Source organism: Cupressus sempervirens, chromosome 5, assembly GCF_028749045.1.
Source record: "Cupressus sempervirens isolate cs-2001-9-10 chromosome 5, ASM2874904v1, whole genome shotgun sequence".
In the NCBI taxonomy this organism is placed as follows: Eukaryota; Viridiplantae; Streptophyta; class Pinopsida; order Cupressales; family Cupressaceae; genus Cupressus; species Cupressus sempervirens.
The window spans coordinates 396,283,038-396,408,037 of record NC_143122.1 but is presented as its reverse complement, the minus strand read 5'-3'; the positions used below and the strand labels follow the sequence as shown (position 1 = coordinate 396,408,037).

Sequence of the window (125,000 nt, the reverse complement as noted above, 5' to 3'; positions counted from 1 at the left end):
ATGTATATACATATATGTATACATATGTATGTATGTATATATATGTATATATACATATATATACATATGTATGTATGTATATATATACATATATGTATACATATGTATGTATGTATATATATGTATATATACATATATATATATACATATGTATGTATGTATATATATACATATATGTATACATATGTATGTATGTATATATATGTATATATATACATATATACATATGTATATGTACATATATCTACATATATACATATGTATATGTATATATATACACATATATATATGTATATGTATATATATATAGACATATATACATATATACATATATGTATATGTATATATGTCTATATATATACATATATATATACACATACACACACATATATATACACATACATATATATATACATACATATATATATATGTATGTGTATATATATACATACATACACATGTATATGTATGTATATATATATACACATACATGTATATATATATATACATATACATACATACACACACACACACACACACACACACACACACACACACACACACACACACACATATATATACATGTATGTGTGTGTACATACATACATACATACATACATATATATATATTTTGATGAGTGAGATGTAGAAATGTACAAAAATTGGTTTAATCTTATTAACCCACATTTGATCTACTCAAAAGCAAATCTTAAAAAAGTCAGGGTGGATTCTAAATGGGAACCTCCTCTAGTAGGTTGGAAAAAACTTAATTTTTATGGGCCCCTTCAAGAGGTTATCTAGGCCCTATTGGATTAGGATGTATTATACACTCTAAAAAAGGTTCTTGGATAATTAAATGAGCCAAGCCCCTAGGGGGCTATTGGAAAGTACAATTGGAACAAATTTTATGTTGTCATTGATGTCAAACCTACTGGTGAGACAATTTGCTATTTGATCTAAGTGTCATATATATTCGATTGATGAAGAGGATTTGAGAAGTTGGTCATAAAAAAAGAACCTAGAGGAAAGGTTAAGTTATGAAAAGGAAACTACAAATGGACACTTGATTAGTTGGACTTTGACAAGATAAATAAACTATTTAAATCATGCTACAAGTGGAGAAGTCAATAATTCCAAATTCTTAGATATGTGATCAAAGATAAATCAAATACATAAGTATGATCAAGCAACTAAGCAGAAGATTAAGGAACTTGAAGTATAAGCCGAGTGGTGCTAGTGTCGACCAAGCGCCAGTACAAGCCAAGCAAAGCTAGTGTTGACCAAGCATCAGTATTGACCAAGTGACAATATATATGCTGAGCAAGAAATTTAGTATTGACCGAGTAACTGGGTGATGACCAAGTGTTAGAACTTAGTGTCAGTTGAGGAATAACATTTTAATAGTTTGCGAGAAATCATAATTTCTAGCTAACTAAATTGATTTCTTGGGATATGGAAAGCGTGTTGAAGATAAGGATTGATGATTGGATCATTTAATTCCATGAGAGAATTGGGTAAATGACCTAAGGAAGAAACTGATACTAAATATGAAAGTAATGATGAAGAAGTAGTCTATGTTGCTATGAAATAAGATTATGATGAAGATGAGAAAACTTATTTAATCTCTTACATGAACAAAAGTGATAGGTGGATAATTAATAGTGGTTGTTCAAATCATATGACTGGTGATAAAAGTAAACTTGAGAACATACAAGGGTAGTTGTGTTAAATTTAGTAATGATGTTCCATGTCTTGTAAAAGGTAAAGGATCAACACAACTAACTAATAACAATCAATTGCGACAATCTTCATTGGGTCGAAGGAATTAAATATAATCTGTTGAGTGTTTCATAGTTAAACAAGTCAGGTTGTAGAGTTGACTTCCATCACAGAAAGGCCAAAATATTTGATGTAGATGGTAAATTGATTAGAAGTGGCGATCAAACAAGAGGTCACTTATTATATTTAGATTTATCTGATGAGACATGTTTGTTTGCACAACATGAAGATATTTGGTTATGGCACAAGGGGTTATGTCATGTAAATTTTGACAATTTAGTTAGTATTAGCAAAATGAAGAGAGTAAGAAGTTTGCTAAAACTCAAGAAACTTGGTAATGTCATGTGTAAGCAATGCCAGTTGGGAAAGTGACAAAGTCTAGTTTCAAGAGAAAGATGTATTCATCAAATACAAATTTGGAATTGGTTCATACTAACTTATATGGACTTATTGATGTTCAAAGCTATTGTGGAGACAAATATTTCATCTTATTTTTTGATGATTACTCTAGGATGATGACTGTGATGTTTCTTAAAGAAAAATCTGATGCTTTTCAATTATTTAAGTGATATCTAGCCATAGTGGAAAAGGAGGTAGGGAAGAGTCTGAAGTGTTCGAGATCTGACAAAGGTGCTGGATTCATTTCCAATGAGTTCAACGTATTCTGTAATAATAGAGGAATCAAAAGATAGATGTCAACACATATGACCCCTCCTTAAAATGGAATAGTTGAAAGAAGGAATAGATCAATCATTGATTGAGCTAGAACATTGATGATGGAGAAGAATGTATCGCAAAAATATTGGAGAGAAGCTGTGAGTATAACTGTTTATACCCTAAATAGGGTACAAGTCAAGAAAGGTACAAATGCTACACCTTTTGAATTATGATATGGTTATGCTCCTAATGTAAAGTATTTCAAAGTTTTTGGAAGAAAATGTTACATACTTAAAGACAACAAAAAATGGAAAACTTGATGCTAAGAGTGATGAAGGCATATTCCCAAGATATTCCACTAAGAGTAAAGCTTATAAGTGTTTGAACTCTAACACTAAAAAAGTTGTAGAAAGTGAAAATGTGAAAGTTTATGAGTTATTAGAAAGGAATGAAGTTGAATGTAGAACAAAACCTGGAGACTACAATTTGTTCACATATGTGAACAATAGTGCTTCTAGTAGCCCACCTAAATAAGAGAACAAAGTTGCAAATCAACAACAAACTAGGAATGTCAAGTTGCAACAACCAATTTTCGAGCAATAGATTGTGGGTGTCGAGCAATAGGAAAGTGTTGTCGAGTCATAGACAGAGAATGTCAAACATTAGGAAGACAATGCCAAGCATGCAAAGAATGAACAAGAACCTAAACAAGAAAGAGATAATGAACTTGAAATCATTTTTCAAGATAAAATTGTTGAAGGAAAAAGAAAAAAAGACCCTATGCTAGAAAAATATGTAAGAAGACATCATATACATGAGAGAATAATTGAAGATAAAGAATCAAGTGTTATGACAAGAAAAAGACTAAAAGTGCTACATGCTTATTTTGTGAGTTTGAGCCTAAATCAGTGAAAGATGCTTTGGAGAATGAACACTAGATACAAGCAATAAATGAAGAAATTGAACATATTGAAAAGAACAAAACATGGACCCTAGTACCTAGACTAAAAGACAAAAATGTTATTGGAACAAAGCGGGTATTCAGGAACAAGTTGGATGAAAATGGTGAAGTCACAAGGAATAAGGCTAGACTAGTATGCAAAGGATATATACAAGAAGAAGATGTTGATTATGGAGAAACATTTGCCCTTGTAGCAAGACTAGGAGTCAGAACATTGCTTGCATATTATACTTATAAAGGATTTAAGGTATATTAGATGGATGTCAAATTTGCATTTCTGAATGGAATACTTGAGGAAGAAGTGTACATAGAATAACCTAAAGGATTTGTGGATCCTAGCAAGAAGAGAATGGTGTGTAAGTTGCACAAAGCTTTATACAATTTGAAACAAGCTCCTAGAGCATAGTATAAAAGACTACATATAACTATTTGATGAAGATTGGATTTGCAAGAACAAATGATAACAACAATTTGTATTTGAAGACTGACAAGAATAATGAGGTAGTGCTATCTAAATTTTTTGTTGATGATATCATATTTGGAGGCAAGGAAGCATTATGCAAATGATTTTTTGATGAAATGAAGAAGGAATTTAAAATGTTAATGTTTGGTAAGATCAAAATCTTTGTTGGCTAACAAGTGGTATTAGAGCTTGGTCACAACCTTTAATCCTGAAACCCTTGGGTAGCATTGAGGGGGAGATTGTTAGAAAAAAATTCAGTACTCCCCTCAAGATTTTTGACAAGGGCTTAATTGCCTCTTGAGTATTATAAGTTGAGTGGTTGTATCAAGCATTGACAGATCAATCTTTTGGTGCAATGGTAGCCCCACTCTAACAAGTGGTATGATATCTTCATTACTCAATCCAATATATCAAAGAGACACTAAATTTTTTTGGAATGGAAGACTTAAGACCAGTTAGTACACCTATGATTAATAGACATGAATTATCTAAGAATGATGGTTTTGTTGAAGTGAACCGGACACTATACATATTAATGATTGGAAAACTTCAATACGTAATTAATAGTAGACCTAATATTTCTTTATCAGTTGGGATAGTTGCAATATTTTTAGAAAGTCCTAAGGAGAATCACATGATGACAGTGAAAAGGATATTGAGATATCTGAAAGGAATAAAAGACTATGGATTGTATTACAAGAAGAATGATAGATTTGAACAGAAGGTATTTACTTATTCTAATTGGGAAAGAAATGTTGCTAACAGAAAGAGCACAAGTGAAGGTGTATTATTTATAGGAAAGAGACTAATTTAATGGACAAGCAAGAAGAAAAAATGTATTTCCCAATCAACAGTTGAAGTTGAGTATGTGGTAGCAATAGTAAATTGTTCAAATATCATATGGATCAAACAATTGTTGAAAGGTATGAAGGAAGAGATCACAGATCTAGTGGTTATCTATTGAGATAACATAAGTGCTATTAACATATCACAAAATCTGGTGATGTACACAAAGACCAAGTATATTGCTACAAATTATCATTACTTGAGAGAGTTAGTTCAAGACAAAGAAGTGAAGTTGGAATATGTGTACAACAAAGATAAAATACACTAAAGCTTTACCAAATATTCTCATGAATATCTTAGAGGCGAATTAGGGGTGATTCCCTAGACAAAGGTACTTAAGTTGAAGTGAAGCTTTTCATGAAATGTGTTGATCAAAATATCTTACAAATTAATGCAAACAATTTTACTTTAGGAGATGCCTAAGGTATAGTAAAGAAGAAGAACAAAATAATAGATTAGACATATAAAGATGATAGACAAAGAATTCAAAATTGATATAAATGTATCTACATGATAAAGATGCATGAATTGAAATGTCTTTGGAATTTTTGTCAAAGAGGGAGATACGATTATTCAGTTACAATGAGTGAGGATGAGGGATATATTATCCAGTGGGATATAATGAGATAATGATGCAAGAGGGAGACACAACTTAGAGGGAGTTCCTAAGTGTCACTAGAAGTGTTGATAGATCTGATATACTATATGGATGAGAATCATAATGAAACTAAGGATATAACTGAATATAGAGGAAGTTGCTCATGATAGTACAAGTTTTGGATTGTATGGTAACTAAAAGTATTCTAGAGGTGTTTCCATCAATGCCAAAGAGGGAGATTGTTGGAAGCTACAATTGGAAAAATTGTTATGTTGTCATTGGTGTCAAACCTATTGGTGAGACCATTTTCTATATGATCTAATTTTCATATCTATTTGATTAATGAAGAGGATTTGAGAAGTTGGTCATAACAAAAGAACCTAGAGGAAAGTTGAGTTATGAAAAGGGAACTACAAATAGACACTTGAAGATAAATTGATTGTTTAAATCATGTTACAAGTGGAGAAGTCAGTAATGCTAAAGTCTTAAATATGTGATCAAAGATAGATCAAATGCATAAGCATGACCGAACAACAAAGAAAAATAATAAGGAACTTGAAGTATAAGCTAAGTGATGCTAGTGTCGACTAAGCACCAATACAAGCCAAGCAAAGGTAGTGTTGACCAAGCATTAGTATTGACCGAGTGACAATATATATGCTGAGCAAGAAATTTAGTATCAATTGAGTAACCCAGAGATGACTGAGTGCCAGAAATTAATGTTGGCCAAGGAACAAAATTTTAATAGTTCATGAGAAATTATAATTTCAAGCTAACTAAATTGATTTCTTCAGATATGGAAAGTGTGTTGAAGATAAGGATTGATGAGTTGGATCATTTAATTCTAGGAGAGGATTAGGTAAATGACTTAAGGAATGGATTCCAAGAGAAGTTTCTAACTATTGTAAACAGTATTTGAAATCCTTTAATAAAGTTAGACCTAACAGTCATATGTAAATCCTTTAACCGGGTGACATTCTAATGGAATGTTCTAAAGTCCTCTGACAAGGCCAGTCCTAAAAGGGTGATTAAATCCTCTAACTAGGTCACATTTAACAATGTGTTTTGTAACCTTTAATAGGGTTGGCTCCTAACAGGGCTTAGTTCAGAAGAGTGAAAATTAGTGACATGTTGCTGGTAGTTTTTTCCAAATTGGGTTTCCATTAAATCCTAGTGTCAAACTTGTGTGGATGTTATTGTGATGTTTTAATGATTAATGTTTACATTTTGCAAGTCTGTTATTTAGGACAATGGACAACTAGTTGATATTACCAAAGTTTAAAGTAGAGACTAAGATGTGTAATGATAAGATTTGAAGTTGTTTAAGTGATTATTTGTTTAATTGGTACTTCTGGACCTTGGAGTAGTTATTCTAAATATTCTAATAGGGGCTCTCTCTAATAATGTAGCACAATTAGAGGCTTTTATCGAAGGTGTAAACCTTAGCTTGGAAATGGACATTATAAAGTTCGTCATTGAAGGGGATTCACAAATTATTTAAAATTCCTTAAGAAAAATAAATACTTCTAATTGGATATTAAATTTAAAAGTTGAATACGTGTTAAAGATAGTTGATAAATTTAAACAGTATTGGAAATCCTTTAATAAAGTTAGACCTAACAGCCATATGTAAATCCTTTAACTAGGTGACATTCTAATGGAATGTTCTAAAGTCCTTTGACAAGGCCATTCCTAAAAGGGTGATTAAATCCTCTAACTAGGTCACATTTTTAACAATGTGTTTTGTAACCTTTAATAGGGTTGGCTCCTAACAGGGCTTAGTTCAGAAGAGTGAAAATTAGTGACATGTTGTTGTTAGAAATGATTGAATTGATAATAAGAGTTGTTGGAATGATAAAGAATGTTCTCAATCATTGTTTTGTCATTGATGTCAAACTTGCTACTTGCAGGAATGACAATTGCTTTAGTGATCCAAATACTATCAATTAGTTGGTTGACAAGGTGGTGGAAATCAATAAGATGTAACTAGAACACCTAGAGAAAGGTTGAAGTTATGATGTTGTAATGAAGTACTAGGATCAGCTAAGCCATTGATGAAAAAGTGTATTTGATAACATACTATAAGATACAGAAAAAAGGGCACACTGAAACATATTAAAGAGGTTAGGTGTTAGCCAAGTCTTTTACAAAGCTCAACTAAGAGAAGGTGCCAAGTATATCATATAAGCCGAGTGATCTTCAGGTGCCGAGTAAAGAGTAGGTGCCGAGTAACACAATTTTCTGTAGGTGCCGAGTAACACAATTTTCTGTAGGTTCCGAGTAACACAGTTTTCTGTAGGTGCCGAGTAACACAATTTTCTGTAAGTGCCGAGTAACACAGTTTTGTGATGATGCCGAGTAACACTGAGATGCCGAGCATCAGTAAAACAAATAATGCCGAGTTGCTGCATTATTTCGAAGATCGAAGATTCGCCATAACTAAGCCGACAAGGTTATTACTTAGAAGTTTGTAAATTAAATAGAAGATAAGAATGATGAGCTAGTGGCACAGAACACCATGTAAAACATTTTTGAGGATACAGCTAGCGAAGTTTCTAGAAGAGAACAAGATATGGTGTAGATACATTGTATTTTACCTAATCCATATTGAAACCCTAAAAGTGAAGAGGGAGAATTGAGCGGCAAAGGCATATCAGATCTCTATATAAGGAGTCATTAGTTAATGAAAAAAATGAGAGAGGGGTGGTCAAGCATGAAAGTGTAAAGTGCTGAAGAAGGTGGAAAAGAGGAAAGAGAGCATAGTTACTCTGTTTCAGTAAGAAGACCCCTGATATGGATGCATTAGTACAGTGAGTTAGAAGACTCAAGGAGACGAAGCTTGAATAGATGACAAGCAGTCAGAGCTGAAGAGATAAAAGCCAAGCATAAGGACTAAACTGAAAGTGTGATCTGAAATCTGCAAAGTATGTTGTAAGTTATATCAGATCAAAAGTTCATTGTTGTTACTTTCTAGCAATTGTAACAATTAGTTTAAATCCTATGGACTTAGGTTGGTTTGATAGCCATCAGATAAATCCTTTAACAGGGTGACATTCCCAGTGAATGTTCTAAAGTCCTTTAACCAGGCCCATTCCTAACAGTTTGGTGAAATCCTCTAACAAGGTCACATTTAACAGTGTGTTGTAAGCCTTTAACAGGGAAGGCCTTTAACAGGGCATCACTTCAGAAGAGTGAGAATCAAGTAGCATGTTACTGGTGGTTTTTCCCAAATTGGGTTTCCACGTAAATCATTGTGTCATGTGTTGATCTTGCATGTTTTATCTTTGCATGTTGATTTACTGTAACTTGCTAATATGATTGATTTAAGCTTGGATGGTTAAAAGGTTTATGAGTTCACTACATTTGGTGAAAAAAATAAAAAAAATTATTAGGGCATTTGGGACCTTGAATAACTGATTCACCCCCCCTCTCAGTTATTCTAAGAGATTCTAACAATGTTGCTGGTAGTTTTTTCCAAATTGGGTTTCCATTAAATCCTAGTGTCAAACTTGTGTGGATGTTATTGTGATGTTTTATTGATTAATGTTTACATTCTGTACGTCTATTATTTAGGACAATGGACAGCTAGTTGATATTACCAAAGTTTAAAGTAGAGACTAAGTTGTGCAATGATAAGATTTGAAGTTGTTTAAGTGATTATTTGTTTAATTGGTACATTTGGACCTTGGAGCAGTTATTCTAAATATTCTAATAGGGGCTCTCTCTAATAATGTAGCACAATTAGAGGCTTTTATCGAAGGTGTAAACCTTAGCTTGGAAATGGGCATTATAAAGTTAGTCATTGAAGGGGATTCACAAATTATTTTAAATTCCTTAAGAAAAAGAAACACTCCTAATTGGATATTAAATTTAAAAGTTGAATACATGTTAAAGATAGTTGATAAATTTAAAAATATTAGTATTAAACATATAAATCAAGAACGAAATAAAGAAGTAGATACATTAGTCAACAAAGGAGACAATGGTGCACATCCTCTCGTAAAGAATAATTAAGTCATCCATTTCTAAACTTATAACCTTAATAGTACTCAAAGAACAAAAATCTATTATAATACTATCATACAAATCAATGGGTTGTATTAACACGTATTAATATTCAATAGGATTACTAAAATTACCATTTTAAAAAAGGATAAGAACTTGAAGGTATTGTCTAATGCACTAATAATCCATCAATTGCTCAATTTTTTTTAACAATTAAATCATGTCAATTTGTTATAACATGATAAAGGTATAATTACAAATGATATCGTGGTAATTAGGCAAGATATAACACAATTCATAAAAAATGAGAATGTCATGTATGATGGAGTAATCTATCAATAGGATGAACAACACTAAGAATATCACATTTCTAATTAATTCTAAAATTGTATCAACTATCTTGAATGCAATATTTAAGTATAAAAATTAGCAATATGATTAATCATGATAATCCTCAATTAAGAGAACTAATTGGTGATGATATGTTATGGACTATACATGTTTATGATGGGTTTATTCAATATAATGTAAATATTACAACTTGATCATGAGGCTAAGGTCAAGATCAAAATACTTAGCCATTATAATGGAAATATATATGGAGCATCCTCTTTGAAGTAAATAAAAAGGTTGACCTTTCTATGCATTTCCTTTATCTTTTAGGCTAAGATTCATAAGTCATATGGATAACTTAAATTAATTTATATAAATATTATAATAATATTTATCATTTTCTTCTAATAAGGATCTTGGTCAAGAGGAAAGTGTATGCAAGAAAAAAAGTGGATAATATATTACGAAGTCAAAGCAACAAAGAGAAACATACAAAGGAAAAGTTCAAATTGAGTGACTTTAAAAATAATCTTTATAAATTTCATAAAAAATTTAAATAGGATAATTTCCCTATATTAATTAATGTGTCTTTAATCTAGATAGAAGCCCTTGGGTAAGATTGGAGGTTTTCTTGACTCCTTTCTTTCCTTTCAATGCCAATTTGAATAGAAGGACCATGTATAAACTTTATAAATTAATAATAAAAAGGTTTGGCTCTAACCTTTTACCGATAAAAAATTTTATTATATTAAAAAAAAAATGTTTTCATATATTTTGTAATTTGGCTATACCAAATTTTGACCTAGACATTATCTAGTACCATATAAGAGTTAAGATCCTCTACAAAAGTTTAGATATGATTGATGAACAATTGAAATCTCATACTGGAGTAAGAAGGAAAGCCATATAATATAGGAAAAAAATTTAAAATGAATAATATCAATAGTTGAAGGACTTAGTCTTGGACCATAAGATGTACATGTATACAAAAAATGAGATAAACTTTTCTCTAGAATATAGAAAAATAAAAATAAAATTATATCTTCTAGAAAGATTTTCTACTATATGAGTTATCCTCAAATTTAAGCACTAATATGTGATAAATATGAATATTGTAGAAGAAAGAATATCATGTACACGATAGAAAGAGGCATTTTCCTAGATTTTGTAGCATTGTGAAGTAAGATATTGACCAATGATATTAACAATACCTTTTTTCTTTTGGTCAGTAATAAGATCTTTTTATTATATTATAATAAAATATCATCATTACATAAATACTTACAAGCTTCTTTCAAGCTATTCTCTTTACATACTTCTACCTATTAAGGTCCTCATACATTCCATGCTGACCACCCCATGTCCCTTAACTACTAAACATAATACACCCACCCTAAATACATCATAGCTTTTCATAAGTTGACTCCTTCAAATACATCACTAAAACACACAGAAGTACACCAACCCAAAAAAAATCATTGTCATTCCAAAATTCCACTTTTTCCTCTGTCAGTTGATCCTCTTTTTCATGACCTTTGTTTGCAGACATTCTATTCTTCATTCTCCAGCCAGCACTGAATTACCATCATCTTTCTCTGTTTCTCCTTGCTGGTCAGCTTCACTTCCTCTCTTCCTTTCCCTTCACACCAATTTCAAAACCTTCCCTTTAGCCATTTTCATTCTTCATCAACCCAAAATTTTGACAAAATTGCCATGCCTTTTTTCCGCTCCCTTAATCATCCACCCACACTATAAATTTCTCCTTTACCATCCCCCTTATCCTCCTTGAACCAACACTACTCTTCATAGGGTGGTTTACAAAGAAACCTTTAACCCTCTGCTTATTTTCCTCTAAAAAGCTCTCAATTTCCCTCCTCAAGTTTGCCCATTCCCATTTTGCTTGTTCTTTATATAATTCTTTGTCCACTCCTGTTGACCACCATAGGAAACCCACTCTTCCTTCTCTCAAACCTTCCTCATAGTCTTCATAGCACTCACTATAATCAAATCCTTTGCTTGGCCAAGCCCATTCTAAAAGGGACTCTATCCCTACTAGTAAATCATTAGGAAACAAATTTTTAACCACCCACTCTACTTCTTCAATTGGACAAGTAATTTTTGTTGTCACTAACTTTGAAAGGTAAATCTTGCCTCCATCTTCTTTCAATCTGTCACTATCACTACTACAATTTACTGTTTTATATAGTTTTTTTCCTTCAATCATGAATTTATTAAGTTTTCTAACTACCTTTCTCTTTAAGCCACTATCCCATCATTTCACCACACACTTCAAACTGGCTGATTACCATCTTTTCTCATTATGAAAATCGTAACTAGCGATCTGCACAATCTTTCCCCCATCTTTATTAACAGTCCTTTATATCCTATAGACATCAACCACCACACTTTTCCTTCTCATCAACTTTGATCACGTCTTGGTTTACATTAAAAACCCACTAACTTCAGTAACCCCCATAATATCCCAATAACTACATAATTCATAAATTGGTCTTCCATCCTCTTTTAAACTTGTCGCCCACTTTGATAAAGTGTTTGCCTCCTTGTTTGCTTCCCTATAAACATGACAAACTTTAAAGTCCTAAAGATCCTTTAATTCCTCCATTATTGATTCTAAAAAATTTCTAAGGTGCCATGCCTAGATTGCATTTTTACTTATTGCTTACACCACCACCATTGAGTCACCTTCCAAGATAATTTTCCTCCCTCCAAATTTTTTACTACATTTCAGGGCCAATAAAGCAGATTGAAACTCCACCTCATTATTTGTTCCATAGTTCAATTTTCGTGCTCCGTAAGCCACTATATTCCTTGCATTATCTTTTACTATGCAACCCACACTTGAACTCCTTGGATTACCTTTAGAGGCTCCATCAAAATTTACTTTTGACCAACCTAAGTTGGGAGCTTCCCAAGTCACCTCCACCCTTTTCTTGGCTCTAGAATTCTCCTTTCCCATATCACCAACCTTTCCCATCTTAATCCCTGACCATTGTTTCTAAATCATCATATCTGCTTTTGTGAACACACAATTTAATAGGTTTTCCCTAAACATTGTTGCATTCATCATTTCTTCAATGGAATGGTTAATTTAGTCTAGAATTTTCTTTAAAGTCTCTGATCTATCTTGAAAAATCCTCCTACTTCGTTCTTTCCAAACCTCCCATATCACAATTGATGGGCCAATTCTCCATATACACTCTAACTAATTCATTTTCCTCCCCTTGGCCATGAAATGAAAAAGGCCTTTACAGAGGGAGTCCATGGACCTTCCCAATCAAGTTTTCCCTAAATGTGTATCGAACAATTAGCTGCAATCTCACAATTAAGCAATAAGTGGTCCACATTTTCTTCATCTTTTCCACACATGAAACATTTCATAGGTCCCTGAAACCCAAATTTGCATCTTCTCTCCCCTATTAAGATTCTTCCTTGAATTGCTAGCCACACAAATGTTCCTTCCTTTGGGAGAATTTCCTTACTCCAACATAAATCCTCTGTCTCAAAATACTCCTCAATCCTAGAATCCAAAATTTCATATCCCAACTTGACTGAGTATTTGCCTGAGGTTGCTGCACACCGGCTGATCTTGTCCTCTATATTTAATATGCTCACCTTTCTACCCTTAAAGGTTTCCTTAAGGGTGTGTTGCTATCTTTTCGAAAATCCCTCCACTCTTCAATCCTTCCATTGCCAACTTTTTCCCAAAACCCCATCACACTCTACCAAATAGTTACTAACATTCCTGCCCCACCTTTCACACAAGAATTTTTTCAGATATTCATCACCATATTCATCATCTAAAGATTTGTTCCCATTCCATGAATCCTCCCAGAATTTTGCCTCATTGCCATTTCCTATGACCCAAGAGATGTGGTTAGTAATGACCTGTTTACAAGAAAGAATAAAATTCCAAATTGTTGATCCTCTTATTGGATTTTGGAAAGTTAAAATCCATAAATTCTTAGTTGTATCCAAATATTTAGCCTTTAGAATTCTCATCCATAATTGCTCATTTTCATTTGCCATCTGCCACACCAATTTAGCCCCTAAGGCTACATTCATTTTATTCCAATCTCTAATTCCAGCCCCACCAAACTTCTTGGGCCTACATATTTTCTCCCATTTTAGTAAAGGTCACTTTTTTGCCTTCCCTACCCCACTCTAGAAAAAAACTCTTCATTTGCCTTTCCACTAAATTTATCACCTTCTTATGAATTTTTAAGCACATCATTGAAAAAATTAGTACTACTGAAACCACATATTTTAACATCAAAATTCGACTAGCTAAAGTTAGCCACTTACCTTTCAACCTTTCCATTCTTCTAAGGCATTTCTCCACTAATCCCTTCCAAACTTCTCTGTTGTTCTATCCTTGGAATAAAGGGATTCCTAGATATTTACTAGGGAGGGCTCGCTGCCTTATACCTAAAATTCTTCTTGTCGCTCTTCTCTTTGAGAGGGGGGTGTTAAAGAAAAAGAAAATTTAGACTTCACCCAACTTATCTTTTGTCCTGACACCTTTCCATATATCTTGTAACGCCCCGCCAAGGGATCCAAAAGAATTAACCTAAAGTTTCACTAAGTTTGCTAAACATTTTTTTTTTAAAGTAAGAATGTATAACATACACATCAAACACATAGTAGCGGAAGCAATAACATGTAATCATCGATAAACATACATTGCAAGTTACATTTCTTAAGGATCCCAAGACGTTGAGTCACGTTTAAATTTAATTAATTCTAAGTCTAACAACTATCACATACATATGAAAGAATAAACAGAAAGTCCCATTGTCCATAATATACATTTATTCTGAATGCCTCTTGGCAGATTAATTCGGATTGCTCAATCATCCACTATACAAGTCATAGGGTATGAAAGGCTTAAAAGAATTATACATATGTAAAAATAGAAATGCATCAATCTCCACGAATCCATGATACAAAGTACAGTAAAGATATCTGACTATTCACCATACATGATATATCCATACATCCATAATGATAAAACATCTATCATAAAATCTAACCATCCATCATAATAATCCAAGAACATAGTGACGATAAATGCCAATCACGAAAACTCCAGCCATGGTGACCACGAAACAGATCTCAATGGTAAGAGTAAAAAGCACTACCACCCGACCGCGTGGAACCTAAATGGTCCACTCCCACCACGCTGAGGAGATAGTCTCAAGTCCCAAATAGGATAGCAAAACCTATAATCATAAATACTCTCTAAGTCCAGGAAATCCTATAAGTATGCTAACTCAAGGGTTCCTAAAAAGATCGACATCTAAACCCAGAGGTACCACAAGACACATAGGAAACCTAATATGCAAGCGAGAAAGTGTCATCGCTAAAGTCACGTAGAAGTTACCCGAGCAATCCCTTAGGAATCTCGGGTCCCTACTGATCCCTGCGGCCACTAGTATCCTCTTGTACTGACGAGGCATACTATGGAATGAAAGGTCGTAACCAAGCGTTCTCTCTACCCCATCCTAGTCTGTACTAGCACTCAAGGCATGGGAGAGAACATACAATTATCTTGTTAGGTTCATTTTCTCTCATTTAGTGTAAATATTTTCACTTATTAAAACAACTTACAATGGGTTACTCCAGGCAGCCTCTTAGGGCCCCGATCCCCATTGCAAGCCACTTCCTGACACTACACATAGATAACCTACCCTAGGCTCATGAAATCACGAATCAAAGAATCATAATAAAATCACCTCAGTCCTATACAAGCAACTGAAAAACATCATAAAAGATAAGCCACAAAATTACATCAGATCTTCATGAGCAACAGATAAGCATCAAATAATAATCATATGATCACAACAGTTCTCTATCAGCAACTGAAGGCATCAATGATAAATCACAAAATCCAATGGTTCTCCAATGAGCAACCAGAAAGTATCCCAATAGTAAATTACAATACTGATCAAAGACTCCAAAATGCTCAAGTCAACACATGACATCATCAAGAACATAACAAACACTTCAGTCCTCTCAAGCGACCGAAAAGCAATCCAAGTATAACTGATCGAGACTAAAAAATGGTTATCAAATATAACTGATCGAGACTCAAAAATGGTTAAGTCAGGTATCTTATATACATACACTTTAGCTTCACACCAGGAAACTGGAAAGCAATAACAAACAGTAATCACAAACATGTCATAGAGCATATCAACACATCACCAGGGTTGGGTTTAAAAGATCGAGATCAAAACAACATAACATCACATTCACATAATACCCGAGCCTCTGGTAACAACCTAAACTGGTCAATGCTAGGACAACCCCAAAACACCCCAAAACATAGATAGTAAAATAAAATAGTACAGATACAAAGTATAGGTTTCATATTTTGGCTTGATTGAATCACATAGTTAAGTTGGATATAAGGTTTCAATTTTCGTTTTAGTACAAGTTTTCGAGTAGATAAAAATTACAATTTTACCCTAGTAGTTACACCCATTTTAATATTCGAATAACATGTATAATTATCCTGAATTCTCATCAAGTCAATTATTTAAAGATAATAAGTTCGAGGGTAATTATTTATTTAATTTTATAATAATCATAGATTATTAAAAATTAAATAACCGCAGTCCCAATCATAATATTCATTGAATAATTATACATCTTTAATTGATTCTTATCATTAATTCTGACTTAACACCCTTAATAACCCAAATTACTTAAATTTAATAATTATTAATTATTAAAATTATAATTCTGAAAAAAAAAAAAAAACTAATATTTATTAATTATTAATTAATTAAAACTCTTAAAAATTATTTAATAATTAATATTTATTAATTATTAATTAATGAAGTATTATTAATAAATTATCATATATATATATATATATATATAAATTAATAATTAACAAATTATATTAAAAATAATAATAAAATTACAACTAAAATAAATAACTTTTAAAAGTTAATAACAAAATAAACAAAACTTACTCGTGCCCTTATTAAAGGGGGCGGTTGCAGCAGCGATTCTGCTGCTGCCGCAGTAGAGTACGCTGCGTCAACAGCCGTACTTGCTGCGTCAGCAACAGGGTCACTGTGCGGCAGCCGAAACATAAAGAGAGGGAGGTGGGGGTGTCACGGCCCCGCCTCCAAATTCAATATATATATATATATATATATATATATATATATATATATATATATATATATATATATATATATATATATATATATATATTTTAAATATAAAATTTAGTTATATAATTTTTATTTATTTATTTTTTTTAGAATTTTAATAATTTATTTATTATTTTAAAAATAAACGTTTTTAATTAAATTTATTAAATATAAGTTTATGAAACAAACCACTTTCTTTTTATTTATAATTTATTTTTTAAAAATTGTTTTCATCAATATTCTGATAGAGAAAATATTTTTAACCATCCAAATTTTCAATCTAATTTTTTTTTTAAAATTTAAAATTTAATCTAAAATGCAACCCTTCCCGATTACATCCTAATTTTAATCTAACAAACGAGGATTCCTGATCACTTTTCTAATCACTACGTACGTCGAATATATTGACAAGCATTTAAATAATTTACAATATTAAAATATTTAAGCTTTTATCACAGAGAATTCGGATTTACAATCCACAGGCACGAAGAAGACAAGGAATAGAGAAATTTCGTAAATAATCAACGATCAAAACACAAGACCCTACCTGATCCTGATGCTAATACAAAACCCTCGAAAAACTAGGGAGAATTTGCTTCCCTTCAATAACTCTCCTTTGAAAAACTTTCCTAGAATTCTCCTTCTGAAATTCCCTGTCAAAAGATGTCTTCCAAAATTCTTGTCTCCAAAATTCTTTCCCAAAATTCATTGTTCCTCAAAAATGAACCCCAAAGTTGTGATAAGAAGTCTTCTCCTCAAATCGGGGCACTAATTGTGCGTTCACCCGAGAGGACTCTTTGCTCAACTGGGTTAACTCTCAAATTAACTTGTATTAATTCTTTGCTTTATCTTTTAATGCACATTAAATGAATTATCAAATAACTTTATTTAATATTCCACTTGACTTCTATTTTAATCTTTATTACTTTAATCTCATGTGCACTTTATGAAATTAAAATAACATTATTAATTTCTATTATTTAATCTTTTAATTTAATTCTCATATTTAAACTCATGCTTAGATCATGCGATCTAGAATTCTTAATAATTTAATATCTTTCAACTTTTAATTTATTTTAGAACTTAATTGATAACATATTTAATTAATTTAAATAATAATAATATTTAGCATTTATTTAAAAATGAACTCCAAATATATTATTATTAAATTAAATAAATATTATCCTGTTCTAAATTTATCTTTGAACTTTAATCTCTAAATTTAATTCTTTTATTTAATTAATTTCTCAATTAATTAAATATTAAAGATATCATATTAATTCTCCATTAAATTAAATCATTAATTGATCTTTTTAATTAGACTTAATTAGTAGAAAACACATCAAGGACTCATATAACAACATACAAAAAACCCATCATAGAAAAATACATACTAAATCAAACAAAAAGGGTTATAATCACGAAATTACATCTTTTGATGCATTCAGAGGGTACTTAACTCAGATACTTGTCCTAATTATCAATTAGGACAATTGGCTAAAGGGTTTAGGAATTGGACTTAAGAGTTTATCTCCCCTCTCTTACCCTTGAGACAATGCGATAGGGTACGCTCATCCTGGCAATTCAGGGAAGTCGATACCCGGTACCTGCAACCTGCATAAAATCCACGCATGTACAAACACAATATTCTAAGCTAAACAGACAATGACAGGAAGTGGTGCATCGTGTAGATCCCGTCTAGCAGGTGACTACGACTCCCTTCCTTAACCACATCAGAAACACCATACATAAATAAAACAAACACGCACACCATACACATGCAGTATGGGGTAAGTATCCATAAGAAGCACATGGAATAATAAACCATCTAACTAATCATCATCGATAACTGAAAACATTGAATAATCATCATACATGCATGAAATATAGAGTACCAAGTAATCTCATCATATAATAAACTGAGTGTAAAACAACATCTGATAATCTCTAAAATAATAATACTAATCATCAAACATAAATTGGCCTAAAAGAGTTTGGCAATGATAACAGAAATGCGACTTAGGGGCAGGCACTACATATCTCAAGAGTTTTTTCATAACTTTAGCCCCTTTTGGAAGCTTCTCCTGTAAGAAAAGTGTCATCTACAAATTGTAAATGTGAGATAGGGTCTACACCCCTTGCAACTTTAACCCCTTTCCATTGGCCTTTATCCCTTCTATTTGTCTTTCCAACACTTCAACCAAAATTATAAATAGAAAAGGGGATAATGGATCACCTTGTCTTATTCCTTTATTCAATTCAAAAAAACCTTGGGGGCTTCCATTAACCAAAACTGAGAACCTTACTGAATTTAGACAACCTTTAACCCATCTAATCCAGTTCTCATTGAACCCAAAATTTGTTAGAACTTTAAATAAAAAGACTCTATTTACCTCATTATAGGCCTGCTTTATATCCAACTTAACCACCATTTTGCTCAATTTATTTGTTCTAACTGAGTGAATCATTTCATGTGCTATTATCACCCCTTTGAAAATTGATCTTCCAGGTGCAAATCCACTCTACTCTTCTAAAATTACATTGTTTAGCACTTCTTGAAGTATGTAAGCCACCACCTTTGATATGATTTTATACACAATATTGAATAGAGATATTGGTCTAAAATCATTAAAGGAGTTGCAATCCTCCTTTTTAGGAACTAGAGCAATAAAGGTGTTGTTTAGATCCTTAAGAACAAAACCCCTCTTCGAGACTCCTCCACCATTTCCCAAATTTCATCTTCAATACACTCCCAAATAAGTTTGAAGAAACTCCCTGTGAATCTATCAAGTCCTGAACTCTTATCTTTCCCTAAGCCCCATAGTGCTCTTTTTACTTCTTCTTTCATAACTACAACATTTAACTTTGCATTTTGTTCATTTCTTATGCACTTCTGAATACTTTCTAGCACCTCTTCATCTAAATCCTCCGTCCCCACCTCCATCTGAACTCTATCCTTGAAGAAATTCACTGCTTCCTTCTTAATTAGGGTTGGATCATTTATTATCTCTCAGAAGATTTTATTGTGAGCCCTTCTAATTTTAACTGAATTATGGAAAAACTTTGTATTCCTATCTCCCTCTTTTAGCCACATTTCCCTAGATTTTTGCCTCCAAAACAATTCTTCTCTTAACAAGGTCTCATCATATTCTTTTTTAAGCCTCTTTTCCTTTTTAAAATCTTCCTCATTCATTTCTCCTTGAACTATCTTATCATTTAAGATCATAAAGTCTACTTCCAATTCTTCTTTCCTTTTAAAAATACCTTGAAAAGATTCCCTATTCCAAACCTTCAATTTTCCTTTGATGAACTGAAGCTTTTTAAAAAATTTAAAAGCCATATTACCTTCCCTTTTTGGAACCTCCTTCCACCAAATTTCCACCATTTCCTTGAAACCATCGACCCTCATCCACATTGCTTCAAATTTAAAGGGGCATCGGTCTGGAGTTAGCTCCTCCTGTAACCTCACACTAATGGGGAAGTGGTTAGATCCATGAATAGGCAAGATCTCTACATCCATCGACCATTCCACTTTGGTCCAGTCCCCTCCTAACAGAAACCTATCCAATTTTTCAGCAATATTTACATAACCTTGCCTCCTATTGTTCCATGTGAAGTCACCCTATTTAAAAGGCATATTTATCAGCCCGTTATCCATAAAAAAGGAAGAAAAGTCTTCCTATGAAGTAGACCTCCATCCCTTACCCCCTTTTTTTTTCCTCTGGGTATAAGATCACATTGAAGTCCCCCCCCCCTATAATAATTATCTCCTCTTGTAAAATTTCCAGTAGATCTGTAAGTTTTTTCCACAACTCTCTTTTTTCTCTACTTTGAGTTGGGCCATAAACATTAATGACATTTAAGTCATATTTCAATTTTTTTGAAGTGATCTTTAACCACTGCCAATTTTTTCTTGACTACATTTGAACTCCCTTTATTGTTTCTCTATTCCATAGGACACCTAAACCCCCTAAGGCTCCTTTAGCTACTTTCCAAATGCTCTCCCATCTGCTAAACTTACATCTCAATCTTCCCTCATCTTCTAGCTTTATTTTTGTTTCTTGCAAGAATATTATATCAAGCTTTGCTTGGTCTAGGCCTCTCCTAATCAAGCAATTTTTTTCAGCGGCATTGCATCCCCTAACATTCCATGAGAGGATCTTCATCCCTTCTGAGAGGGGTTCTTACCCTTTCCCAATTTTAATTTACTCTAACCTCTTGCACTTCCTACTATCTAGATCAAAGCATTTATTGTTCTTCTACCTCTTTTTTGACTCTCCTCAAACAAAGCTTTGTGCTTTTTGCTCTCAGTCTTCTCAATGGTTCTTTTTTCTTTCAGGATCAAGCTTTCCTTTACTCCAAAAAAATCCTCATCCTTAGCATCCTCCCCTTCTTCCTCCATCTCATTTAGACTCTCTTCAAAGCTTGATTCCCTTTATTTCCCTTTCAAATTCCTAATTGGGGAAATTTCAATATCCTTAAATATGCTCTCATTTTCCTCTTCCATATTCCCTTCTTGCCCTATTAAATACCCTTCATTTTTCTCCCATTCTCTAGCTACATCCCCAACTTTCTCTGTCCTTAGTTCACTTTAGCACTCTCTCTCTTGAAGTTCTCGATTAACTACCTCTTCTCTTTTACCCCCATTTGCATTTATGTCTGCTTCCCTTCCTGACCATCTCTCTTCTCCCACTGACCTAGTCCTATCATTCCTTCCAATATCATCATTCACCCATCCTAACCATTCTTTCTTTGCCTCCTTAGTCACTTGTATTTGCTTATCCTTGTTGCTTGTTTCCAAGCTTCTCATCCCCACATCTAAAACCTGAACATCTTTTAAAGAACTATATTCCCTCCAATCATCATCTTGACAGTTGTATGCCCTTGTTTTTGCCATCATAACATTCTCTATGTCTGCAATATCCCTCTTCTATCTTCTATCATTGCCATCCTTTCTTGTCTTCAAATTTCTTGCTATCTTTGTTGCCCTTCTAAGAAGCTTTTCCTCCTCCTTATCTTTCTTACGTCCCTCTTGTTTGCATTCTTCAAAGTTATTTTCTTCACAAAGATATAACTCGCGTACCTTTAATCCTTCCTTTATTGACACCGGTTGTCTCCAAACATCCCCATCAATGAATATTTCAATCATTTCTAGGATCGGATGCCAGTCCTTCCACATTATGCATACCCTAGGAAACATTTGCAAAATAACATTGTCTATCATTTCCACTGCTTTTATATATGTTCCCAGTTTATTACCAATCTCTCTGTAACATTGTTCCTACCAGTATTCCTGGGGTAGATTCCTTAACTCTATCCACATAGGGATCTCCTTTATTACCTCCTTTGTTGGGTCAATTTTTTTTGTCCATTTCTTTAAATAGAACCCATACCCTTCCATAAAATAAAGGCCACTATTTAGAATCCAGTCTCTATCCTACGCTATGTCCACTATCACCAAATAGAAACCATTCTCCAAAGTTTTGAAATCCTTTACTTTCCCCCATTTTTTATTACACCATTCTTTTATCTTTTCTATTTTGAAAACTGGCCCTCCCCACTTTAGAAATAAAGCATTTTGTTCTAGAAAACCACATCTCTCCACTACCACACATTTGTCTATCACTACCTTCTCCACTGTGCAACACATCCATTGTTGATCCACAACTCTTTGTTGCTCCTGAGTTACCATTTCTTGTGGTTTTCTCATTTTTGTTGCAATGTTTTCAAAATCCACCTTGCCACCCAAATTCCTCGATGTAAATCTTTGCATCAAGTGTGTTCTTCCTCCATATTCATTCTGTGTAGCTCGCTCATTTTTCCATTTATCCTCATTATTTTGGCCCACTTTCTTCCATTGAAAATTATTACTAAAATTTCTATGCACGCTTTTCCATCTCCATTTTGTTCTACCCCAGTAAAACCTTCCCTCATGCTTCCTAAATGGTTCCCAACCCTTATCAGCCCATCCAAACCAATCATAATTTCTTCCATATTCTTAAAACCGTGTCTGATTTCCTCTCTGCCATTCTCCTTGGTACATCTAAGCTCTTTTGTCCCCGTATTAACAATACCTTCAATATACTTTCATCCTATAATTTAAATGAGAGTACATGTCAGACATAAATAAAATAATTTTAAAGCTGGTAGCACTAAACTTGCAAGCCATATTTAAGAAATAAGATTTATTTGAACTACAAAATATATATCTTCTTGAAGAACTCTAATGAGGTCCTTAATCAATTGAAAAGAAAATGAGATGAAACTATTTAATATAAATCTATTACATGAAGTGTACCTAAAATATTCTAACTTTCAAATGTATAACTATGAATAAAATTCATGTATAATTTCTAATCAAGGAATCCCACACTAAGGATACACTTTGTATAAATAATAAGATGATGAAAATAAGAACCCTCAACTACATGTAGAGACTTCTCTCAATTTATGAATAACCTACAAGAGAAGAAACCTTCATTTTGAATTCAAGACCATTGTTTTTACTATTAGACTTGATACCTTATAGAAAATGAATTGAAATGGTAAATAATCCATTAGATTCATAAGACATAATAACACTATGAACATGCTACAATAGATTCCACCCATAAATAAGAATATATATGCAATGTAACATTATCATGACACCCACAAACCTAGAACTGTATCGTTGAATAATTAGAAGGATCATTAACCACATGTGTAAGGAACCCCCTAAGTAATTCAAATTTTGAATAACAAGAAGAATCATCAACCACTACCTAGGCTGACTAAATATTCTAACTTTTAAATGTATATAAATATGAATAAAATTCATGTATAATTTATAATCAAGGAATTCCACAATAAGGATAGAATTTGTATAAATGGTAAGATGATGAAAATAAGAACTATTGTAGTCTCACAATGCATACCCTATTTCTCCTAGAAATGGGGACCCCCTAGTCATTTTTTGTCTACCAGGCTCCTAGTCTGGAGTCTAGGTTAAACCCCAGTATCTAACTGGGGAGGTCTGGAGAATCAAAAAGAAGGAAAAAGAGAGATTATATGGAAGAAAGTGCTTTAAGTGCACACATATGCATGGGCACTCAGTGCACAAGTGTGCATTGCACCTCCTTCTAGAGATGCACACCTGCATAGCCCTGGAGGGTGCACACATGTGTAGGTGCACACCCGTGAACGTATGCACTAAGCATAGGCTCTAATAAGATCCTAGGCCCCCTAACCCTCCTCACTTTCTCTTGCCAACTGATCAAAAGTGCACCTCCACACACTTTGTGACAAAAAACCTAGAAAATAAAGACAAACATTTTAACCTTTGACCTAAAGCACAATGAATGTGTGCGCATACGCACCTCCATAAGGTGCACATGTGCACACCTTCTAACATCCAAACACAAAACATCAAAACAAAAAACTAACTCCTAAGGCACGATGAAGGTGTGAACATGCACACCTCCACAAGGTGTGCATGTGCACATCTCCATCCTTTTGCAGAAAACTTAGCTCCTCCCCAAGTTGTCATGTGCACATGTGTGCACCTCACCTAAGTGCGCAGGTGTGCAACTGTGCACAAAAGCCATTTTAGGGTTTAAAATAGCACACCAGCTCACCTATAAGGGTGCACTAGGTGCACTGAACTGCACAATAGAGCATTTTGGGGGGGGGGGGGGGGGGATGGACTACTTTTTGACTAAGTTTTGAATAATTTTGACCTATTTTAGAGTCAATTAGGGTTTGTCTTAATTCAGGTTTTAACTTTCTAACTAATGATTTCTTCTCTTGTGCAGATAAGATGGCATCATCATCCTCTTCAATGGTAGAAAAGATAGCTTTGAAACTAGTCGCTTTCAATATCAAGGGGCACCAAGGAAACCAATGTTTCAAGATGAACATTCAAAGATAAAAGACACATAACTAGGACACATTAATTGGAACATGTTCCTCACAATCTGTAATAAGCTGAGAGAAAGATCTATAATGGTGTCAACACTCATGCACTTAGGCCCTAAGGTAGCATCTCACCCAACATCATTTCAATCCTTTGATAATGAATCTTGCGGAACACTATGTATTTGAAGAAAAGGTCATTAAGAGTGTCACAAGAGAGATAGACCTCGACCTTTGACTTTGGAACATCATGAAAGTATTTCATCTCCCAAGGTCAGATCAATATTGGAGATTTCATATGATGGGGATGAAATATGGTACAAGGAAAATGAGAAGGCAACAAAGGAAATAGTTCAATCCTCCTTCTTGATTGATAGAACACTAGTTGGCTGCATAGTCGGTAAAGTTGATATGAGAAGGAGGTCTATGAAGGATGACATCAGCTATGCAATTGTGCTTTTGAGCAGAGCTATGAGACTTCCTGTAGTAGGACACCTTCAAACCTGGATGGTCCATTTTGTTGAAACCATCAGAACAAAAAAGATAACAATTTATTGGGCTACAATCCTGAGTGACAACTTGGATGAGTAGTTAGTAGCCATCAAAACCGACCCATATTTCTACATGACATCATACATGGTGTATTTGTTGGCAACTAGAACCACAGATTACCCAGGCCTCTACAAAATGGGAAACATGCAGGATGCAAATGCTTGGCCCTATGTGGTATATTCATAATTGGTGAAGAAGAATCTCCCACTGCAAAGTGTGGAATACATGGTGGTGAACGATGGTTTCATCTTCACAATCATCAGGTTCATTGAAGGTGTTTACGCCAAAAGAATGTTATTAGAGGTAACAACTAGGATTGTAGAAATTGATGCCTATTACATTTAGTTCAAAACCTTCACCTACCTTAAGGTAGTTGGTACTCTACTATTCACAAAGAAGCTCTCAAGATACCCATCTGATAGACTTTTCATAATGGAAATTGCATGACAACTCACTTCTGCATACGATAGAGTGATAAGACAACATAAGAAAACATGAGTTTGGCCCATCACAATTGATGCTTTTGAGGTGAAGAAAAAGCAAGATATTGTCACCTTCAACTTTGAGCAGGATCAATATCCCTTGGAAGAATACAACTCCCCTTGCCCATAATTTGACAACATCGACATGGTACAACACTTGGCAGGGAAAGAGTTTGTACATGAAGATGCATTGGAGGATCACTAGATGAGCATTGTAGATGACTGCGATGTTTGTATAAGAGACTATTGTAGGATAACTCAATATTTAGCAAAAAAGGTGCTAAAGATAAAGATCCCTCTTAAGGCTATAGAAAATGACACCAAAGATTTCATGGATCCATTATACAACAGGGATAAAACTTATGACTGACCTATAATGAATGCTGAAATAGGGAGGGATTAGAATGTTGATATAAATCATCGGGCTAGGAACATAATCAAGTTGACAAAGGAATGGATCAAAAAGCCATTCAGATTGGATCCATTTTCATGGGTCGTACCCCTACAAGCTAAAACAAGACCAATTAAAGGTAAAGGTACAAAAAGTCACAGTTTCAACCTTCCCCACTCAATCCCTAGTAAAGCCAAAAATGGTAAACCAACATGAGCGAGAGATTGAGTACTTTGAACTTGAGAGGGGCACGAAAAGGAAGAGAATACCTTCTAAGGAAAGGGAGAAAACACATCAAGCTCAAGAGCAACAAGAATAGGTACAAACTCAACAAGATGAGCCTCAAGCTGAGCCTGCACAAGAGCCAGCCTAGGAATAACAAGCACCTCCACAGATGCAACAACCAAAGGAAGAATAGGTAGAAGAGTAGAGGGTGCCACCAATAGAAACTCAAGAGGAAGAAGCCTCCCCCTCTACTCCAAAGAAGGCAAGAACTAAATCAACTATGGTGGGAACATGAAGAAGGAGACTAAAGAAGGAAAATATTCCATCACCACAAGTGCCTGAGACCATCCCAGAAGTAGAGGATGAAGAACAAGGGGGGCAAATTGAATTTTTCCCCTTAAGCCAAAGGACCCACTTAGCTAGGGACATAGAGGAGAAGAAGCTCCAAAGTGACACCTCCATTTGCTCCAAGGGAACCTATCCAAGTATCAACATCAAAAGATGAGAAACAAAAATAGATAGATAATATGGAAGGTAAAGAAACTAATGTTTGAAACTAATATCTTTGAACTTTCTGACTTTGACTTCATGCCAGTGGACACTAAGTTGGTGGGAGAGAAAATAAGAGATACTCCCACAAGTGAACCCTTAGGAGAGGATTGGAATCAATTTATACCTCTACCTCAAGGACCTCTAGGCATTCCACCATCACCATCTTAGGATTTGGCATTTTTGGATAAAGGTTCAGTGGCTCCAATTCCTAAGCCTACACAAGAAGAAGAACAAGTGAATGAAGAAGGTGAGTCCCAATAGCTGCATGCTGATGAAGTATCTTAGGAAGGGAAAATACTTGAAGAGATTCAAAAAAATCCCTAGGATACAAAGGCTAGGACCTTAGCCCAACCAGATATAAAGACTCAAATTGGAGATATTTTTCAATAGGAGAAGGCTCCAGAGCAGGCTGATAAGGGAAATGATCCCGTAGTAGAACCAACCTCTTTAGCCAAGTACATGTCTCCCATGGGCACCACAATGATATGAATGAAGAGGGAGGCTATGTTTCACCAAAATAAGTAACTAGACCTAATAGTTGATGAGGGAATGAAGGAATTAATAAAAGCAATCAAGAAGCCTGAGCCACCTATAGGTGATGTGCGAACACTGGCCTTCATAATGAAGAACCAAGATCAAGACTTGCTTGCACATATAACCATTCCTCTTCACATGATAACACCAAACAACTAACTCCTAAAGACTACCAAATCAAGGAGGTCATGTTGGGAAGAACCCCTATTAGACACAACCAAAGTGATGATCACTACGGGTATCTGCATGAAGTTGTATATGAAAGACGGTATCTGGATGAAGTTGTGGGCCCAACCAACCTGGTAGATAGAAGGGGAACAGGGGCAACATAGTTAGATCAATTTTTGGAAGCATGTCAGCAATGACATGACAATTTTGAGGAGAAAGGTGTATAGATAATATGAGCTAATTGAACCTGTTGCACCATGTCTAGTCTAGTCTTGACAAGTTAGTTTCCATAATGAACCAAGATTTTGGGCTAATGGATGAAGTACATACCTTGGTTAAAGACCTACAAGAAATGAAATCAGTAAAGGGTGAAAGGTATCATATGCTAATGAAAGTATATACTATTGAGGAGCTAGACAAGCTCGATGCCTGAGTTGAGAAGATATCAACAAGTAATAAGACTATGGAAGGATTACATGCAAAACTCTAGAGGCTTAAGGATCAAACTCAAGAGCAATTTTTGGAAGTGGAAAGGTACTACAATGCCACTTTCCTTGAGATTTTGGAAGATAAGGCTAAGACCAAGCTTATCATGACATAATTAGTGGTCCAACAATTCTGATGAACATTCAAGGATGCTTTGTCAGATGAAGACATAATACTGGCATTCAAGACTAAAGAGGTATTGTTGGAGCTGGACACAAAGCTTGAAGATTCTGCAGAAACTTAGATTGAAGTTAGTAATTACTGGCAATCAGTAAAGGATAAATATGAGAGTTTGAATTTTCTAGAGGCTACCCAAGTAGTAGAAATAATAGAGAAGTTTAAGAGCAAACATCTAGACATCATTTTGGTGTAAATAGGCGAAAAACCCAGATGTTGGAAATTTAGTTTTGACACTTAGAAGAATTTTGGATTTTTGGAAATTGTTACCCAGGTGCGTAGGTGTGCTTTTCACAGAGGTGTGCCAATAGTTTTAAGTAAAACGTAGTTCATTGACAGTGAACTACCAATTCCTAATTTAGACAATTCCATGCATCAAAAACACTTTTTGACTGCAATTCAACTCCCAGAAATTCTTAGAGAAGGCTGAGCTTCCAAAGACTTCTAGATCACCTTACAACTACATTCTCCTTGTCTTCTCATTCTTCTATTCTTTTGTGTCATTCAAAGGCTCATGCACCATTAATGAATATAAATAGGGGTGGATACCTACTTAGCACCATTTTGAGAGTTAGTTTATATATAATTAGATTTATTTGATTAGTTTTAAGCATATGTTTGCATTTTAAGAACTCTCTCTCCTAACACAAAGGGAGGAGATGATTTCTTATAAATACATGGATATAATATGTACTCCAGCCCATTATTTTGATGCAATAATATATGCTATTGGTGCTCTCATTCTTAGTGTAGTTATTCTTGCCGAAGTGTGTTATTTTTGTGAATGCATGTTCATGAATAATAATGGGGCCAATGGTTTTATTGTGTTGTTATGATTGTGTGACCTTTTAGTTTTGGTGTTTGCCTCATGTTAACAAATTTTGCTGACGTAAGGAATTGGAGAAAAGATCACCTATTGTTCTTGCATAGTGTCTTGTCTTGCATGAGTGCACTTTCCATGGCCTTGTGATTTGATGAAATGTGAAACATCTTTCGGTTATTATTGAGTTTCCATCGACCATTGCATCAATGGAATTAAGGAAGCACTACTCCTATTTTCAATGGTTTTCTATCCAATCTTTTTGACGATTTAATTCTAGATGTGTTGTTACCATGGTTTATGTCCATTACAAATTTCCCTTTCAAGTTATTTTCTTTAATATCTCATTACCCTATCTTTTTTATTTGCTTTTCTAAAACTTGGTCAAAATAGGAAATCATATAGTTGAATCGATAAATTGCATTCATCATAAAAAAACAAATACCAAAAATATATCTCTTTTGTAGTTACTTTTTCAAACAACAACAGATCAAACATATTATCCAAAATTGTTTAGAACTAGCAAAGGCCTCCTCATGAACATACACATTTATCTTTAATTAAGTGGATTTTAGTAGGTCACAAGATTGCCTAAAATCTTGAAGTTGATCCTTGATTAGATTTTCAAGAGAAGAGTTCGAAAGGATTCATGTTGTTCAACATCATGCAAAACAAAAACTCAACAGAAGTGGTGCTAGAAGGAGGGACTACAAATCATTTAGATAAGAAAAACAACTTGCTATTTTGAAATTGTATAGTTTTTGGAAGTTCAAAATTTTTTCCATCCGACTTTGTTAGAAGGTGCGCATGTGTGTTGTTTTGAAAGAGTGCACTTTTGTAGAGGTGCGCTTTTCCAAGATTGATGTGAACTAGAAGATCCTAATCCCCACTACAAAATTTGGGGTTAAATTGCAATAATAATTTATGATGACAGTGTAATTTGTGGTGATTTTCATTTTTTTACAATTGTCCCTGATGTCGTCGCAATACTGATGTTGGCGTCATAATTGTGGTGCTCGCGTGAGCATAAACAAAAAAAAAAGAAAACACGACATAAATCATTCCCTATTTGTTTTGATTATGGAGAGTTGCATGTGAAAGAGGGTGGAGATCTCTGAAGATTATTGTGCCCTTGTGATCGGTGCATTTCGTTGTTGTGATCTATGTATTTGGTTTCTATGCCCTTGCTCTGCGATCTTGTTGCTATGATCTTTGCATTTGGTTGTTCCCTTGCTTTGTGATTTCATTGTTGTGCCCTTGTGATCTCTGCATTTCATTGTTGTTCCCTTGCTCTATGATTTTATTGTTGTGCCCTTGCTCTGCGATTTTGTTGCCATGTTGTGCCCTTGTGATCTTTGTGCCCTTGCTCTTCAATTTCATTATTGTGCCCTAGCTTTGCGATTTTCTTCAAGGGCTATGTAAGTGTTCATTTCTTTTCCTTCTAAATAGGTATCTCTTTATATTTCCTTCTAAACATGTATATTCAGAGATGTTTTTTAAGGTGCTTATTACATCTTAGCACACCATAAAAATTGGTCCAACTGTATACATATTCCAGAATCCGAATAATAAAACAATAAAACTCACTCAACCCATGCTAAGTGACTTACCTTAAGATCCTCCAAAAAAGAAATGGAGACCAAGAAAAATGGGTAGAGTTTGCAATAAATTTTACAAAAACATATTATAACAAATATTTTTAGAAAGAAACTAGCCATAACCCAGTTCAATGGGTCTAGTTGTTGATTAGCTGGGTTGATTACAAAAACCTGAAGAACTATTATCATATTAGGTACAATAAAATGAACAATCAACTATTCCAAGCTAGCAAGATCAAATATAGCTTTCCAAGGTGATAATATTGCATATGCAAGGAATTGAAGAATAACTTCAGTGAAGAGTTGAGTGCAAGGAGTTTTTTCTAGTTGTTGTTTCTATTGTGCAGTCTCTTTCTAAAGTTGCTCCTTCTCATTCTCTTTCTAAAGCCGCTCCTTTTCCTTCACTCTCGTGCCTTAAATTTTGATTATCAAACTTATGAATATCTGCCTCTACCTTGTCTAAAATCAACTTCACGTTGTGTTGTAACTCTAGCATAGGTGTTTGATCATCAATAGCTTTCATTTCAATATTCAAGTTTTCAATATTTTTCAACACCCTCACTTGTGGACCTCTCATGTCAAGCACTTTCTGTACTATTTCAACACCGTGTTCTTGCTTCTAAGCTAACAGTTCTTCAGGTGCATTTTCTTGTAAAACATTAATTTTGATGAACAATTGTAAAATCTTAGAAAGTGCATTGTTGTTTTCATGTATGTGTGTATATATGTATGTATGTATATATGTGTGTGTGTGTGTGTGTGTGTGTGTGTGTGTGTGTGTGTGTGTGTGTGTGTGTGTGTATGTATACATGTATGTATGTATATATACAGATAAATCTTTTGGATTGTAGATTTTGGATTATAAACAAAAAATAAAAGAAAACATGAAATTAGTCATTCCCCATTTGTTTTGATTGATTGTGGAGAGTTGCACATGAAAGAGGGTGGAGAGCTCTGAATGAGGGTGGATAGCTATAAACATTGGGGGAGATTAGTGGAGATCTAGGATTTTGTTGTCGTTCCCTTGTGATCATTGTATTTTGTTTTTGTGTCATGTCCTTGTGATCTTCGTGCCCTTGCTCTACGATTTTCTTTATGGGGAGAAGAGGTACGTATGTAAATGTTCTTTTTTTTTTCCTTCATAACATGTATCTCTTATTCATATATAATAGGTTTGGTCATATTCAAGGATAACTAATTATGATGATTGTATGCATATGTGCATGTATGTAAGTATATCAGTTCACTATGTGAATTTCTTTACATGTATATATACACACTTGCGTAGTACTTTAGCTAAATTAAATTAATCATTCATGTCTTGAATTCATACAAGAAGGTAATGATCAGATGCATTCACATCAAGTCATAATAGGATCGAGTAGATGATCCATTTATGTTACTTCATACTTGTTTTATTGAACATTTTGTTTAATATAATCAGTATTACTAGAATTATACAACTATAGCTAGTATTCTTGTTTATTTTATTTAATCATATACATTTAAGACTATTATTTTTCTTAAAATTAGACTATATATTTGTTATGACTAAAGCACAAATATAGATATCAGATAGTTATCTTTTTTAATTTCAAGATCTTCATATTTAACATGAAGAGTTTCCACTACTGGATAGTGGAGTAGCCACAATGTGGAGCCACATAGCTCATGGCCATTTCCACCAAATTATATTTTTATTATATTTTGTCCTTCAAAAATATTATAGGTGAATTTTCTTCTGACTTTCCATACATTTAATAATTTGTCACTTATCGTTTGAGGTAATTTTCTATTCTAAGATAGAGACATTTATCATAAGGATGGACATGCCAATTTTGATCATCCTGCTTGCAAATCTAATTCCCTTATCAAATTAATGAAACTACTTGCAACTAACACCCTAACTTGCTTGATCAACCATTCACACAACCATCTTCCTCCTACCCCACCATAGCACACAACCCTTCTTTGAGGTTTATATCTTAGTCCCTCTTGAGTTTTGAACCTCATTGAACCTATTTCAAAATGGTTCCATTGGTTCACAGAGGTTCATATGTTTGATAAGTTCAATGTCCTAGGCAGTTTAATAGTTTCAATGTTCAGAAGGCTCTTGGCTTGGATTAGAGTACTGAGATTCAAAGACTCTATAATTGAGATTGAATATGCATTTCAATTCTCCATTGGGGACATAATCATATTTTATTCCTTAATTTTGTATGTAGTAATGAGGGTTTTAGCTCAGGCCATGGGAGAGCATTTGAGTTGTGAACATAAAATTGAGAACATTTGAGCTAGAAAAAACATCTAATCTTCTATAAGTCTCTCTCCTCTAAAGACCCAATACATGGATCCATTATCATAATGAGTATACTCACTCTCCTCAAATGAATTCAATCGAAACTATTCATACCAAACTAAGTATGCATAAATATGTACTTACAGATTATATTATCTATTAGTGATTGAGTAAAGATCAAATATAGTTTTCCAAGGTGATAAAATTGTATATGCAGATGTATGTATGTATCTCTACATCTCTATATTTTGTTGATGTGTCCTTGCGATCTCTACATCTTGTTGTCATGTCCTTGTGATCTCTATATATGTATGTCTATATATACATACATACATAGACATACATATATGTTTGTGTATGTATGCATATATACACATACATATACATAAATAGAAGCTTCTCTAATCACCCGCTGGGGGAATATAAAGAGATACATGCTTAGAAGGAAAAGAAAAGAACATTTACATAGGTACCTCTTCTCCCCTTGAAGAAAATCGTAGATAAATCAATACTACTTTTGGGCCCGAATTACACCATTGTTGCAAATTACAAAAAAAACAACATGAAAATCACCATAAATTACATCTCTATCACAAATTGTCATCACAATTTGACCCCAAATGTTGTAGTGTAAAGGGCATAGAGATCACAAGTGCACAACATGACAAAAAATTTGTAGAGAAAGGACACAGAGATCACGAGGGCATGACAATGAAATGCAACAATCACAAGGGCATGGCAATGAAATCATAGATCTCCACTAATCTCCACCAAGGACATGCCAATAAAATCTAGAGATCATAAGGGCATGACAAAGAAATGCAAATATCAAAAGGGCACAAAAATGAAATGCAATGATTATAAGGGCACGACAATAAAATCTCCATCAACATTTTGATCTCAGAGCTCTCCACTAACATTTAGAGCTCTCCACCCTCATTTAGAGCTCTCCACTATCTTTCGCGTGCAACTCTCCACAATTAAAATAAATGGGGAATGATTTATGTCATTTAATTTAATTTTTTTTAATATCTAAAATCAACTTCGCATTATGTTGTAACTCTGGTATAGGTATGTGATCCTCGATAGCTTTCATTTCAACATTTCAACATTCAAGTTTTCAAGTTTCCTCCTCATTATATGTTTGGTTTATCAATGATTTCCTCCAGTTCGATTACAATGCATCTCAACTAGCTACTCCACTGATGCAATCATCCATCTATCTCTAGGTTATGCAAGCACTTGTTATTTTACAAAATCTAGATAGATATTGAGAGTTCCAAAGCCATAAACCTAAAGATCATCATGTGTGCATACCTCTTTAGGGAAAAATTGGATGTCATGTTCTTGTGCATATATTTCAATCACTACCTTCAAACTCAACTAAGGTTCACCCATAGAATTATTCAGGTGAATCCCACTGCCCATGGAAGCTGAGGCTTGTTGTGGAGCATATGTGTTGCTACTGAATTGCCTCAAGTTGGTACTACTCAATCACCCTAAGATAGCTTACATTCTTTGTAGCCCTAGGTTGTTCCATAGTTGTACCTTCTACAACTTGATTGATCATTTTGAGGGCTACATTTAGCTGACTTCTTATCCTCTCATTAGCAAGAAGCTCTAGATGAAATAGTTCTTTCCACCCTAAAAACCAACTTGTTGCTTCATTAAAATCAAGACTTGAACAAAGCCAATGATACAAAACCTGTTGCCACTTTGGAAAAAATGTTGCCTCCAACATTGCAACCATATGATAAATGGGAATAACACATGCTTGATCCATAACCTAGTTAAATTGGTCTAGTTGCTAATTAGCTGGGTTGATTACAAATTCATGTAGAACTATCATCAGATTAGGTACAATAAAATGAACAATCAACTATTCCTAGCTAGCAAGATCAAATACAGTTTTCCAAGGTGATAAAATTACATATGCAAATGCATCACTTGCATACTAGACATGAAGTACATTCCCCAATTTATAATGAACGGTTGGATATAAAGGCTCCATATGCAGACCCAACAATGGAAGCCAAGGATGTAACCATGCATGTTTTGGCACACTCTCCCTGCAAGGATCCCAAGTATCTATTGCTACTATTAATTTGGGAATCACTATATGATCTAGAATGTTATGAAGTACTGAAGCTAGTAGTAACTTCTCCCATGTCTCCAAAAAATGTAGCATAGATTTAGGGTCCCTTGGCTCCCAGGAATTTGTAGCATAGGTTTAGGGTAGTAACTCCTTACACTGAACTCTTCACTAAAGTTATACACTCAACCAATTTTACATTTGAATAAAGGGCCCCCTTATAGAACAAAGAATCTATACTTGTGGTTTATCTTAAGACATTTCAACAGATGCAACCTAGTTTACTTGGCTTTTGAAAATAGAAGGCTAAACTTTGAGTTTCAACATTAACTTGACTGGTCTATTTAGACCCATTGATTATTGTCACAAGATTTTAACATAACTATATAAGTAATAAGTTAGGAGGTATATAGGTTAACCTTACATTAACTATAAACTACAACACAAGGGTTGCACTAGGGTATTACAGTATTGTAATTATAGAAAATCACTTGATTCACCTGAGTGGGTGTATGATGGTGAAGAGTTTTATTAGGTTATTAAAGATCACCAGTGTTTATAGGAATAAAAATACATCAAAATAATTAGAAACCAAAACTACTTATTTGTTGGAGTGAGTAGTTCAAGGGTCTTGATCCCGTGGATACGGGTATGTAGGCAGCCTGATAGGCAGAGTATGCCTCCAGTGTGCACACAACTTGGACATAGTTAGGTAGCACTTAACTATTTTAAGACATTATATATTAACTAATGAGGCTCATTCCCTTGTAGAAGAATTTGCCACAATGACATTACCTCTAAACCATGTAAAGGATGTTTAAGTGGTTCTAAACCTTGAAACACTCTTATAAGAAATGGAAAAGCAAATGCAGATGCAATACATATATTACTATTATTTATGTATATGTATGTATGTATGTACGTATGCACATATATACATATGTGTGTGTGTGTGTGTGTGTGTGTGTGTGTGTGTGTGTGTACATACATACACATACATATGTGTGTCCCTATGTATGTATATATACAAAGAGATCTTAGCACAAGAAGCTTGGGATGAAATAGTCCTTTCCACCCTAAAGACCACTTTGTTGCTTCATTAAAATCAGGACTTGAACAAAGCCAATGATACAAAACATGCTGCCACTTTGGAAAAAATGTTGCCTCCAATATTGTAAACATATGATAAATGGGAATAACACATGCCTGGGCCATAAACCAATTAAATTGGTCTAGTTTCTGATTAGTTGGGTTGATTAAAAATTTATAATGAATGGTTTGATATAAAGGCTTCATACATTAGCCCGACAACGGAAGCCAAGGATGTAACCATGCATGTATTGGCTCGCTCTCCCTGCAAGGATCCCAAGTATCTACTGCTGCTGTTAATTTGGGCATCACTATATGATCCAGAATGTTATGAAAACTACTCCCATGTCTCCAAAAAATGTACCATAGGTTTAGGGTCCCTTGGCTCTAGGAATTTTTAGCAACTATTCTCACAGTTGGAAGAATAACTTTAGTGAAGAGTTGAGTGTAAGGAGTTGAAGAAGCAAGTTATGCTTCTATGGAAATACCATAATCATGAGGCTCATTCCCTTGCAGAAGCCTCTACCATAATGAAATTACCTCTAAACCATGCAAAGGATGTTGAAGTGGTTCCCAACCTTGAAACACTCTTATAAGAAATGGAAAAGAAAATGCAGATGTAATGCATATATTATTATTATTTATGTATATGTATATGTATGTATGTATGTATGTATGTATGTATATACATATGTATATGCATATGTATATTTATACATACATACACACACATATGTGTGTGCCTATGTATGTATATATACAAAGAGATCTTGGTATAAGAAGTTCGAGTTGAAATAGTCATTTCCACCCTAAAAACCACTTTGTTACTTCATTAAAATCAGGACTTGAACAAAGCCAATGATACAAAACCTACTGCCACTTTGGAAAAAATGTTGCCTCCAACATTACAACCATATGATAAATGGGAATAGCACATGTTGGAGCCATAACTCAGTTAAATTGGCCTAGTTGTTGATTAGCTGGGTTGATTACAAATTCCTATAGAACTATCATCAAATTAGGTACAATAAAATGAATAATCAGCTTTTCCTAGCTAGCAAGATCAAATATAGTTTTCCAAGGTGATAAAATGCATATGCAAATGTAACACTTGAATGCCAGGAATGCAATGCATTTCCCAATTTATAATGAATGGTTTGATATAAAGGCTCCATACACTAGCCCAAGAGTGGAAGCCAAGGATGTAACCATCCATGTATTAGCTCACTCTCCCTACGAGGATCCCAAGTATCTACTGATGCTGTTAATTTGGGCATCACTATATGATCTAGAATGTTATGAAAACTCCTCCAATGTCTCCGTAAAATGTAGCATAGGTTTAGGGTCCCTTGGCTCCGAAGAATTTGTAGCTGCTATTCTCACTACTAGAAGGATAACTTTAGTGAAGAGTTGAGTGTAAGGAGATGAAGAAGCAAGTTATGCTTCTATGTAAATTCCATAATCATGAGGCTCATTCCCTTGCAAAAGCCTGTGGCACAATGACATTACCTCTAAACCATGCAAAGGATATTTAAGTGGTTCCCAACTTGAAACTCTCTTATAAGCAATGGAAAAGTAAATACAAATGTAATACATATATTGCTATATATATGTATGTATATACATACATACATACATATGAATATGTATATATATATATGTATATATATATATGTATATATATATATATATGTATATATATATATGTATATATATATATATATATGTATATATATATATATATATATACACATATGAATATGTATATATATATATATATACACATATGAATATGTATATATATACACATATGAATATGTATATATATACACATATGAATATGTATATAAATACACATATGAATATGTATATATATACACATATGAATATGTATATATATACACATATGAATATGTATATATATACACATATGAATATGTATATATATACACATATGAATATGTATATATATATACACATATGAATATGTATATATATATATATACACATATGAATATGTATATATATATATATATACACATATGAATATGTATATATATGTATGTATATACATACATAAAAACATATATGTGTGTGTCTGTGTATGTATATATATAGAGAGATCTTGGCACAAGAAGCTCAGGGAGAAATAGTCCTTTCCACCCTAAAAACTACTTTGTTACTTCATTAAAATTAGGACTTGAACAAAGCCAATGATACAAAACCTACTGGCACTTTGGAAAAAATGATGCCTCCAACATTGCAACTATATGATAAATGGGATTAGCACATGCTCGAGCCATAACCTAGTTAAATTGGTCTAGTTGTTGATTAGTTGGGTTGATGATGGGGAACTTCTTCTTCTTAGAGTCTTTTTTCTCTACCTAGGCTACCTCTTGGCCTTCTTAGGGTCTCTTCTCTAACCCTAACCTAGAGGAAAATCTCCTAATCCCCTTCCACCAAGAAATTCACCAATCAATTCAGTTTTCACTCCTCTAACTCCAAAATCTCAACTATGCACCTTTTTGGCCTATAAAGCCAAAAGTCCACCAAATGCTCCCAAAAAGCCAAAACCAAGCTTAGAACTTCCTCATGAGGGCCTTGAAAAATTCCAATCCATTATGCACCATCTTGTTGGGTCTCACACACACAAAACCCATTCTTGCTCTATTTGGCCTTGTAGCCCAAAGAACCCCAATTAAACCTCCTAAAAACAAGAGTTCTTCAATAACTTGTTAAAAATCTTAACAAGATCTATTGATGCCTTCTATAATTTTTTTCCAATTGACCTAGGCTCAAGGATTTTCTAGGTCTTATGTCTCCATAGTGTCCATACAATATTTTCTTCTTCTTCAGAAAACCCTACTTTTAAGGGTTTCAATGGCAATGATAGAAACCCAACTTAAAATATGACCTAAATCATGCATCATACCTTCTCCTCTAGTTCATAGACACTTGATAGGATACTCTACCATTTACAAACCAATATTGGCACATATCAATCCACTGTTCACACCTGAACTCACTTGCAAGCATCATTGCACCTTGCCAAGCTTTCATTGGCTTGCATAGGGTTCACTTGCAATAATAGAAAATTGACTCATACAACCACAAAAATTGATATTTACATAATTTAAATAGGAAATTAATTTATTCCCAAAGGTCATAGGTTCTCAATAGTGGGAACTTAAGTTTTAGCCATTTTAGTGTAGCCCTATCAAAACTAACCAGTAGGAATGATCAAACAAAATGATTTTTAAAACCTAATGAAATGAATGCCAAAGACCAAGACAAGGTTTCACTGAATCACTAAATGAACTCAACCATATATTCCATTCATAATAGTAAGAAAATTAATACAATAAAACAAAGTTCCAATCAAAAACCTCATTTCCTATTAGCAATTTCTTATTCTTTCATGAATTGTCCGTACATTCACATAACCAACCCCTATCTATGAGTTGGATAATGCTTATATACACTTTCAATAACCACTTAGACCCTTGGGTTGAGTTATAAACTCTCCCTTTTCCTTTTCCTAGAAAAATGCAAAGATTGTCATTGCAACTTTGAAAAAATTGCAAAGTTGTCAATGAGCAATTTGACAATTTTTTGCAATATGGCTTCTTGACCTTCTAAACTGATCCAATTTGATTTCAAACCTCATAGAATGTTCCGAGAACACCTAAAGACTATTCCAAATCACTCCTTACCCAATTTTAAGGTATTTTTCCATATTTTTCCTCATTGACCAAATTTTTGCTTTCTAGTCATACTTAGGTCCTATCTTCTAAGTTCATGATTAGAATTTCACCTCTACCTATTTACATCTCTTAGACACACCATGGGACTTCATATTTAGTCCTTATTGATCAAGTGGTTGGCTAGACCATTTAAAATCCAAAAATTCTTTAGGGTTTTTCCCTTCCCTAAGGTTCTCTTGCACCATTTGATTACAAATTTTTGTAGAACTATCATTAGATTAGGTACAATAAAATGACAATTTTTTGCAATATGGCTTCTTGGCCTTCTAAACTGATCCAATTTGATTTCCAACCTCCTAGAATGTTCCAAGAACACCTAAATACTACTCCAAATCACTCCTTACCCCATTTAAAGGTATTTTTCCATATTTTTCCTCCTTGACCAAATTTTGCCTTTCTAGTCATACTTAGGTCCTATCTTCTAAGTTCATGATTAGGATTTCACCTCTACCTATTTACATCTCCTAGACACACTATGGAACTTCATATTTAGTCCTTATTCATCAAATGGTTGGCTAGACCATTTAAAAGACAAAAATTCTTTAGGGTTTTTCCCTTCCCTAAGGTGCTCTTGCACCAGTTGATTACAAATTCCTATAGAACTGTCATCAAATTAGGTACAATAAAAATAATAATCAGTTGTTCCTAGCTAGCAGGATCAATTATAGTTTTCCAAGGTGATAAAATTGCATATACATATGCATCACTTGAATGCTAGACATGAAGTTCATTCCCCAATTTATAATGAATGGTTCAATATAAAGGCTCCTTCTCCTTCCCTCTTGTGCCTTAAATTTTGACTATCAAACTTTTGAATATTTGCCTCTACCATATCTAAATTCAACTTCACATTGTGTTGTAACTTTGATATAGGTGTTTGATAATTGATAGCTTTCATTTCAGCATTCAAGTTTTCAAGATTGGTCAACACCCTCACTTGTGGACCTCTCATGTCAAGCACTTTCTGTACTGTTTGATCATTAATAGCTCTAAATGAGGGCAGAGATCTCAGAATGTTGGTGGAGATTAGTGGAGATCTAGGATTTTGTGGAGAGTTTTTAACGTTGGTGGAGACTGTATATATTGTAATAGGCCATATGGAGGATTGTGTAAAATAAACAAAAAAGAAAAGAAAACATGACATTAATCATTCTCCATTTGTTTTGTGTCAATGCAATAATCACGAGGCTCATTCCCTTGCAGAAGCCTCTGCCATAATGACATTACCTCTAAACCATGCAAAGGATGCAAATGGATGCATGCATGCATGTATATATGTATGTGTATATGAATTTATGTATGTACATACATACATACATACATACATACATACATACATACATACATACATACATACATACATACATACATATATATATAGACCAGGAAAAATGGGTAGAGTTAATGTCATTGTTAATGGGCATTATATTTCCCCTACATACATATATTACACACACACACACACACACACACATGCACACGCATACACACGCGCACACACACGCACCCGCACACACACACACACACACACACACACACACACACACACACACACACACACACAGACATCCCATTAACTTTGCATTATTTGTGTGCAAGATTTTGAGGTAAGTCACTTAGCACAGGTTGAGTAAGTTTTATTGTTTTATTATTTGGATTCTAGAATATGTATGCAATTGGATCAATTTTTTTGTTGTGCTAAGATGTAATAAGCACCTTAAAAAAGATAATAATTAGTTGTTTCCAACTAGTGGGATCAAATATAGTTTTCCAAGGTGATAAAATTGCATATGCAGATGCATCACTTGAATGTCAGACATGAAGCACATTCCCCAATTTATAACGAATGGTTCGATATAAAGGCTCCTTCTCCTTCTCTCTCGTGCCTTAAATTTTGATTATCAAACTTTTGAATATATGCCTCTACCATATCTAAATTCAACTTCACATTGTGTTGTAATTCTGGCATAGGTGTTTGTGTTAGAGTAATTAGTTGTTTTCACTTATTAATTAAATCACTTTGATTTAATTAATTAAGTTGTCTATTACTCTAGTTTGCTTAAGCTATCTTGTAGGTGCATATAATTAATTATATTGTGCAACCTAGCTTTTTTAGGCTTTAGATTACCCTTTTCGGGTTTCGATCTCCTTTTATAAGGATTGATCTCTTTGTATTTTTAATTATGAAGAATCCGTTGAATAATATTTTTCTTCTTTGTCTGAGTTTTTTAGATCAAACCCTTGCCTCTTCTTGTCTTTTTCTTCTCCGTGATAGGTTTTCTACATGCAAGTTTTCTTGGGCTTCGTGGATTTGTTATGCGCTTTTGCTCAAATCCTACATGGTATCAGAGCCAAATTTGCTGTAGCTTGTTTGGTGTTTCAAGAAAAAGGGAGAACAAGGGTTTGGCAGATCAGATCTGGTGTTTTTTTAGATTTTTCTGAGAAAACAGGGGGTCACTAATTTTTGGAGTAGTTTGAGGCGAAACAGACATTATGGATGGATTCAGAAGGCGTCAAAATCCCCGTTTTGATATAAAATTTGTCTGATTTGGACAATGTTGATCTAGGAGGCAATTTTTTTTGTCGGATAGGCCTGTACAGCCACTGGCACATGGATCGAGGCAAACAATAAAAAAAATTGCAAAAAAAAAAGAAAAAAAGTGGCTCCCGATGATTGCTGCCACTTAGCAGCCTCCGCCACCGGTGGTACTGCCCGCCCACCACTGTAGCCACCAGCGGCTCCATCGCCTTCCTTAGCTCCGCCTACGCCCAAGTGGCGGCGGCATTTTTTTGTGAAGTTTTTAAAATTTTTTTATTAAAAAAAATAAATTTTCATGCATTCTGGAGGCCCTGGAGGTTTTTTTTCTATAACTCAAGCATACGGACGTATTTTTTCGATCCGAAAAATATGCCAAAAAGATGGTTCTAAGACAGAGATGCTGGTACATGTGTTTTTGGGTTTTGGTGTAGTTTGGTTGCCTATTTTGGCAATCAAAGTTAGATATTCTATTTTGCACTCTAGGAGGCATATTTTGAGCATCCGATCTCCAATTTTGGACTTTTTTATATCGTTGAAAAGCTCTTTCTGTGCTCTTTTCTCAAAGCATGTTTTATTCAGATTTTTGCATTTTTGCATGCTGGTGGATATCCTGGCTATTTCAGGTCTGGGGATGATTTTTGTTACTTTAGATGCTTCGTTTTGGCTTGTACTTTCTATTGTACCAGCCTTATACTTTTTCTGATCATTTTTGATATTCATTGTAAGCATTTTTATGCAAATGCACTGAGATAAAGTGCCACTTGTTGTGTTTCGGGATCCTTTTCATCATTGTGATTTGTTGTACTCGCACTATTTTATAAAGTGCCATGGGGGGGATAGTTGATTGCCTTTTTGGCCCTCTTCCTTTGTCAAGTGAGTGTCCCTTCCATGACATTAGCCCCATGATGTGTCGATGACACGTGCCTTTATAGGTGTCTGTACCTCACTCTTGATGTGTTTGATTCCTATGTTGTAGGATATTTTTGGCCCATCTTTTCAGTTGCCTTTCACCTCACCTCGTCTGCATTAAGGGGGGTTATATTGTTGTTCTATGCTTCCTTACTATGAGCTATGTTTTTAGTACCTGATCCTACATACTAGGCGATTGTAGTGGCTGGCTACCTATGCATTTCGGTGAGATGGATCATCTACCATATAGACACACTTGGTTCGTGCCTTCTATTTCCATGGAGGTTCTTTAGATCAACACCTTTTGACAAAGTTTTGTGGCTTTTCATGCTTCAATGGTTCTCTTCATGATCTCTCTTTATTCCTATCTTCTAGAACATTCTTTGCTATCTCTTTTTGGAGAGGGGTTTTTCCCACTGGGTTTTCTCCTTTGTCTCTGGTTTATAGAGATTTCTGTATATTGAGTATGTGATCAGGCCTTGTTGCCAGGACCCACTTTTCTGCTTTCATAGCTTTGCTAGGTTAGCTTACCTCATAAGCTTCGCTTAAGGGGGGGTGTTAGAGTAATTAGTTATTTTCACTTATTAATTAAATCACTTTGATTTAATTAATTAAGTTGTTTATTACTCTAGTTTGCTTAAGCTATCTTGTAGGTGCATATAATTAATATTTTATTAATTATATTGTGCAACCTAGCTTTTTTACCTTAGGCTTTAGGTTACCCTTTTCGGATTTCGATCTCCTTTTATAAGGATTGATCTCTTTGTATTTTTAATTATGAAGAATCCATTGAATAATATTTTTCTTCTACATCTAAGTTTTTTAGATCAAACCCTTGCCTCTTCTTGTCTTTTTCTTTTCCGTGACAGGTTTTCTGCATGCAGGTTTTCTTGGGCGTCATGGATTTGTTATGCACTTTTTCTCAAATCCTACAGTTTGATCATTGATAGCTTTCATTTTAGCATTCAAGTTTTCATGATTGGTCAACACCCTCACTTGCAGACCTCTCACATCAAGCACTTTCTGTATTGTTTGATCATCAACAACTCCGAACAAGGGTGGAGAGCTCAAAACATTGGTGGAGATTAGTGGAGATCTAGGATTTTGTGGAGAGCTCTAAATGTTGGTGGAGACTATATATTTGTAATAGGCCATATGGAGGACTGCATTAAAAGAAGAAGAAGAAGAAAACATGACATTAATCATTCTTCATTTGTTTTGTGGAAATGCCATAATCATCATTCCCTTATAGAAGCCTTTGCTACAATGTCATTACCTCTAAACCATGCAAAGGATGCAAATGCATGTATGTATGTACATATGTATATGTATGTATGTAAATATGTATGTGTATATGAATTTATGTATGTATGTATGTATGTATGTATATATGTATATACATACATACATATATATATATATATATATACATACATATATATATATACATATATATGTATATACATATGTATATGTATATACATATGTATATGTATATACATATGTATATGTATGTATGTATATACATATACATATACATATACATATACATATACATATACATATACATATACATATACATACATACATACATACATACATACATATATATATATATATATATATATATATATATATATATACATGTATACATATACATATGTATATACATATATATATATGTATGTATATACAATGTGATTCCTAATTTAGGTTCCTACAATGTGATGGCTCTTGACATAACTTTAGCCAAGAGACTGGACAATCTGAATTAAGAATCTATGATCCCTACCCCAAAAGAAGAGGTCATAACTCAGTTCATGGACAACATGATTATGAACTTACAATTCTTAGGTGAAGAAGTTGACCCAAATTTTTGTCTTCTTCCAGGATTTTGTAGGCTGCATAAAGTAAGTCATTCAAAGTTTGAGTACTCACAGTGGCAAGAAGCAATCGCTCGGGTACTGGCTCAGATAATGCAATTAAAAAATGGCCAAACTCTAAGGGAGATACAAGAGGAAATATCAAGTTCCACGTACATATCTGAAGTCATGAACAAAGTTGAAGAGGAAACATAAAATTTTAATGCATCATATAGTGACACCTCTTTAGATGGTGGGGGTTTATCTTGGCCTCCACCAGGGATGATCAAAGTCCTAAGGAGAAGATATTTTGTAAAAGGTCAAGAATGGACCTCAGTAATTGTTCATCCTAAACTAAAAATTGATAAAATAATAGAATTAATTGGGTATATTCAAAATCAACAAGAAAAATGGGCAACCCCAATATTAGAGGTAAACAATAGCAACTCGCCAAGTCCACCATGTGAAAGATTACAATGGATCTTGAAGAAATAGTCCTTCAAGGTTCAAGTGAAAGAAAAGATTTGAATGAATAGACACAAGTCCACAAAGCCCAAAGAACAATCAATTTGGACACTAAGTTGATGACTCTAAATGCAAATTAGGAGCTAGTATAGGTATGGAGTTAATTAATCCCAAAGGTATGTCTTTTTATGGAGCATATCGCTTACAATTTATATGTACTAAAAAATTTGTAGAGTATGAAGCCTTGATTTGTGGACTTCTCTTCACATTAGAGAAAGACATCAAAGCTCTCATAATTGAAGGAGACTCTTAGTTGGTCATTAGACGGGTGAAACTTATTTATTCTTGCAATGATAGAAGATTACTTGTGTATCGGAATAGAGTTTGGGACTTATTGGAAGATTTTGAGGTCTTGAACATAAGGTCGATTTTGAGGAAGAAGAATATGGTATCTGATGCCCTTTCCATTTCAGCAAGTGCATTGCAACCCATTGAAAGAAAAAAACTAAAGAGGTTTTCAGTTGAATTGGTTGTTGCCTTGTCTATTCCAAACAACATTACAAACTTCCAAGTCTTCCAAGATGAGTAACATATTCTCGAGTTCATTATATGCAATTGGCTTTTCAAAGGACATGAGATTGATGATACTCCTAATGATTAACTTCAAGAAAATTAGGTAGAGGATGAAGATGGGATTATAAATTTGAAGACCAATACTATTCCTAAGGGGATGGTAGAGTTGGAAAATACATTCGATTGGGACAAATCAACACATAGTAATATAACTATTGAAGAAAAGGGGATTGGAGAATGTGATTCATATAATCTAGGTATGGAAGAAGATCCTAAGATGGTGAGAATTGGAAAAGCATGTAACCCTTAAGAATGAGAAAGTATGCTTTAATTACTTATAGAATACAAAGATGTCATAGCATGGAGTTATGAAGAACTCAAGACATATGATCCTGAAATCATCACTCATGACATTTTGTTGAAGCTTGATGCCAAATATTTTCATCAAAGATAGAGACCATTGAATCCAATAATTGGGCCTTTGATAATGAAATAAGTGTAAAAGTTACTTGATTCTAAAATTATCTTCCCAATCTGGCATTCTACATGGGTTGCTAACTTGGTTCCAGTAAGGAAAAAGACTAGAGAAATTTGCCTTGTGTGAATTTTTGAAATTTGAGCCTAGCTTCCCAGAAGGATAACTACCCTTTTCCCTAGCTTGATGAAGTATAGCAAATTGTGAATAGGTCTAAAATGATGTCTTTTCTAGATGAATATTCGGAATACAACCAAGTGATGGTAGATGAAGAAGACAGGTTGAAGACTGCATTTACAACAAAATGGGGAACCTTTGCATACCAAAGGATGCCTTTTGGATTGATTGAAGCATGAGACACATTCCAAAGAGTGATAGACAAAGCATTAAAAAGGCTGATAAAAAAATGTATAGTTATCTATTTGGATGACCTAACCGTCTTTTCAAAAGATTAGAGTACTCATATTTCTTATTTGAGGCAAGTATTCAACTGATGTCGAAGGTATGACATTTCTCTTAATCCTAAAAAGTGTTCATTTAGGGTCAAAAAAGGAAAACTTCTTGGTCATATTATTTATGATTTTGGGATATCCATTGATCCTGAAAGGATAGAAGCGATTCTTAATTTATCACCTTCTCATAGTCGTAAAGAGCTGAAATCTTTCTTTTGTAAGATCAATTTTGTGCATAAATTCATTAGTGGGTTTGATGATATAGTATGCCCCCTCAATGAATTAATGAAAAAGGGAGAAAAAATTGAATGGGTTCCTGAAACAAATAAATCTTTTGAAGACATCAAAGTAGCTATATCCATGGCTCCTGTACTGGTAAGTCTATATTATGACTTGCCTTTCAAAATCTATTACTTTGCTTCAAAACATTCATGTGTTAGGATTCTCACTAAAAAGAAAGACAAAGAGGATGAAATACCTATTACATTCATGAGTTTTCTGCTAGAGAATGTTGAATTAAACTATTCCAATGTTGACAAACAATTCTTCACTCTAGTAAAGGCAATCGAGAAATTTTGTCATTACATACTCAAGAGCAAGGTATATGCAATTGTGTTAGATCCTGTCATCAAAAAATTATTGATGCATAATGAGTTAGGTGAAAGATGAGTAAAATGTATGGCTATATTTTATATATTCAACCAATGAAGCTAGTGAGAGGACAAGGACTAACTAAGATGATAGCTGATAATGAGATTGGTGCCAACAATGAAATAAGATTCAATGAAGAAATCAACACTGATAATCAACAAAATATCATAGTGTCTCAAGTGGATATTGATCAAGGAATAATCACAGATGTATGGTATCAGGATATTGTCTATTATATTGTGTAGAATCAATATCCTAATTGGCTAAATAGTTCCCAACATAAAGGACTCAAGATGAAATGTGAATCCTATATGCTTCAAGATAGAAAATTTATAAAAGAAACTATGAGGGAATTTATTTGACGTGTTTGGGATGCAAAGAAGTGAAAGAATTTTTGGAATAGTTTCATAATAGTATGACACAAGACATAGATCGATAGAGGCTACAACCTACATGATTTTGAGATTAGGTTACTTTTGGCCTACCATCTTCAAGGATACATTTGAACATGTACATTCTTGCCACATTTTTTAGACAAGTTCTAATAGATAGAGACATCCATCTATGCCACTACAACCTGTGTTGTAGGTAGACCCTTTTAACAAGTGGGGGCTACAATTTATTGGACCAATAAACCCGCCATCATATATAAGACATATGTTCATCCTCATAGCTACAGACTATTGCATGTGTTGGATAGAAGCTGAGACTTTTCAAAATTGCACAACAAAATTGGTTATTGATTTCTTGGAAGAACACATTGTCACAAGGTTTGGAATGCCATTCTTCCCTGTATGCGAGAATGGGTCATCTTTTGCATCTATCTTCATTACTCAATGGGCACTAGATAATCAAGTGATAATCAAGTTCTCACCTAATTACTATCCCCAAGGGAATGGTGTGGTTGAGTCCACCAATAAGAACTTGATCAGAGTGATAAAGAAATTGCTAAAGGGAACCCAAAAGATTGGCACACTTAGCTAAAATATGCATTTTGGACGAACATAGTCAGGATTAAAAATGCTTTGGGAACATCTCCATATCTACTTGTCTACAAACAGGAACTAGTATTCCTACTCAATCTTAGGATTCTATTTTTGAAATCCATGAGGGGGGTATGTTGAGGATGCTGATAGAGTTCGAATCAGATTAATGAATCTCTTGGAATTGGATGAGAAAAGGACAACCCTTTAGAGCATATGGTGAAACATCAGGTTGTCATCAAACAGTGGTTTGACAAGTGAGCTATAATTAAATCTTTTAGAAATTTTGACTTTGTTCTCCTATGGGACAAGGCAAAAGAAAAGTCAGGTAGTCACACTAAATTTCAGCGCTTGTGGATTGGCCCTTGTCAAATTGCAGAGATTTTGGAAGAAAATACTTTTAGGGTAAGTTCTCTACAAGGGGAATTGGTCCCATTTCCAGTCAATGAACAATTCCTAAAACATTACTTCAAGCCCTAAAAGTGGAAAGCATTTCAAAAAATAAAAATAAATTTACTTTCTATTACTTAAAGTTGTGCCTATCACTTCTTGTCAGTCTGGGGGTTAGATGGAATCAAGACTCTTTCTTGACACATCTAATAGATCACTCTTTTTGGTTTCAACTTTAGGGAAGAGGTATTCTTTGTCAAAGCATTCAGATGATTTTTTTTCTTGTACCAACTAAAAATAGATATTACTCACAGTTGTAAAGGACTTTTAGTCTTAAAATTTGAGTTGCAGATCGATAACTCTCAAACTTTACAAACTTTAATGACTGACTATCTCAAAGATTTTCAAATCTAGGTTGACATTAGCGAGGGATTATCCAAACTTGTCAGTTCAAACAAAAGGTCTCTTCAACAAACTGCTAAGATAATTGTTTGGCATGAGAGTATCCCAAAAGTTCAATAAAAGAGAAACGAAAGGGTTATCAAATTGAAGAACAAATATGGTAGATGACACCAATTCCTTGGCCACATAGTCTAAGTGTGATCAGGGTATATAGGAAATAATTTTTTTTTATAGATGGTGTTAAAATAAAGATTCATATGATCCTAAAAGGTAATCTGACGAAGGGGATATACACTCCAAAATGGCTATGCACCAAATATACAAAAGGCTTCAAGGAAGAATCAAATGGAAACACATGAGCTCTATGAAGCAACTCAAAATATATTACCAAGGATTCAAAATACAAAATTGATAACTAATCAAGACCCCTCAGAACAGATTCTCTCATCTAGTTAGACAGTGATTGATTAACAAGTTTTACGAGGATTCCTGATGAATGGAACAATGCAATAGAATATTTTCTCCAAGTTTCTAGAAACTCATGATAGACCACACCTCAAGAAGTCAAAGGAAATAAGTACACTGAGCATATATTGAGCTTGAAGATTTGAGATTCTGAAGTTTTGACTATTAAGGGACTTGAAAGTTGCTTGAAGTATTCAAAATTCAGTTGTCATTTGACACATGTTAGAAGAATGCTTGTTGATGAAGAAATGTCTTTATCATTTCTTCTTTTTTGTTGGAGCTATTTGTTGTAGTCTCACAATGCATGCCACATTTCTCCTAGAAATGGGGACCCCCTAGTTAAGTCTTGCCTACCAGGCTCCTAGTCCGAAGTCTAGATCACTTCTTGACTCCCCCAGGATTCTAGGTCAAACCCTAGTATTTGACTGGGGAGGTCCAGAGAATCAAAAATTAGGAAAAAGAGATATTTTGTGGAAGAAATTTCTTTAAGTATGCACTAGTGCACTTGTGCACTTGTGCACCTGCACATGTGCACAAGTGCATATTTTACCTCCTTTTGGAGATGCGCACATGTACACATGCACATGTGCACAACTCTAGAGGGTGCGCACCTGCATAGGTGCACACTAAGCTCGAGGTCTATATAAGACCTCGGGCCCCTTGACCCTCCTCACTTGCTCTTGCTGATCAATTAGAAGCACACCTCTACACCCTTTGACTGTGTGCTCCTCCACCACTTCTCTTAGCTCTCTGCATCCTGCATAAACATTAACAAAGGTTAGCAATCCTAAAGAAGGTGCACATGTGCACACCTCCGCTTAGAAAAAAAACCTTAAAAACAAAGATAAACATTTTAACCTTTGACCTAAAGCACAGTGTAACATCAAAACACAAAACACCAAAAAATAAACAAAATCCTAAGGCATTATGAAAGTTTGCACATGTGCATCTCCATCCTTTTGGAGAAAACTTAGCTCCTCCCCAAATTGCCATTCACAGTGCATAGCTGTGCATGTGCACACTGCACACAAAATCCATTTCAGGGCTTAAAATGATGCACTAGTGCACCTCTAAGGGTATACTAGGTGCGCTGAAGTGCACAACAGGGCATTTTGGGAGAATGGACTAGTTTTTGACTGATTTTTGATTCATTTTGACTTATTCTAGAGTTACTTAGGGTTTGTCTTTGGTTGAATTTTAAATTTCTAACTAATGATTACTTCTCTTGTGTAGATAAGATGACATCATCATCTTCTTCAATGGCAGAAAAGATGGCTCCAAAAATAGTCGCTTTCGAGTATCAAGGGGCACCAAGAAAATCAAGGTTTCAAGATGGACATTCAGAGATAAATGATATAGAACTGGGACATATTTATTTGAATGTGTTCCTCACAATTCACAACAAGCCTAGAGAAATACCTACAATGGTGTCAAGACTCTTGCACTTAGGCCTTGTGAACATAGCATCTCACCTAACATTAGTTCAATCTTCAAAATTGATAGTGACTCTTGCAGAACACTATGTATCCAAAGAAAAGGTCATCAAGAGTGTCATGGGAGAAATAGTCTTGGAACTCTGACCCCTGAACATTGAGAAAGTGTTTCATCTACCAAGGGTAGATCAATATTTGTAGATTTCATATGATGGGGCCAAAAGATGGTATAGGGAAAATGAGAAGGCAATAAAGGAAATAGTTCAATCCTCCTTCCTGATTGATAGAACACTAGTTGGCCGCAAAGTTGATAAAGTTGATATGACAAGGGGGTATATGAAGAATGACATTAGATATGAAATTGTTCTTTTGAGAAGAGCTATGGGACTTCCAATAGAAGGAAACCTTCAAACCTAGATGGTCCATTTTATTGAAACCATCAGAATGACAAAGATGCCAATTGATTGGGATACCATCCTAAATAACAACTTGCATGAGCAGTTAGTAGTTGTCAAAGTTGACCGATGTTTCTACATGACATCATACATGGTGTATTTGTTGGCAACTAGAACCATAGATTACCCAAGCCTCTATAAAAAAGGAAGCATGCAAGATGCAAATTCTTGGCCCTATGTCATCTATCCACAATTGGTGAAGAAGAAGCTTCCACTGCAAAGTATAGAATTTCTTCATCTTTTTAATCATTAGGTTCATTGAAGGTGATTACACCAAAATAATGTTAGTAGAGGCAAAAAATAGGATTAAAAAAATTTATGCCTATTCCATTTAGTTCAAAACTTTCACCTATCTTAGGGTAGTTGGTACTCTACTATGCCCAAAGAAGCTCCCAAGATACCCATCTAATAGGCTCATCCTACTGGAAATTTCATGATAACTCAATTTTGCATATGAGAGAGTGAGAAAAAAACATAAGAAAATATGGGTCTGGCCCATCACAATTTGTGCTTTTGAGGTGGAGAAAAAGCAAGATATTGTTACCTTTGACTATGAGTGGGATCAATATCCCTTGAAAGAATACAACTCCACTTTCCCATACTTTGACAACATTGACATGGTACAACACCTAGCAAGGAAAGAGTTTGTACATGAAGATGTGTTGGAGGATCACTGGATGAACATTGTAGATGACTATGATGTCCATATAAGGAACTATTTTAGGATGAATCTATATTTAGAAAAAGGGTGTTGAAGATAAAGATCCCTCTTAAGGATGTGGAAAAGGACATCAAAGATGTCATGGATCCATTATAAAATAGGGATAAAATTCATGATTGATCTATAATGAATGATGAAATAGGGAGCGATGAGAATGCCAATATAAATCATCAGGCTAGGCACATAATCGAGTTGACAAAGGAATGGATCAAAAAGTCATTCAGGTTGGATCGAGTTCCATGGGCCATACTCCTAAAAGCTACAACATGACCAATTAAAGGTAAAGGTGCAAAAGTCATAGCACCAACCTTCCCCATTCAATCCCTAGTAAGGCCAGAAATGGTACACTGGCATGAGTGGGAGATTGAGTACTTTGAAGCTGGCAGGGGCACAAAAAGGAAGATAATATATTATTTGGTAAGGGAGAAAACAACTCAAGCTCAAGAGTAGCAAGAATAGGTACAACCTCAACAAGTTGAGCCTCAAGCCAAATCTATACAAGAGCCAACCCAAGAACCACAAGAACCTCCGCAATTGGAAAAAATAGAGGAAGAATAGGTAGAAGAGCAGAGGGTGCTACCAGTAGAAACTCAAGAGGAAGAAGCCTCCCCCTCTTCTCCAAAGAAGACAAGAACTAAATCAACTATGGTGGGAACACAAAGAAGGAGACTAAAGAAGAAAAACAATCCATCACCACAAGTTCCTAAGAGCATCTTGGAAGTAGAGGATGAAGAACAAGGGGAGAAAATTTAATTTGTCCCCTTAAGCCAAAGAACCCACTTGGCTAGGGATACAAAGGAAGAAAGGAGAAGAAGCTCCATAATGACACCTCCTTCTACTCCAAGGGAGCTTATCTAGGTATCAACATCAAAATATGAGCAACAAAAATGGATAGATGATATGGAAGGTCAAGAAATTGATGTCTTTGATGTCTTTGAATTTGACTTCATGCCAGTGGGCATTAAGATGGTGGGAGAGAAAATAAGAGATACTCCCATGAGTGAACCCTTAGGAGAGGACTTGAATCAATTTTTGCCTCTACCTCAAGGATCTCTGGGAATTCCACCACCACCATCTTAAGATTTGGCATTTTTGGGTAAAGGTTCAATGATTCCACTTCCTGGCCTATACAAGAAGAAGAACAAGCAACTGAGAAAGGGGAGCCCCAACAACTGCATGCCAATGAAGTATTTGAGGAAGAGAAAATACTTGAAGAGCCTCAAAAAAATCCTTAAGATATAGATGCTAGGACTTTAGCCCAACCAGATACAAAGACTCAAACTAGAGATCTTTCTCAATAGGAGAAGACCCAGAGAGGACTGATAAGGGAAACATGCCTGCAGTACAACCAACCTCTAGCAAAGTACATGTCTCCCATGGGCACCACACCGACATGGATGAAGAGGGAGGTTATGTTTTTCCATAAGAGGTAGTTGGGCCTAATAGCTGAGGAGGGAACATAGGAATTAGTAAAAACAATCAAGAAGCCCAAGCCACCTAAGGGTGATGTGTGAACATTGGCCTTCATAATGAAGAACCAAGATCAAGACTTGCTTGCAGATATAGTCATTCCTACTCCACATGCTAACACTAAAGAAATGACTCCTAAAGACTACCAAATCAAGGAAGTCATGTTGGGAAGACCCATGGTATACACAACCAAAGTGATGATCACTACGGGTATGAAAGAGGTGTTTAGGCATATGGAACGAGATGAGTCTGAGTTGATAGCACCGTAGAATAAAAATGAGCTATTTAGAGGCTATCTGCATGAAGTTGTGGGCCCAATCAACCTAGAAAATCTAGAGATTACTCTTGCGGTGGTATTAGAGAGAAGAGGAATAGGTAAAGCATGGTTAGATCCATTTTTGCAAGCATGTCAACAATGGCATGAAAAATTTGAGGAGAAAGTTGTACAGATAATACAGGGTAATTTGAACTTGTTGCACCACATTGAGTCTAGTGCCGAAAAGTTGGTTTCCATAGTGAACCAAGATTTTGGGCTAATGGATGAAGTACACACCTAGGCTAAAGACCTACAGGAAATTAAATCAATAAAGAGTCAAAGGTATCATAGGTTGATGGAAGTATATATTGCTAAGGAGCTAGACAAACTCGATGACTAGATCCAGAAGATATCAACATGGAATAAGATTATGGAAGGATTAAATTTAGAGATTAAGAGGCTTACGGATTAGACTCAAGAGCTATTTTTGGAAGTGAAAACGTACTACAATGCTACTTTCCTTGAGATTTTTGAAGATGAGGCTAAAACCAAGATTATTGTGACACAATTAGTAGTCCAACAATTTTGAGGAACATTCAAGGATGCTTCATCAGATGAAGACATAAGACATGCATTCAAGATTGAAGCGGTGTTATTGGAGCTAGACACAAAGCTTGAAGATTTTGTGACAATTCGAATTGAAGTTAGTAATTACCGATAATCAGTAAAGGATAAATATGAGAGTTTGGATGTTCTAGAGGCTTCCCAAGTGGTGGAAGTAATATAAGAGTTTAGGAGAAAACACCCAAACATCATTGTGATGCTGGAAATTCATTTTTGACACTTAGAAGATTTTTGAATTTTTGGAACCTATCACCTAGGTGTGTAGGTGCGCTTTTCACAGAGGTGTGTTGATAGTTTTGAGTAAGAAGAAATGCACCAATAGTTAACTGTCGGTTCCTAATTTAGAGCATTCCATGCACCGGAAACACATTTTGACAATAGTTCAACTCCTAGACATGCCTAGAGAAGGATGAGATTCCATTTTTAGAGCTTCCAGAGACTTCTAGATCATCTTACTTTTGCATTCTTCTTATCTTCTCATTATTTTGTTCTTTTATCTCATGTAAAGGCTCATGCACCCATTAATGAATATAAATAGGGGTGGAGATATACTTAGTACCATTTAGAGAGTTAGTTTGTGTAGAATTAGATTTATTTTTATTAGCTTTTAGCATGTGTTCACATTTTAAGAACTCTCTCTCCTAACAAAAAGGAAGGAGATAATTTCTTATAAATACATGGATGTAATATGTTCTCTAGGCCATTATTTTGATGCAATAATATATGCTATTGGTGCTCTCATTGTTAGTGTAGTTATTCTTGCTAGAGTGTGTTTTTTTTTGTGAATGCATGTTCATGAATAATAATGGAGCCAATGGTTTTATTGCATTATTATGATTGTGTGACCTTTTAGTTTTGGTGTTTGCCTCATGTTAATGAATTCCATTGACGTAACGAATTGGAGAAAAGATCACCTATTGTTCTTGCATAGCACCTTGTCTTGCATGAGCACACTTTCTGTAGCCTTGTGATTTGATGAAACATGAAACATCTTTTAGTTATTATTGTGTTCCCATTGACAATTGCATTAGTGGAATTAAGGAAGTGTTGCTCCTATTTTTATTAGTTTTCTACCTGATCTTTTTGATGGTTTAATTTGGAAACGTGTTGTTACCATGGTTTATGCCCATTAGGAATTTCTCTTTCAAGTTATTTTCTTTAATCTCTCGTTACCTTGTCTTTGTTATTTTCTTTTCTCACACTTGGTTAAAATATGTGAGGCCTCACCCCGACCCATCATAGTATAGATACTATATTTCTATTTTATTATTTAAAATTGGATATCTCAACATATATTTTGATACTTGATGGACAATAAATTTTGCTACTTATTTGATGATATTTACCTTGTGATTTTCCATTATGATCTGTATTAGGGTTTAATTTGGCATAATAGATGAATTAATGGATATTTATTCAACACTTCACTACTATGATAGAAAATGGAATTATTTTGTGATTCAAAATGCTTAAATTGATCTTGTTAGGAAAGTTAGTAATATTCAGATTTTGAGGTTTAATGATTAAATGTATGTGAGAAAATGATGGAGAGTAGGAAGTTAATTGTGCAATGTGTTATATGTGAAATATAGAATAATGAAACTTATCATGTATCTTTACTTTCATATGTATTTTATATGGGACTATTCATTGGATTACTGATGCTCGAGTTTAGTGTGCAGGAAAGGAACCATGGAAACATAATGAGGAAACAAGGTATAAACACATGTTAATATGACACTGCCAAAGTGAATCTTTAGAAGATTCGTAAACCTCATTGTGATGTGTTTATTTTGTAAACGTGAGACGTATGTGTGTAGTATGTAAGATTCGTAAACCTCATTGTGATGTGTTTATTTTGTAAACGTGAGACGTATGTGTGTAGTATGTATTTCATGAGTAGATTCAGAACATGTCATGTGTGATGTATAGTGAAATTTTGTGTGTGTCACTTGACACTTGTACTCGTTATGTGGAAATGACATGTTCTCTGAAGATGGATCATGTAGCCACCTTATCTCAAGTTAAATTCCTTAATTATGAATTAGACTTAATTACCTAGATTTAGTAAGGGAAACAAGGGTTACCTCATAAGAAAATTGGAATTGGACTTTACCTAGCATTGTGAGGGTCAAAAAGTAGCTCTAAGGTAAATTTGTGATGAAAATAAACCCTACCCATGATAATACTTTAAGTTAGGGGGCCAATAGTGACCACAAGGGTGCCTAGAAGACTTAGGAGACCCTAAAAATAATGCATTTTATATTGAATCCGAAAATGGGAGTCATATATAGGGGCATGGCCAAACTAGAAACCCACTTTCTCACTCTCTAACTTTAGAGACATTTAGGGTTTGGAGGAAGAGGATAAGGAGCTCTACTACAACTTTCTTTTGCCATTGCTTGGAGTAAGGTTGGTATCCATGATCCATGGTGTCTCTTCATTTCATTATAGATTTGATATGGTGTTTCTTCATTGCATTGTAAATTTGTTATGGAGTAGATGTGGTTTTGTGAAGAATCTTGTGGTATGTGTGTTGAATGTGAGAATTTTTATGAGATTTCCTTCTTGAATCTTGTTTTGTTCATGTTAATTTTTTGTGTAAAATGGGTGTGAAGCATCACTCACCCTTGGGAGGGAAGAGATGCTTGGGTGAAGGGGTTAGTTGGGCTCACCCATGTAGTTGAGAAAACTCTTCCATGTGTGGAGATGATTTTGATGTGTTCTAATGGAGTATGGACTTCATGATTACTTGCATTCTTGGGAGGTATAAGGAGGTGTATGAAGAAGGAAGACATTGTAAAGCCATAAAAGGGCATGTTACTTATAAGAATATGTGAATACATGTGATTCATGGATTTGAAATTCTCCTCATGGAGAGAGAACCTGTTAGAGTAAATAATTATTTATTCTTTTACTTAAGTTTACCTAGGTTAATGCATTTATTTATTAGTTGTAGTCTTGGAGTTGTTGAGAACATGAGAGTTTGTTCCTATTTAAATCATACTTATCCTCTCACCTTGTTTGAGTATATTCCACCTTTTGTGGACATATGCTTAGTTGTCAACCTTATCTCCTAGCATCTTCTAGCTTGTTCTAGAAGTCTCCTTAAGGCCTTTATATTCGAGCTTTCCCATTGTATTTCATAACTCATTTTCAAAGTATATTGTAAAGCAATACATTTTTCTTTGTTTGCAATATCTTCTCTCTCAGTCCATTTAGTTTTTCCAAGCTCCACCTCTTCCTTCTTTGGTTTCCCTTCGATAGGTTATTTGCATGCAGTTGATCTTGCGGAGCTGGAAGTTAGCTTTCATCAACTTCTACATGGTATCAGAGCCTCCCTACTGCTTCTAGGCTAAAGGATTTTTGAAGCCATGATTCAGAGACACAAACCCTAGTTTGTTTGTGATTTTTTCTTCAATCTGAGGGAAGAGCATTTTTTTGGAGCCCTTTGGGCTTAAATGGACGTTTCCATTGAGTTTAGAAGGCCCATTACATTCAGGATTCATATATTTTTTTTTGATTTTAGTGATAGGAGCTCTGAGAGCTAATTTTTTTTAGTTCAAGTGCCGTTCGGACCTGTACAGATGAATTAAATGCATTTTTTAATTAAAAAAATTGAAACCCCATGGTACCACCTAGTGCCCATCATGGTGTCACCCATGCACTACTAAGGCACCACCGCCCTTGATAGTGCAGCCGTAGGGTAGCTGTTGGGTAGTCACTGCTCTGTGACCATTACTATTTGGCTAGCTCGCTGCCCTCTTGACGGTGCCCCAGTCTTCTTTGCCCTTGATGCTGCTTTGTTTTGCACTCTGTCAATGTTTTCTACCTCTTTGTCACCCACCAATGATGCACATAGTCAGCAGTCTTAGCCCACGTGGATCTACATTTCTAGGATAGTTGGCACTAGTCTGTGGGTGCTATGTGGCACAGGTGCCATGTTGGCACTTTCCACGTAGACCCTACCATGTCACCTGCTAGCTCAACATCTTCCCATGTGGATGCCACATGGCACACCACGTGGCTCTTTTTTTCGACAACAGCTGCAAGGCTGTCAATTTTAACATAGTGGTTTGTTGATGTCAGCATGGTGTCACCTTGCATTAGTACCCCTGCTAGCACTTTAAGATCCTTTTTGACCTACTTGCATTTTTTGGCCATAACTTGAGCATATGGAGATATTTTTTCAATTTGAAAGAAATGCCAGAAAGTTGGTTTCGAGATGGAGACATTGGTGTAGGTATTTTTAGGTTTTGATGTAGTTTTATGGCTCAATTTTGCAGTCAAAGTTTGAAGTTTTGATTTTCACTCTAGCAAGCATATCTTTTGTGTCCCATCTCCATTTTTTGAAAATGTAATATTTTTGGAAAGCTGATTTTGTCATCTTTTCAAAAATACTATCATTTCCTTTAGATTTTGCCTCATGCTCTTTCTATCATATTTTTGGCATTTTTTTTTCTCTATGGTGGATATCTTGGGCGTTCCAGGTTTGAGGATCGTTTCATGGCATGGGATGTTTTGTTTTGGGCTATACTATTTTTTGCATAAGCTTTTTTCCTTTTCTAATCATTGTTGATATCATTTGTAAGCATCTTTATGTAAACACACTGAGATAAAGTGCTACTCTTGCATTTCGGGTTCAGGAACGTTGTTTTGAGATAGTTCTACTTGCACTATTTTATAAAGCACCATGGGGGGATAGTTGTTGCCATTTTTTTGCCCTCTTCCTTTGTCAAGTGAGTGTCCCTTCCATGACATTAGCCCCATGCAGAGTCGATGATTGTGTCTTTATAGGTGTTTGTACCTTTTCAACTCTCTCGTTGTTTTTGGTTCTTTATGCAGAGGATTTTGGCCCACTTTCTCAATTGCCTATCATCTCACCTTGTTTGCATTAAGGGGGGTTATTTTTTTGTTCTAATGCTTCCTTGGTTTGATGATTTGATAGTGTGAGCTATGTATTCAGTGGTTGATCCTTTATACTAGGTGATTGCAGTGGCTGGCTACCTATGCATTTTGGTGAGATGGATCATCTACCATATAGACACACTTGGTTTGTGCCTTCTATTTTTCATGGAGGTTCTTCAGATCAGTAGTTTCTTTCTGACAGAGTTTGTGGCTTCTTTATGCTTTAGTGATGCTCTTCATGATCTTCTCTTGTTCCTATTTTTTGGGACATTCCTCTATTTGGAGGCTTCTTCAGTCCTTCACTAGGTTTTCTTACCTCTTTTTGGGGGAGGGTTTTTCCCATGTAGTTTTCTCTCTTTCCTTATTTTTAGAGATTGCATTTCTTTGCATTGTACATGGGCACCTAACATGGCCTCATTGTCGGGACCCATTTTGCATTTCATCTTAGTTGTTGTGAGCTTAAGGCATTCCCCTAAGTTGCACTTAAGGGGGGGTGTTAGAGTAAATAATTATTTATTAATTATTGATTATTTTACTTAAGTTTACTTAGGTTAATGCAGTTGTAGTCTTGGAGTTGTTGACAACACAAGAGTTTGTTCCTATCTAAGTCATACTTATCCTCTCACCTTGTTCAAGGATATTCCACCTTTTGTGGATGTATGCTTAGTTGTCAACCTTATCTCCTAGCATCTTCTAGCTTATTCTAGAAGTCTCCTTGAGGCCTTTATATTCGGGCTCTCTCATTGTATTTCATAACTCATTTTCAAGGCATATTGTATAGTAGTACATTTTTCTTTGTTTGCAATATCTCCTCTCTCAGTTCGTTTAGTTTTTCCAAGCTCCACCTCTACCTTCTTTGGTTTCCCTTCGACAGGTTATTTGCATGCAGGTGATCTTGGCGAGCTGTGAAGTTGGCTTTCATCAACTTCTACAGAGCCCACCTTCACCCTATATCTTGATTCTAGGGTAGAATCTATGTGCAGGCCTTGGGATGGGTTGTATTGTGTTGTGTTGAACTGTGATTGTTATAGTTTGCATGGTATGTGAATGTGAAGGTGTGCAACCATTTGTGCCTTGTTTCCCCAAGCTCGATGGGTGGCCTCCTTGAGGCCTAGGTTGGGAGGTGAGCCTCCATGGTTCCCCATTTTTGTCTCTATTTTGTAGGTTTTACTTGACGATCTTGGAAACTTTGAGTTCATGTAGTCTATTCATTGCATAGGAGAGAAGACTCTATTGTATTGTGTTGGAATGAAGAAATTAACTCCATCTTGTTATGTGAATTAGCTTGTACTATAAGGTTTTTGTTATTATTTTCATTCATTTGTCATTAAAGAAATTGTGAATCATCTATGTATTATAAAAGGTCCCTCCAATTGTATATCTTGATATGGTGATTTCAAGACCTTGTGTGCATGCTTGATAAATGTTGGATGTAAGTTGAGAGGATTATGAAAGAAAGATTTATTGTATTGATGTGGTTGGTTCATAATCTTGGATAGGAATGTATTGAAGAGGAAAGTTAAGCATCAATTCATACATTAGTATGATAAATAAGACTATCCATTGTTGTTATGTTATTCTCCATGCTCATAGAAATAATTGGATGTATTATGTGATAGATCTTGGTTCACACATAGTGTAGAATATATATTCAAAAGATAATAGATTCATATTTAGTTTAAATCATGAAATGAAAATCATTATGAAATTTGAATACTTTATGTTTATGGATTTACCAACAAATAAAGATTTCATTTACATCCATATTAGAATATCTTACAATTAGATTTTTTAGTATTATGTTAATTGCTTTGTGTAATACATTAGATTGCTAGCTTTAATAGGTATTATAATGCATTATGCAATTTTAAATTTTATCAACACAAGTATAAACAATTATAGAAAATGTATGAAGAAACTAGGCAAAAGTTTAACTTCATAGAAGCCTATAGGTGCACATTTACTTGTTGGAAAATGTATGGAAACTAAATCTATTCTCCAAAAAAAATTACAGTCAATAGAATAATAATACTAGAATAAAATAAACATATTTTACCCCTAGAAATATAAAATTATAAATGTCAACTATCATAGTTATGAAGGCTACCCAAGAGTAAACACAAAAATATATATTCTAATGTCATATGGTTGCAAGAAGTACTATGCCAGTCAAACAATAATAAAATAATTAAAAGAATAAATAAAAAAATACATAAGTTCCCCATCTTAGGAGGTGACTTGACACCCATCTTGTCATGGTATGATGAAAAGAAGAAATTTTTAAATAAAAAAACAAGTTTAATGGGGTTAAGGTCAACCCCTTTCCCCTCCCCTAACTAGGCGGCCATTCCCATTAAAGGGGGGCATTTATTTTTCTTAGGCACCTTAGAAAGGCATGCCTTCCTCCTCCTTCCTCTTTCCCACATGGGAAGAGAGAGGGAAGGGTGGGGGGCGTTGGAAAAAGGGAAGGTAGTTAGTTAGGGGGTAGGGGTAGGTAGGTAAAGTAAGTTTGTTTAGTTTTAAATTTTATTTTATTTTTTGTTTGAATTTTGGTGCATTGCTAAGGTAGAAGGGATAACATGGGGATTAGGGGGTTAGAAAATTTTAATAGAAGAATTAAAATTTAAAAGTTTAAAATGTTTATTTTATTAGGTAGAGGTAGTTAGGAGTAGTCTTAAGAAATTAATGAAATTTGGGTACTTGAATTAGTTAAGGATAATTGTATTTTAATATTTTTATGCATGTGTTAATTAAAGATGATTGCTAAGGGGTGGCCTTGTAACATAGATTTAGGAATAGTTCTAATTAAATATATATATTTTTATATAATGTTTGGTTAAATAACTTAATTAGGGCTTAGTCTTAAAAAAGGTAAGGTAAGTGCGTAGGGTATAAGATTAGTATTTATGGGGAAAATTAGTAAATTAAAAGAAATGTAATAATAATATTAGTAATAAATAAATAATTAAATAAACAATTAAATAAATAAAAAGAATCAATGCAAATAAATAATAACAAAGACATAGATAGTAGTGCATAATCAAATGATCAGAGTAAAAAAAAGAAAAAAAAATAGACAGTAAGAAGTTCTTCAAAGAGGAATATATTTATGCAACTAAATGAAGTGGAAGACATATGGGTAGATGCGTAAGTAAGTTGTGGTAGGGCAACATGTGTTCGAAAAACAATCAGGATACTCATAAAATATTTGCATGACACTATACCCTAGAACCATTGTCTTGAAAATTGAATTTTCACATGCATTGCAAAGTGTCTTAATCTAGAGTATTTAAGGTGAAGGGCTTATAACTGTAACATCTTAAAACTTAACTTGCATTCAATAATAAGTAACCGGGTGACCATCTCATAAGAATCTTGAAATCCAAATTCTGAGTAGAACAAACTCTGTCCCATCATCTAACCTTAGCACCTCCAAGTTTAAGAATTGATTATGTATCTTACCTTCAGATTTCTCTCTTGTTTAAAAAAAAATTAGTTGTGTTTTTGCCTTGTTGAATTTTGGGCATGAAAAAATAGGAATTCATATAGTTGCACTGATAAATTGCATTCATCATTAAATATAAAATAGGTCAAAACTATATCTATTTTGTGGTTACAGTTGAGTTGTCATTTTGCATGATGCTTAACGACAGGAATCCTTTCGAACTCCTCTCTTGAAAAGCTAATCTAGGATCAACTCCAAGGTTCATAGGGAGGCCTTTGCTGGTTCAAACAATGCAACTGTATGAATTCCTAAATTAACCAAGGGTTAGTAAAGCAAATAACAAAGATAGGGTAATAAGAAGTTTAAGCAAATAACTTGAAAAGTAAATTCCTAACAGACATAAGCTATGAAGACAATCAATCTGTGAGTTAAGACTTTGAAAAGATAGATAGGTAACCAATGAAAGAAGGAGCAACACTTCCTTAATTCCACTGATGCAGTTGTCGATGGGAATTCAGTAACTGTAAGATGTTCCAATTTTCATCAGATTGCAAGGCCATGGAAAGTGTGCTTATGTGAGACAAAAATCTTTGTAGGAACAATATAGATGATCTCTTCTCAAATTAAGTACATTAGTGATATTTGTAGACCCATAGCAAACATCAGAATTAAAAGATCACACAATCAAAATAACACAATTAAACTTTTGGCTAAATAACATTCCATGTGTTAGAATCTGAAAAGATTAATAACCCAGAAAACTAGTGCAAAGAGTAAATATCTAAACTATGAATGCAAATGATACAATATCAAAATAGCATCATAGAGTTAGTCTCCAAGAGAGTAATGCAAATGCTGGAAGCAAAATAGCATTAAGAGGGTGCAAAAATAAGAGATACAAATACAAGCCAGGTAGCATGCTTATATAGGCTAGGAAGAGGGAGGAGGTGGAAACACTAACCAATGAGGAGCAACCATCTATCAGACTAAAGATAGAAAAGTATCTTCCTAAGATAGCTAATTGATGCTCACATGTAGGAAGGTGACACCTCACAACCATTCACCTAATAAGATATGCTTTATTAACCTAAGCGAGATTATTAAAAGTGTAGGAAAAACCTAGCAAAATAAGAAAAATAAAAAACTACACTAACACCTCCCCATAAGCGAAGCTTAGGTGGATGTAGAAATGGGTCCCGGCAACAAGGCCTGATCAGGTACCCAATACAAGAAAAAGAACTAGATGAAGGAAACTAAGCCTCCAATCTAGGAAATGTCCCAAAGAGAGGAACAAAAAAGAGCATGAAGCTGCAAACTCTGTCAAAATGCTGATCTGTAGAACCTCCATGGAAATAGAAGGCATGAACCATCAACCAAAGAAGCATAGAACAACAAGTGAACCCCCCCATAATGTTGAACAAGGAGAGGGGTGACAGGAACACTGAAATGCAATGCCAAAAACATCTACAAGAAGAAGAATCAGGAACACCAATAGTGCAATAGAAGTACAAGCACAGGATAAAGGGCGGTGTCACCGACACACTGCATGGGCTAATGTCGTGGAAGAAAAATTCACTTGAAAAAGGTGGATGAGCACAAAATGGCAAAACATCATAACCCCCCATGGCACTTTATAACTGAGTGAGTACAAACAAACACAAGGTGTACAAGATCCCAAATATGCAAAAGCAGGCACTTTATCTCAGTGCGTTTACAGAAAAAGGAATGCAACAGAATAGAAGCATACAATGCTCAGAAGTCAGAAAGAAGAGTGAGCCAAAAGAACAGAAGAAGAGATTCTAGGACCTGTAAAATCCAAGTAATCCGCCAAAGTGCGAAAGTGCAAAACTCGAAGGAGAAAGAACTTGGAGCAGAATCTGGATAAAAGACCTCTGCAACTGAATAACTCATAGAACCAGATTTCCAACGATATCTGGCGAGCCCAGAAAAGAGTCTGAATGAGCGAGATATGGCTCCCGGAAGGCAAAATAGAACATCTGGCTTTGACTGCCAAAATAGGCAACCAGATTATAGAAAAAATCAAAAACACCTATACCATCATCTCCATCTCAGAACCCTCTTTTCGATGCTTCTTTCGGATCGAAAAAATACCTCCGTATGCAAAAGTTATAGCCAAAAAACCGACTGCTGCTCCAAAAATGCACTTGCTGAAAAATTTCAGACAGTGGCCTAAATTTGACGGCTGTATGCCCGTCACAAGACTGTCGCCGGCAAAAAAATTCGATCACCGAAAAAAGACGTCAGCAAGTCTTAAAGTGACGTCCATGCCGGAAAAAGACATCAGCGCTGCGAAAGTAACGTCAATGCCAGAAAAAGATGTTAGCGCCGGGAAAGTGACGTCGTTGCTGGAAAAAGCCGCAGAGCGGCATCGGAGGAATATCCGCCGGCGGCGGTGGCGCCCGGGAGGAAAACTCGGTGGTGTGATTGTCGTCGGCGGGCGGCGGCGGCGGGGCTAACGTTTTCGCGGCGGTGGCGGAGGCTCCGCTGCGGCTGCGGAGAGCGGAGGCCGGAGAAGCTGGGCAGATGACTGGATAACGACGGCGGCGGAGGCCGGAGAAGCTCGGCGGGGGCGGCCGGATAACGGCGGCGGCGAATGCCGGAGAAGCTGGGCAGGGGCGGCCCCGCGGTGGCCGCTGGGCGGTGCTGCGGTGGAGTGGCCCTACGCCCCTTTTTTTTATTTTTTATTTTTAAATCGACGTGTGTCCGTACGATCCGTACGGAAGGCCCTGCGGGTAAAATTTTTTTTGCCTCCCAAAGCTCTGTCTCCAAAAATGACAAGTTTTATATGAATCCTGACTGCAAACGGCCTTTCGGATCCAATGGTGATGTCCATTTGGGCTGAAAGTGCTCTGAAAATTCGCTGATCCCTTGATTTGAAGAAAAATTGCATTCAAATCTGCGACCGCCAACGGAGAGGGGTATGGCTGTAGCTTTGCATGCTCGATTCTAAAAAATATACAGCTTGCATGCAAAATCTAAAAGATACCCAGATGGTTTTTCGGGGCTGCGAACAAAACCCAGAAAGTGTTTTTCTTTCTGATGAACATAAGATGTTGCTGTAGTGTAAATCAGACGCCTTTAACAATAAAAAACGGCTCCAAAAATCAGAAAACGACCGCAGCAACTAAAATATGACATGCAAATGCTAGATCAGCTTCTTAAGTCCATCAATGGCATGCTGGAACCTACAAAACTGATTGAAAACTCCAAATATGCAAGTTGGTTGTCAGATTTGAGATTGAAACCCCAGAGAAAAATCATTTTTGTCAAAACTTTTTTGATTCTCAGGATCATCCAAAGATGCAAGAGAAGAGCATACTTCGTTTTTCAAAAAATTACAATAAAGTTTATTCGCCCCCCCCCCCCCGAATCTCTCAAATAAGGAAACTAAAATCTACTCTTGCACATAGAAAAGCTCTGATACCATGTTAGAATCTGAAAAGATTAATAACCCAGAAAACTAGTGCAAAGAGTAAATATCTAAACTATGAATGCAAATGATACAATATCAAAATAGCATCATAGAGTTAGTCTCCAAGAGAGTAATGCAAATGCTGGAAGCAAAATAGCATTAAGAGGGTGCAAAAATAAGAGATACAAATACAAGCCAGGTAGCATGCTTATATAGGCTAGGAAGAGGGAGGAGGTGGCAACACTAACCAATGAGGAGCAACCATCTATCAGACTAAAGATAGCAAAGTATCTTCCTAAGATAGCTAATTGATGCTCACATGTAGGAAGGTGACACCTCACAACCATTCACCTAATAAGACATGCTTTATTAACCTAAGCGAGATTATTAAAAGTGTAGGAAAAACTTAGCAAAATAAGAAAAATAAAAAACTACACTAACACCATGAACATGCATTCACAAAATATAACAAACTTAGGAAAGAATCATTATACTCCAAATGCAAGCACCAAAAACATATATTACTGCATCAAAATAATAGCCTGGAATACATATTACATTCCTTAATTTATAGGAAATCTTCTCCTCAATTTGTATTGAGAGTGAGAGATCTCTTTATGCAAACATATGCTTCTAAACTAATAAAACAAATCTATTTATGTACAAACTGATTCTCTAACTTGTGCTTAGTAGGACTCCATCCATATTTATATCATTAAATGGATGCATGAGCCTTTACATGTTTTAAAACAAAAAAATCATGAGAAAATAAGAAGATGAAAACCATTAGATGATGTAGGAGAATGGAAGTACCAAAAATAGAAGCTCCACATTCACTAGGTGTCTGTAGGAGTTAAACTATCATCAGAATGTGTTTCTGATGCAGGGAAAGCTCTAAATTTAGAACTGAGAGTTAGCTGTCAATCACTCCTCTCTAAAGTCTTCTCCTTTTGTGAGAGATCCACATCAGGAGTCTTTGTATCTGTGGAGTCCATAGTTCTCACCTCTATTTCTTGGGAAGTCTGCTAAGGCTACTCACATATTTTCCCTTACTCTAACACTTCATCAGATGGTATTTGTTGTGGCTCTTCCTCCTATTTTGCTTGGACCTATTATTCTTCATTGCTCGAAGGGGTAGGAGTAACATAACCTTTATCCACACAAAATGCAACTTGATTTGGTAATGGTGGAGTTACTTCGGGTCCTTGTGGCTGAGACGAAAACTGAGTTCAATCCTCCTATTGAGGTTAATTAGTCAGAGTATCACTTATCTTATCTCCTACCAATTCAGTGCCAACTGACATAAAATCAAATCTGACATCTGAAAGATATCAGTCCCTTCATTTTCTTGTTGATCAATCCATTGTTGCAACTCATCCTCTAAAGTGGTAGACTAAATAGGCTACTCAGGAATGGATGGTGGTGTAATTATGGAGCTTCATCTTCATTCTAACTCTGTTGCTCTAGCAAGATGAGTCCTCCGATTCAAAGGAAGGCTATCTTCTTCTTCTTCATTATCCTCTTCTTCTCCTTCTTCTGGGATAACCTCCGGTACTAATGAAAAAGGAATAACTCTTCTAATCACCTTTTGTCTCCTCTTGACTAGAGTTTTGATCTTCCTTCTCTTAGGAGCCAATGGAGAAGCATGCACCTCTTGAGTAGGCAGAGACACTTCTTGTACTTTTTCTTTAGTTCCTCCTTGCCCTTGTTAAGTTAGTGACACTTGAGGATTATCTCAGGTTTGCATAGCTTCTACATTCTCTAACCCTTGTACATTCTTAGCCCCTTGTACATTCTCATCCCCTTGTTGTGGCGATGCTTGAGTTGTTACTTATTCTAGCTCATCTTGTTGAGGTGAAGTTGTTTTCCTCTTTCCTTTACCCTTCTAAGCCCTATGATATCCAATTTCTCTATCTAGTTGGAACACTATTTCCAACCTCACTGTGGATTGAGCTGTGAAAGTGGGCATTGTTAGTTTAGCTCCTCTACCTTTTGTTGGGTGAGCTATAGCATGGAAGAATATCACTTGAGGAATTAGATCCAATTTGAAAGGTCTTTTGATCCAATCCTTAGTCAATTTGATGATATGCCTGGTCCTGTGATTAATATTTGAGTTTTCTTCCTTATCAATCTCAACATTCATAATGGGTCGATCAAAAATCTTGTCTCTATTATATAGTGGATCAAGGACATCCTCAATATCTTGTTGCACTACCTTTAAAGGAACCTTTATCTTCAAAGTACTGACAGCCAAATAGAGAGTCATTCTATAATAATCCCTTTTATAGATATCGTAGTTGTCTACTGTGGTCATCCAGTGGTCCTCAATTGTATCTTCATGTTGGAATGTTTTGCCAGCTAAATACTACACTCTTCCAATGTTATCAAAATAAGGATGAGGAGAGTTATATTCCTTCAAGGGATATTGATCCCATTTAGGCTCAAAAGATGGAATATCCTATTTTCGGACCACACTAAATAGTCCTATAGTAATGGGCCACACCCAAGTTATCTTATGCTACTTCCTTACTCTATCGTATGTAGACAAGATGCATAAATAAAAAAAAATTTGTGAAGGAGAGAGAAAGTGATGAAAATAGAAGGAAAAAAATAATAAGGGAAAAAGAAGAAAAGAAAAAAAAAGGAATTTCTATTTTTGAGTTGCATAGGTGGCGTAATAGAAAAATAAAATAAAAATGCTTGTCATTCCATTTATCGAGGTGTGTAGGTGGAATTCTAGAAGGTTGTGGATATTGTGTAGGTGGAATCCTAGAAGGTTGTGGATATTGTGTAGGTGGAATTCTAGAAGGTTGTGGATAAATCATGCATTGGGTGGTAAGTGCCTATTTAAGTAAGGCATATGAGCATTTCTAATCAAGCAGGAAGGTGTGAAGGCTTCAAGGTGTGAAAGCTTCAAGGTGTGATCTCTTTTTAATAGAAGCTTGGAGAGAAGGAGGGAGTGAGGAGTGAGTTTTCCTAAGTCTATGGAAAAAGTTTCCAATGTGAGGCAATTTACAGGAGGATTGTGGCAAAGTTGTGAGTTTGTGAGAAGAGCTAGTGGTTATGGTTTAGAAACAAGGAGGTTGCTTGGTTGCTTGTGAGCACAAGTTGAGATCTTGGAGATTTCTACTAGAGTGTGGATTTGGACTAGCTAGTGTTTGGATTGGATCTTGAGGGATCTTGTAGAACTTTTACTTGCTTTGTATTTGGCTGTAATCAGGAAGGCCTTATAGCTCGACACATTGCATGTAACCATTATTTTATGAATAAAGAGTTATGATTTGGTATCAGATCTTGTGTTATTGCTTCTTTCTGTTGTGTTTCTTCTGTGGGGTTATATTGTTGGGGGCTAGGACATCTCCTTTGGGGATTCTCCTACCTTGTGCTTCATCACAACAGTTGTTGAGCAATCTCTAGCAATACAAGTTTGTCAGTTGGATACCTAGGGAGCTTCTTGGGATTGATAGTTGTACCCACTACCCTCAAATAAGTGAATGTTTGAAATTGGATGTAATAGGTGCCAACTTTTGAAATCTTGGCCGCTACCTCATCTGACATCCTTTTCGCATAATCCCCTTCAATGAATCAGATAATCACAAAAAAAAAGCATCATTCACTATCCTGTATTCCTTGCTGTGTTCTGGAAGCTTTTTCTTCACCAACTGGGGATATATTATATATGGCCATGCGTTTGTATCTTGCATACTGCCCTTTTTAAACACAAGATAGTTTATCACCCTTGTAGCTGATATGTACACCAAATAGGATGTCATGTAGAACTTACGGTTATTCTTAATTGTCACCACCTTCTCATCCAAGTTCTCACTAAGAATCAAAGCCCAATCAATTGGCATCTTTGCTGTCCCGATGGTCTCAATGAAATGCACCATTCATATGTTCAGGTGTCCTGATGTTGGTAACCCCATGACTCTACACAAGAGTATTATAGAATATCTAATATCCTCTTTCATATAGCCCCTTGTCATGTCCACTTTGCCTACTTTACGCCCAAGAGGAGTCTTCTCAATGAGGTATGAGGACTGGATGATTTCAAAAGCTTCCTCTGTACATGTTCTCTGTACCATCTTTCTGCCTAGTGATAGGTTAATATGATAAATTGATATGCTCTTAGGAGATGGAATACTTTCTCTATGTTCTTAGGTCAGAGATCTAGCATGATCTCTCCATTTATACTCTTTATGACCCTTTCCTTAGAGACATAGTTTTTTGCCAGTGTCATGATCAATTTCAAAGATTGTACCGATGCTGGGTGTGATGTTGCATAAACTAGCTCTGATATGAGAAGAGAAAATATCATCAGGGACCTTTCTATGGGTTTGTTGCATAATACTAATAATGCATTCTAGTCTATATGACCAAGTTCAGTGTCCCGAATCTCCAAATAGCCATCTTGGAAGTGTGACTTTGTAGGAACACCTTTAAACTTGAAAACCACTGGTTTCGAGACCATCTTTATAGTGAGGGAGGATGATGAAGAAGCCATCAAATATGCACAGAATTAATGTCTATTTAGATTAATACAAACCCTAATGATGACACAAAAAAACCAAAAAACCCTAATTGATGAAAACTATGAAAAAACTATTTTTAACACTAAAATGCAAAAAAGGCGCACCTGGCGCACCCTAGGTGCACTTTCCTTTATACCCAAGTTTATTAAGGGTGCGCATCTAGTGCACCTGATGGGGTGCGCTAGGTGCGCACCCTTACAAAAATTGTAAGCGTAAAGGGTGTGCATTTAGCGCACCTCATGGGGTGCACTAAATTCACACCCTTTAATTACTAAGGGATGCTCTATGGTATAAAGGTGTGCAGTTGTGCACCTTTACTTAGGTGTAAATTGTTTAAAAGTTTATAAAGGTTATTTAAAGATTATTGCAAAAAAAGGTGCACATCTGTGCACCTTTTTTTGGTGTTTGTTGTTTTATGTTGTGTGTGAAAGTTGAGTGGAGGAAACTCAATGCAACAACTAAGGAGCTATGCAGGTGTAGGTGTGGGAGTTCAAAGAAGCAAATGAAGGTGAGGAGGGGTGGAGGGTCCCAAGTTTTAAAGACCCAGGACCTAGTGCACCTCTTTGAGGTGCGTAGTTGCACACTTCAAAGAGGAAGTGCTTTGCAATGTGACTTAGCACACTAGCACACCTGGTGAGGTGCTCTGGTTGTGCGAGTGCACACTTTTATGAATAAAAATAACTTTCTCCCTCATAATTTTGGTTTTTGGAATTTGGGTTTTTAATCTGGGATCTAGATTGGCCAAAGACACTAGGAAAAACCCTAAAAAAACTTGGACCAAGAACTAGGGATCCAAAAAGCTAAAAAATAAAGTAAGGGGCCCCCATTTCTAAGAAAAATGGGGTGTGCATTGTGAAACTACAACGGTTACTTTTTCAAATAGCAATAGATCAAAGATGTTATCAGAAATTGTCTAGAACCAGCAAAGACCTCCTCATGAACATACACATTTATCTTCAATTGAGTAAATTGTAGTAGGTCACAAGATCGCTTGGATCCTTGGAGTTGATCATTGATTAGCTTTTCAAGAGAGGAGTTCAAAAGGATTCTTGTCATTCAACATCATGCAAAATGACAACTCAACAAGAACCCTCAACTACATGTAGAGACTTCTTAATTTATGAATTACCTACAAGAGAAGAAAGCTTCATTCTCAATGCAAGACCATTTTATTTACTATTGGACTTATACCTTGTAGAAAATGAATTGAAATGGTAAATAATCCATTAGATTCACAAGACACAAGAACACTATGATTGTGCTACAATAGATTCCACCCATAATTAAGAAGATATATGCAATGTAACCTTATCATGACACCCACAAACCTAGAAATATACCTTTGAATAATTAGAAGGATCATCAACAATATGTGCAAGGAACCCACTAAGTAATTAAAGTTTTGAACAATAAGAAGAATCATAAATTCTTACCCAATGAGCGTAGAAACCTTAGTAAACATAGGAGAAATTCCTACTTCAAAAAGTTGTGTCCTCATCCCGTTACTCTATATCTTCATCTCCATCATACATGTCAAACTTAAAAACATTCATCTCCACTCTAGTGCTTTTTCAACGCTTCTCATTCATTACTCCAATATTTTATTTGAAAGATTTTAATTCCAAAATTTCATAGCATTATCAAATGGATGATACACAAAAATATTTATTATTCTCTGGCTAAGAAAATGATATAATGGCTTGAAAGTTATAATTGTATAGTTTATGTCTTAGAAGGATACAAGTATTATCACTTTGACTCTCAAAACCTCCTGAGGGATCTCTTGGGTTTGTAAATAAAAGAAAACCTACATGACATTTCACAAATTTATAACCAACTTTGTCTAGTTATATTCTACATATCTATATTAAACTTCCATGGCAAAGCATTTCCTATACATTTAACTCATTTTGTAAAGTTATTTAAAAAATATTATTGATGTTAAATGTAAATACAAATTTAGACATTTTTTATTGTACATAATTAATGAAGGTTGAAATGAGAAAATAAGTTCTCATTTGTTTTCTAATTGAACGAGACAAATACCACAACATCACAAGTAATATTTGAACTTTTATTTAAGCCCTCAAGAAGAAGCTACACCCATCAATGTCTATACCATATAAAATACAATCTTAAGAAATACAAAAGTGCACAAATATAACTTTTTGATTCATTTTAATTTAAAAATATATATTTTAAAGCTATGTAACATTTAAATTTTTTTAAAAAATGATTGCCAAATATAAACGTTTATAATGTTACTTACCAAAAACAAAGAAATAATATAAAAATAGTAATTAAAACAAAAAATTTCCTTCATATATTAATGTAATAATTGTTCCAAAAATAATAATAGATGATTAGTTGAGATATAATTTAATTTTTGCATTGGGGAACATCACCTCCAGGACCTCCAAAGTATATGAGATCCCCACCATTTGTAACAAATCCTTCTATATCATAACAACTTGGTTTAGTTGCTTGAAATTTCCTTTTCCTTCCTGATATAATATTACCACTAGCATCATATATTTGTATATTCTTAATATAAGCTGCTTTCTTGAAACGACCATTAGAAAAGTGTCCACTGCCCATGTCTGTCTTTGGGAATACATTTCCTGGAGTATTTTTAGCCACTGCTACATCTCCTCCAAAATCAACTTGGGCACCAGAAAATGCTAAGTCTGAAAAATAAGATGCAAGCCAATAGCCAACATATTCATTTTGGAAATAGAGTGCCCACACTGGAATGCCACTCTTAGTTTCCTAAAAAATAAAAAGACAAAGATTATGGTAAGAAATAACAACCATACAAATATGATTCAAATAATAGAATTGATTTGTCTAATCAAAACACTCCCGTTTGATTGCGGGAATAGGAATAGCTATTCTGGAATACTTATTCTAGAATAGAAAATGGGGGTACATATTCCTATTCCTTGTTTGGTTCAGCCAGAATTTGATGGGAAATTCGCGGACCCAAAAATTTATGTTTTCTAAAATAAATAAAACTGGAATAGGAATATGTATTCCAATTCCACCTATTTGGGTGGAATTGCAAAACCTCATTTTTGGGCCAAAATTGAAATACGTATTCCTATTTTATTTCGTATTCCAATTCCAATTTGATGCATCCAAATGAAGAATTCAAAATTTTAAGAATTTACATATGCCTATTCTGCTTGTATTCATTGCCAAATGAACCCGAAAGAATAAATATAATAACAATAGAGTGGAATTAAATATTATAATTAAAAAAGTACTTTAGTATATATTAAATGTAGAGATACTCATGCTTACTTTTTTAATGCTTATCAAACTCTCCCTTTGTGGGCCGTCATAAACAGATACATCTGTAATTGGCATTCCCGGATAAAATTGCCCTACTTGAACAAAAGCCCCACACTCCACATCGTAACAATCATCTTCCAAGCCATTTATCTAAATCATACAATTTTATAATAAATTTAAACAAGAATCAAATTTATAACAGTAACATAAATAAATATATTTAAAAATATTTATTAAACATATATGAATATATAAGAAAACCATATATATTATGAAAGATGAACAATTCAATTATCACCTTATAATGTACATAAAATGTAAGCCGTGTACTCTTATAACGTTTTGGGTAAACCTGCAGGCCATATATACACTCTAGTATAATAATAATATTATTATTTCTACTAATTTTTCATATTCAGGGTAAAGAGCTAATTGAAATAAACATACCATTAATGAAATAAATAAAATATTTTCATTTAGTATGAAAATATTATGTATTATTTCTACTAATTTTTCATAGATCATTTATTCATACCTGCAAACCAGCTTCCATGAATTCCCTAAATACACCATCTTTCCTTTTCGAAAGCCACATTGAAGTGAGACTATAATCATCAGCAGCTCCCACGAAAGATTGCCATGCATTGAATGCGGCTGTGCTTTCAATAATATCTTCATCTTTTTGGCCTCTTATTTGTACTTTTGCCCACTGTCTTTGAATCTAATATGGAAAAAAATCAATAAACCAATATCAATAAGTAGAGAAAATAATGAAATCTCTACAATCTATAATGATATTTAGATTTGATTATGTATAGTTTTTTGTCATCTATTTTATATCAAATTATTGTTCTATAGATAAAATTAGGGATTTTCAAGAATCTATTTCTTGTAAGAATGGATGGAACAATTGATGTTTATAGAGATAATCTATTGAGACTTTGTGAGAAGTCACTCATATAAACAGTATTCCAATTCAGATAGATTTTGATTATAGAGTTTTTCTCAAAATTAAACCAACTTATTACTACTCCATTTGTGAAAACCTTTAGCATGTTGTGCATTATGAATTAAGTCAAATTCTATAATCTAATATTAGTAAAAATAGAGATTAAAAATAATAGATTGATAGAAACCTTGATAACAAAAAAATATACATAATCAAATTGGAAAAAACAGACTTAAGCTAAATGCATAAGATTTTTTTTCAGTTTTTGACAAAATTTTAAAACTGGTTCAAAAAGGGCTCCGGAGAAAAAAACTAATAAAGAGTAAATGATAGGCGGGTAGTTGGAACCATTAGTTAAATGTAAGTAGATTCGAACTTCTCAAATAAGAGACTCACAATTTACCTAACATTATTGTTTTACCTATATTTATTTTTATCTCAACGAATCATTTATGAAACTTATTTAACACAAATTCTAGCAAAACCTTATCATCAAAATTGTCCAGAACATGAGCATCTGTATGGACAATAGATCTTCTGGTTAAGAAATTTCTGATAGATCCAAAACTTTCAACACTCTCACGCGTGATCTCCAAGATGGGCACACTTTCTTCTGGGCATACTTTCATTGAAGAATTTTTGTACATCAATTTATGATGATTTGAATCCTTCTGCAATTCACAAACAATACAAATAGTATGATCCGAAACATTGATAGAAAATCTTAACACAAACTAATCTATAATATATTGAAAGACCCATCTTATATTTATGAATAAAACGGGTATCTTATATTTATGATCAAAACTGAAAGATGTGAAAGCATACATTAATGTGTCCAGATCGAAGGGCTATCTAATCTTCATATTTTACACAAAGCACGGTCTGCCCATTGGCGTTCTACAACCAAAAAAATAAATTGTAAACAAATATTAATAGAATTCAATTTAAATTTATGCATTCATGGAAACAAATTAACAAAAATTTGTGTTTGAGTAGAAATGATTAAACCTGAAATTTATGCACAGCTGGGGGATTAATATGATTAACATACTCATCAATTGTCATGTTGCGCAGGTTAGAAATCTGATTGAGGTGAATATGATGCAAATCAGCAGCCAATATGAAGTTTATAAATAAAAACGGAATGAATAAGGGGAATACATTGTAAGAAGACATTTCAGCAGAGGAAAAGAGAGACGAAAAGAACAAGAGGCCCAAATCTGTTATGGGTGAAGAAAAGATTAGTTTTATAGAGTTAAAAGGAGATTTATTTCTAAATTTCGATGAAGAAAAGATTATGATTGTTTCAATATTTGTCTAAGTGGATCGACTCGACAGGCTATCAGTAGCAAATCTAGATCTATTTTAAGATAGAGATTAATTGAAGTTCGGAGATTAGAATTGATTTAATTTTCGTCTGCAATTTCTCAGTTATCCAAAATTTTAGATTCTTTATTAATTTTGAAAAGAAGCGTTCACAAAGGATAATCATTCAGTTAAAAATGTAGACTTATTTTTTCATGAAGATCAGAAGGCATTCAATTAAAGACTTTTAATCTTTTGAAAAAGTGGAGCTTCGTAGTTGTTAGCAAGTATTTATTTCCGGAGAAAGATCATTGGAAACTATCAAACAGCATTTGGTATTTATCAGAGAACAAGATCAATGGAAAAGTCAAACTGTAGTTGTCATTAGCAAATATTTATCGCTGAATAACGCAGAAAGATGAACTAAAAAGTCAAACTACGTCAAACTGCAGTTGTTACCAACAAGTATTTATGACTGAATAAACATCGACACAGATTTTTGTGATGATGGGACGCCAAAATATAAATATTATAAAATGAATAAAAATAAATTTTCATATAAGAATTATGGGCTTATTTGAATTTGGGTTGTTGAAAGAAAGATTAAAAGTATAAAGACTAGCTTGAATTGTCATATAGTTTTAATAGGTCGAATAGATTTCATATATTATATATATGTACTCCATCCTAAAATATCAGATAGTGCTTAGTTAATGTAAAATAATTTTAATAATTTTTAAATATACAGTAAGGAGTAAGGTATATAGCTTTTTTGTAGTATAGTTAAGTGTTTCCTAAAAGAATGTAAGATAATATATTATATATATGTGCATCCTAAAATATCAGATATTGCTTAGTTAATGTAAAATAATTTGAATAATTTTTAAATATACAATAAGAAGTAAGGTATATATCTTTTTTGTAGTATAGTTACTGTTTCCTAAAAAATGTAAGATATGTAAGATAATCGATCTTAATACCAATCTATGTTTCTATTTCTATTTATCAATACCTTCCTCTTGTCAATCTTCTTTTTTATAGATTTTAACACCAATCCATGTTTCTATTCCAATCCATGTTTCTATTTCTATTTATTAATAGTAGAATTTTTCCCACTTATCAATATAATTATTCTTTTAGATTCACACCTTTTAATGTGCATCTCTAAAAATTTAATGACCATTCAGTCATTTCAATCTCTTTTATTTGATGTTTTCAAACTAACATATAAAACTAATCAAATTAGACAACAATGAACTAATTGCTTAAGACAAAATCAAGACAATCATGTACTATTGTACTTTAGTATAAACATATTATAAATTAATGTATATTTATAATAAATATTATTTATGAATGTAAAATCAAAATTTTTAATATTATGAGAAGTTTTAATATTTGTATTTACAAAGTCTCTTATTAAAAATATGTTTAAAGATTTTTATTATAAAATATTATTAGTAAACGTAAAATTTTAAAAAAATATTATAACTAGTTTTAATATTTGTATTTACATAGTCTTATTAAAAATATGTTTAAAATTATAAATAATTATAACTTATTTAATTATTTTTAAATTGATTTGTATTTTATAATAAATATTATATAATAATATATACTAATATTATATATATATATATATATGATATTCCTTTACTAATTTTAAATGTCATATAAATTTTCAAGGTGTCATATAAGGTCTCCATCAACCTAAAAACATAATGTCTTCAAATTTATCAAACTTTTCATATAAAAATAGATTTTTAATATACCCACCAAAATAACATACATAGAAATTCAAGAGGTAATAATTCAAACAAGCATGCACACATTTTAGTAAAATTATAAGTTTACATAAGATCTTATTTTGGTAACATTTGTAGACTCTAAAACATGGCCAACCCTTATGGCTCATCTTTTTTTCAAAACGTCCCTTAACATAAATGTGAATAATTTATATGGCCTCTATTTGCAAATTCCTCTAATTGTACTTGTGTTCATAAAGTTTAGCTTCCACTTCCTTACACCTTCTACCTATTAATTTAGATTGACAATTTCTCCCTAATTATGTCGTCGCTAATTTGTACATTCAATCATGTCATAAGTTGTCATGAATTGTCATATTTGTGACAAAAAAATTGTGCAATTAATTTGTCACATAGTTCCATAATTATGGCATTTTTGAAATGCAACTCTTCCATTTTTCATAATCTCATTGTTTTCAAAATTTTAGTCCTCTTATTTGATCTTGTTCATCAATTGGACTTTGATCTTGTTTGTTCATTTGAGTCTCAAAACTCTATAAATTGAAATTGTAATTCTCATTCTTGCGACCACATATATGGTATTCTTGACCTCACTAATCTATTTTCTTTTGTTTACTTGGTGTGTTTTGTCAACATAAGAGCAATATTTCCACGCTTGAAAAGAAAGGAAAAGCATCAGAACTGCATTGAGAGGGTGTTTTTGGTTTAATTTCCATGTTTTATGCACCTCATTTTAGTATCTCTAATGATGCCATTAGGAATGCATTTGAATGGTATTTTAGGCTTCTGAGTTGGCCTATTTCTTACATATTTTCAAATGTTTCTCAATTTCCTAGTCAACATTCTAGTGCATTACTAATGGTAAAATTAGAGACATAGTGCATCCCTAACCAAGCCCTCTTTTGGATTCTATGCTTGGATCTTGTGTCTAATTAATTTTGGGGTGTTAATTATTAGGTAGGTTATCCAATAAGAGTTAGTTAATTCTAAACCATTTATAAACCCTTCCATTTCCTCCATTTGGCATCATACAACATCTCATATCATGCATGTACACAATACTATATAAGCATCCAAGGTTATACACATACAAGCTCTCAAGGTCTCAAGCATTCAAGTTTTCATGCCTTCAAGTCTTAAAACATCCTTCAAGCAATTCCTCCATTGAAGATCAAGGATTTAATAAATTGAGGGAGTCATCCTCAAGATCTCTTTCAACCCATTCAAGATCCTTTTTTGCATCTTCTACATCCATTCATAATCATCTTTTTGATCCAAGTGAATTGGCGAAGGAAGAAAATTGCATTTGATTCAAGGGATCCTACTATTGTAAGGTGAATTTTTACATTTTCTTTATATTTATGCAATTTCAATTATTTCAATTCAAGTTTAATTCCTAAATTTGTATTTGACCAAGGAAAACACCCATCAACAAAAAGAAGAAACCAAAAATCCCTTTTTATTGCAAGTTACAAATCTGAGTACCCTTTTCTTCTTTCTTCAGAATTGTGAAAATAGAAATAGCTTCACATTCATTCTTTGAAGGTTGAATAGGTCACCCTTGGTACACAATGTGGATTGGATCACCCTTGGTCATCTATTTTTACCCTAGCAGATCATTGAACACTTTTTGAGTTTTGTCTGTTGCATAGTCTAAGCCCTAGATCCGATGATTTTGAGCAATTATGTTCAGTACATCAAACAAAAACCTAAGGTTTAAAGGTGTGTCTATATCCTCTTTATCCTTTCATCATATCTATTTGTTACATTACATATCTGACCCTATCTTATCATATCATCTAGGGTTTTCAAGGATTTGGTTATCATTTCCCCTGTTCTTCCCTAGACCTAGTTTGCATTGGTGCCCCTTTCTCATTTGGTTAGCACTAATATTTCTAGATCTAGTTCTTTAGGATTGGGATTGAAAGGACCTATCTCCTTGACTTGCCTCTCTGTTTATATTTGTAAGTCATGTGATGCACTTAGACTTTCTTATCCCTGACTCACATTTCCAACCCTCAACAATAATTGGAGAACCAAACCATGTCAACACTTTCTTTTGTGGTGTTGGATTCCCCTTTACATTTTCTTGTGTATTTACCATGTACATTTAAATTGGTGAACCTAAGATGCAACATTTCATCTTTTGATTTTGGAGTTAGATCTTTGCATGCTATTGTATTAGATTCACATTATTTTGATATGTTTTACATCCTTACTTTCATTAGATCATATTGTGGGCTTTGTGATTTAGTTCATGATTTCTTCTATGTCTTCTTGCCTTGCTTGGTATATGATATTTATTAATCAAGGCTAGTAATCATTGTCTTATCTTCCAATAAATGAAAGAACTAAGGAGCTCTTCAAAGGCAATTACTTGTGTTATTAGAAGGTAACGATTCATAGTAATAGAGGAAATCTATAGAATCCCATCAAGCTTCATGATCTTCTCATGAGCTAGATTATATAGGACAACCAAGCTATAATGGGAAATAATTTTAGACTCAGTTTAGTAATTCAAAACCCATTATGTTAAAAAGGACTATAATGATATACACCATTGGATTTTCAAACTGTGTAGTGAGGTAATTCTAAGAATAATGTTATAATGTATAATATATAGACTATACATTAGTAAGGATTAAAGATTGTGAAACTTCTGCCCTTATGTAGACTATAGTAACCCAAAGGTAAAATCTTATCAACAATTATAGTTGGAGTATTATCTAGATAGTAGTTATGTCATTCTAGTGTTACACTTCTAGGATTCAAAGTAGAATAATGAGGACTCTTAGGTTTAATATATGTAATGGGCATATTTATGAATTATATGTAATGAGTAGAATATGAAGAATAAAAGCAAGCACAAATCCTACTTTATTATAGTAGATATGACATCAAGCCTAATTCTTCTAAGCTAAAATACATCTAGCATAACAAAATTCAAAATAAAAGAAAGAAATGAAATTAATGAAGAACCCATATTATTACTAGACATAAATCATCAGATCAGTTTATAAATTAGACATATGTTTGAGTAAGATCAATAAAATCTTCAATAGAGAAAAAGATAGGCATTGATATAATATGAATGGTTTTTAAGAACAATTTAAATTAGACATGAATTATTTTTAGGGAAGCTAAATGTATGGTTAGTTTTTAAACTTGAGTTGTTAGTTTTTTCTATTTAATATGAAGCATTAAATATTATGACTAAGATTAACAAATGAAAATTGATTAAGGAATGATTAATTCTAACAATGATCTTGTCCAAGAAGTGAGGTACGCAAGCTAAATAAAATGGTCAACTTAGTTTGAAGTCAAAGTAGGAAGAATGTGACCTACTAACCAGAGAAGACTTTTCATATTGAAATAAAATGAGGAAAAGCTTGAGATGAAAGTTAAAAATGCAAAATGGGGAATGCCCTAATTAGTGAAATCAGTGTAAATATAGGAATGGCCCTATATTATCTATTGTATTTTCAGTGGACAACTGTCCTCAGATGAGACTAGAGAATACATGTTCAACTTTGATTAATGAATAATAAAAATGTGTGACCTAGGCCTTTTACTGATAAAAATAATAATATAAGATTATTTTCTAAAATATTCTAGTTTTTATTTTTATTATTTTATTATTTTTATACTAATGAAAACAATTTAATATCAAGAAAAAAATAATAAAATCCAAAATTAAAATAAAATAACTAAAAAAAATTTAATTTAATTTTTTTTTTAAGGAAAATAAATAATAAGAAAAAATTAAAAATATATAATAATTATAAATATAATAGTCTTTACATCTAAAAATACAATTTACTATACCGATACAAAAATAACAATTTACTAAAAATTTAATTTTGAATAAACATTCACATTCAATTTTTTTAAAAAATTAAATCACAAATCTCTTTCTTATGTCATCATGTGTAAATTTCATATTCCACACATAATAGTTTGTAGGCATAGGTAAAAATGTGGGACTAAAATTGTTAGTTTATTATTAATAATTAGTTAAAATTAACAACTCAAAAATTGAATAGAAATAGATAATACAAATTTGAATAGAAAAAATTGTGATACTTAATTAAGAGAAGTTGAGAAAGATTATAAGAGATAGATTTTTATTATAATTTTAGAACTAGATTTCAAATGAATTCAATTTGTTTGATTAAGTTTTAGTATTTTTAAAAAATAAAACCAATTTATAAACTTCTCAAATGAGTGTATAACTAAAAGGTCAAGAGTTTCCATTGATAATATGGGGAATCCACTCCATCCCTTCAAAATTAGAAACCATAAATAAGATCCATAATATATACGCAAACACACACATGTATATATACATAAACATATACATATATGTATACATGTGTATATATACACATGTATATACATATATATACACATGTATATACATATATATACATATGTATATATATACACACATACCTACACACACATATACATATATATATGTGTGTGTATTTTTTTTATGTATATGTATATGTATAGGTATATGTATATATACATTTATGCATATGCATGTACTGTAATGCCTACCCCTACTTGATATTTCTGTTGTATTGTCAGATTCTTTTAGGCCAATTTTTTGTTTATATTTTATGATTGACAGTACCTAGTTACCAGATTGGATTAAATGTTATTTCATACTTAGTTGATTATATGTGATGAGTTGCTAGTTATTTAATTTGTTTATGATTATTTCAATGATGATATATGTATATTCAGTTAGTGATTTCAGTTATTTCATGATGTTAGTTAGAGGAATGATTTATATGCAATTATATGGATACTTACCCCATACTTGCATGTGTATGGTGTATATGTATGTTTTACTTTATGATTGACATTCTTGGTGTGGTTGAGGGAGGGAGTCGTAGTCACCTGCTAGTTGGGATCTACATTATTTCATACTTAGTTGATTATATGTGATGAGTTGCTAGTTATTTAATTTGTTTATGATTATTTCAATGATGATATATGTATGTTCAGTTAGTGATTTCAGTTATTTCATGATGTTAGTTAGAGGAATGATTTATATGCAATTATATGGATACTTACCCCATACTTGCATGTGTATGGTGTACACGTATGTTTTACTTTATGATTGACATTCTTGATGTGGTTGAGGGAGGGAGTCGTAGTCACTTGCTAGTTGGGATCTACACAATGTACCACTTCTCGCCATTGTCTATTTAGTTTAGAATATATGTGTTTGTACATGCATGGATTTTATGCAGATTGCAGATACCAAGTATCAACTTCCCTAAATTTCCAGGATGAGCATACCTTATCACAATATTTCAATGGTATAAGTGGGGAGATAACTCTTGAGTCCAAATCCTAAACAGGAAATAGGACAAGTATCTGAGTTAGTTTCACCTTTCCAAATTCATCAAGTGACGTGAATTTGTGATTTTGACCCTAAAGTTTGTTTTGGTATTTTGTACTTTATGATGGGTTTTCATATTTTATCTTGTGGGTCTGTGATGATTTTCTATTATAATTAAATCAAATTAAAAGATAATTTAATGATTTAATTTAATAGAAATTTTATAAAGAAAATTTAATATTTAATTAATTGAGAAATTGATTAAATAAAATAATTAAATTTAAAAGATTTTATTAAAATTCTAATTTAGGCGTATTTATATTTATTTAATTTAATAATTATTATTTAGGAGTTTTATTAAATTAAATTATTTTATTTTTTAATTATTTTTTTGATCGGTAAACAACCAAGGCCATGATATTATATTATTCATAATAAAATAATTACAATAGTGTTCCACCATTCAAACGGGCATTGGTAGGAAAGAATGAGGAAAAAAAACCTCTAGTCTAGCCCGAGACCTTAGTCCTATATTATTACAAAATAAAAGGGGCATACCCCAGTTAGAAATCCTGATTTTCCCTTACATTAGAAATATTTGATTACATAGAAATTAGATACATCACTCTATGAAGCCACCAATCCAAGGATTCCAATATTTCCTTTCTATTATCCATAGAAACCAAATGCGCTCATCCCTGTCTAACTATCTTGCAATCAAACTGGTTAATAATAAATATTAAGAGAGAAATCCTTCTAAAGCAAGTTAGTGCTTAAATCCTAATAAAATAATAAAATAAGCCAACATAAGATGCAAAAAAGATCTCTTCTATAAATCCAGATCATAAAACTAATAATGCCTAACCAAATAGGACATTAAAAAATGAATTAAAGCCAAAAGTTGAGAACATGTCAATCACAAGGCCGAAATATGGCTTTAGATTTGAATGCTCACTTCCAGCAAGCAAGACTGGACATATCCATCACCAGTTCCTTTTATCATACTCTAGCCAACACCACAAAACTACAAGCCCAACTTTAGATGCCTTATTAAATAGTAACAGTAACATAATAGGTGTAGAAACCGGATAGCAATAGAGCGATGAAAACATAAACTAGAGACCATCTAGGGATAGAGGCAGATAACTTAATGCAATTACATTAAGTACAATACGTTATAAATTCCACTAATTAAGCCAAACACATGCAAGTGAAATGTGAAGTACTTTGTAAGAAAATCTCATTGTAACCATCCCTGTTTATCTTCAAAATTTTGGTTGACTATAAACAAAACCGAGTACCTTCCTTTAACCAAAATCACAAGAAGATCCTCCATATTCCCAAGAATTATGATACAGACTTTAAATCTGAGAAGTCAATCAAAATATTATCACAAGAAGCACGTAATATACTGAAACATCAACATCCATAAGTGTAAAACAAATATCTATGGTCATACTCATAACTAAATCACTTCATCTAACTAAAGATTTTGAATAACCATCCTACTTTACTTCCACTAGAACTCACCCTATCTCTACTATATTAAAAGGGCCTTTCAACATCAATGAGAAGATAATAACACATATTTTATGAAAACAGAGGAACTAGAGCTAACATCAAACATTAATCTTATATCATTGATATCATAATACACCGATTTACAAGTCCATGATAAAAGAGATTTCATAGTCTATATACGCCTGAAACCTAGAGTGTCATACAAAACCAAAATGCTTAAGAACTACTACAAACCACTGAGCCATGTCGCTAGAGTCCATTACAAAAACCCTTTAGCAGGGATACATTGTTATCAATCCTATTAGCAAAAACCTAGGGAAATACTGGCATTTAAGAGAACCTTACTTTGGGAATACCATAATCACTTTAGAGATATCATTAGGATTTTCCACATGAAAGTTGAGGGGGAATTTGAAACCAAATTTAGCCTGACTGATCTTCTCCGAATTTGGGATGCAAAAGCTTAGGGTGTCCAGATTGTCAAAAACTACCCTAGGATGTATATATGCATTGGAGACGCTTGGGTAATTTGTAAGCCAAGCCCTATTCTCCTCTACCACAATGCCCCTCTAGTGTAGAAGAAAATGGATACTTGCCTCCATCATGGGCCATTCCTTGTTGAAGGTGAGGTTCTCACGAATCATCAGCGAAGGGTGGTGGTAGGTGACCTCTAAGTCTGGTGACCCTGGTGGAAGTTGCATGTATTTCTTAGGGAGAGGAATCCGTAGCTTATCATCAATGCTCCTAACTACTTGCTCGAGCCCATTTCTCTAGGTAGGGTCAAAAATATCACAACAAAGCTGGATTATGAATTCGTGCTCTACCCTCACTCTCACCATGCAACCAATGAAGGCACCAATTACATCACTGTTTTTCCTCTATGTGAATTCATAGTTAAAGACACCTTCCCCTATGGCCTTGCTCACAGTAATTCTTGACATATCATCGATCGACTGTAGAATTCTATTCCAATGCTCTAGTTTAACATTGCCACAGAAAGCCATGGTGCGAGTTTCCTTAGCATGAAAAACATAGATGCCAATTTCCATTTGTAGATACAGACGTGCCAGATAATGTATGAGGAAAATGACAGTCACTAATAAAACAAAAAAAAGGAGCGAAGGGTCTAGAAGCCACTCTAGCATGACCTCATGAATCAATGACATCATCTGATCGCAATCACAAGGAAAATGATGGAGGAGCCATAGGGGAAAAATTCATGATGTCAATGCCATCTTTAAATAAAAACCTAAGATGCCACCTTTCCTTATGATTAGCGAAAAGATATTCAAAAGCTCTATCAAGGACCAATCATAGTAGCTAACATAGATGGCAACCGAGGCATGCATACCATAATACAAGGATGTCATTAAAAAGAAACAACAAGAATAAAGCGAACTCCTAAGATTAGAGGCTAAATAAACTTGAGAGTGGAAAGAATTAATGGTAACTTGGGAAAAATAGCTAAGACCGGTTATACTTTATTAACGACCTGGAAATTAATACCATCAACACGTTTATTGGCTAGTCGATCCGCCTTCTGGTTACCTTCATGAAAAATGTGACATATCCTATTCTCAACAAAACAGTCTAAAGACTCGAGTACTTCACCTAATTTAGAGTTGAGGACCCAATTAGGGGTGGTACATTTCCTAATCATGTTTAAGATGATGTGAGAGTCACCTTCTATGATAACTTTTGTCACCCCTAATTTATGACATAGCTGCAGAACTTTTTCCAAAGCTTCTAGTTAAGCTAGATTGTTGGAGGTGGGCCCAATAGACATAGTTTTTTTAGCTATCCATTTTCCTATGTCATTTTTAATGATACAACCAATCCTTGCCATCCCTAGATTGCCTCTAGTTGCTCCGACAAAGTTGAGTTTAAACCATCCTTTCGGTGCGGAGGGGGGGAGGGGGAGTCCATTTTAAATTTTTCCTTGCTTCCTTACTTTTATTTAAGTAAACTAGAGGGGGGTTAATCAAGTTGACCCAATTCTTCTTCATGAGACCATCCCATGAAGAAAAGCATCCTTCCTCTTTCCTAGCCTTTCTTAGATGGGAGTTAGTTACTTCCACTATACTAGCCTCAATTTTTAAAATTAACTCCTCACACTTTAATTTAGAGTCATGAAAAATATGTCTATTCCTCTCTTTCTAGATTTCCCATGAAATAATTGAGGGGCATATATTCCATAATATACTATAAATACCTTTAACCAAATTTGTAGGCCATCCTTTGAGGAGATCCAGTAAAGATTTCGGCAAAGGCGTAGACCACCCCAACCTAAGTCTAATCCATTCCCAACATGCTTGAGAAAAGGAAAAACTATATAGTAGGTGGTCCACATCTTCGCTATTTTGTTTACATAACACGCATCTGGATGGGCCTTGAAAGCCAAATTTGCATAACCTATCTACCGTTAAAATTATGTTCTGAAGAGCAACCCATAAGAAGAATCCTACCTTAGGGAGACAAGCGGCATCCCAACATAGCTTGAGAGGGATATCTATTTTGTTCCATCTTTGTGAATGAATCAGAGCTTTGTAACCATTCCTCATGCAATATTTTCCATCATTTGTTGCTTCCCAAATAAGTTCATCTTTCTTCTTTGATTGCTTGACTTCCATATTTGAAAAAATCTTTTTAAAGGCCTCTCTAGCCATTGCATCTACTTCCACCCCTTCCAAAGACTTCCAGACCTATTTGTCTGTTCCTTTAAAGGAGATTTTTATCTTATAGTTACTAACTTTAACACCCCAAAGAGAGACTAATTTATCCTTGAGCTCCTTAGGGAAAGGTTTAGAAACTAAATGAGGGTGTCCATCCCAAGATGAGGGTGTCCATCCTAGTAGTCCTCCCAAAATAAGGCCTCATCTCCCAAACTGACATCCCAGGTGAGAAACTTACAAATTAAAAACCAACACTTCAGCATAAAATTTCAACATTCTGAGCCTTTAGGGGGGTTCTTCATTCTAAAAATTGATAGAGGGTCTTCCACATTGAGATATTTGTTATATAAAATCTTTGCCCATTTGTGATCTCTTTCTTTAAAAAGATGCCAAATTAATTTAGCTCCTAGGGCTTCGTTTTGCCATTCCAAATTCTTAATCCCAAGACCACCCATGTCCTTAGGTTTAAAAATATTATCCCATTTGATTAGCGCCAATTTCTTGTCTTCTTTGCAGTCTTTCATAGGAAATTCCTGAGCTTGGCTTAGAATTTTAGGTGATTACTTTTAGAGATAGGGAGGTAGGAAAGAGGATAGATAGGAATGATTGATAAAATAGAACTAATTTTAGTAGTTTTTCTTGCTTTTGAGAGCCATTTATCTTTCCAGCTACCAATCTTAGTATCCAATTTATTCAAGGTGTTATGCCATACCTTACTAGATTTTGCACCCTTCTCTAGAGCAATGCCCAAATATTTACAAGGAAAGTGACCTTTTTAATAACCCATCAACTTACATATCTAATCTTCTATTTCTTTTTTAGTATTTAAAAAATAGATTTCCAATTTATTCTCATTTACTTTTTGGCTGGATGCCACCATATAAGATTTAATGTTGCTTTTAAGTCCTGATGCCTCAGAAACTATGCTTTTTCCTAGCAATATAGTGTCATCTACGTATTGTTTTACAGCATAAAGATACAAATTTAAAAAGTCTAGCTAACATGAAATTGCTACGAAAAGCCAAAACCAACAAAAGGCCCAAGGCCAGGAGGCAAAAGCCAGCACCCAAAAAAACTATGAGAAAAAACAAAAGAGAAACATACTAATGGTTGTCCTTATCTAGTTCCTACAAAGTTTCTGCAGCTTTGTTATCCTTCTGATTGTCCGTTCCTTCCTAGTTCTTGTTCTGGGTTTCCACTTGGTCCACCTGGTCCTTGGAATCTTTCCAAGCAGCCTCTTCTTGGCCAAAGTCTAGCTTGGTCTTGTGCATCATGTTCCCACCAAGGCCGACTCTCATCAGAGAATCCCCCAGAGTGACAATGTTCTCATTTAGGGTGTGCAGAGTGTCCATGATTTGTTTTGTCATGATCTGGTGGATGGCATCAAACCTCTGGACTTTCTGTTCAACCAAGGAGAGTCTATCCTCTTGTTTGTCTTTGGTGTCTTTGCCACTGCAGATATTTTGACTGCCTTCCTGATCTATCTTCCTTCTTGTGGTCACCTAGTCCCTATGGATGTTCTGGCTACTATCTTGGTTTTTCTTATGCTTTAGAGCCTCAATTTCTTGAAACAAACATTTGATGGAACATAAGTTATCAATCAAGCTATTCTTCACGTTGTTCAAGAGGTTGAAGTTGGTTTTCCACGCATTGTCATAAATGACCAACAGAGAAGGGTCAATTAGCTCATCATAATGGGTTCTGCTATCAAGGTCTTCCAACACCTGGATATTCATTGGCTCTCTAACAATACCCAAACTTGTAGTATCCAAATTAAAATTCCTCCAAGCCCTCCTCATGTTCTTCCTAATCACCTCTCCAATTTTTTCCACCATAATTTCAATCATCTCCTTAGGCACTGATGTGGGCAGGACAAGGCCAGGGGTCTCAACACATTGGGCTTTAAGGTCTACTTGGGGTAGGGCCTAGTCAACTTTTCTTTTCCTGGGGGGGCATCAAGAGCCACCTCCTCCATGTCACTTTCTCTCCCCTTCTCTTCTATCAAATTATCCTTCCCTAGCTCCTTATCCTCATCCTCAGAGTCTATGTCAGTCTCCTCTTCTTTCTCACTATCTGCCTCTCGAGGCTCAGGCTTGGGGAGAGGGGGAGGGAGGCATCTAGGGCTCTTTCTACTAGGATTAGGGGGATTGTGGGCAAAGATGGCATAGGAGGCATTTTCCTCATCCTCAATTTTCACTACCTGAACATCCCTAGAATTAGAACTAGTAGTGTCCTCTAAAGCACAACCTGGGTCACCAAGGGATTGTCCTCTGGTTTGAATTTTCAAAAACTCATAAACCAGGAGCAGAAGGCCTTCATGGAGGGCAGGGATGGTAATAGGCTTTTTCTTAAAACCCTCAATACTCTTGGACATGGAAGTGTAAAGATAAAAGGGAAGATAAATTTTAACACCATGCCTAGTTTAACAAAAATAAATGGTTCATTCTTACCCTGTCGAACCTGGGGTCGAGAGTGATATACTCAATTAGGATCCTAAGAACATACCTCCAAATTTTTTTGATGGATTCTATGTCGTAGTAGGTATCAATCTTGACAAGTTTATCTTTCTCCATTTCATCCTTGATAAATTTGCTAACTACATTGGCCAACATCTTTTTGTCCCTGTAAAAATTCATGCCTTTTTGGGGAATGTTCGTCACCTCCACGATCAAGCCCTCAAAAATTTGATGGGTAACACCATCAATTTTGACTCTCTCATTGCTCCATGTTTCCATCATTATCTTGGTAACCCTAGCTTCGAAGCCGTGAAGCTTCTCCATAAAATTGGTGATGCCGCCTTTTTCGAGTTTGTGCCACACTTTCTTCTTCTCCTTCCAGCTCTTCGACTCCCCCTAGGGCTCTCTTCTGATCCTCTCTCTGACCATGGTTGCCTTTGGCTCTACAAATCCTATACCACTAGCTATTTTACAGTGCTCAATTTTCCTTGGGGCACTTAAAATGAAGACATTTTTACAATATTTAGTGGTTCTATTCTTGCCAGCCCTCGAAGCATGCATTCCATACGCATAATTATGACTTGAAAAGGGCTCTGCATGATTTCTAATAACTCCCTCTCCGACATGAAATTTAGCAAATCCTTTCATTATTAAAATGGGATTATATTTGTACCCTAGATTCTATCCTACTAGATCAACTCAATCGTCGTAACTGGGATTTCATCTCCATTCATCCATGTCATCATCAAGTTTCTGGTGATGACATCATTGGAAAACTAGTCAGCAACTGAGTTGGCTTCCCAGTAAGTGTGTCTGACATGAGTCTTTTTGAACTTGCCCAACTCAGATTTGATGTCCTCTATGATGTTGGAAATTATCTAGGAAGGTACAGATTGACCTTTGATGCAATTGATGATGTTTAGGGAGTCGTCCCAGGTACTCAATCCTAGAGGCGAAGGCCATCTTAAGCATTGGCTTCAGCAAAGTGGTTTGTCTGGTGACCAAGAGGGAATGAAATGGCCGCAATTCCTCCACCTGAACTATTTCTAATTATGTCTCCACTTCGGGTCGGACCGGGGTTCCCCTTTGCCACCCCATCAAAGTTGGCTTTGTACCATTCCTCAAGGGGAAAAGACCATCTTGCTTCATGTCTTCTCATGGGCCTATCTTTCTTACTAGCTTTTCTGATTCCACCTTCCTTGATATTTCCTCCTTTAGTTATTGCAAAGTTCTCCAGAATGAGACCTTCTATTTTCTCAGTGATTATGAACTTTGGAGACTCTCTTTCTCTGAATATTCTATTGTTGTGCTATTTCCAAATTCCCCAACAGAAGTGTGGGAGAGTCCAGGAGCTCATTAACTGAGAGTTCAAACTAGAGTGATGGCTTCTCCACTAGTAGAAGAAATCCAAGATACTAGCCAGGGGGCACCAACTTAATCCAAGATCCTTAGTTAGGAAGATCCACACCTTGGAAGAGTAGGGGGAGTGGATGAATAAATGATTGACCGTTTCCAGTTCATGCTTACAGAGGAAACATCTATTGGGGATAATTTGGCCTCTCTTGGCTAAATTATCCAAGGTGAGAATTTTTTCTTGCAGGAGGAGGTAGAAGAAAATGTTGATTTTAGGTGTGAGACCAAAAACCCAAGCTTTGGCCCAAATAGGTTACTCCATCCTGTCCCATAAAGAGAAATAAACAGAAGGAACAGAATAAAGCTCGTTCAAGGTGTCTCCCCAAATGATGGAGTCCCTATCATTTTTAATGAAGGTGACATTCAGTAAAACCATCAGGGGGTTAAGGTCCAATGATATCACAGATAGGTTGTGCCAGCCATTCTCTAATCTATACTCCCTAACTTTCATGCCAAACCTTTCTATGTATTGCTCTGCCCATCTTTCATAGCTAGGGTGGTTGAATAGTGGTCCCTATCATGTCTAGTTGTCCTACCAAAATAAAATATTGTCACCTTTGCCTACTTTCCATTTGGCCTTGGATTTGGCTAGGGGTTTGACCTTCAAGATCCCATTCCAAATGTAGGACCCCTGGGGGATCTCAGTCTCATAAATCGGGAAAATGAGGGATTGTCTTCTCAGATATTTCTCAAACAAGATATCCTCCAAACACCTATGCTTTGAAAAATGTGCCATAGCTATTTGGCTAAAAGGGCATTATTGAGATGTCTAATTTTTCTGATACTAAGCCCCCCATGGCATTTGGGAAGGAAAATGAGGTCCCAAGAAACAAGGTGGTATCTTTTGTGATCTTCAGACCCAGACCAGAGGAAGTCGCTCTAAATCTTCTCCATTCTGTCTGCATATTTGGCCGAGATACCAAAGAGGCTTAAGGCATAAGTAGGGAGGTTTTGGAATATGGATTTAACTAGAGTACACTTGCCAGCCTGACTTAGGGTGGCCCCTTTCCAGTGAGCGAGCTTCCTATTGAATCTATCAATGATGCTATTCCAGAATGAATCCAGGGGTCTAGTGCCCAGAGGCAGGCCAAGATAGCTAGTAGGAAAGGACCCAATGCCACATCCCAAGATGTGAGCAATTTTCCTTTGTCTCTCCAAAGGGGTATTGATAAAGTAAATCGAGCTCTTCTCCCAATTAATAGCCTGGCCTAAGCCCCTAGTATAGGTGTTAAGGAGATCCTTAAAAAATTTGGCTTCTCTAACATAGGCTTCTCCTCCCAAGATAGTGTCATCCACAAATTTTTGACGAGTGGAGGAATAGGAACCCGAATAGGGCTTGAGCCCTTGTAAACTCCTATCTTAACTTTTCCTCTAGATAAGTCTTCCCAAGCATTTAGCTAGGATGATAAAGAGGATAGGGGATAAGGGATCACCTTGCCTTAGTCCTCTTGAAGGGAAGAAGAAAAGAGAGGGGGAGCCATTAACCAAAACAGATAAAGAAGGAGAATTAACAAGTTGAGAGATGAGCTTACAAACCTAAGCATCAAACTCGAAAGCTTGAAGGATAGCCATAAGGAAATTCCAGTCCACCCTGTCATAGGCTTTAGACATGTCTAGTTTGAGCATAAAACCTTCCTTCTTACTAGCCTCAAGAGAGTGGATGACCTCATGGACTGTGACAATGGAGTCAAGAATTTGCCTCTTAGGGACAAAGCCAGTCTGCTGAGGAGAAATGATCAAGTGAAGAATGTTGAGGAGCCTGGAAGTAAGGACCTTAGATATGCTTTTATAGAAAGAATTATAAAGGCTAATAGACCTGAACTTGTCCATTGAGTTAGCTCTCAAAATCTTGGGAATGAGAATCGCGAATGTAGCATTGAGTTCTTTCAAAAGATTTCTAGCTCCAAAGAATTCTTGAACAGCCTTAGTCACATCCCTATTGACCACCTCCCAATAGACCTGGAAAAAGAAGGTTGAGAAACTGTCTGGGCCAGGAGCTTTGTCCCCCGAAAGAGAGTTGAGAGCCTGGAAGATTTCTACTAGGGAGGGAATAGCTTTTAGTATCAAATTGTGATGTGCTTGCAACAAAAAACGAATAGCAGACAAAATGTCTACTTGATCAGGCATCGAGAGAGAAAGGTCCTTGGAGAGGAGGGAAGAGAAGAAATGAATAAATTCATCTACAATCTCATCGTCCTTGAATACTTGAGCTTGGCCCTTCTTAATGTTAGAGATCTTGTTGTTTGCCCTGTGTTTAAGAGTGGTCAAGTGGAAGAATCTTGAGTTCTAGTCACCCTCTCTCAACCAGTTAACTCTAGATCTTTATTTCCAAAAATGTTCTTCCTTTGATATAATGTTGTGGAGATCAGAGAGGATGGCCCTCTCTTCCATCTTGTTTAGATCATTATATTTGAAATGCTAAATTTCTTTTTGGATGATACAGAGCTAGTTGGTCTTCTCATCATTATCCTAGAAAATGTGGCCAAAGTTCGACTTATTCCAAATCTTAATGTTTCTCTTCACATTTTTCAATTTCTGGGAAACTCTGTACATAGCAGTGCCTTCGACCTCAATATTCCACCATGAAGAGATCTTGGATTCCAAAGTCGGGTGGGTAATCCACATTTTCTCAAAATGGAAAGAGAACGTCCTTTTGACAACAAGAGGAGAGATAGAGAGAGAAATAGGAGAATGGTCTGAGCCTATTCTAGGGAGAAGGGAAAGTCTATAGGAGTGTGTCTGTAGCCACTCGAGAGAGATGAGGGCTCTGTCAAGATGAACTTAGATACATTCACTGCCAACTCTTCTATTAGACCAAGTGAATCTTCCTCCTTGAAGGTCCATGTCCATGAAAGCTAGGTTGAGGATGAAGTTGGAGAGGTCAAGCTTGCTATCCTAATCTAGGGCAAGACCACCACATTTGTCATCATCAGTGAGAGGAGAGTTAAAGTCCCGCATGATGATCCCTTTGTTGACATCATAGTTGGTGATGACAACAAAGATCTTATCCCAGTAGGATTTCCTTTCCCTTTTAGAGTTGGGGGCATACAAATTCAAGATAAACCAAGAGTCATCACTATGGATATGAGACACCTTGCATAGGAGAGCATTATCATCATTGAAGATGGAGATCAAGCTAAATGCCCTGTTGTTAAAAAGAATCATCACCCCTCCTAAGGCACCATTTGAGTCAGTGGCCTCACAGTTCATGAGTTTGCTGAAAGAAATATTTTTAACCAACTCCCTTTTCATGTTGGTCTCTTGGATCAACAAAAAATTGGGTCTTTGATCTCTCATCAAATTTCTAACTAGTTCCTGTTTATGAGCCCCATTAAGGCCCCTTATGTTCCAAGAAATGACCTTCATTTCTTACTTCCTGAGAATTCCTTGATGGTTCTCTGGCTCCCATTTTCAAGGTTCCTTTTAGTTTCTTCTTGCAATAGTTGATTGGATTTCTTCCTTCCTTGTTGCTTGGGGGTTGTCCCAACATCAACCCTAACCTTGCTTCTGGTTGTCGCAGGGGACAAAGGGGGGTGGTCATGAAGTTGATTCTTCTTTTTCTTTTTTGTCATGCACCAACTATTAAGGCTATCAAGAGAGCAACTATCAATCCACTCTTCCCAATGAGAGATCTGGTCAGGAGATGCATTATTGATGAGTTGAAGGAGTTTTGCCTCCAATACCTTGGGAACAGATAGGGCAATCTCCTACTTGGAATCCATTCCAGAGGGATGGATCGGGGAAGCCAAAGGCTTGGGGGATATCTTCTGAGGAGAGTCCTGCTTGCAATTGGAGCAAGGGGTCTCCATCCTCAGAGCTTCTCTCTCATTGGAGAGGGGTGGTTCCTGCCTCTTTTCATTCTACCTCTTGTCATGTTGTTCAAGCTCTTTTGGTGATATACCTCCCTCTTCAGCCATGACTTCCTTGGGGGGGTGGGGGGGGGCTACATCAGTTGACACCATTTGAGCTGGATCACCCATGTTAGCATCAATCTGCCTGGATGCATTCTACTTTTCTTCCTTGCTCTTCCATGAATCTGAAGGCTTGGAGGGTTTGTGCCTCCAGATCAGCTTCTTCTTTCCTTTGGTGGAAGAGCGAGAAGGGATAGATTTCTTCTTAGCTTTGTCTGAGGTTGTTAGCTCCTTGGTCTTCTATTTTTCTACCCTTGGGCACTGATGAGCCTTGTGACCAACCTTTAAGCAATGAAATTAGGTGAAATAAATAGTTTCATATATTAGTTTCTAGATATGTACTCTAAGTTTGGAATGAAAGGCTACAGTCTCAGGCATATCTATGCCTTCTCTAACACCTATGTAGATGCGTGCGTAGTTGAGATGATGCTTGGAAGCTGTGATTAGATCCATAGAGAGGAGTTCACCAAAAGTCCTTGCAAGCCCCACAAAAATATCCTTGTTCCAAAATTCTAAAGGCAGCTTGGGTAATCTAACCCAGACAGGGGCTTGAACAAAAAAGGTGTCGCTCAAATTTAGTTTAGAGGACCACTTCTGCAACACCAGAGTGGATCAACCAAGAGCCCATTTTCCTTCACAAAGAATATTGGCCAAATCTTCCATGCATGTGAAATTGAATGACATGAAACCCTTTTCCATAGCCATGATCGAGACTTGGCCTTTGAGGGCCCAATGCTTCTTGGTGTAAGTCTTGACATTATCAATGTTTGGTCTAGGCCCCAGAAATTTCCCAATCAGTGTTGAAGCCATGGATCGAATGCTATGATCTGCAATCTTGTCTGGGATGGCAATGGCACAAGAGCCTTTCTTAGATTCAGGTAGAGTTTTGACAGGTGGGAAAGAGGACTTACTTGAGGGTTTGACCCCAAAAAGAGAGGACCATTTTATAGCTCCTTGCTGGTCCACTTTGGAATCAAAGGAGTCTTGACTACTTCCTTGGGGGGACATCTAGGTTCGCATTCATGATCTCTGACTGGTCCCCAGTACCTGAAGCTGCCTGACCATCCCCCCTTACGACCTATGTTCTAGTCCAAGGATCCAATCCTGATGATCCAGAGAAATCCCACCCTTACGTGAATTAAAATTTTGAAAATCTCTGTTCCCTCTGCTCCCTCCACTCTTGCTTAGCATTATTGTTTTAGTCAAAAAAATGCCAATTTTTTTTTGATTATGGTAAGCATTAGATACTGCTCTCCTAAAGGCTTCTGCCATAATGATGAAGAGGGAGGGAAATAACGGGTCTCGTTGTCTAATACCCCTCGAAATTTCAAAGAAACCTTTAGGCATCCCATTAATGAGAACTAATTTTTTTGAAGTAGAAATAAATTTAAAAATAAGATTGATCCATTGATGGGAGAATCCAAAAGCTTCAAGAACCTTACACGTGAATTTCCAATCAACCATATCATAAGCCTTTAAAAAATCCAATTTCATGAACATGCATGGCTCTTTCCTCTTACAAGCTGAATGAATGGTTTCTTGGATTGTAAGAATGCCATCAAGAATGGATCTACTAGGAAAAAAATCTGTTTGTTCCTCAGAGATTAACTTTGGGAGGAAACCCTTAAGTTGATTTGCAAGAATCTTGGAGAAAATCTTATAAACTGTGTTACATAGTGCAATAGGTCTAAAATCCCCTGCAATCTTAGGCTCATTCCTTTTGGGAATCAATGTAAGGAAGGTGTAATTCATTTCTATTAATAGGGCTCCTCCATTACTTGATGCTTCAATGGCTTTCGATAGATCTTCCCCAATAATATCTCAACATTTTTGGTAGAAGAAGGCCTAAAAACCATAAGGGCTTGGAGATTTATCCGGGTTCATATTGAAGACCACTGATCTCACCTCTTCCAAAGTAATAGGTTTATTTAATATCTTATTATCCTCAGCTGATATTAGTTTAGGGATAAATTTAAGGATTTTATCTTGCACCTCTCTATTCAAACCTACGTAATTATTTAATAATTCTTGGAAGTGTGTCACGATGGTGTCCGCAATTTCATTTGGTTTCTCAGTTCATGAACCCAGGCAGTTTTTAATACTGGTAAATTTTCTCTTTGATCTATTATAAAGGGTGGAGTTGTGAAAAAACTTCGTATTCCAATCCCCCTCATCTACCCACTTTTCTCTAGATTTTGGTCTCCAAAAAATTTCTTCTTTCGATAGTATATCCTCCTATTTAGCGAGTTCTTTTTCTAACAAAAGGCTTTCATTGTTCATGCCTTTCCTAATTCTTTTTGAATTTAAGTTACTTAGTCTATTTTCTATATCTATTTTTTCTTTAAAAATATTGTTGAAATGTTCTTTGTTCCATCTTAGAATCTGCTCTTTGAGCATCTTCATTTTGGAGATGAAGATAAACATCTTAGAACCTTCAAAATTGTCTTGTGCCCACCATTCTTTTATATTCTTGATGAAATTCAGATTGAGGAACCATATTTTTTCACATTTAAATGGTTTCCTAACTGGTTTAATTGGCTCTATAAATTCTAACCAAATTGGGAAACGATCAGACCCGACAATTGGCAAAATGGACGAATGAACATTAAAATTGTTAGCATCTAGATCCCCTATAAAAAAAATCTATCCAATGCAATGTATGCAAAATATTTCCTTCTATTATTCCATGTAAAATTTCCATTATTGGTTGGTATATCAATCATACTATGCTTATCATACCATATTTTAAAATCTAGAGATGATTGCGAGAGTTGTTGAATAACCCCTATTATTTCTGATGGATCTAAGATAGTATTAAAATCTCCTCCTACAAAAAAGGATCTATCCTCAAAGCTATTAATAAAAGTACTAATTTCTTCCCAGACAAATTTTTTCCCCATATGACTAGTCGGGCCATACACATTAATTAAAATAAATTGCATATTTTCCTTTACACTTTGGACATTAACACTGATCTAGTTGTTGCTATTTTTTAGACCAACTATAGATACCTTCCTAGGGATCCAAAAGATTCCTAGACCACCTGATGCACCTACTAATTCTTGAAAGATCGAGCACCATAGGCCTAGAATTTTATCTAACTTTATTCCTTCAACCTTATTTAACTTTGTTTCTTGTACTAAAGTGATTTCTGATTCAAAATATTTAAGGTTATGCTTTAATAACCTTTTCTTGCTAGGGGCATTTAAGCCCCTAGCATTCCATTTTGTAATCTTCATGCCTCCTTGGGAAGGCACTTCCCCTTCCCGTTGTTAAGTAATTGATCAATCTTTTGCTGTTCTCTACTAAGTCCCTTTGCTTCCTTGAGTTCCTTCAGTGGTCTTCTGCCTCTTTTACCTTTCATTTTTCCATATTTAGGTGAGTTCAGACCTTCCTAATTCACCTAGATCCTGAGATGTTCAAACTCTTTTTCTATACTATGAGAAATATGATTCTTGTTGCTGATCTTTCCTCCCATATCTTTAGTTTCAAGTTTTCTGATGATCTAATTAAAAATACTAGGCTGATATTTAGCTTCAAAGTCTAATCCTTGCACTCTGTCTCTACTAGCCTCTTTGTCTCTAAGTTCTAAAGCCATCACATTTTCACTGTTCTGAATCTGCTCCTTGATGTTATCCTTAGCCTCTATCTTCAAAAGATCTCTTCTAAAATATTCGCATGTGTAGTTGCCACCTCCCAATTAAATTTTTTTCTAGATTAGTTCTTCCTTTTGAGCCTCTGAGTTGTCCTCAATATTCTCATAGCAGAATACCCAGATTAATTCCTCAGATAATTGATCAAGGTCTTCATCTCCTGATTCCAAGTTTTCCATTGCCGAATCCATAGTAATATCCTTATTAAGGAAAATTTGTACTTCTTTTACCATGGAACTTTCTGCCTCCTTTACATTGCCATCCACTACTTTTTGGTTGACTACTGGAGTAAATGGTGAATTATTTGAAGTTGATGGAGTTTGCTAGAACTTGGAAGATCTGATGGCATCATCTTTGCTTAGAGTTATTTCTTTAACAATTTGACTCTGACACTGCTCCCTTTTCAGAACTTCCTCTGTGGATTTGGGAGTTTCATCTATATCTACTTTTGATCCAAATAATAGCAAGTTCTCTAATTCCTCTATGTTGAATTTATCAAAAATCCCTGCTACCTTGTTTTGTTGAGAAAATGTTAGCCTTCTATCTTGATCCTCACCTGTAAGATTATCTTACTTATCCAAAGTGATTTTGCTATGAGAGATGTTCCCTTCCTGCTGATTAGTAGCCATGGAACCAAATAGGTTTTGATCCCTTTCAATGGAAGATGGTTGATCTTGAGCCAGTTGTGGATGAATCCCACTAATTTCCATATCTTTACCTTCTTTTGATGATGTCCCCTATCCTAAGATATTTTTTGACACTTCTTGTCTTCCTTTAGTTCTCCATTTTTCTTTAGCTTTGTTCCCTTGTGAGAGTTGTGGACTCATCATATGGCCAGCCACTATAATGGATTTGAGTCTTTTCTTCATTTCTACATTTTTTTCATTGATAGTCCTTTCTCTACCTCGAAGATCTGTTTGAGTCTTACTATTTTTCAAACACGGTGAAGAGGTGTTCAGATCGAGGGACCTTTTCCTCCAATTATTTTACTAAGCTCTTATCTTTGGGAACTTACTGAGGAAGTCTAAAGTCAGAGGTAGAGATTTGAAACTGTTGTTCTTGTTCCCATCTATCCTTATAATTTCTAATATTTCCCCCTCAAATAATTGCAGATTTAAATCATACAATGTTTTTTTTGTAATCACTTTCCAATGCCCTCGAGGTGGTCAATTAAACCTTGTTTTAATGAGCAGTTTAACATTGTTGTGATTCTGATAGGAGGAGTCTACACCTATGAGCTCTCCCAAGCCAGACCTTAAAGACCTAAGAATCTTTATTTAATTCAATTCAGGTGATAAGGATTGAATATGGACCCAAATTGGACATATAATATCTAATCTTTCTATACTAAAATTCAGATGCCATTCTATAAATTTAACCATATAACCATTGAAAAAGAATTCAGATACATAGATGAATTCTTTTTGAATGGATTCATCCTTACAATGTAAGTATAAAAATTTATCCAATAAGTAAGAGATACTTACCTGTTCCTCATAGTTTTTTGCTAACTAGTTTGATAGAAAGAACAAATCATCCTAGGGGCCACTCCACACCACGAAGATTCCAACTTTTTGATAGTCATTCCATATATCTTCAATTTCTTCATCGTGTAGAAAGATGGAATTATCTTCACTTTTTGGAGAATTCTGAGACCCTAGATTTCCCTTAGGGTTTAAGGCATCCACATGAGCTCCCATCGCTAAACACCAATGAGGAGGAATATAAGAACATGGCTAAGAATTGACTAGGGATGAGACAAAACTAGGGCTAATAAAGTGGCATGAAGCCGATGACACTAGTTTATCAACCTTTAATGGATGAGGGGAGGGTTTACATATATTGGGGTGCACATATTTTGTCAAATTAAAAACCCTAAATTGATTGTCTAAATTTTTGATGGTGAAAAATTGAGCTTGGTGGCTACTAAAAAAAATTGATACAGTGTGGAAGGATTCAACCTGTGACATATTTGGAAAGACTGCCTGATTACCTATAATATTTTCCTGAGTAGGTGCTTCGTGGTGGGATTGCCGATTATGGCTTTCTTTTTCACCCAGATTTTTCAGAATGGAATATTTGTTCAAAGTTTTGATGGCAAAATTTGAATAGTATTGATGGGGACACAACCCAAGCACAAAATGGACACAACAGGAAATGGAAAATTTTATTAACTGTGAAAATATTCTAGTACACTTAGTGCAGAGAAACAGACTCCAAAACATGCCCTATGGGCTTACAATAGCATAAATCTGGAGATAAATTCTTCTCCCAATACCTTCTCTCAAACTCTACTCCGAATTGCCTTTTACAATGCCAGAAATGTTATTAAATAGACCCCGAAGGGTTAAGGATTAGGAATACATTCTAGAAAGTGCTAGTTGGCATCCACCGACCAAATAGAAGGCTCTAGAAGTCGCATTAGAAGTCGGCACAAAATTAGAAGAATCCAGAAATGGTAACCAAACTTTTGGGAGGCATAACTGTTGAACCGTAGCTCCGATTGACGAACCGTTTACATTTTTGGAAAGCTCTAAAAGTGCTCTATAGCCCTATGGACCAGCTTGGCTTGTCCCTCATTTTTGGCCATATTTGAGGTCATTTAATGCCCATAACCTGACTTTGAAGCATTCTTAGAATGTCTCCAGAAACTAAAAAAATGCGATAACTTTCAAACCGTGGGGCCTTTTGACCTGATTCTTTTTCTGGAATGCTCTAGATTACAATGAAAATCATCCGACCAATTTACACCTTTTAGTTCACCAAAATGATGGCTCAATTACATACTCCTATTTTTATGGCATTTACACGTATCTCAAGGTGATTAAAAACTCTAACCTAGAACACTGATAATGGAACGGTGAGAGTTGGAACCTTTATTTGACCGAAATGGGTATCCAAAAATGAAAACACATGAAACAGAAACTAAGTCTAAGTACTTTTTTTTTGGGTGACACAACATTGCCCTTATACCTCTGGATGCTCTTGCATCAAGTATAAATCTCAGCTGTCCGCCAAAGAGGGTCTAAACCATTGCTTCCTGGAAGGTTTGAACTTTTTGCCTATAATTTGATTTGTTCTAGAACTTATTTTTTTGAAATGATGATCGTCTGCCTGTCCTGCTTTTTTCGCTTTTTATAAATTCACCATTTTCTTAACATAAGACAGTTAAATCCAATCTTATTTTCTAAATATTAGGAGTTTTATTTTTAATAATAAACTCTAAATAATATTATTAGTTGAATTAATAAATATATTATTAAAACATCTCATAATTAACTAGAGAGAGAAAATATTATATAATAAAGTTTATTTTAATTAAATTGCATAAAGCGTATGCATGAAAATTAAAATATAATAATCAAAGACAAAGAGTTTTCACATGATTGCATAATCAAAGCCTTGATTTGGGGGAAAACATTCTTTATTAAGGAAATCATAGCTCATTTCTAGATACATGGGTTTGGAGGAGCCAATTTTTTAAAAAGAGGGTTTTCAAAGGAAAAGGAAGATTCTTGTGTGTTTGTACGTTCATTGTTTTAGCATTAGATCCAGGTAGTATCTTGTGGGTTTGTGCAGTAGTTGCTCATTCTTCAAACTCTTGTCTTCTCCATGTTGGTTGTGTTTCTGTTTTCAGAATTTCTTTGAATTGAAACTCTTATTTGAGAAAATTGATTTCTATTATAGAATTGTCTGTGATTTAATCTAAAAACCTTTACTAAATATTGAACTTTAGGGTTTTCAAAACCTAATGAATTATGAAATTTTCTTTTTTATACATGCTTTATGTGACATGTGATTTACTGGTGCTGAGATTTTCGGGTTTGACTTAGCTTTGGCCAGTTAGGATGTTTACCAGAGGCTTGAGAGTTTTGTGTTGTGATGTTATGATGATGTTTTAATTACGATCTTTTATACCCAACCATGGTGATGTGTCATGTTGTGTGCTATGATGAGTTTGATCAGATATTTTGATGTGCTTTCTAGTTCTTGTGTAGAACTGAGGTGGATGATGTGACTTTCCCAATAAAATCCTTGAGTCTTCGATCAGTTATCCTTGATTTCTTCCCAGTTACTTGTACAGGAATGAGGTGATTATATGATTTATTTTTGGTGATGTCATGTTATGACATGGATTTGGCTTATGTGTACTTGATTTTGGACCAGTCAAGTTAGGATGATCATATAATTGGTGAAACTGATGATTTTGATTAGTGATATTTTAGTGTTTTCCAGTTGCTTGTTTAAGAATTTATGTGTGGTTTATGGTCATTTAAGATCATTTTCTTTTTTTAAACTTAGGGTAGGTTATTTGTATGTAATGTTGCGAAGTGACTTGCAATGGAGGCCGAGACCCTAAAGAGGTTGTCGGGTAACTGATTGTAGGTTATTTTAATAATTGATAACATTTCATTAAATGAGTTTAAAATGAATCAATAAGATATTAGTACCATAGGAAGTCATTAGGGGGTCTGAAGTATTAAAAGACTATTAGGGTAACCTTAGAGCTAACTTGTTAGTATGCCTTGTCTGTACGAAAGGATACTAGTGCCACATAGAGTCACTAAGGGGTAGAGTATTTTAAAAATACAAGACTAGGTAACTTTAGAGTTGGTTCATGTGATGACACTTGCCCACTTACATAGTAGATTTCCTATGTGTCTTTGTTGCCTCTAGGATTAGTTGATACTTGTGTATTGGTACTCTTTGAGATAGTTTGCTTTCAGGTGTTTCCTTGACTGAGATGTTGGTTTTGACTTGTGTTGTTGATATTCGTATAGGACTTGAGTTTATCTCCTCAGAGTGGTGAGAGTGGACCTTTTTGGGTTTCACAAGGTCGGGTGGTAGTGCATTTTCTTATATCATTGAGATCCGACAGTTCGATGTCGTGGCTAGAGTTCCTTGCTCTGTACTCTCTTTCATTATGTTTCTTATGTACTATGATAGATGGTTGTACTCTAAGTGTATTGTATTTGATTTCATAGATCTTACGAGATGATGTTATCAATTTCATGATGTATATTATTTTAGCCTTACATACCTTATGATCTGTATAGTGGATGATTGTGCATTTTGTTTATTGCCAAGTGGCATCCTGTAATTGTATATTGTTTAAATGGAATTTGTAATTGTAGTTATTCTTTAATATGGATGTGTTATATGTTAAATTTAATATTAATTAAACTTAAATGTGATTCAACGTCATGGGACCCTTAAGAATTGTAATCTATTTTATGGTATGTGTTTATGTGTATGTTATTGCTTCTGCTATTTTATATCTGTTGTTCTTATGTTATTATCTTTCAAAAAAAAAATGTTTCGCAAACTTCGTAAATCTTTAAGTTAATTTCTTTTGAGTTCCTTGACAGGAGGTTACATGTACATACATATGTGCATGTATGTATATGTTTAGTAGTACTTTACAAAGACAATTTTGTGCTAGTATCAAAAAATAATCTTATAACATCAAGAGTCATATATCAAATAAATAAAAAGATTAATATATTATTACATAAAAGTACTTAATTTTCACACGTGGACTCGTATAATTTATTAATTGTACACAAAACAAATACAGTGAATTTTAAGCCTACTCCTAGTGAACGACCCAAATCTACAAATTAAACGATTAAAAACAAACATTAACCTCGTTGAGTCCCCTTGAAAACCCTTGTATGAAACCTCTATTACAGCTCAAACTTCTAACTAAACCTTATTATTTGGAGGAATGTCTTTTGATCTTTTATCTTAAAAATAGCAGTGGGGATAGATATCCATTATCATTATCTATGTTTGGAGAATGATGAATCCTCAGAGAAGATACGTTTATCATTATCTATTGTCTATCTTTGGGGAATGATAATCTCCTATATAAATCTTAACACGAACCATAATAATTCTCTCTCCTTTTGAGAAATTATCCTCTCTGTTTCAGCTATGGTTTCTTACAATGTTTTCGCAGTACTTATTTCCTTCATATTTACACCCTTCGTATTGGCAGCAGATAATTTGCAGGACATTCACAACAATGAGACCTTGAAGTTGCATGACATGACCATTGATGAGTACATAGATTATATTAACCCTTCGGCGGTGTATAAATATAAGGTATCATTTTCTATTCAAGTGTAAATTTGATATTTGATATTTTATCAACTTGTATTTTAAATTAACATTGTTTTCTTTTCAGAACATCAATGGAGACAACGTGCTGTGCGTGAAGTATGAGGATCAGCCAGCTCTTCGATCTGAGAAAATTAAAGTATGGTTTTGCAGGCTTCACCTTAATTTCTTTCGAGTTTCAATGCATGAATGGATTTTAGATTTGATAATACATGGTTTTTTTTGGGTGCATGAAGAGGACCGCTTAAACACAACTTGATTCTTAGGTTAGGAGTGTTAAATAGTCAAAATTGACTTATTTTTCTAAACTTAATTTCGGAAAAGTATACTTTTGTAGACATCAACTTTCTTTGAATTACAATGCATGAATATTGTATAGATCTCAGAATACAATGTTTATTTTTTTGGAGGGGTTGCAGAAGGATTCGAAGAATAATCATTTGGGTTACACCAACTCTACAGCGAAAGAGTGCATAGAAGGAACTGTGCCCATTTTGGAGATCTCACGTGAAGTTGTTGAAAGGTTTGGATCTGTGAGAGAATTCTTAAATAGAAGAGGACTAGATAGAGTTCAGACAAATGGTGTCCACACAGATGTTGTCCGACAAGATGGTAGAGATCATCAGGTTTGTTGCTACTTATCTATTTTTTGTTCAATTATATATTTTCGAATATATGGAGGGATTTGTGTTCAAATAAATGATCTTAACTTTTTTTTCTCTCTCTAATGTGGTCAAAGTTCTTAATGTGTGTTGGTACAATATGTCTTTTAGTATATTGGAGGATTTTGGGGGCTCAAACACATGGGTACATTGGATGGTTTAAACATGTTCATATTAAGTACGTTTGATGATCTCATCTCTTATTATTAATGTGGAGGTCCAAACCTACAGGTATATTAGATGACCTCATCCATAATTATCTAATGCTCAAATTTGTGAGCACATTAGATGGTATAAATCCCAATCGTCAATAGTAAGAATTATATCCCCATTCAACACACAAGCACAAAGCATATGTGGTGTCCTCATTCCCAATTCTCAATGTTGAGGCTTTGTGAGCTCATTAGATGGTATAAATCCCATTCATCAATACTAAGACTCACCTTATATCCCCATTTATCAATGTTGAGGCTGCAGCGTACACAAGCACAAAGCATATGTGATGTCCTCATCCCCAATTCTCAATATTGAAGCTCAAACCTATGAACACATTAGATGCCCCCATCTCTAATTATCAATGTAGAGGTTGTCTCTGATTATCAATGCAAAATATTACATATTGTAAGTCTCAATTACCAATGTTGACACTTACTTTATATCCCCATTTATCAATGTTGAGCCAAGAGCACACAAGCACAATACAAACCCATTTGGTGACCTCATCCTTAATTATCAATGTAGAGGCTCATCCCTAATTATCAATGTGGAGGCTCAAACCTATGAACACATGAGATGATCTCATCCATTTGATAACCCCCTTCCCAATTATCAATGTCGAGTCTCAAACCTATGAACCCATTGGATGACCGCGTCCATTCGATAACCCCCTTCCCAATTATCAATGGGGAGGCTTAAACCTATGAACCCATTGGATGACCTCATGCATTTGATAATCCCCTTTCCAATTATCAATCTTAAGGCTTTAAAATAGAATATAGTAGACCACCTAATCTCCAATTATACTTTAACCTATCAGACTTGACACAATTATAAATGTTGATGCGCAATGCCTAACAAGCACAATGAATTAGAAAAGGCACAAGTCTACAATCACAAGAGTCTAATTAGAATTTGAAGATTAGTCATCACAACTAACAACAATCAACCAACACTTAACCAACACATTGTAGAATAAATTGAGAATTATTAAATTAGATTAGAATACGAGTCTTTGAATACAAAATTTAAGATTTTTGATTTAGAATTGACATGTGACATAAAATATAGTTTTAAAAATAATTTATAGTTTTAATTTTTTAAATATTTAATTTATCAAACTCTTCTTCAGAAAAAATAAGTTATAAATTAATTATCTTGATGTTAGACTGTAAGGGTAGCCATAATGAATGGCATAAATGAAGTTTTCTTAAATAACCTAATTTTATCCTTATTTTGCAGTGGGCAGTTGTAACACTGAAAGCCTCTGAAGATATTCATGGAGCCAAAGCAAAATTTAATTCATATCAATTTTCTGTGGAGTCTGATGATGCTTTCAGTTCCTGTGAGCTTTGGTTTTTGAAAGAGTTACACAAAGGTGAAAGTAGTAGTGAATCAATGCAAATTGGTTTGCAGGTTTGAACAAATACTCACTTAATTTCCTTACATTCAAATTTAATAATTAGTATATGATAATATGATACTAAAGTGTATAGTCAGCTTGCAGGTTTACCCCAAACGTTATAACCATGGTATACTTACATTCTTCATTTACTATAAGGTAATGGGTTTATTTTCTACATAAGTTCATTTAAAGGTCTAATTTATTGTAAGGTAATACTTGAATTTGTTTTTAGATCTCTTAGTTTATTATAAGGTAATAATTGAATTGGTTTTCGCATCTCTTAGTTTATTATAAGGTGATAATTGAATTTATTTTAAGCTAGTTTTTTCCTTAAGTTTAAATGCATTTTTTGTTAGATTACAAATGATGCATTTCATTTATATTTAATCAATCACAATTTTATCATCACAATATATAATGCAAATTAAGTAATTGTTATGGACATATTAGTCTTACATTTCTTAGTTACTTTCAAATAATAATTGAATTAATTTTATATAATTATGTTTGTTTGTTTGTTTTTTTTTTTCTTCTGTCTTTTTTCTTATGACTTGTATAGTTGTTTAAGTTTATTGTAAAATGGTATCTATATAGGTGAATGGTGAGGCAAATGGTTGTTATAATCAAGAGTGTGAGTACTTTGTTCAAGAAGGAAAAGAGTTCTATCCAGGAATGCCAGTTGAAGGGCTTTCTGTATACAATGGTCCACAAACAGATAGTACTATAAGCATAAGAAGAGTAAGCCAAAAAAAAAAATCATTTAATTTGTTATCTTATATGAAGGATTATATATTTCAAATCAAATTGCATCTTAACTATAAAAAGATTTTTGTTCTAAATTTATTATATTTTTAAAATAGTTTTATTTCCTTAATTACATTTCAAGATAATTGACTATAACTAAACCATTATGTGTTTCTTAGTCTGTTAGGGGTACACCAGAAGCTATAGTTTGGGAAGTGTATTTACAAGAGAAATTAGTGGGTCATTGGCCTGCACGCTACTTTAACTACTTGTCATCATATGCCAATCGAGTTGATTTTGGAGGAGAAGTGTCAGTGGCTGCTAAGCCTAAAGGGACTCCATATTCAAAGACAGATATGGGCACTGGAGGCTTCCCTGGAGATGGTTACACAAAAGCAACTTTTGTAAGGAATATAGAATTGTTTACTCTTAATGATGTTCCCATAGAAAATAAGTATAAGTTCAATGTGGCAACTAAGAAAAAATGTTATGGCGTAAAAGGATATCAAAGTAGTGACTGGGGAGATTATATATACTATGGAGGCCCTGGAGGTGACAACCCTAAATGCAAATATTAGAAGGATTTTGTAAATAATCTATATCTATTTTAAAATTATTATTTATGTCAATATAATAAAGCCTGATATTTTTTTCTTCTAATTACTATTTATTGTATTCAATTTTGATCTAGACTTAACCAAATGAAAAATAAATTACATATTATTGTTCTAAACTTGATTATATACACTTTTTAAAAAATTGTTGAATTTAGATTATTTTGATGCAAGTATTCATAGCACATGAAAAGTTATCAAAATTTCAAGATAAGGTCACTTCAAAAAAGCATATAGAAAAAAAAACTACCTGTCAAAAAATTATGAAAAATACATAAATTCCAGATCTCACTCTTACCTATCATAGCACCAAAGGCTTTTTCAAAATATGAAATATAACTGTATGCTTTGTGGAGCATACTAAAATAGCTATGTTATATTTTTCAACAAAAAATAGGAAAAAAAATCATGCACATGGGGTTTGAATTTCTTAATCTTATCCATTAAAAAAAATCCTTAGTAGTTTCGAAACTAGATTTGGAGTACTACAATTTTTATGTTTTACACATTTTCTCACTTTGAGTGCATGACTCTCAAATGGATCTTCCAAGATCTAGTTTACCTTATTTTGGATTAAAAAATGTGTCGACTTATACCCCCCCTTTTTGCACACCATCTTGGTGCACTCGTAGACACCTAAATCTGATTACATCACTAAGTAATCTTATTTAGTCATCTTTCAGGACATTATTGATTAAATATTAAATATTTAATTGATTAATCGTCATCCCCTAGTTAATTAATTAATTTATTTAACTATAGTCCAATTGATAAAATCAAATGATAACCCAAAATCAATTTATCAATTAAATCCCTATTCCTCTATTAAATTAAATAAATGCATAAATCTATCTCACATCCTTCTTCTATTTAAAAAATCAATTACAAACCCCTAACCATCCCTAAACCCTATCATTATCCAAATCCAACCCATTCACCCATGCTAACCCCGCTTAGCCAGCTAATTAACCTATCTCATTATGTCCCAACCCACTTGCCTCCTAATCCCATCCTAAGCCAAGCCTAATTCCCCTCCTAAACATGTGCAAAAATTTGAACATGGGTTAAGACTTTCTAACCCAAGCCATAGTCAAAGTCCTCCTCCATCCTCTTACATTCCTATCCAAGAGAATTAATGACTCTTACATGCCTTAATGGTCCTTTAATGCCTCTTACATCCCTCTTCCACACTCCTTCTCCCTCATAACTCGCTTTGACCACCCACTTTGACCCTCTTCCCCTATCCAATCCCCTTGTGACACTTGTAACAAGGCTATGGCTTTTGATGAAGCACAGTCCATGTGTTCCCCCTTCCTTGCATCCTAGCCCTCCCTCATCAAACCTTCATCTTTGCATCTTGGCCCTCCATCTCACTACCCCTTGGCCTATAAATTGAACCCTTCCCCTCTCCCAAATCATCCAACTCTTATGTGAACTTATAATGTCCCTTTGAAGAACAAATCATCAAAACTCATTCTTACCATGCAAGAATCCACACTCACCCCATACACCATATTTTATCCCTTTGAAGGCTCCTATCCATTGAAGGCTTGAAGCACATTTGAGAATACATCCATCATCGCTTGGACACATCAAAACATCAAGGTTGCACTTGGGGAGCTCACCATTCTTGGTTTGTCATCCTCTACAGTGTTTTTGTTGTCTTATAAAATGTATTGTTGTTTAATATAGTTTATGAATGTTATATTAGATTTTATATTCTTAGCACACTAATTTCATAGCATACATTTTGGCATGCCCGGTGGGACCCCACATTCGAATCACTTTTGATCATATCTTGCACTTACTTTGCTAATTAACCAAACTAACATACTATGCTTATTGTTGTTGTGTGTAAGGTTTTTAACACTCTTTACATGTGTATTAATCCCAATCCAAGAAATGAGCTTCCAATCATACTATCCATTTTCCAACAGCAAAACCTGAAAACACATAACTTTCATGAACCCATGGCTATGAGTATGTGGGAAGAACTTTGCGGGATTGTGAACCTAAAAATGTGGGATCGAGTCTATCACAATACTTACCTACCACATGGCCCCTAAATTCCCTTTCTCCATTTCCACCCTCCAATCTATCCACAAGAAAGCATGTCATTTCTAGCATATTCGCTTGCAACACCTGCAAGATCACTTTGCCAACAAATTTAATCCTAGGAACCCTATTTAAACTTCTACCTTCAAACCCGTAGTTAAACCTATCAATGGGAACACCTTCCAAATCAACAAGATCGATCTATTACAAGTTCACTCTGTGAGTATTTCTTCTATGACCCCCACTTTTTTCATCAATTTTTGTACCATGATCCCGCACAATTTGACTACATTTCCACACTGTGGGATTGTAGGTTGACTCCAGTGGGTTTGTTGGTTTTTGTTAACATGTTTATGTTGGATTCTTGCAGGGGGGATATGTTTCAGGAATGTTTTTATATTATGTTCTTTAACTATCTATTTGCAAGTTTACTTAGTTTTTTGCAAAATTCAATACTTAATGCCCTAAAGATAAATTAACACGTTTTCAAATGGAATGAATGATTAAGTAATAAACAAAATCTTAAATGCCAAGACTTAAAAAGAATGAATGTGATGAAGCTTTAGTTTGGGCATTAAAGAATCGTGTGGATCAAGCATCTCAAGTTTAGTGCTTTAAATGAGTTCATACTATCTTGAGTGACTTAAGGTAAATCGTTCTTATTCCCATCTTTTTTCAAACTTTCACGTGAATGATTTATTATGTTGACTTGATTTACTATGTTGACCATCATTGTGAAGTTGGAATAAACTTTTTATGCTAATCATGAGTGTTTTCAAGTAGTTAATAGGAACGACACATTAAGAGCCTCAAAAATAGAATGAATCAAGTGTCTTGCATGTCTTGAGATTGTGCCTTTTAGCACATCTTTGACTTCTCTATTTTTTGCAAACTAGAACCCTTTAAATACATGACACATGTATTAAAAGTTGTTAACAAGAGCATTCACAATAATGTAGGAGTACTTCTAGCGAGTTAATCATCCTCTGGGAAGTGTGTCCCCTTTGGATAGAAGCTCAAACCAGTAAACCCCTCTGATCGATATATAAATGAGAAGAAGGGTAAAATTTATTCTCACTCTAGGACAAGTTTGGGTGAGGCATTTATGATGGTATTTAGACGTGGGAAAAATTTCCCATGATTTCAGCATGGTCAAAATAGATTCTTAAGTGGATCATGCATGTAACAATTGTTTGACACAAGGCCATGGATTTGACTACAAACCAATTTAGTAGCTACCATTTTATCCTTGGTGTGTTACTCATGGTGCAAGAGAATACAAGGCTTCTCTGAAGTTACTTGACATATGTGTGTTCCCTGGTAGAGGCATAAGGCTACTAGGGTTTCATCTCCAATAGTCATTGTCTTGATAGAAGGGGGGCTTTTATTTGTTGTACCTTGAAGGATCATTGACGTGTAAGTTTTTTGATCAACTCTTGTATCAACTCACCTCTTCAATTAGAGGGAAATATCACACTAGATCCAACAAACATCAAAATGGGCACATCCTGATAGGCCTAATGAGTAACACAGTGAAACCAAATTGACCTTGGATGAAAAATGTGCTTGAATTATCTTATTTGTGCAATAGACCTCGTAAAAAAATATTTTTAGAACATACACAGTTGTGGTTACTATCAAATCCTTTTTCTAAAGAGATCACTTCTATGTCTCTCTCAAAGTTTCTTTGTCCTTTGAGAGATTGTTTTCTCACAATATGTCATATCTGTTATCGAAAGAGGCTTATTCTTGTTATTTCAAAATGGTTGTTAGTAAGTCTATTCGCAGTAACCCCACATCTAGTTGATTGTACTTCACCTCTTTTAAATGAAAGCCATTATATCATCCTTTTATAAATACCATTTCTTGGACCTATTTGCTATCCAAAAGATCTATGTTGTCCAACCCAAAGTAAAAGGTATACTTAGCATAGTCACTACATTAACCACAATTGTGATAAACCTAGTAGAGATACCTTATGTTAGACCTACCAAAAACCAAGTTCAAAAAGGCCAAGCTTCCACAAGCAGAATGCAAAAAGTACACTCCTAATGAAAGACTTGCCAAGATAGATCAAATTTAGAAAGAAGGTGTTGAAGTTGCTCTACAAACTGAGTGTGATCATAAAGTTCAAAACTTAACCTAAGATGTGGAGTGAACCAAAGCCTTATCGACTACACTAGCTACACCCACTTTGATTAGGTCCCTCTTCTTCCACACACACTTTTGCACTTATCATATCATAGATTTAAGTCCTTATTTAGGTTCTCATCCTACTTAGGCATTTTATGGATTCATCATCTTTAGGTCATATGCTTTAGACATCCAGCCCCATCCAAATCAACAACATATATCAAAACATCCTCCATCATCTCCATCATACTTAAGAATTTAGTGTCACTTTATTGAGAATTTTCTACCCTACATCCTCTATCCATCGCACTATCTCAGTTATCCCTCAAACTAAGCATTGTTTAGGGTAATCTATCTTTGTCATTTGTGTCCCTCATCACCTTGAGAAAAAGGTTGGGCTCCACACTCGATCATCATTTGTCTTCCAAAATGTCACAAGGCTACCTTAGGGTTAACATCACTATCATATCTCCAGCTTACACATAGGGAAAACATCCTCTCTTTTACTTTGACATCACATCACCAATCTTTAGGCTTCCTAGATATCATAGCATTAGAACTAGGATCATTCCCACACATTTTTCATACATCTTTTTGTATCCTAGAAAATCCCTATATCATAATTGTTATATGCTTAGCAAGTCAAGTAAAAAAAAACATCCACCCACACATACTTGCACTCATTGTCCAAAGCATTTTGCACTTCAACCTTAGAAACACCATTCTTTCCTACCACTACCACATGTCTGACTAAGAACAAAAGGAAGAAGAAATACATGGATCCTAACCTTAGCAGTAATCTAGCTAGTGCACAACCATATCCAACGGTATCTTCAATCACACATGATCCACCACCACAAAATCTAGAGGACTTGGGTCCCTCCCTAGATATAGATACTTTCATGAACAAACTAGGACATGCAACTATTGGTAACGCCATCATAGATTAGAGTAGAGAAACCACCGTGGAAAATTTCTAAGAGACAATGTTGGTGTTTTTGGTTTTGGGAGGCCAACACCTTTAGATATATCTGATCCTACTCATCTCTTATTTGGCAGATTGCCACTGCCCATTGGTCCATATAAACTAAATGATCCATTTTTCATACCAAAAAGAGGACACTAAATGGTGCAATCAAAACTTATGGATTCCAATATCCTATCAACCTAACTTGGTGCTCCTATCCCACCAAATAATCAACCCACCATTGCACAATCACTAGTTCATACAACAACTCAACAACCTATCATCTCCAACATTGTCACTACCACTGCTTCACAATTTGCATCCATTCCATTCAATATCGCAAGACCTTTCACCTCTCCAATTGTTGCTTCCACATTATCCATACCCACCAGAAGTGCATCTAGCATATTTCATACCAACGTCCAGTTAGCATCACAATCCCCTATAGGGATGATACCAATAGGACTAGAAAATCCACCTTTCATCATCTCTAATCCCTTTGCATCTATGCCAAATACCACCACTCCATTCCCACTTGGTCCTTGGGGCTTTGGACAAACACAAGGGTCGATCACAAGCTTCCCATTTAGTACTTCATTTATGCCAACTTTCCAAGCACATCAACCCCTACCATCACCAATCAATCCATTACCATCCATTACCAACTACTTTTCTATGCCACCCTTAGGAAGTAGCCAAATAATCCTACAACAACAACCATCAGCAATAGGGATGATTCATTCCACCAATTATTTGGCACCCATCAGTGGTCAGTTGCCTTCTCAAATAGGAGCACAACCAACATATGTTGGGAAACATGTACAATCTCAAAACATAGCCCCTTTATTTCCACCACCAATCTCCAGCAACAACCAACACAACATCAATATACCCAAACACCAATATAGAACCATCCAGTTGGGCAGAAATCCCATACCTATCTACCCTAGTAACAACCACAATATCCATAGTTTACCCAATAGATGCAACAATATGTCCAACCATCACCCCAACAATTAATAAATCCCATGCAAACTGTAGTTCAATCCACATTTCATCCCCACAATACACTCAACAAAATCATCCACATTCGCCCACCCAATCTGAAACATACCTTGCACCAGGGGCACCGAGGCTATGGGCACTAGCAATAACACCTTTCAACCCTGAGTGGGAAGAGATGAAGAATTCTCTAAAAGCACTCAAAGATGGAACAAAATGTAAGACTTTCAAATTTGAAATAGTCTACCCATATCCATTTGATAAAGCGATAATAATGACACCATTTCCCAAACATTTTGAGGTCCCTAAGTTTGATAGATTTAGGGGATGGAAAATGAGATCCCATTACACATGTCAAGGAATTTTTTATGCACTACCAAGAAGTGGCTTATAGTGACATGTTTCTCATACACCTATTTCCCAAAAGCTTAGGAGGGCCTACTCTTGAATGGTTCTATCGGATACCCTATGGCACCATTAAAACTTTTGCTAAACTATTAGACACCTTTGTAGCTCAATATGCTCACCTAGTTGAGACTGAGTTATCTATAGTTGATTTAGTTCATGCCAAAAAAGGAGGAGAAATACTTACTGATTACTTGCAAAGATGGAAAACTCTCACAAGACAGATCTCTTGTACTATCCCTGTGTGTCACCTTGTTAAAATGTTCATTAGCAATGCAGGTCTTAATCTCGCACACTACATAGTTATGAATTGTCTCCAAACATATAAGGATATCAAAGAGAAGGGCATGGGACTTGAGAAAGGACTTATCAAAGATGGCGTCATTAAAATTTACAAAGAGAATACCCAAGAATAAGGATAATACGATGCTAAACCATGGTATTGGAACAAAAAAAAAACATAGTTACCAATGGAGTGATAGATACTTGACACGTTCATGTAGTTGGAGTAGCCTCTGACACACCAAACATGCTTTATCAACAATAATCCTATCAACAACCACAACTAGCCTATTAGTAGAGTACATACCAACAATCCTATCAACAATCTCCATCACAACACAATCAATACACTGAACAAACGCTTAATCCTCAAAATCCAACCAATGTCAACCATTTCAGCTAGACCAAGGTCATGCGTCCAAAGACAACCTTGAGTATACACCCCTTTAGGTGAACACCTTGATTTTATTTTTGAAAAATTGGCCAAGGGAAATCTTATTTGACACCCACAGACCCAACCATTAGAACACAATCGATCAAGGGCATCCTGGTGTAAAGAAAATGAGTTCTGTGAATTTTATCGCGTTAAGGGGCATCCCACCCTCAAGTGTATGCAGCTCAAAGACTATGTCCAATATCTCATCGATCAAAAGGAAATCATAGTGAGGGTACAAGCCTCTCCGAATCTAGGATTACTGATATACCAAAATACATTCCCCCCCCCACACAACAAAAATATAGGCAAAGCCCCTATAAACAATCCTATCACCAACAAACCAAACATGGTGATAACTCCAATAAGTTACAAAAATATACATTGACATACTTAGACTATGGAAATTTGATTGGATGCATGTCTTAGATAGAGCCTTCTGTAAATGTGATAAATATCAAAGGCCTGATAACTAATATGTGGTCACCACAAGAAGGACTTGACTCAACATAGCCAGACTATTTGCACCTACCCCATCAGGACCACAATATAATATCTTGGAACACCTTGGGAATATAACAGCTCAAATCTCCATTCTAGATCTCTTGTGCACTAGTCCACTTTACAAAGAAATCCTTGATACTGCTCTTCATGAGTCATGCATCCCTATTGATATCAATGCCACATAATTTCACAATTTGATAGGAAATCTCTCTGCATCATGTGCATTGTCCTTAAAAACTTCTGACATCCTAGGTATTGAACCAAATTATATCCTTGCACTCCACATAGTTGTCATGATTTTTGAATTTTCTATCAAAAGTGTAATGCCCCGCCAGGGAACCCAAAAGAAATTAACCTAAAGTTTCACTAAGTTTCCCAATTTTTTTAAAACATAACAACTTAACAAGAATAGATAAAATATAGCAAAAGCAATAATCGCATTCATGAACACAATCCATAAAACAAATTACATCTCTTAAGGGTTCTATGACATTCAATCACATTTAAGTTTAATCAATACTAAATCCAATACTAATAATTCCACCTCATAGAATAATCACAAGTACAAAACCATTTAAATAATATACAATTATAGGATGTCATTTGGCAATAATCAGAATGCTTAATCATCCACTATACAAGTCACAAGGTATGAAAAGCTCAAAGAATATACATCATGAATATAATACATCATCTCATAAGATCTTTGATAATCAAGTACAATACAACATAATATAATCGTCCAATAGAAATACAAGATCGAAATGAAAGGAACATCTACACAAGAACATCCAATGATTAGATCTCAATGGTATAAGAAAATGCACTACCACCCAACCTCGTGGAACCTAAATGACCCACTTCCACTGTGCTGAGGAGATAATCTCAAGTCCCAAATGAAAAATCAATTCACAAGTCATAACCAACTTCTAGGTCAAGGAAATACCTAAAAGAAAACTATCTCAAAGATACCAAGACACAAGTATCATCTAATCCCAGAGGCAACAAAGACACGTAGGAAATCTACTATGTAAGTGGGAAAGTGTCATCACATGATCCAAGTCTAAGGTTACCCTAGTAGCCTCTTTTGGACTCTAGCCCACTAGTGTCTCTATGTGGCACCATTATCCTTTTGTACATATAAGACATACTAATGAAGCAAGGTCGCAACCAACATCCTCTCTACTCCTATCCTAGCCTGTACTAGTGTTCAAATTAAGGTCAAAGTTTGTTTATTTTAAATTTCTACCAAGCTTATCTTCTAGTTTGCAGTGTTAACCAAGTGCTACAGTTACCACCGGGCTAAGAAATCTATGTATATAATAGCTACCGAGTTATATAGTTACTACCGAGCTATATAGTTGTATTCAATTGTATTCAATTTTTATCTACTTAACCAAATGGAAAATGAATTACATATTATTGTTCTAAACTTTCTTATATACACTTTATTTTATAAAAAAGTAGTGTTGAGTTTAGATTATTTTTATGCAAGTATTCACAACACATGAAGAGGTACATGAATTTCAAGATGAGGTCACTTCAAATTATCATAGGAAAAAAAACTACTCGTCAAAAATGATGAAAAATACAAAAATTTTAGATTCCACTCTTACCTATCATACCACCAAAGGGTTTGTCAAAATACTAAATATAACTATATATTTTGTGGAGCATACTAAAATAGCTATGTCATATTTTTCCTATTTATATTTTTCAACAAAAAATAGGAAAAGCAAATTGTGTACATGGGATTTGAACCTCTTAATCTTATCCATTTTTAAAAATCCTTAGTAGTTTAGAAACTAGATTTAGAGTACTACATTTTTTATGTTTTACACATTTTCTCATTTTGAGTGCATGACCCTCAAATTTATCTTCCAAGATTAGGTTTACCTTATTTCAGAAAGAAAGAAAAAAAGGTGTCAACTTATACCCCTTTCTGCACATCATCTTGTTGCACGCTTACCCTTGATTATGAGATAATCAACATAGGTATATGAGTAAAATATAAAACTAAACAAATTTGGAGGAAATCTTTAAGAAAACAAAAGACACTAAGGCTTTACTATTGTATTTTATGTATTTTAATCATTCAAAATTGCAATTATAGATGAATATTGGTAGCCATCAATTTCATTAACTAAATAAATTTTATTCCAAGGTTATTAATAATTAAATATTGAAATATCCATGAAGACAATTCAATGTAAAACATACATTTTTTTAAAAATAGTTTAGAGAAACTATTTAAAAATTATTTCCACCAACTGTAGAAACTTTGAGCTATTAGCAAGTATTAAAAAATGCATTATAGAAATTGTTATTAGTTGTCACGTCTCAGTGCATTTCCACTATGTGTACATGTAAGTTTCTCTTTGTATTTCAAATCTATCTTCTCTAAATATCAACATTTTAGTATGGAGATATTATTTCAATATTTATTGAGGTGCTTTGCAATAAAAAAATGAGCTCTTGGAATTTTGATGAGATATGGCCTATTAATATTTTATGAGATATGGATGCAAATTTTAGCACATATAGCTACAATCAAAAAGTTGTCAAAATCTAAAGCATTATTTTTTCATTTGTCCCATGGTAAGTTATTTAGGTCTAGATTTACAACATATGCTTTTATATAGTTATAAGCTTGATTTGTGAACTTGTTAATCCTAGGCTAAGAAGATAGTCTTAAAAAGGTTGTTGAAATTAGTAAATGGCTATGAGGTTTTAGAAAATGTCTTCTAAATAAATCTTAATTTAGATACTTAGAACACTCTAGAACACTTCGTAAGACTTACACAAGTTTCTAAGTGTTTCCAAAATAGCAACTTGCATGCAAACTAATAAGTGAACTTTTGGATTCAATGTAATTGCAATTATTGTTTGGTGATTTGTTAATGCAAGGACAAAATGAGGGCCACATAAAATAGACAAAGATTGAGAATGGTTTTGTTGCTCAAAAATTAAAAAGCTTTTTATTTATTTATAGATTTTTAGCGTTACAATTTGTAAATAGACTCTTAAGCTTTAACAAATTAACCTTTTCTAAAATTAATTTTTCCAATAGTGATTTAGGTCATATGTTATGTATATGAAATGTTCTTAAAATTTAAATGATTCAGAATAGCATATTTTAATGAGAACCACAATAATAAAAATAGATTATTTTTTGTTTCTAGATTCTTTTTCTGCAACATTCTACTTGAAGTTTAAAATACTTAAAAGAGCTTTTTTCTAATCAAAATTAGAGATTAAAAAAGTTAGGTTTTTTTGGTTTCTTGAACATTTTTTGTAAAGCTTAAATATTTGAAATTGTATTTTTTAATGAAAACTAGATAAATTATAAAGGTAGCCTCTTGTTTTTAGATTTTTTTTAAAACCAGAGATTATAGATATAGAGTTTTATTTCAGACTATTTATATGTTCTGATAGATTGTGCTCTTTTCCTAAAATGTTCTCCATGAAGTTTAAACTATTTAAAAGAGCATTTTCCTAGTAAAAACTAGAGATTAAAAATTATTAAAAGCTAGACATTAGAGAGGTGGGGTTTTGTTATTCAGATTTAATAAATTTTCAGAGCAAGACAAGAACTTTGACTAGTGCAAGTGGAAATGATATTTAATGAATCCTTGATACTTTGTCCACCAACAATGACAAGAACGTGAGAGAAATTTAAGTAAATTAATCTTGGAAGGTTATTTATTCCTCTAAGTACCTAGTTTGAGATCTTAATTCCTCAAATCCATAATGATCAAGCTTTGTGGGGAAATAATATAAATGAATTCAGTCCTAATCTATTTGAACAAGGAATTTCAAAGGTTCCCAAACATTGAGTGACCATTTGCATTGGGACAAAGGATTTAAATTGGTCAAAACTACATGCTCTAGAGGTGAAAATAACATTAGCCATGAACCTACAATGATTTTCCTTTATGATTTCACCTAATTACATTCACACCCATGTACAATCACTCCTTATTAAGACCCAATATGAAGCTCAAGTCATTCTTCATATAAATTGATCCTTATAACAAAGAAGCTTGAGGAAGTAATTTTTGTGATATTGCTATCAGGATTTAATTGTGTAGTTTTTGAGTCAAACTCATTGACCCATATATCATGAGTAGTGATTCACACATGAATCTATCTCTCATGAGAATAAATGGAACACTTAGTACTCATTGGATCTAGGTGATGCTCATAGAGGTGAAGCACTGGGACTTCCCAGGAGGTCACCCATCCCAGTACTACTCCATCTTGAGTGCACTTAACTACGAAGTTACCTTCATGGTTAAACCCACTCTTCTTGCAACCTCATTTGCAAACCTTCACCAAGTGTTGTGTATTATGAACCATTCATTAGAAAGCCCCTTAAGCTCATCAATTGATAAGTAGAGATGTTTTCTACAACAAGTCAAATTGTAATAATGCTATCAGGATTTAACTATGTAGTTTTTGAGTCAAACTCATTGACCCATATATCATGAGTAGTGATTCACACATTAATCCATTTCTCATGATAATAAATGGAACACTTAGCACTCATTGGATCTAGGTGATGCTCACAAAGGTGAAGCCCTGAGACTTCCCAAAGTAATTTTTGTTTTTTGAACTGCAATACGAGATACCTATAAGTTCACGTCTCTAACTTGAATTTATTTTACTAGGGTTTACAAAAGCTACAATACAATATGTTGAGAAGTTTACTCCCCTGACTTAGATCTGACTACAATAGAAGCCAACATAGCAAAATCATGTGAACAATGTTATAAAGAGTCTCCTAGAAATGCTTCTAGATTTAATTATTCATTTTGATCGGTTCATTGACTTTTGAAATGAAAAAAAGTGGCTCCTCAACCAATGCATTAATTTACCTACTCAACTAATAATCAATATTGCTAATCTTAATAACTAAATCATATTAGTAAATAATTTTAATTATATAAATAATAATTAACAATATAGTTGTCTTAATGATAGTTGATAATATTACATTGATAAGCCAACGGTACTAGAAACAAGCCAATTAAATTGACAAGTCGACTGTAGAAAATGAGTCGAATAGACAAAGTCAATAATAATAATTGAGAAACAGCATAAGCAACATTGACTAAATCAAATTCATAAAATAAAATCTCAGTCTTCATGATCTTTTATCTCAAAATATATCTACATTTTTTGCTGATAGCATGGCAACTGATAGAATTTATCTCCAACAAATCATGAGAAGTTGTGTAATATGAATCATATAAGTATCTAAGTTATTCTACATTTCTTTTTGTCTCTCCATATTTCTACTTTGTCAGCCATGGCTTCTCACAATGCTTTCTCAGCATTTATCTCTCGAACGTGAATTTCTCTTATGAAGTGAAAAATATGGAGGCATATCATGCAAGTGGCCTACCTCAAAATAGAGCTCCAAAGGCCTTGAGTACTACAAGAGTAGAAAGGAGCCCACTCTAATTCTCATTTATCTCCAATTGTACTATGTATAATAAATATTTAAATAAAATTAATAATTAAATAGAACAATAATATCAAAAATAATATTGCGATTATAAATAAAGACATGATCAAATAGTAAATATAATTTGTACATTTATAGTCAATGTATTAAATATATTTTTGATTAATTTAATATTTATTAATTATTTATAAAATCATATTTTATTTTCACTGTAATGTAGAGATTACTTCTTTTTTGAATATTATACATATTAGATAACTCTAAACATTAACTTTTAATTATATTTCTTAGATTTAACTGATTGTCAATAACCTTTCAAAAAATTATCTGTTCTTAGCTTTAGAGTTCTTATAAGATAATAATTTATAATAGGTAGTTACATCAAAAGGAATTAGATTCATAGTTATAAGAGAATATTCTATATTCTTTAGAGGAATTAGATTCATGTTTGTAAGAAAATCGTGTATATTTTCTAACATCTCATGTCAACATGATCTATTAATGTCATAGGACTTAATTGAATCATCATAAAATGGATTCAAGTTTGATAATAGATTATGAATGGCATGCATAATAGTCTAACAACAATGATTAGATTGATAAAAACCATTACATACAATTGAACATAATCATCAATACAATAATAAAAAGGAATAAGAATTACATTTTAGATTGAATGCACAACAATTTGTTGTAAATAAGAAAAGAATTTGGAGAATATTCCAAGATTCAAACACCTTAATATAGGTATAAGTAAGTAAAATTAATTGTTAATCTATATATTTTTCAATGAGTTCATTTGTAATCAGTTGCAAACTTCATGAATAGAAGATATGGAAGTAAGCTTTTCAATCATCTAAAACCAACATAAATTTTTTGCAAATATGAAGTAAATTAATAGAAGGTATTGCAACGCTATTAGAAACCTTGGGAAGTGTAAATATCCCTCAACTAAAATGGACATGCTCTTCTAATTTTTGTTTCACATATCCATATGAATTCATACATCATTGTGAATACTAAGAATTCTATTATGAATTGATGTATTTTAGGTTTTGTCATGTGGATAGGAATCTATACATCTTGTTCAATATCAATATTCATTTATGATATGTGTATCCTAATGAACAAGATTGATAGAGATAAAAATAGGGAGGGAAAAAGAGAGAGTTTAGATAAATAAATCATAATAAAATATCAAATTGGTGAAGATGAGAGAGGATGGAGAGATGAAGAGATAGAACGATAATAATTATGAGGTGACAGATAGACATATTAAGGAGAAATAGAGGAATTGGAGTATAGAAGTAAAGAGGCTAAAAGTCGAGAAATGGGAAAGATAGAAATTGGGAGGGAGAAATGAGTGCCTATGTGCGTATGTAAGAAATATATAATTTGGTAGGGATAAAGATGCATATAGAGAAATTAGTAAAAATGACACATACTAACATAGAAATAGAGAAGGATATAGATCTATTAATATGTATCAATGTAATCCTTTCATATATATAAAAAGTATAAATATTTATGTCATGTTAAAAAATATTTAAAAAATAAATATACCTTTTAAATTAAGTCATAATAGTTTTTCTCTTAGGTAAATCAAGAGTGAAATATTTATTAGTATTATAAAAGTATAATTTTAAAATCAATAATGTATTAGGAAAAATAATAAAAAATTATAAAACATCCAATATTTAATAATAGATTTATTAAATAATATTCTCAAATTTAACACTACAAATATTTGTATTATTATTAAACTTCTTTGGTATATATACTTATAAGTTATATGAAAAAAGAAAAAAGAAAAAAAGAAAAATCAACTAATATTTAAACTACTTTGGATCACATTGTTTCCCTCTTGAGTTGCTTGTTAACTTTTTTTTATAGAATATTAAACTTATTATTTGATAAGAACAACTTTAATATTAAATGTATAACAAAGATTGAAAATCTTTAAAAATATTAAATTTGTATAATAATAATGAACTTAAATAGATGTTGTGATATTGATATCAGGATTTAACAGTGTGATTTTTGAGTCAAAATCATTGACCCATGTTTAATGAGTAGTGATTCAACATGAATCCACCTCTCATGAGAATAAATGGAACAGTTAGCACTCATTGGATCTAGGTGATGCTCATAGGGGTGAAGCACTGGGACTTCCCGAGAGGTCACCCATCCTATCTCCTACTTAAATAGATGTGTCTAAAATAAATTTGGAATTGCCAATCTAAGTTGATCACAAATAAATTAGTCTCCTAAACAAAGACATCAAGCTAATGG

At 34.4% G+C, this 125,000-nt stretch overlaps 2 protein-coding genes across 2 annotated transcripts; one reads left to right on the top strand and one right to left on the bottom strand.

Annotated features, from left to right (window-relative positions):
- Nucleotides 1–73,773: 73,773 nt before the first annotated feature.
- Nucleotides 73,774–90,634, bottom strand: LOC149556478 (uncharacterized). The gene is made up of 8 exons (XM_089829856.1): nucleotides 90,227–90,634; nucleotides 76,649–76,723; nucleotides 76,511–76,537; nucleotides 76,123–76,308; nucleotides 75,224–75,409; nucleotides 74,987–75,040; nucleotides 74,698–74,838; nucleotides 73,774–74,163 (listed from the first exon to the last, which is right to left on the bottom strand). Exons 1-8 carry the CDS (start codon nucleotides 90,632–90,634, stop codon nucleotides 73,774–73,776), a joined length of 1,467 nt encoding a protein of 488 aa, XP_089685982.1.
- Nucleotides 90,635–93,797: 3,163 nt separating this feature from the next.
- Nucleotides 93,798–109,421, top strand: LOC149556477 (protein neprosin-like). Its single transcript, XM_089829855.1, has 7 exons — nucleotides 93,798–93,894; nucleotides 105,656–105,801; nucleotides 105,884–105,955; nucleotides 106,236–106,442; nucleotides 107,937–108,110; nucleotides 108,694–108,837; nucleotides 109,023–109,421. The coding sequence occupies exons 1-7, from the start codon at nucleotides 93,798–93,800 to the stop codon at nucleotides 109,419–109,421; spliced, it is 1,239 nt and encodes a 412-aa protein (XP_089685981.1).
- Nucleotides 109,422–125,000: the final 15,579 nt, after the last annotated feature.

What these genes read in the sequence shown, in the direction of transcription:
- LOC149556478 (XM_089829856.1), bottom strand. Translation starts at nt 90,634, where the DNA reads ATGTCCAAGAGTATTGAGGGTTTTAAGAAAAAGCCTATTACCATCCCT. An exon ending in GAGAAAGTGACATGGAGGAG is followed by an intron (nt 76,724 to 90,226) that starts GTGGCTCTTGAT and finishes CACCTCAATCAG; the next exon opens with ATTTCTAACCTGCGCAACAT. An exon ending in CAGCTGTGCATAAATTTCAG is followed by an intron (nt 76,538 to 76,648) that starts GTTTAATCATTT and finishes TTTTGGTTGTAG; the next exon opens with AACGCCAATGGGCAGACCGT.
- LOC149556477 (XM_089829855.1), top strand. Translation starts at nt 93,798, where the DNA reads ATGGACTGTGACAATGGAGTCAAGAATTTGCCTCTTAGGGACAAAGCC. An exon ending in AAGATGGTAGAGATCATCAG is followed by an intron (nt 106,443 to 107,936) that starts GTTTGTTGCTAC and finishes CTTATTTTGCAG; the next exon opens with TGGGCAGTTGTAACACTGAA. An exon ending in CAATGCAAATTGGTTTGCAG is followed by an intron (nt 108,111 to 108,693) that starts GTTTGAACAAAT and finishes GTATCTATATAG; the next exon opens with GTGAATGGTGAGGCAAATGG.